Source organism: Cupressus sempervirens, chromosome 3 (genome assembly GCF_028749045.1).
Source record: "Cupressus sempervirens isolate cs-2001-9-10 chromosome 3, ASM2874904v1, whole genome shotgun sequence".
NCBI classification, from domain to species: Eukaryota; Viridiplantae; Streptophyta; class Pinopsida; order Cupressales; family Cupressaceae; genus Cupressus; species Cupressus sempervirens.
Window position 1 is genome coordinate 50,378,105 of NC_143120.1, and position 144,179 is coordinate 50,522,283.

Below are 144,179 nucleotides of genomic sequence, written 5' to 3' on the forward strand. Positions count from 1 at the left end.
ATTAAATAACTCATCCATCTCCCTTTTCCACTTTTCCTTTTCCTTTATTGTATCAACAGATTCTAAAGCACAAGGAAATAGGGTGAATTTTTCAGCAATATATCTGGAAAAATAGAATGTTAGTCTTTTCTATAAAGAATTTCTCTTATCATCAAAATTTTCTAGCTTATTTAATAAATCAAAAATTTTCTCAACTTGATGATAAGGCATTTGGACTGCAGATAAACATATGATTGTAATATCCTTATTCCTTTCCCTTCATTTTTGTGCAAGAGGAGTCAGTTTATCCTTATCCCTGTTCAACTCATCTATGAGGGCTACAATTCTTGTCAACTAATCAAAAAAGGTTGACCATTGTATTTTATCCCTCAAATATATCACACCCTACTTTAATTTTTCTTCATATTGATTTCTCAATTCTATTTGCAACTCATGCAATTTAGTTTTTTCCTCTTCAAAGTCCTCTGCAGTATAGAATTGGGGCCTTTCAGGGGTGTTAGGTATTTCAATAATAGGGGTTGATCCAGATCCAACCAATGGCTGTGAAAGGTATACAATTGTAGGTGCACTGGATTCTCCCATTTTTCTTTTACCCAGTATCCTCTCCATTTGACACTTTTTTTTTTCCAATGATTGTATCTGTATACCCCTTTCCTCATATGCCTTCAAAACTTCTTCAAACCTAGCATTGAGTTGGGCAAACCTATTTTCTTCTTGTCCAGATACAACACCACCCAATTTTAGCATTTTTGAAGCCATTCCCATTACTTGTTTACTACTTACCTCACCAGCCCTATATATTGTCAATGTACTAGTATGTTCTGTAGTGGGAAACTCATGCATCCTGGTACTTTATCTCTTATCTATGGACCACAAAACAAGGGCTTGGTGGTCATCACTAAATTTGACCCCTCTATGAGCCTGTAATACTTCTTCAGCAGTTGTCATTTGAACATCCTTCTGCTTCCTTACTGAATCAAAAACAATAACATTTGCTATATCCCATTCTAGAAGAAGGAGGACTCCTGATTGTCTAACTATTTGCCTTCCAGCTTCAGGAGTGAACTGAGCAAAATCACTCAAAAACTTTGATTTTACCTCTTCCTTGATAACCGGGTCAGATTCATTTGGTTGCTTAGCCTTGATCTTCTCACAGGCTTTCTCAAAATTCTTTATATTTAATCTCCATAAAAGCTGAGCAAAAGCCCTAGATCTTACAAAATTTTCATCATTAATAAATCTTTCAGAAGCATGGGCAACAATTGGGTCAATTTCCTTACCTTGGTAATCAGCAATGGTCAGGTCCAAGGAAGGTGTAGGAGGTTCTTGTGGCTCTCCAACATCTAGGTCTGTAGAAGTGACAATCACATCCCCTTCTCCTCCCATTTTTCTGAGTTTTTCCTTTAGAGATGCCTCATCATCTATCTAGATTGGAGACTGGCTTGGGGAGTATTGTTCTTTTTGAGAAGAAGAAGACCCCTGCTCCAATTTTCATCTTTTTGGAGAGCTGGCTGCAGATGGACTTCTTGGCCTTGGCTTCTCATGAGTGGGTACTTGTTGCACACTCTGAACCATGACATAACCTGCCCTTTTCTACAATGTATATTGGCAAGGAGTTACTACATTTCTACCACTCATTCTTCTTTGTATTTCTTCTGCCTTGTCTGGGTGTGCCTTAATAAACATAGCTTTCTTTTCATCCATAGTCTAGATTATTATGGCAAAATTATTCATTAATGCCTGTATTTTAGCTCCCCATTATTTCTTATCTTTCAATTGGTCATACTGGGGGTCAAAAGCATTAATGAATTCCAAGTTTTTACTGAAAACTATCCATTTCTCTTTCCTTAATTCTTGCTCCTACAATGTGAAAATATTTCTGATTATATCTTCCGGATAGTAAACCTGATGCACCATATGGGAAGCTCTCACCCTTTCTTTTAATAGGTCATAGAATCCTTCAGGGTCAATGAATCTAGTGTGAGATTCTGCCATGTTATATTTATTCAAAAACAAATTTAAATGCTTCCACCCCTTTTTAACAAAAACAAAATCATGCACTACAGTAACCATTGGAAAGAAAGTGACCTTTTTGACCAATTCCCTCTCATCTATAGTACCTATCTGCCATAAGAGCTCAGCTATCCCTATCTTCAAAGGTACATGAAAAGGTAACACATGGGGTTTTCCTAAGAAACCATAAACTCTTATTACTGTTGAAACATTGTAGGGAATTATATTCCCCTAGTTGTGACTGACAAGTAGTCCTTTAGCATGGTCCTTGGGTTTGACCAATTCTAATAATGCCTGTGGGATTCTAGGGCTATCTCATCTTAAAAGCAGTCTAAGCTTTGATGCAAAATACTTGTCAAATCTTACATAACTAGCATCAGTGGCCTCTAAAGTCATATCCACACTCCACAACTGCACTGGATTCCTTTCTCCATCCTTTGTTGTTTCTAAATCCATACCCTTGGAGAAGAAAGTATATCCTTTGTATAAACATACATGCATTATTAATGAATACCAACAGAATGGTTTGTTTACTTTCCCCTTTGCTATTCCAACCAGACCGTTGTGAATCTCTTGTGCTAGGAAAGTGGCAAAATCCAGAATGGTACTCATTCCAAATTGAAGGGTTTGAGCAATTATAAGGACCATAGATCTTGGAATTTGATCACCTTCATCTATTCCCAAGATCTTGCAAAGAGAAAAATATAGTGCTTGAGCTCTCAAATTGAAATGTCTTCTCAACAGTGGCTCTGGAGTACTGGCTATGATTACAGGCAAATTTCCAACCCTAGCAGCATGCTCCTGTAGTGGCCCTGTTCTCAGGTACACTCGTTGTGCATCATATCTAGCTTGCAAATCATCTAGATCAATGATTTCATGCACAGCGTGGTTAGGGTTTAGGTTTAAAACCTCACTGAACAACTCAGGGAAAACCCTAAAAAGGTTGACCCCCGAATGATTTTTTACCCACCCCGTGATAGGATCATACTTCTTTGCCAGGTCCATCAATAAATCACTATCAAAGAAAACACTGGGGACTACTAATTTTCCAATGTCAAATTCCCATACATTGCTCATAGGAGTGTCCAGTTTTCGCTCTGAAAACCATTTCTTAAACAAATCCAAACCTCCCATGGAAACTTGGGCATCTCTTATCCAATTAGCTTTATCATAAAATCCTTCTACCACCACTAATCTAGGGTTTTTTGGAATGAGTTCCCTTCCCTTAGTTATTTCATGCACTGATAAGAGGAATTGTTCGAGAAAATCATCATGCACTGAACGTTTTAGATAATCCTTTTCTCCAGTAAACTCTTTTCGGGTCGGCATTTTTAATGAAACTTTGGAAAATTCACAACAACAGATGCTTCAAATTTACTCAGAAAGTCACAGAGCACTTACCCGCCAGAATTCACACTTTTGTACTATATGATGTCTTCTACAATTTTACTGGAGTATTAACCGAGAAATTTCATGCCTTAGCTCTGAAATCTTGAATGCCCTTTTCTTTCTACGCTTTGGTGATTCATTAATGGTGGAATCATGGGTTCTTTTTATGAATTAAAACTGCACGCACCAAGTCTAGATCACATTTACTCTTAGTAACCGTTGCCTGCAATTTGCACTTAAATTTGAATCCCATCCGTAGATTTCATCAGATCGCATGGTCCTGATTTAAAAATATCAAGCTTTACAGTCTTTTAGAAAAATGCTACGTGTCACCATCGCGCTTCCTCGCATTACTTAAAAACCTACATCTTGATAATGTAGGGATGTGCCAACCGTCGATCAAGACAAGATCGATGATTAGAATAATCCATTTTGTATTAAAAACCAACTAGCTAAATTGACCAATAGGGAACTGCCATATTAGCTCATACTGTCTGACAACACTCCACGCCAGTGGATCCCGTATCTTCTTTTGAGCAAGCAAGTGTTTGATGTCATCACAGACACGCAACACAAATGCGCTTCCATGCATTACTTAAAAACTTGCATCTTTATTACGCAAGGATGCGCCAACCGTTGATCAAGACGGGATCAACGGTGAGAAGAATTCACGTTCATTAAGCAACCAGAAAACCTTTCTATGCACACCTAGCATTACATGTCATCAGTCATTTGCAGTGTAGCATATTGAAATATAAATACCTGACCCCACTTTGCCATACGTCACAAATGCGCTTCCCTACATTACTTAAAAACTTGCATCTTTATTATGCGGGGATGTGCCAACCATTGATCAAGACATGATCAACGGTGATGCTGCTTGGTAAGCAATCTTCATAGCTCTGCCAATGAATCCACCAATGATATTGCGAGAAAAAACAAAATGTGTGCAAAGGTACTAACAAATCTGACATTCAGGAGCTTTTGCGGCATATTGGATCTCATAAAACATCAGGGGCTACATGTCATCATCGTGCTTCCCTGCATTACTTAAAAACCTACAACTCTATAATGTGAGGATGTGCTGACCCTTGATCTCTGATAGATCAACGATGATTGAAAAACACTTCAACTTGGCATCCTTTCAAACGAAATATCGCAATTAAAGGTACACAAAGGGTTTACAAAAGGCATTTTGACATAAATAAAACATTAGGATAAAAATCCCCACCAAAATATTTGAAGAAAATACCCTTTTTAAAAAAATTTGAAAACGAGGGCACCACAAAACAAAGACTAACTGATTTTTCACCCAAATATCAGAAATTTTCCTATACTATGAAAAATCACACCAACATAACCATTCAAAACTCAACAAGTTATTCTTCAATCCATCAACAAATAAATATCATTAGTATTAGTTTTAACATCAATAGTAATGGACCCAATTCCTATTACATGTTAGGTTGCATTGTTACCAACTATAACAATACATCCATCATAATTCTTAAAATTGTAAAACTTATTCATATCACTAGTCATGTGATTTTAACAACCACTGTCAATTATCTAATCAAATTTATTTTCCACTTAGGAATTTATAGCTCTTTCTTCTCTAATTTCTTTATAAAGATCATCTTCCTTGATAGCCACAAGTCCCAATTCATCATCACTTTCACTTTGACCTTTCTCATCTTATTCTTCATATTCATTTCCATATAAACAATTTATATCTCTATCTCTTCTAGGCTTAAACTTTCCTTTATACCCTTTCTCTCTTTTAGGAAATTTAGATTCATAATGACCAAATTCATCAAAAGTCCAACATTTAACAAATTTTCACCATCTTTTTCTCTTCTCACAAGAAGAGATATTCCTTCCTTAATCTTCTTGTATTCATCAAATCTTCTACTACCAACATAATCTCCACATGTGCTTGCACTCCTTATTAGATTAGGTTGAATGTTCAGGGCACTAAAAACTATTTCAACTCTTGCTAGATCTTTAGAGTGTCTTAGATCTACTTGTTCTAATTCTAATCTTCCAATAGACATTTCCTTTGTAAAATCCTTAGTGCAAGGAATTACTTCCTAAATCATCTGAGCTACATCATCTCCATTATTTCTTCTTCACATCTTTAACTTTGGCTTCTTAGAATAAAAAATTTGCTAAGAGATATAACAAGTTTACCAGAACATGCCACTATAAACTCTATCTTAGAATAGTCTTAACTAAAACTTGCATAACTTCTTCCAAACTTAATATCTTATGCTTTTGACATTAGCTGCATATACTAGAAACTTAGTAGTATCTCTCTTTAACCTTGCTACTAAAAATACTCAATGATCTATCGATACCAACTTGATCTTTCCACTATTCTTCTATCAGGTACTACAAAAAATTGCAATGTTGAAATCAATGCAAAACATAGTCATGAATGTAACATATCATCATGATAATGATCTAGTCATGTCTCTGCAATACTCCCTGATAGGAATATCATCAAAATTAATGCTTCTAACAATCTCCCTATTTAGCATTGATGGCAACATAGATGAAAAAAATCTAGTTCAAGGAATACCAACTACAAAAGACTATTAACCTTTCATTTTAAATCCTATTCATAAATCATTTTTCCATGTTGTACTTCTCAAACTATTTTTCATGCTAAATTGTCTTACTATTTCTAAAATATTTTACTATTTCTGATATTTTTCTCACACTAAACTTCTTCCCCATTGACATCAATGTCAAAGGTTTCAACAACCAACAATCTCTAGCTTGATCAAGTGTCTAAAGACATTCTTAAAACAACATAAAAAAAGAGTCCTAGATGACTCTATCCATTATAGATACTCTTCCATATAGGAAGCATCAACATTTAGTCTAGACAAAAAATAGTGCTCTGTTTCACTAGAATGATGCACTCTTTTTATCATATACTTTGATGTAGGAAGGGGCATAACCCCTAGCATACCTCACAAATACTCAAAAGTTTCTCTGGGAAGAGGCTTAGTGAAAATATCTACAATCTACTCTTTACTGCTTCAATACTCTAATCTAATTTCTTTTTCTACAACTTGTTTTCTCAACATGTGATACTTCACAGAAATGTGATTAGTCTTAGAATGGAACATTGGATTCTTAGACATATTTACTGTGCTTGAGTTATCACAATGTATGACAATAGTTTCACTGAATTCTATTCATATATCCTTCAGCATCTACTTCATCCAAACAACTTGATTACAATTTTTTTTTTCTGCAACATATTTGGCTTTTGTTGTACTTTGTGAGGTATAATCCTATTTCTTGCTTAGGCAAGAAACCAATCTTCCTCCAAGAAAGAAGGATCCACTAATGGTGCTCTTTCTATCATCCATACTACCTCCCCAATCAACATCAGCATAAACATATACAGTGAAATCATTAAATCTATCATACCACAATCTAAACTCTGGTGCTCCTTTTAGGTATCTAAATATCCTTTTGACTATTGCATAATATGCTTCTCTAGAGTCAATTTGAAATCTTGCAATAATTTTGACTACATTTTCTATATTTGGCCTTGTCTAAGTCATATATTTAAATCGTCCAATAATATACATATACTTCCTTTATTTAATAGTAGGTGTCTCATCCTTTGTAGATAACTTGTGTCGAGTTGCCATAGGTGTTCCAATGGGTTTACATGTTTACAAACCAAACCTTTTTAGTAAATATTTCAAATACTTAGTGTAAGAAATAAATATTACTTCTTTTTCCTACACAATTTGTAATGCTAGAAAATATTTTAATTTCTCCTATCATGCTTATTTCAAATTACTTCTTCATTTCTCCCCTAAAATTATCACTTTAATCATCATTTCCTCCAAATATGATATCATCAACAAATATTAACAAGATCATCAATCCATCATCAATTTCTTTCTAAAACTGATTACTATCTACCATATTTTCCTTATGTCTAAGCTTTATCAAATGCTTGTCGAACCTTGCATACTAGGTTCTGGGTGGTTGCTTCAAGCCATACAATGCTTTCTTTAGCCTGCATAATATGTCCTTGTCATCTATGAAAGGAAAACCTTTAGAATATTCTATGTATACCTCTTCTTCAAGTTCTCCATTGAGAAATGTAGACTTGACATCCATCTGATATACTTTGAATTTCTTATATGCTACATATGCTAAGAATAACCTTACTACTTCTATTCTTGCCATAGGAGCATAGGTCTCATCAAAGTCTATTCCTTTTTTTTGTGAATAACCTTTACATAATAGTCTTTCTTTGTTCCTTATGACTCACATTATTCATTCATCTCGTTCCTGAATACCCATTTTGTTCTTATCACATTCTTTTCTACTGGTTTAGGGACCAATTCCCATGTTTTTGTGTTTACTATCTGATCCAATTCCTCTTTCATAGCTTGTTTCTAATATGTTGGCATTAAGTTAGTATTTCCATTAGTGTCAGCACTTATCCATATTAGTATAACTACTAAGCTCAACACTTAATTCTCTACTCTCACCAAGCATTCCAGTGTTAACCAAGATTTGAAGAGTTCAATAGTTTACACCAAGTAGATAGTGGCTACTAAGAAAATATAGACAATTTGAAGATTAGCAATGTTTATCAAGCTTCACAATGTCTACTAAGTAGTAAGCTTGTGTTATGCAGATTTTGTGTAAACTGAGCATTGGAAGAATTAGTGTTTACTAAGTGAAGCAAGGTAAACTCAGTATCTATCGAGTGACACTACATCTACCAAGTCACTAGTGGTCACCAAGTTCAAAATAACATCAAGTAATTAGTATGGACCGAGCCTTCACTTCTACCTAGTGCATGATGATGCCAAGTAATGAAGTGAACATCGTTTGTCAGAAGGTCACCAAGTCAATTTAGTGAACACAAGTTATTTACTATTGGCTCGACTTTGTAATGTATTTTTCACTTATGTTTTGGCTGACCTTACAAATTTGTAAATTTGAAAGGTATATATGTAAGGTGTATTGTAAGATATCACATGTATGAAGAAATAGTGAAGTAATGAGAAGTATATGTGAAAGATTATCAGTAGTAGTTCAAGGAACACAACAAGGTCAATACAGAGGTAGAAAAGTTATATCTATCACATAAGGTGATCAGTGCATAAATGATCTTATTAATAATCAATTGTAAGTAGATCCACTGCTTCATCTTAATAGGTGAATCAATTTTCTAAATCCTCTAACAAGGTAGACCTAACAGTCTTTGTACAAATCTCTTAACTGAGTGCATACTTTATTGTATGTTTGCAAATCCTCTAACAAGGTGGACCTAATAGTCCTTTATGCTCCTAATAGGGTAGATCACCAAAAGTGGTCAATGTAAGCCTTAATAGGCCAACTTTATGGTATAGTATTGAAGTTTTGTGCATATCATCCACACCCCAATTTTACTTTCTATTTGGAAGGTTTCTGAGTCACCAAAATATTGTGCTCTTTTGTGTGATGAATATTTTAATATTCAATATTAATGCATACAATAGCATAGATTGGTTTGTGACTAATTCAAAAGAAGTATTTAAAGTTACTGATTCACCTCTCCCCTCTTAGTAACTTATCATATATTGAATATTTCCAACAATTGGTATCAGAGCATTGTGGTTCTCAGGACAAAAGTTTGATAGCTTCAGCAAAGATCTAAGGATAAATGGAGATATTCATACTTGATAAGGCAATTGAAAATGAAAAGCTAGATCTGGAGATGGCCATAGCTCAACTTGAAGAAGCAAAGGAGCACCTTTCCCAATCCCTAAAAATAAGGTAGGAACTTGCAAGACAAATGGATGACCATCAGTATGTTGAAGAGAAGATTGAAAACTTTTTCCCATCAAGCAGCTCAGATGAAGCTAATGAAGGAATCAAAGAACTCCTAGCAAAGAATGGATCTCTACAAGAAGAAGTAAGGAAAATTAAAAGAGAACAAGAAATCTAATCAATCAGGCTATGTGAAATTTTGGAACAAAGAAATAAGGCAAATGAAGACTTGGAGGCAAGAAACAATGAAGAACATGATCAATCCAATCAACATGAAGACCTCATTGATCAAATCACTGGAGCAAATGAAGAAATTAGGATTCTCAAAACATAGAATGAAAGAATAAGAAGTGACCTAAATTATGAAAGGGAAATGAATGAAAGAATAATGAGAGAACTAAGATGTGAAAAACACATAATTGAAAAATTGAAGAATGACCTAAATGCTAAAAAATAAATCAATAAGAGAATGTTGAAATCACAAGAATACATGAATCAATTGAATTAGCAAAATGAGCAAAATCTTCATAGGAAAAAGGGTAAAATAGGATTAGGAAACAATGAAGAATAAGGCGAATCTTCCAAGCAAGGTGCAAAAAAGAATCTAAAACCCTCATGAAATCATTGTGGGAAAATTGACCATACATCAAACAAATGCTGGAGCAATGGAAAAGGAAAATTCAATGGAAAGTGCTATAACTACAATTAGCATGGTCACAAAGCCAATGAATGCAAGGAGAAACCAAAATTTGAAGGTGAATGTCACAAATGCAAAAAAGCATGGTCAAAAGGCATCTTGATGCAGATCTGAAACAATCAATCTAGCTAAACAATTAGTAAAGGCAATATTTGGATGGGACTACAATACCTTGTGTAGATGTCATTAATGTAGAGAATATGGACACATTGGCATAAATTGTGCAAGGCATCACCTAAGAAAGAAAGATACTACTATCAGGTGTTGCACATGCATTGAACTCGGTCATATAGCTAAAAATTGCATGGATATAGGCAAAGTTGAAGATGAAAAGAAAGCAAGGGTTGACAATATAAAGAAACAAATGAGTCAATAATGGATTCCTAAATATACTAAGGATACAAGCTTGAATCATGGTAGTGAAGTCACTCAAGAACTGGGTGAATCCATCCCCTCAAACTAAATTCCTAAGAATGAGTTAGAGCCATACTCAACAAGAAAATCATAAGCAATTCCAAGAAATATGAAGAATGCAAATGATCCAATCAGTATTCTAGATACACTAGGAATCATAGAAAAGTTATCCTTCACCAAGATACATTAGACTCCACTGAGGTAAGTTGGTTATAGAACTTAATGAGCAAGGTCAAGAGTAAAGGAAATTTGGTTTGTTCACTGAGTTGATATTCTTTCCAAGTTAGGTCAATGGATGACAATCTGTCACACACTATGTCATAATGGAACCGAGCATTTATGAAAATTTCTCAACAAAAAGAGCAATTTTGACTTCATTTTTTCATCACATCTACATCATTCAAAAATTAGAGCAATTTGAAAGAGCATTATAGTGTTTTTGAGCGATTCACTAGCAAGATCTTCACGAATTTCATCATCTACTAAGCAGCGATGGTTTCTACTAGTGGAAGCAACACTAAACCAAAGAAGGGTTTTGAAATGCTAGTTAAGGGTATTGAATGGAAAGCAACAAACTTCAAAATCATTCTGGCCATTATGGAGTCACTTGATCTATATGGAGCTCAGTCACAAATCCTGCCCAAGGTAATCCTAATTAACGACATACGAACTCACTTTAAATGTTTTGTTCAAGAATTAGGGACACTAGAAATGGATACTATCCTAGCTGAAATGTGTGTTGATAAAGTTTTGAAACCCAAGCATAAACATTTGGAAGTTAAAGGATTAACTCATATCCCTCACATGCCTCATTATTTCCAAGTGAAATGGATAAGATACATATCGAGTTAGTTTCACAATGGTCAATTATGGTTGGAACAACCCATTCTAATTACAAAGAAGATTATACACAATTTTGCGGGTCTACCAATACTAAGCAAGGCCAAATCAACCAAAACCCTAGGTCAGGAGGAACTATAGAAGAAAACCCTAGCCAAATGGGATGGTAGAGGTTTGAAACTAAACAATGTCACTAACATAGAGCTTAGGTTTGGCATCCATATCATTGCACATAAAATCTACAACTCGAGTTGGTCAAATAGTGTTCCTTGTGAGGCAGTTGACCTAGCATCCAAGGTTACAAAGAAGAACCTTGAGTTTGATTTGTCAGATGTACTTCTGAAGCAATTGAACAAAAAGATTGAAAGTGTGAAGACTTCCAAGAATAATTCCTTGAAGTTTGGTTCATTTCTTACCTATTTATTCTTTTATGTTCAAAAATTATTTCCATCTAAGGGCACAGTTGTATGGAAGAAAGACACCCCTATTCTTTATTAGATAAATGAATTTATTGAAAAAATAAGTGAAAACTTTGAAAGGGTGTTGGATAATTGCTTTGAGGCATTCAAAGAGAAAATGAATAACAGATTCTGAATCCCACCCAAGCTTGTGGAAGACTACAAGGATGACATATTCTTCATGGTGGACTATGATAGAGTGTACATTCAAGTAGTCATACCAAGAGTGGCATGGGTAAAACCATTTCCTTATGAAATTAACATTGATGAGGCTGGAGACATCATTGAGGCTTTAGTAAATTAGCTAGCCAATCCAAATATTCTTGCATTTGGCACTTATGAAGAAGCCAGGAAGAGGATAGAACTTAGTATCAAGATTCCTCAAGCTATCAACAAAGGAAAGAAGAGGACTACAAAATTGAAGAAAGTTGAAGGTCCTCTAATGCTTATCAAGGGCAAGGGTGAGGATGAAGAAGAGGAATATGATGAAGGTGAAGAAGAAGAATTAGAGAAAGAGGAACCAATAAGGAAGAAAGGTAGAGTGATTATCACTAAACCTCAGAAGAAACCTACTGTTGTATTCTCCAAGAGAGGTAGGAAAGGTAAAAGTGAACTAGTATTCATTCACTCTCCACTTACATTTGAGGAAATGATGAAACAACTAAGAGTTGGAGCAGGAATATGTAACTTCTAAGTTCTCAAATATGAGACTTGGACTCTAGCTGAGCAAAAAGAGATTGAGGACTTAGTCATGGAGAAGATGTGTATTTGGAAATACTGCCCTGCTTAGATGCAACATCAAATCCATGCAGATCTTTTTGCAAAAATTCAAGAGAGATGTATATCATCTCAACAAGCCATCAGAAGAAACTCTTATAATTAAAGATGATGATACTGATGATGATGATAATGATGATGATGAAAAAACTCCTTCCATTAGAGTTACTGAAGGTGAATTGCATGCTCTAATGGAGGAGAAGGAAAAAGAAGAGAAGGAAGAAGAGGAGGAGGAAATAGAAGAAATGGATGAAGAAGGAAAGGAGGAAGAAGTAGAAGAGGAAGAAAAGGATGAAGATGATCCAGTTAGAATTGCAGTAGAAGCTATTACATCTCTTCCTCCCACTCGACCACATACTATCACATCTGTGGAGATACCTTCTACTAGTGAAATTGTGAGCACACCAACATCAATTGATCAACCTTCACCAGTCACCTCGCAACTCCAAGTATCAAGCACTTCATCTACTATGCTGACTATTACCTCTTTAGCTACTGAGTTAGCTCCCTCTACCTCTGAATCTTTAGTTTTTGCATTAGTAAGTTCTACAATTTTTTCTTCATCAATTCCAGTAAGCTCTATAGTTTTGTTTTCATCTCCACTAACTACATCTGCTTCGATTCTAGTTAGTTCAGACACTTCTATGAGTATTCTACTGAGTGTGGCACCATTTTTGGGAAGTGTTTTAGTTTTTGGTCTAGTTAGTACTTCTATTGGCATTCAATCCTTAAGCCCTATTCCATTTTTCACTACTAGCCCTTCTATCTCTACTATTGTGTCTATTCTAAAGGTCAAACTAGTCATCATTGAAGTAAAACCAAGGCAACCATTGAAACGTTTGATAACTAGATAGGAAATTGAAGAAGACATTGACTTAGACACAGAGATAATAATCCCTAGGATTGACTATGAGACTGCTACTATTGAAGAAATGAGATTAGCTAGTAAACTCATAGAGAAGAAAGCTATGCAAAAGTAGCTAAGGTCTGAAAGGGATAAAGAGTACAAAATAATAGAAAATTCCAAGAATATAATTATAGATGCTATAGGTATTGAAGTGGATTCCACTCAACATATTTTGATTCAGTTAGAAGAGTTTGTACAAAAATATAATGAGGACTCCTTTGGACAAGAGAAGCTAATTGAAAAGGCTAAAAGATAGTTTGATACCAAAGTGCTAGAGCATATTGCTCAGTAGATTGCAATCAAACAAGTGGACTTGTCCACATTTTTGGGAAATTTTGAAAATTCCTTTAATAATGCAGCATCACTTTTTGAAAAACTTTCTGATATGTTCGATTTTACCAATGAAATAAAGGAGAAGCTAAATAAGATTGATGCTAACATGAAATCTAGTGCATCAAAGTTGCAGGTTGACCCCTCTTTTGGCTCCTATCATCACAATAAGGTGAAATATCTAGCAAAAGTGTAGGCAAAACTTCTAAGAGAAGAAGAAAGAATAAGATCAACCTTGATTGATATTCAGAACATGATCTTGCCAATAATGGATATAATGTAGAAGCATATTGCTCATTGCAAGACATTGGTTCAGGATCAGAACTTCTCAGTGGCTAATCATATGATCAAATTATCAACAGAAGTTTAGATTGCTCTCTCCACCTGCAAAATTTTGCAAAAGAATTGAGATACTTCATTGGCCCTCATTCTTAAGGTACATCAAAAATTTCTCTCTCATTTTGGTGTAACTATATAGATAGTACATGTAGCCCTTTAGCATTACTATCAAAAAGGGGGAGAGATTATCAGCTTTAGCAAAAAGGGAAATTTCATATATAAGGAGAGATATCAGTATAAGTGAAAGAGGGAGATAGCACTCAATAGAGTCAGCATGTATATGTGTATAGCTATGTACATAAGTATCTTTGTATATATATTATATGTCATCAAGGAGATATATATAGAAATGTATATGCAACACCTTTACAAAGATCAATTTTGAAAAACGAAAATTTAGTGAGTGAGTTTATGTACATATATTTTGGCTTATAAGTGTTTTGTCACTAATGCCAAAGGGGGAGATTGTTGGCATTAAGTTAGTATTGCCATTAGTAAAAACGCTTTTCCATATTAGTATAACTACTGAGCTCAGTACTTAATTCTCTACTCTCACCAAGCATTCTAGTGTTAGCCAAGCTTTGAAGAGTTCATTAGTTTACACCAAGTAGATAGTGGCTATCGAGAAAATATAGGCAATATGAAGATCTTCAATGTCTACTAAGCTTCACAATGTCTTTTAAGCAGTAAGCTTGTGTTATGCAGATTCTATGTAAACCAAGCATTGGAATAATTAGTGTTTACCAAGTGAAGCAAGGTAAACTCAGTATCTACCAAGTGACACTACATCTACCAAGTCACCAGTGGTCATTGAGTTTAGAACTATATCAAGTAATTAGTATGGACCAAGCCTTCACTTCTACCAAGTGCATGATGATGCTGAGTAATGTAGTGAACACCATGTATCAGAAGGTCACTAAGTTAGTTTAGTGAACCTGAGTTATTTACTATTGGGTTGACTTTGTAATGTATTTGTTCACTTATTTTTTCACTGACCTTGAATATTTGTCAATTTGAAAGGTATATATGTAAGGTTTATTGTAAGATATCACATGTATGAAGAAATAGCAAAGTAATGAGAAGTATATGCGAAAGATTATCAGTAGCAGTTCAAGGAACACAACAAGGTCAACACAGAGGCAAAAAATTTATATCTATCACATAAGGTGATTAGTGCATAAAGGATCTTATGATCAATCAGTTGTAAGCAAATCCACTGCTTCATCTTAATAGGTAAATCAATTTTTTAAATCCTCTAACAAGGTAGACTCAACAATATTTGTACAAATCTCTTAACTGAGTGCATACTTTATTGTATGTTTGCAAATCCTCTAACAAGGTGAACCTAGCAGTCCTTTATGCTCCTAACAGGGTAGATCACTAGAAGTGGTCAATGTAAGCCTTAAGAGGCCAACTTTATGCTACAGTATTGAAGTTTTTTGGGTATCATCCCCACCCTAGTTTTACTTTCTATTTGGAAGGTTTTTGGGTCACCAAAATATTGTGTTCTTTTGTGTGATGAATTTTTAATATTCAGTATTAATGCATATAGTAGCATAGATTGGTTTGTGAATAATTCAAAAGAAGTATTTAGAGTTACTGATTCACCCCTTCCCTCTCAATAACTTATCATATATTGAATATTTCCAAAACAATATTCATGTTTACATGCTTCATCTACATTCTTTGGTTCAAGTTGGGATATCAAACATAGTTTTTCATTGATTCTGCTTCTTGTCATCATACATTTATCTCTACTTCCGATGATCTTCTGGGGTAGGTGATTCTTTGTGACACTCTTACTCAAAGTAGGAGTTAATATCTCAACTCTTAGCTTTGTTGAAGGTTTTGAGCTTTGTTCCTACCTTTGCATCTCTTCATTCTAAAAATCATTATTAGTCTCAAAGAATACTTCATCATTACTTGGTTTAGTAACAACATTCTCATCATCTAAATTTTAATCAACTATTCTTTCTTGTATCCTAAATTTCTTATCAAATCTCACATTTGAACTTTCCATAATAGTCTTAGTTCTTAGATTATAACATCTATAAGCCTTTGCTTTTAATGAATAACCAAGAAACATACCTTCATCACTTCTATCATCAAACTTACTAATATCATCATTCTTTTGATATAGCAGTTACTACATAAAATTTAGAAATACTTAACTATAGGTGAGTGACCAAACCAAGTTCATAAGGGGTCTTATTTGTGTCTTTCCTAACTTGCACTATGTTCATAGTGTAGACTATTGTATTCACAACTTCTCTCCAAAACATCTTGGATACATCATTCTCAGCTAACATAGCTCTTGCAACTTCTATTACTAATTTGTTTCTTCTCTCTATAATGTCATTTGATTTAGGGATTCTCAGAGCTAATAACTATCTTTTGATTCCATTAGCTTCACAAAAGATGTTAAACTCATTTGAAGTAAATTCTTCTCCTCTATTTGATCTTAGATATTTAATCTTCATACTTGATTCATTTTCAACTCTATTCTTGAATATCTTGAACTTATCAAATGCCTCAGATTTTTCTTTAAGAAATGCAACCCACATCTTTCTAGAAAAGTTGTCAACTAAAATCATGAAATACCCTTCACCATAGAATCATTTAGTCTTTGTAGGACCACTAAGATCTATATGTATAATCTCCAATTTTTCTATAGTAGTAAACTTATTGCTGGTAAAATAAGTTCTATTATTCTTTGCTAATATACACTCCTTACAAATCATGTTAGTAGGCTTTACAATCTTAGGAAAATCTCTAACTACAAACATACTACTAGTCTTCACAATGCTATCAAATTTTATATGAAAAAATCTATTATTCCATAACCAACTGGCATCTACCTTTGCAACCAAACATGTCATTTTAGTAGGATTCAATTGAAATACATTACCTCTAGATTTAATTCCTATTACAATTGCATTTCCATCTTTGCCTCTGATCATGCATGTCTTCTCTATGAACTATAACTAATAACCTTTATCCACTAGTTGTCCAAAACTCAAAAGATTGTGCTTCAAACCACTAACAAAATATACATTCTCAGTGTTAGTCTTACCATCAAGAGTTATAGATCCAATACCTTTAACTTGGCATGCTACATTATTTCCAACTTTGACAATACCTCGATCATTACTTTTGAAGTTAAAAAATTTGTTCATATCACCAGTTATATGATGTGGAAAACCATTATCAGTTATCCAATCCTATTTCTTTTCAACTTATGATACCAAAGCCATTTTCTCTGGACTCTCTTCTTTAATAGCTACAAATCCAATCTCATCATCACTAGCACTTACTACATTTCATCAAAATCATCTTCTTCATTCACATATAAACATTCTCTATCTTTTCTAGGTTTTAAATTTCCTCTATACATTTTCTCTCTTTTAGGACACTTAGATGCATAGTGATCAAATTCATTACAAGTCCAACATTCGAAGATTTTCTTACCATCCTTTTCACTTCTTACCAAAAGGTCCATTCCTTCTATCTTTTCGACCTCCTCAAATCTGCTAGTGCTAGTAAAGCCTCCTCTAGCACTTTTTCTCCTTGATAAACTAAGTTGAATATTCAAGGCACTAAAAGCTATTTATATTCTAGTCAATTCTTTGGACTATCTAAGCTCATTCTCAATTGCTTCAAGTCTTCTAAGTAATGTTTCCTTTGTGAAATATTTGGTACAAGAGACCAACAACTATATCATTTGAACTATTGGCTTAAATGGTGGTATTAAGATCTTCAATATCTTCTATATCACCTCATCATCTTCTTTGGTTCCTCCTTGAGATCTAATACCTGTACTAATTTTTGATATCTCACCTACATATGTCCTTATGGGTTCATCTTCCATCATTTTAGCATCTTGAAATGCACAAATCTAGCTTTGTAACCCTAATTTCTTAGAATGTTCATCACCTTTAAAATTATTTTCAAAATCTTTCCTAATCATATGAGAAGTAACAAGTGACTCTAGTTGGTTGTATTCAATTTTAGCAAGTGAAGACAATAGTGCTTCTCTAGCTCTCATGTTGTACATGAAGAGTTCCCTTTCTTCCTTGGTACAAGTTTCCAAATCTTTTTCAACAATGATCATCTTTCCTAAGTTTTTCAAAATGCAATATCCTAGACCCATACATAGTAGATGTTCCTTCATCTTTTCGTTTGAACTATCATAATTTGTTCCATCAAACTTTAGATTGTCCTTTCTAAATATGTTTTCCATGGGTCTCCCAAAGTTTTTGAACTTTATCTTGAAGGACCTAATAATATAATATCAATTGTTAGAAACAACACTCCACCAAGATAAATGAGAAGGAGGTGAGTTAGTTATTCAATAATTGAAATATTTGTTCACCTAAAATAATCTTAACCATTCAATCAAAGTAAACAACAATCATACAAAGATGTAGGGAAATGCTTGATTAGAGGGAAAACTTTAGTGAGAATGATGTCCACAACATGAAGTACTAATATAAATATTCCTTGTTAAAGGATGAACCCTATTAGAAGTCTATTACAATTTTGATTACATATGAGTCCTTGTTAGGAGACTTTGAATTCTTGTTAGAAGATTCCAACCTTGTTAGGAGTTGTAGAAGATAGAAGGACCCACTATCCAGACAACTTCTATGGAAAGATCGCCCAACTCATTGTCCACCTAATCTCTCAACTATTCCTTGTATAATAATTGTATGTACTATACCTAAACTTCTTTTCTCTATCCAATCAATTGGACCAATCACTACCCAACCTTGTAGACCAAATCAGAAACCTCGAATCTAGGTATCAAACTTGGGATCACACAATATAAACTCAACATCAAAGTTTCGTTCATTTTCACTCTACTCTACTTAACTTTGCATTCTAATCTTTGTGCTACTTACAATCATTCACTTTATTTCATATCATGATAAAGGAAGATGTCCTTCTTCTATCCCAAATCCACAAAACAATTCCTTGAGTAAGCTATTATGCCTTCTCAATTAATTATTATAGGAACACATTAAGAACATGTTACACTTAGAGATAACATTAATATTACACCTTGTAACTTGAATATATTTCCATACATGTATCATAATGATGAGAAAGCTTAGCTATATCATCTCCAGAATGTCTTCTTCACATGTTTAACTTTAGCTTCTCAAAATAAAAAATCAGCTAAGAAATATAACAAGTTTACTAGAATATGCCTCTGCAAACTCTATCTCAAAACCGTCTTCACCTAAACTTGCATAACTTCATAGAGACTTAATATCTTATGCTTCTAAGGTTAGCTACATATACTAGACACTTATTAGTATCTCTCTTTAACCTCACTACTTAAAGTACTCAATCATCTATTTGCACCAACTTTATCTTTCCACTATTATTATGTCAGATACCACATAAAAATGCTATGTTGACATCAATGAAAAATATAGTCATGAATGTAACATATCATCATGATAATGATTAAATCATGCTTCTACAATAATCCCCCATAGGAATTCATCAACATTCATGCTTCCAATAGAAATGCACATATCCAATTTTTTAATCTCATTCTCTTTGTATGATCATCACCTTCAAAAGTAGATTCTAATGCTTTCCAAATTCAATAAGATGTTACAAGTAACTTTACTTGAATGTATTCATTCTCTAGAAGATTTTTTAGTAGAGCTTCTCTTTCTCTCATGTTACACATGAACATATGTATCTCTTCTTTACTACATCCTTCAAGCTTTTCTTCTTCAATGATTGTCTTCTTACTCTTTGTTAAGATTCAATATGTGAGACCCATGGACAATAGATGAGTCTTCATTTGCTCCTTCCAATTGTCATAGTTGACCCCATCAAATCTAGGACTACCCTTTTTGAAAAGATTCTCCATCGATCTTCCAAAGCTATTAACCTTATCCTTCAAGGACCTAATGGTCTAAGACCAATTCTTAGAATTTATAGTCCACTGATATAATTGAGCAGGTGGTGGGGGGGGGGGGAGGGGGGGTGGGGCATGAATCAGGTATCCAACTATTATCATAATAATAAACCTTAACAAAAATTAACCATATGAGTAATATAAATTGAACCCACAACAAGATACTCATACACAATAACACTAGGTATGTTAACTAGGGAAACCCTTGATTGGAGGGAAAAACCTAGTAGGGATGGTTGCTACAAGATGATTTACTAATAAAAATGCTCCTTGTTAGAGAATGGACCCTATTTGGAATCTATTAATACATTCAATATATATGAGGATCTGTTAGGAGGCTTTGACTCCCTATTAGGAGATTCCAACCCTTTTAGGAGTTGTAGAAGATAACTAAACCCACTGCCCAAACAACTTCAAGGGAAAGACCAATGAACCCACTATCCAAATGATCTTTGTATTATTCTTTGTAGAGTAATATATTTGTAGTATATATTCCTTCCCATTTATTGATCCTATTAACCAGACTCCTGCTCCTTCTAATCTTGTAACTAGATCATAAATCTTGCATCCAATAATCCCTTGGATTGCTTATATGCATTAAGTAAGTACTCTACTCCTTTTCACACTTTGTAATTTATATAATGATCACAACACTTTACAAACAAGGAAAACATATTTCCTTTATATCATATCTTCATAATAATTCCTTGAGGTTCCCTTGAGGCTATCCCACTTAATTATAATAAGATAATTAATTAATTACAATTACAATAGCACTATTCGCTAATAGTCTATACAAAACTTCACATGTGTGATATTAGGGCTTGCACACTTGCTGATGCCATTAGTAGACTATCCTTTATCACTACCTGATTGTGCATCTTCTTACTACATCTTAGATGTAAGATAGTAAAAAAAAATTAGGAACTACTTTCCTAATACATTGGCTCAGAACTGCTCTTTGTAAATCAAGTACAACTTTTGTACATATTTGACTCTGATAGATAAGCACACCATCATATGGTTAAGATAGATACCTAGTCTCAGAGTTGCAAAGGAGTGATAAAATGAAATTTGAAGCATCGCAAGGTTGCAAGTATAAACTATTTTGAGGGCTCATCCATAGCAAGGTTGCGAAGTTTTAAAATTTAAGGGCTTGTCACAAGGTTACAACACTCATAAAGGTGTGATTAAATATAGCTACAAAGTTGTGATTGAATATTAAGCTAAGGATTCATAACATTACAAGTCTTATTGTAACAAAGAAAGTTTCTGGTGTGAAATGGGAAAATGGTCTTGTTTGTAGTAGTCACATTTACAAGTTTTAAAGCATAAAATGATATTTTTAATGGGAAAACCTGAGCTAAATGTACACAAATTTGAAAAAAGCATATATTTAATCTATTTTATGAAGATTTATAAGTTCTCAAGTGTGCCATCCTTAAATGCTAATTAAAGCTACACTCTCATCGTAGAAGTTAATAAAACTTGGAAAGCAATAGTTTATTATTACAATTTTCTCAAATTGTTTGAATTTTTGAGTGATTTCAAGTGTAGAGGTGATTCTTGAATAATTTTCATCAAATATAGTATATAGAACTAGCAAAAATATTTGTGGAAATGACCCAAAGAGAAGGATAATTGATCACACAAGTAGTAATTGAAGTACTAGACACTACCCTAAGGGTTCCCAAAACATTTGTAGAAGAATGGATGTACATCTTGCCTAGTTTCGCAAATTCTTAGAATGAAAATGACCCCACTTTCAAAAATCTATATGCAATGTGTATAGACACAATTGTCTTTGATAGAAAGGGTATGAATTGTTTTTGTTTTTCTATAAGAACTAAGTGAAAGAAGCTCCAATTTGTAACCCTTGGATAATAAATTTGGGAGAATTGATAATACCAAAGGTATTTGTGGACGTGGACATAGTGAAAGCATTAATCAAATTTTATAATCCTATAAATAAGTCATTTCATAGGAGGGATAGAAGTGTTTTTCTAGAATTGGATAAAGATACATTCATAGAAGCATTTGATTTGGCTGGACCTATGTGATTATACATTGATATTAAATATTTGAATGAGAATTTTAAGAGACATAAGAGTTTTTATATGGGTAAAAATATGACCTATGACATTCCCAAGTTGAAGAAGGATGTAGGAGAAATTCCTAAGAAGAAAGATATTGTCAAAGTCATGCCCTTGTATTTCTTTCACGGGTATTTTTAGAATACTATGTTTGGTATTGACAAAGTCCTAGGTACAGATGGGACCATGAATGCTTTAGGGACACATTATGTCATGGATTTAAATATTCAAGACCAAAATCACTACATAGGCTATAATTTTGTAGAATACATCATTGAGACTATTCACAAAAAAATCTAGCTGCCCAAAAAGGAGAATTGGAGGATTTTAAGTTCCCTCATTACTCCTTGCTTATGCACTTTATTTTGTAAAAGAATATTGATATATTTGATCAAATATTTTTTGAGTCAACATAAGAATGGGGAGAGAGAATACTAGTGCAAAGATTGACATGGGTATGGGAATTGTATTATACATATGCAAATGTTATCTCTTTTTATAATGACTTTGTTTATCCAGTTTTGAAAATGATAGGTTGTATAATTGAAAGAGTTCCTAGAAATGTTAGGAAGATTACTAGACCTAAATGGTGTTTTGATGTTGGAAAAAAATTGAGTCATGATTGGGGTAGTATTTTCTTGTTTGAAAAGTATAATATTACAAGAATCTTTGTGTGTCCTCAACCACCCCACATTTTTCCCAAGTATGTTCCTAAGAGGTTAGGATTGGTAGAAATTTTTTGGAAGCTAATTTCTTTGAATAGGGGGTATTTGGGAAAGGGTTTCAAGAAGGGGATATTTTTGTGTATATGTACTAAAGTGGGGGATTTTGTGATTGGTAAGAATGCTATTGAACAAATAAATTCCTTTTTACAAAACTATAAGATGCCAACTAGGCCAGCTAGAACCTATGACCCCTATAATGTAGTACGGCATACTTTGAAAAGCATGAGAGGATATAATTTTCCCCCTAAAAAGCCTATGTAGGAAGAGGATATTATTGCTGATGTGTTGAGTAAGGATGTTTGCAAGGAAAGAATAATAAAAATTAGAGACATTGTCATCTATGAGTGAGAAATGGGAAAGGCAAACCCATCTTTGAAAGGGTTTTATCCTAATGAGGAATATTGGTTTAGACTTGATAAGTGTGTTGACAATTTTGATGAGTTGGTAGCTCAAGTTCCTGAGGTAATTAAGAAGAAGATTGATCCAAAGTATATTGATGATGAATATATAGTAGAGGTATCTAATGAAGAGGATCAATCTGAAGATGAGAAGCTAGAACAAGATGCTCAAGATGCTCCCAATAGTTCTCCATGGGTAGAACAAAGGCATAAGAAGAAAAAGATGGTAAAAATACTAGACAAGGATCAACACAACGCTCTTCATTTTTTTCCAAGAGGAAGTAAGTATTTTGATGATGTTAGAAGAAGATTCTTAATGTCTCAAGCATCAAAGAATGAGCAAAGAGTGAAGAAATTATTATTAGAGACACAAATGATTGATGATAGAATAATCGAGGCTAAGGAGTTTATGGATGATGAAAATTTAAAAAAATCATATGAATTCAAAAGCTTACTTTTTAAAATAAAGTGAAATGAATTGGAACTGCAAATGAAGCCATTAGATTGAGATGAAAAAGTTGTTGGGTTGATACAAAAGTTGATGAGGACACAACCCAAGCATAGAATGGACACAATAGGAAAGGGAAAATTTTATTAACAATGAAAATATGCTAGTACACTTAGTGTAGAGAAAATAGACTCCAAAACATGCCCTATGGGCTTATAATAGCATGAAACTAGAGATAATTTTCTTCTCCTAGTACCTTCTCTCAAACTCCACTCTGAACTGCCTTTTACGATGCTAGAAATGTCCTTAAATAGACTCCAAAGGGTTAAGGATTAGAAATAAATTCTAGAAAGTGCTAGTTGGCATCCATTGACCAAATAGAAGGCTCCAGAAGTCACATTAGAAGTTGGTACAAAATTAAAAGAATTCAGAAATGGTAACTAAACTTTCGGGAGGCATAAATTTTGAACCATAGCTCCGATTGACAAATTGTTTACATTTTCGAAAAGCTCTCAGAGTGCTCTATAGCCTTATGGACTAGATGTACTCATCCCCCATTTTTTGGCCCTATATGAGGTCATTTAATGCCATCAACCTAACTTTGAAGCATTCTTAGGAGGTCTCCAGAAATCAAAAAACTGCGATAACTTTCAAACCGTGTAACCTTTTGACCTGATTCTTTTTCAAGAATATTCTAAATTACAATTTTGATCCTCCCTCCAATTTACACCTTATGATTCACCATAATTATGGCCCAATTACATAGTCCTATTTTTTTGGCATTTACGCATATCCCAAGGTGCTTAAATACTTTAACCCAGAACACTAATAATGGAACTGTGAGAGTTGGAACCTTTATTTGACCCAAATGGGTATCCATAAATGAAAACAAATGAAACAAAAACTATATCTAGGTACATTTTTTTTGGGTGACACAGGATTGCCCTTATACCTTTGGATGCTCCTGCATCAAACACCTAGGGTAGATCAAAAAGTGACCCTGTCACTTTATGGATGGTGGAGGAAATCCAAAATGGGAAACCTCAGCAGTTGATATCCAAGTTGAGTCCTCTATCGACGATCCTTTCCACTTGACTAGATACTCTTCGTATTGCCTGTTTCTGGTACTCCTGCCCACATGACTATCTAGAATCTCCTCTATCTCCTCCTTCTTAGAAGTAGGAATTGGACATGGCTCTAGCATCAACCCCTCATCTACACCATCATCATGATGCTCTGTTAAGTCTGCAATGTTAAAGATAGGAGAAATGTGAATTCTATTTGGTAACTCGACCTCATATGCATTTCCTAAGTCATGTTTCTTCATAATTTTACAGGGGCCAAATTTCTTCATCTTCAACTTGTTGTAAGTACCTACTAGAAATTTCTCCTATCTTAAGTGTATGATGGGGACACTACCCAAGCACAGAATGGACACAACAGGAAAGGGAAAATTTTATTAACTATAAATAATATGCTAGTACACTTAGTGTACAGAAATAGACTCCAAAACATGCCCTATGGGCTTACAATAGCATAAATCTTGAGATAAATTCTTCTCCCAATACCTTCTCTCAAACTCCACTCCTAATTGCCTTTTACAATGCCAAAAATGTTCTTAAATAGACCCTGGAGGGTTAAAGATTAGGAATACATTCTAGAAAGTTCTAGTTAGCATCCACTGACCAAATAGAAGGCTCTAGAAGTCACATTAGAAGTTGGCACAAAATTAGAAGAATCTAGAAATGGTAACCGAACTTCTGGGAGGCATAACTTTTGAACCGTAGCTCCGATTGACAAACCGTTTACATTTCTAAAAAGCTCAAAGCGCTCTATAGCCCTATGCACCAGCTTCACTCATCCCCCATTTTTTCAACATATTCAAGGTCATTTAATGCCCCTAAACTAACTTTGAAGCATTCTTAGGATGTCTCTAGAAACTAAAAAATTGCGATAACTTTCAAACCGTGGGGCCTTTTGACCTGATTCTTTTTTTGGAATGCTCTAAATTACAATGAAAGTCATCCGACCAATTTCCATGTTCTAGTTCACCAAAATAATGGCTCAATTACATATTCCTCTTTTTTTTGACATTTACACGTATCCCAAGGTGATTAAAAACTCAAACCCAGAACACTAATAGTGGAACTGTGAGAGTTGGAACCTTTATTTGACCCAAATGGGTATCCAAAAATGAAAAAACATGAAATAGAAACTAAGTCTAAGTACATTTTTTTGGATGACACGGGATTGCCCGTATACCTCTGGATGCTCCTGCATCAGACACCTAGGGTAGATTGAAAAATGACCCTGTTACTTTATGAATGGTAGAGGAAATCCCAAATGGGAAACCTCAGTTGCTGATATCCAAGTTGAGTCCTCTATCAATCGTCCTTTCCACTTGACCAGATACTCTTCATACTGCCTATTTCTAGTATTCTTGCCCACACAATGATCTAGAATGTCTTCTATCTCCTCCTTCTTAGAAGAAGGAATTAGAAATGGCTCTAACATCGGCTCCTCATTTGCACCATCATCATGATACTTTATTAAGTCTGTAATGTTGAAAATAGGAGAAATGTCAATACCATCTAGCAACTCCACCTCATATGCATTTCTTGAGTCGTGTTTTTTCAGAATTTTGCAGGGGCCAAATTTTTTCATTTTTAGCTTTTTGTAAGTATCGACTGGAAATCTTTCTTTTCGTAAGTGTACCATGACTAGACCCCCTACTTGGAATTCCTTATGTCTTCTCCTTTGATCAGCCCTAGATTTATACTCTTGATTAATCTTGGTAATGTGTGCATGAACCTCCTCATGTAGATGCTTGATATGTTCAGCAAGTTCTTTAGCTTCAGCACTTGTCCTCTCCCCTTGCTCTATCTTCCTCAATTTTGGTGTAGTCCTTGGGTTACTTCCATATACAATTTGGAATGGTGATCTACTAGTACTCCTATTTATAGAGTTATTGTAAGCAAACTCTACTTGTGGTAGAATCAAATCCCACCCCTTGGGCTTATTCCCAACTAAACATCTCAGCAAATTGCTCAGATTTCTATTTACCACTTCCATTTGGCCGTCAATCTGCGGGTGATGTGTGGAACTAAGTTTCAAGTCTGTTCTCAACTTCTTCCACAATGTTCTCTAGAAATACCCCAAAAATTTAGTATCTCTGTCAGAAACTATACTCCTTGGGAGGCCATGTAGTCTTACCACCTCTCTGAAAAAGAAGTCTACAATATGGACAGCATCATGAGCTTTGTGGCATGGAATGAAATGTGCCATTTTGGAGAACCTATCAACCACCACAAATACTGAGTCATTACCCCTTTGTGTCCTTGGCAATCCAAGAACCAAATCCATACTTATGTCCTCTCATGGCTTTGATGGAACAGGCAATGGCTGATATAGTCCAATATTGTGACTAAATCCCTTAGCAACTTGACAAATCTGACAACTCTATACAAACTTCTTCACATCTTGTGAAATCTGAGGCCAAAAGTAATGTTCTCTAAGAATGGAAATGGTCTTATCTCGACCAAAATGTCCTGCCATCCCTCCATTGTGTTTCTACTTAATCAAATTTTCCCTCATGGAACTCCTTGGAATGCATAATTGACTGCCCTTGAATAACATGCCATCCTGAATTAGATAGTCTAACCACTTAGTTCTGTCTACAGAAATAGGCTCTTTACAAGCTTTCCACCCTTCAGCAAAATCAGGATCCTCAGGGTATAGATTCTTAAGCTCATCAAACCCAACTACTTCAACCTGCATTACTGTAAGAAACAACTGTCTTCTACTTAGTGCATCTGCAACCCTATTAGATTTTCCACTTCTATGCTTCAACACAAATGTATAGCTCTGCAAGAACTCTACCCACTTCATATGCCTTTGATTCAATTTACCTTGGCTATTTAAGTAGTGTAATGCTTGGTGATCAGTATATAAAACAAATTCCTTTGGTAATAAATAATGCCTCCATTTCTTTAAGGCCTGAACTATTGCATGGAACTCTTGATCATAAACAGAATACTTCTTTTTTGCATCATTCAATTTTTCACTAAAATATGCAATAGGCTTACCTTCTTGGCTTAATACAGCCCCAATAGCACTGCCACTAGCATCACAATCCACCTAGAACACCTTTCTAAAAATTGGAAGTACCAACACAGGTTGTTCTGTCACCTTCTTCTTCAACAATTCAAAACTTCTCACAATTGCCACAGTCCATTTGAACTCTTTTCTATCCCCTCTTATTGTGTTAGTCAGGGGTGCACATATACCATTGAAATTCTTAATGAACTTTTTGTAAAAACTAACCAGACCATGAAATGATCTTACCTCAGTAGTAGACCTTGGAGTAGGCCATTCCAAGATGGCTTTTACCTTCTCTAGATCCATTTTGAGACCTTTAGGTGATATAACAAACCCCAAGTAGACTAATTCTCTTTTTGCAATGATATACTTCTTCAAATTAATTAATAGTTTCTCTTCCCTTAACCTTTCAAGGACACTACGTATATGCAATAAATGTTCTTCCAAAGTCTCACTGAAAATTAAAATATCATCCAAATAGACAATAAAGAATTTTTCCAAGAACTTCTTAAGTACCTCATTCATAAGCCGCATGAAGGTGCTTGGGGCATTCATCAATCCAAAGGGCATGACTAACCACTCATAAAGACCCTCCTTAGTCTTGAAGGTTGTTTTCCACTCATCTCCTTCTTGTATTTGTATTTGATGATAGATACTCTTGAGATCTATCTTTGTGAATTACTGAGCTCCACTCAAGCAGTCCATAAGATCATCCATTCTTGGCAAAGTAAACCGATACTTGATGGTTATCCTATTTATAGCTTGAGAGTCTATACACATCTTCCACTCTCCATTCTTCTTTGGTGCCACTATTGCAAGTACTGCACATGGACTCAGGCTCTCCCAAATCAAGCCCTTTCCCAATAGCTCCTAGACCTGTCTATTTAGCTCCTTACTTTTAGTAGGAGTCATCTTGTGAGTAGCCTTGTTAGGAAAACTAGCTCTTGAAATTAAATCTATCTGATGACTGATTTTCCTTACTGGTGGCAATCCTTTTGACACATTATCAGAGATGATATCTCCAAACTCACCTAATAAATTTGAAATGTGAAGTGGTATTTCACTACTACCTTCTTTATCTTTCCTAGGGATCAAAGCATAGCACATACACTGATGTTTCATGCCATCTAAAAACTTCCTTCCATCAACAAGACAAATCCTAGCACTGCTACATACCTTTTCACCTTCTTTTTTCATGGGCATCAGTTTGTGGTGATCTCCATCCTTTATTAGAGAGTATGTGTTTTCATGACCATCATATACTGCATGCCTATCAAACTACCACAGTCTTCCCAATAATAGATGGCAAACATCCATTGGAATAACATCATAGAGAACTTCATCATGGTAACTCCAAATTTTGAATTTCACTAAACATTGTTCACTTACCAAGACCTTATGATCATCTTTCACCCAAGCAATCCGATAGGGTTGGGGGTATTTCTCCCTCTTGAGCTTCAACTTAGAGACCATCTCCTCTGATACCAAGTTATCGGTGCTACCACCATCAATGATCACATCACAAAATTTATCCTCACACTTAGACCTGGTATGGAATAAACTCCTCCTTTGTCCTAGTTCAATCTCACCACGTAGTAGGACCCTTTCATTCACTAAAGTCTCTCCTCTTTCTACATCCTCTGAATGTGATGATTGTGCATCCTCATCCATATGAGCAACCCTAGCTTGACCCTCAGCTCTCTTATCTATCCTTCCTTTTCGTTGAGGGTATTCAAAGGCACGATGACCTTCTTCATTGCAATGGAAATAGGTACCATAGAAGCCTCCTCTTCCTTGTCCATATCCTCTACCTCTTCCTCTCTGATTTCCAAAGTCTTGATCATGGGAGCGGTTGAAACCCTCGTTCCTTTGGTTCCTGCTAGTACCCACATCTTCATTTTTCTTTTGGGTTTCATTTCGGCCTCTAGATGACCTATCAATAACCCTTCCTTCTTGACCATGCCCTCTTTGTCTCCCTTCAAACCTCTTATTTAGATTCTCTTCAACTCGTAAGGCAAACTGGTATGGCTCTTCAATGCTTGTCATTTTTACCAGCCTTAATTCCTCTTGGATGCTAGGTCGCAACCCACTGATATAACGAGCAACATTCTCCATATTTTCTTTGGCATGCCCTACTCTAATCAAAAGTTGGTAAAACTCCTCTATATATTCTTGGACTAATTTTCATGCTTGCTTTAACCCATGCATCTTCTTAAACAAATCAAGCTCATAGTCAACAGGAATGAACTGCTTCTTTATTTTGTCCACCATGCGATCCCACCTTGTGATCTTATCCTTTCCTCTTCTATTTCTTTCTAATTGAACCTCTTGCCACCAGATTTTGGCTTGTCCTTTTATTTTGGCCTTTGCAAACTTAATCCTATCTGGGTCGCTGATATCCTCATACTCAAAGTATTCTTCCAGTTCATTGACCCAATTGATCAACTCATCTGGTTTTAAATTTCTTGAAAATACACCCACATCAATTGTAGGTCTTTTCTCAAACCTATTAATGTCCCTAAAAAGCCTTTCCTCTACTTGATTCAGAACTTCCCCATCAACTTCCCCATCTGGTCCAATTTCATCTTCTTCATTTTTGTCCTCACTTTCGTCACTTGCGGCAACATTTGTTCCTCTATGGAGCTCCTCCTGCAACACTTGTACTTGCCTTTGGAGGGCTCTAACCTCCCTAGGATTAATAGCTTTGGCCCTTCCACCATGCTCCCTTCCCCTATTTTTTGGCCCTATTTGAGGTCATTTAATGCCCCTAATATGACTTTAAAGCATTCTTTGGATGTCTCTAGAAATTGAAAAATTGCGATAACTTTCAAACCGTGGGGCCTTTTGACCTGATTCTTTTTTTGGAATGCTCTAAATTATAGTGACAATCATCCAACGAATTTACACCTTCTATTTCACTAAAATGATGGCTCAATTACATACTCCTATTTTTTTGACATTTACATGTATCCCAAGGTGATTAAAAACTCTAACCCAGAACACTAATAGTGGAACTATGAGAGTTGGAACCTTTATTTGACCCAAATGGGTATCCAAAAATGAAAATACATGAAATAGAAACTAAGTCTAAGTACATTTTTTTTGATGACACAAGATTGCCCTTATACCTCTGGATGCTCCTGCATCAGTGTACCATGACAAGATCCCCTACTTGGAACTCCTTATGTCTTCTCCTTTGATCAACCTTAGCTTTATACTGTTGATTCATCTTGATAATGTGTGCCTAGACCTCCTCATGTTGGTGCTTGATATGCTCAACCAATTCTTCTGCTTCAGTACTTGTCCTCTCCCCTTGCTCCATCTTCCTCAATTCTGGTAGAGTCTTTGGGTTACTTCCATATACAATTTGGAATGGTTATTTACCAGTACTCCTATTTATAGAGTTATTGTAAAAAAGTTTCGCTTGTGGTAGAATCAAATCCCATCCCTTGGGCTTATCCCCAACTAAACATCTTAGCAAAGTGCCCAAACTTCTATTTACCACTTCAGTCTGTCTGTTAGTCTGTGAGTGATGTGTAGAATTGAACTTCAAGTCTATTCTCAACTTCTTCCACAATGTTCTCCAGAAATACCCCACAAATTTAGTGTCTCTATCAAAAACTATACTCTTTGGGAGGCCATGTAGTCTTACCACCTCTCTAAAAACCAAGTCTACAATATGGACAACATCATGAGTTTTATGGCATGGAATTAAATGTGACATTTTGGAGAACCTATCAACCACCACAAATACTGAGTCATTACCCCTTTGTGTCCTTGGCAATCCAAGAACAAAATCCATACTTATGTCCTCCCATGGCTTTGATGGAATAGGCAATGGTTGATAAAGTCTAGTATTGTGACTAAATCCCTTGGCCACTTTACAAACCTAACAACTCTATACAAACTTATTCACATCCTGTAAAATCTGAGGCTAAAAATAATGTTCTCTAAGAATGGAAATGGTCTTATCTTGACCAAAATGTCCTATCATCCCTCCACTGTGTTTCTCCTTAATCAAATTTTCCCTCATGGAACTCCTTGGAATGCATAATTGACGACCCTTGAACAACATGCCATCCTGAATCAGATAGTCTAACCACTTAGTTCTATCTACAACAATAGGTTCTTTACAAGCTTTCCATGCCTCGGCAAAATTAGGATCCTCAGGTTACAAATTCTTGAGTTCATCAAACCCAACTACTTCAACCTGCATTACTATAAGCAACGGCTACCTCCTACTTAATGCATCTGCAACCTTGTTAGATTTTCCACTTCTATGCTTCAACACAAATGTATAGCTCTGCAAGAACTCTACCCACTTCATATGCCTCTGATTCAATTTACCTTGGCTCTTTAGATACTGTAATGCCTGGTGATCAGTATATAAAACAAATTCCTTTGGCAATAAATAATGCCTCCATTTCTTTAAGGCCTGAACTATGGCATAGAACTCTTGATCATAAACAAAATACTTCTTTTTTGCATCATTCAATTTTTCACTAAAATATGCAATAGGCTTACCTTCTTGGCTTAATACAACCCCAATAGCACTACCACTAGCATCGCAATCCACCTGGAACACCTTTCTAAAATCAAGAAGTGCCAACAAAGGTTTTTCTTTCACCTTCTTCTTCAGCAATTCAAAACTTCTCATAGCTGTCGTAGTCCATTTGAACTCTTTTCTATCCCCTCTTATTGTGTCAGTCAGGGGTACACATATGCCACTAAAATTCTTAATGAACTTCCTATAAAAACTAAGTAGACCATGAAATGATCTCACCTCAGTAGCAAACCTTGGAGTAGGCCATCCATGATGGCTTTTACCTTCTTTGGATCCATTTTGAGACCTTCAAGTGATACAACAAACCCTAGGTAGATTAACTCTTTTTTAGCAAAGCTACACTTCTTCAGATTAATTAAGAGTTTCTCTTCCCTTAACCTTTCAAGGACACTATGAATATGCAATAAATGTTCTTCCAAAGTCTTGCTGAAAATTAAAATATCATCCAAATAGAATTTTCCCAAGAACTACTTAAGTACCTCATTCGTAAGCTACATGAAGGTGCTTGGGGCATTCATCAATCCAAAGGGCATGACTAGCCATTCATAAAGATCCTCCTTGGTCTTGAAGGCAGTTTTCCACTCATCTCCTTCTTGCATCTATATCTGGTGATAGCCATGAGGTCTATCTTTGTGAAGTACTAAGCCCCACTCAAGAAATCCATAAGATCATCCATTCTTGGCAAATGAAACTAATACTTGATGGTTATCTTGTTTATAGCTCGAGAGTTTGTAAACATTGTCCACTCTCCATCTTTTTTTGGTGCCAGTACTACAGGTACTACACATGGACTCAAGATCTTCTGAATCAAATCCTTCCTCAATAGCTCCTGAACCTATCTGTTTAGCTCCTTAGTTTGAATAGGAGTCATTGTGTGAGCAGCCTTGTTAGGTAAACTAGCTCCTGGGATTAAATGTATCTGATGGCTGATTTGCCTTACTAGTGGCAATCCTTCTGGAACATTATCAAAAATGATATCTCCAAACTCACTTAATAAATATGAAATTTCAAGTGATATTTCACTACTACCTTCCTTATCTTTTCTTAGAATCAAAGCATAGCACATACACTGATGTTTCATGCCATCTAAGAACTTTCTTCCATCAACAAGATAGATCCTAGCACTACTACATACCTTTTCACCTTCCTTTACCATGGGCTTCAATTTGTGGCAAACTCCATCCTTTGTCAGAGATTATGGGTTTTCATAACCATCATGTACTACATGCCTATCAAAGTACCATGGTCTTCCCAATAATAGATGGAAGACATCCATTGGAATAATATCATAGAGAACTTTATCATGGTAAATCCCAATTTTGAACTTCACTAAACATTGTTCACTTACCAGGACCTTATGATCATCGTTTACCCAAGCGATCTGATAGGGCTGGGGGTGTTTCTCCCTCTTGAGCTTTAGCTTAGAGACCATCTCCTCTGATACCAAGCTGTCAGTGCTACCACCATCAATGATAACATTGCAACATTTATTCTTACATTTGCACCTGGTACAAAATAGACTCCTCCTTTGTCCCAGTTCAATCTCACCACTTAGTAGGACCCTTTCATTTACTAAATTCTCTCCTCTTTCTGTATCCTTTAAATGTGATGATTGTGCATCCTCATCCACATGAGCAACCCTAGCTTGACCCTGAGCTCTCCTATTTGTCCTTCCTTGTCATTGAGGGCATTCAAAGGCACAATGACCTTGTTCATTGCAATGGAAATAGGTACCATAGAAACCTCCTCTTCCTGAACCTTGTCCATATCCTCTACCTCTTCCTCTCTGATCTCCAAAGTTTTGATCACGGGAGCAGTTGAAATCCTTGTTCCTTTGGTTCTTGCTACTGCCCACATCTTCATTTTTCCTTTGGGTCTCATTTTGACCTCCAGATGACCTACCACTACCCCTTCCTCGTTGACCCTTCCCTCTTTGTCTCCCTTCAAACCTTTTATTTAGCTTCTCTTCAACTTGTACGACAAACTGGTATGCCTCTTCAACACTGGTCATTCTTACTAGACTTAATTCCTCCTAGATGCTAGGTCGTAACCCGCTGATATAACAAGCAACCTTCTCCTTATTTGCTTCTGTGTGCCTTGCTCTAATCAGAATTCGGTAAAACTCCTTTGTATATTCCTGGAATGATTTTCTAGCTTGCTTTAACCCATGTACCTTCTTAAACAAATTAAGCTCATAGTCAACATGAATGAACTTCTTCTTTAGTTTGTCCACCATGCAATCCCACCTTCTAATATTATCCTTTCCTCTTCTATTTCTTTCCAATTGAACCTCTTGCCACCAAATTTTGGCATGGGATTTTAGTTTGGCCTTTGCAAACTTAACCCTATCTAGATTCATGATATCCTCATACTCAAAGTACTCTTCCAGTTCATTGATCTAGTCGATCAAATCATCTAGTTTCAGATTTCCTGAAAATACACCCACATCAACTGTAGGTCTTTTTCCAAACTTAGTAATGGCCCTAAAAAGCCTCTCCTCTACCTAATTCATAACCTCCCCTTCAACTTCTCATTATAGTCCAATTTCTTCTTCTTCATTGTCATCCTCTCTTTCATTGCCTGCAGAAACATTTGTTCGTCTATGGAGCTCATCCTATAATGCTTGAACTTGCCTTTGGAGGGCTCTGACCTCCTCAGGATTAATAGCTTTGGCCCTTTCACCACGTTCTCTTCATGGAGGAATCTTCTTATCTCAAACCCACAACCACACAGTCCTAGTGCAAATTGCCTCACAGTCAGCGCTTTGTCTACACACTCAGGAAAACCTTTCTTTGATACCACTTGATGGGTACACAACCTAAGCACAGAATGGACACAACAGGAAAGGGAAAATTTTATTAACAATGAAAGTATGCTAGTACACTTAGTGTAGAGAAAATAGACTCCAAAAAATGCCCTATGGGCTTACAATAGCATGAAACTAGAGATCATTTTCTTCTCCCAGCACCTTCTCTCGAACTCCACTCTGAATTGCCTTTTACAATGCTAGAAATGTGTTTAAATAGACCAAAAATGGTTAAGGATTAGGAATAAATTCTAGAAAGTGCTAGTTGGCATCCACTGACCAAATAGAAGGCTCCAAAAGTTGCATTAGAAGTCGGCACAAAATTAGAAGAATCTAGAAATAGTAACCAAACTTTTGAGAGGCATAACTTTTGAACCGTAGCTCCGATTGACAAATTATTTACATTTCTAGAAATCTCTTAGAGTGCTCTATAGCCCTATAGACAAGCTGTGCTCATCCCCCATTTTTTGGCCCTGTACAAGGTCATTTAATGCCATGAACCTTACTTTGAAGCATTCTTAGGAGGTCTCCAAAAATAAAAAAACTTCAATAACTTTTAAATCATGTAGCCTTTTGACCTGATTCTTTTTCTGGAATATTCTAAATTACAATTTTAATCCTCCCTCCAATTTACACCTTCTAATTCACCATAATTATGGCCCAATTACATGGTCTTATTTTTTGACATTTACACATATCCCAAGGTGCTTAAATACTTTAACCCAGAACACTAATAGTGGAACTGTGAGAGTTGGAACCTTTATTTGACCTCAATGGGTATCCAGAAATGAAAACACATGAAATAGAAACTATGTCTAGGTACATTTTTTTTGGGTGACACAAGAGTACCCTTATACCTCTGGATGCTCTTGCATGAAAATTTGTAGGAGTAGGACCCTGATAATTAAACCCTCACTACTAAAGAGACTAGAGATCTAGTCAGTAGAAGTGAAATGATTATCTTCCCAGGATGGGATCTAAGCTCTTCATTTTTACTTGATCAAATAAGAAGACAAGAGAGGTTAGTTTCTTTGAAGATAAAAGGAGTTATGGGGAGATATTGGGATCAGGGTTTAATGTGGATGCATAGACCATGGCTATATGGAGTTTAGCTCTAGAGGATGATAAGCCCACTTTGATGGAAATAAAGGAGTTCCCTAGGGGAAATGTTATATTTTGTCATGTGTAATCTACATCCAGTGACTAGATTTTGGGAATGCATATTTTGGTAGCATTAATGGGTAAGCAAAGATGGACACCCTTCAAGTTCAACTTGAAAAACCTATGAAAATTTTATTGAGACAAGAAGGCATTATAAAGAGGAAATGAGGAAGACTTATGTTTTACAATAAAATGCCATCAAACTAGAAATGACGATGGCTTCACTAAAGAAAAATGTTAGAACTTTTACATATGTTCATGACAAAGAAGTTTAGATAGAGGGCCAGATATTCAAGATATGGGAAACATATGGCCAGGCTATGGATATTGATAAAGAAAAATTAGAAGCCAGTAAGGATGCAAAGATCAGAGCTTTGAAGAGTTTATTAGTCCATAAGATCAATGCATGGAAGTTATATTGCCTTAGAAGATGAGGAATAGAAAAATGCAAAGGAAATTGCTTTGTTATCTCCATTATTTAGCACATGGGGCCCTTATATTGATTTCTTTGAAAACATAATCACTATACTTCCCCAGAAGAGGGACTTACCAAAGGAAAACATTGTGAGTATGAGAAAAGCAATTCATAAGGTAAGAGATCCAAGTGATTTCATTGGGGGGAAGATGCAACAAGTAAAAAGTAAAATGAAAGGAATTGTTATTAGAAAACCAAATTTTTTGGCTATAATATTGGATAGTGAAGTCAAAATAAAGGACTAGATTGAATGGTCATCATCATTTGATAATAACCTTGATCATACCAGGTTTTTATCTTTTTGTAACAATGAAGCAAGTGCAACTGCTATCTATGATATGATAGACATACTTTATAAGTTAGAAGAAAAGATGTCTAAAGTAGATTTTGAGGTTAAAGCTATAACTGATTCTAAATGGATCAAATGCCTATATTAGTTGCATACAATTGGAGATACCACATGGCCTGACAATGATACAAACATCACTATTTAGGATTTGATTGTAGATATCAAGGCACTGCCAGCTGGTGATATCAACTAAATATAGTCGAGATGCAGTTCAAAGAAGGAAATGGTAAAGAAAAGGCATGGATGGTGATAGGAACTAAAAGCCAAATTTGATTTGTTGAAAAGATATTTGCTGACAAATGCCACCTGCCAATTTTTGTAACTGCATCTTAATTCTGCGACCAAGTACAAAGAATGTTTTGCATATAACAAAATAGGAATATCTTTGTACCTATTTTTTAATTAAGATTTTGACAAGTGTCCTCCCATATGAAGCTTGTTGCAATCCTTTCTATAAAATGATTCCCAAGATGTGGAGTAGATGTCCAATTTTTTTGGGCAATTTTGAGAATTATATTATTGTTATCAGCCCATTGAGTCCATTGTAAGTTTCATGATGTATTCTCCTATAATTCTGAGAATACAAGCAAATGTATAGAGATCTATTGTTTGTTTTGAAGGTTTTTGTAGTCTTACCAACATTCTTGCAATTTTCAAAAATGAAAATTAATGCAACAAAGAAAGTTATGCTATATATTTGTCTTTAAATTCTGTCTCCATTATTATGTAATGGTTTTCTTAAGATTATATAAACAAGTATTATAAAATTTAAAGGAACTATGATAGGTTGTATATCATTTTGTTATTGCTTTAAATTCAAGCAATTAAGTAAATGCTTCTATAAATTGATAGGGTTTCTAGTTATATAGTAGGGATATTCATGAGGATGGGTTTTGGGATAATTATTGATAAAATTAATTGTAATGCAATTATTTAGGTCAAAATATTTTTTTGGGTAGACTCTAAATCCCAATAAATAGGGCACCAATCATATATTCAATTATAGTTTGAAGAAAATCATGGGGTTGCATTGGTCATAAACATAAAATCAAAATCACTTTTACTTTGAATATGCAAAGAATATCATAGCTGGTCAATACTTGTTTGCATTTAGTCTCTAAGTTATAGTTAGCTATTGTTACCTAGAATTACTTGTAAATCTGAGAAGAATTATGACCAATCTATTGTAAGGGATGAATATATTAATAAAATTTCATTAAATAAGTATGTTGTGAAGATTGAATCAAATTTTGAATCTTTTATCTGTTAGGTGCACCCACCTTTGTTTGCAGAGTCAAAAGAGTAGAAAATCTTTGTGATTTTGTTGAAGTTGGGTCTAGATTTGAAGACCATCTAGCTAAACATAGGAAGTAGCTAACCCTTAGGTTATTTTGATCTTCATTATCTTTGTATTAAGTATTTTGTTCCTTAGTAGTGTAAAAACACCAAAAAAATGGTGACTCTATCGGGGAGTTGTACAATACATGCTTATGCGTGAGCTATACTATGGTTTCTTCAGTCATGTTTATATATGTGTTGTTAGTTTCTTTTATTAATTACTTGTGGTAGTTTTATACTATTCCATTGAAAAAACTCAAGAATTTAAAAAGAAAAAAAAACCTCAATACCACCAGTGTCGATTGCGATATATTGCCCTTATAAAGTGTCTTATCTATCAAGAAAGATTGCAGTACCAGGTTTATTATGATTGGTCTATTTGTGTATTAAATTCATTCATATTATCTCACATTTTTTCCTTGAGTCTAGAGTTATTGCATCTTATATTTTCCCTAGAATAGGGTGGTGACTTGTTCAGGGTTTTGAAGCTAGTTCTTACTGATAAGTAATTCACATAAATGGATGATAGGAGGAAAAGTACATGAGCTTATACAAGAGTCAATATAGAAATACCATTGTACAATTATTTACCTCAAGGGAGTAGGAAAAACTAGAACAAGAAGAAATTAGATGTAAATCCTACTTGGAAACCAAGAGATAGTGTCTCAGTAAACTCTCAATACCATCCTATGGTAGGGAGAGAATATTCTTCATTAAACTCTAAATAAAAAACTACAAGACTTTTAGAAGAGATGTTTAGTACCCCATTACAAGAAAAATAGACTTACCATGACAAGGATGTTTCCTTAGTGGGAGATACATTTCATAGACCATATGTAATAGATGAAATGAATCATAGGCTAGGATATAAAAATGTGATGGAAGATCCTTTTGATCTTAGAGCAATTCCATATGTGGAAACAAACCTTATAGATCTTGATGATCCTACTAATTTATAAGCAACCTCTATAGATCTAAAGGATGTTTATTTAGATATAGGAGTCTTAAAGAAATAGGTTAGAGAAGAGGAAACAAAACATGTTCATTTGGAGAAAGAGAGAGAGTAAGCCACTTAAATGCTCTTATTGAGAGAGATAATTTTCTCAGAAGGATGGATGCCCTAAAAGACTAGAAAAAGAAATTAAAGGAAAGGACTTTAGTCCTTCATGTTGATTTTTTTGGGGATATAGTTAGTTTGAGATCCAAGGTTCTAGACCAAGAAAAAATTATAAGCCAAAGGAAAGAGCCTATCATATCTCAAGTTCAACCCTATAAACCTGTTCAAATAGACCATATAGAACCTTTTGTCAAACAACTAGATGAAGGAGAAAAGTAAGGCTATAGGAATCCAAATAAATGAACCTCAAGTTGTACTAAACAAGCTTACATATCCTCTCATGTCAAAGTTATATATGGATCTAGAAAAGGCCAAGAAGGAGAAGGAGGATCTTGCAAAGGAGCTTGAGAAAGTTGAAAATGAAGTCCAGGGAGTAGAAACTAGGAAAAAGATTCAATTCATAAAGTCCAACTTTGCCTTGGTGTCATGGCCTTATTTATCCACCCAGGCTATAACTTCTATCTACACTTGTGGACTATTAGTCTCTAGTAAGAATATGTTTCAATTTTCCCCTACTTCATCATCTACCAGTAGTACTCAAATCCCTACTACTCAAATACAATAGTCTCAAAATGTTGTCAATAACTAGACCAATGTAGCAAGCACATCTAATGCTATTGGTTTTCAAAATAAGCCTATATACATGGAAAAGTATAGACAAATGTCATTCTTATGCATTCCCAGTTTTCCACACCTATTATATTTTGATTTAAGATACAAAGTTGTGAAGTTTTCAGGAAATAATGTGGTTATTAGTGAAGAAAATTTGAGTATTTTCATAGATATGTTGAATGATTTTGATGTAAAACATGAAGATGTGGTGATGAAATAGTTTGTGCACCAAGTAATTGAAGATGCAAGAGGCTGGTTTAGAAGATTGTGAGATGATAGCATTAGTTTATGGAGTGACTTAGAAAAGTTATTCAAAAAAAAAAATGGAGATAACACTAATGTTGGATTCATGTTTGCCTAATGAATCTACCTTAGGGTTATCTACCTTTGATTTCAATGTAAGGTTTTAGAAGGGAATGTAGAAGCTATTTCAGGTAATGAGATTAAATGAAGATGTTTGCCTTACAACATATTTTAGTGCCTATGATAGTAAAATGACTTATCAATCGAGAGAAAAAGATCCTAAAACTTTAAGGGATGTTTACAAGGTAGTTGTGAATATTGAAAACAATAGGAAAATATTTTGTAAGATAGGAAGGAGAAATGGAAAATTATTCAACCCTAAGAACAATAAGAAGAAGAATGATAAATATCCCATAGGTAATAAACCTAAGGAAGCCACAATAGGTCAAGTGTTAGATTTATTAAAAAAGACGAACCTGCCAGCCTTCAATGCACACAAACCTAATGTTGGTGAAAAGGCCCCAATGAACAACAATCATTTAATAAACAACCAAGAATGAAAAACTACCCATATAATAATAAATAGAAACATGGTAAACCTATTCCTAACTAGATTCAAAATGTGAAAGTTAAGGTTACCCTTGACCCTTTGCAAAGGAATTCTATCAACATGCATGATGATGTACCATGGTCCATCATATGCCAATCACCTCATTCCTCAGACTATTGTATAATAGCCCAGTCATTTGCTATAGATCAAAATGTGTAGAATTAGGAAGAAGAAGAATGAAAGAATGATGATGACATAAGTTGTAATGTGGTCAATATGTGTGATGATTATGAAGATTTTGATATAGAAGAACATGAAAATGACATTACTAATCAAAGAACTATCTACCAATTACACCATCAACAAGTATTCTTAGATGATGAAGACTATGATGAAGATAAGCTATGTGTTACATCCTCAAATGTTGGTCATATAAATCTAAGAATTCCTTCTAAAGAAGAGATTGATAGAATTACTATAGAGATGATTTCTCAAGTTCATAGTAATTATAGTTTGAGAAGTAGAATAGTTAACAGTGAAGCTAGTAATCCTTTTGGTATTTTAATAAAGGACATTACCCATGAGATGAAGGATGGTAATAAGAAAGAAAATGTAGAAAAGGAAAAGGTAAAAGATAGTAAGACCAAGAAATAGGAGCCCAAAAAGAAAGTACAATTCTAGGTGAATGAAATGGTTAAGGAAAGTGTACATAAGAAGAAGTCAAGATCTGATATTGCTAAGAAAATCATGGTGCTTTCTATTCAAAAGACCTCAGCTCTAGGCATTATTGTAAAACCTATTGTATGTGAACCAATTGACATGATGTCTATGTTGTCTCAAATAACTATCCAAGTGCCTTTGATAGGATAGGTAATACTAGTAATGTTGCTGAGTAAAGTGTCATACAACAAACCCCAATAGTGGTTAAAGATAGTGGGATTATGTCATACATTCCTCAAATGTTTTTAGATGATTCATTAGTAGCTTATTTGGATGATATTGGCCCATTTTTTCTGAATTTGATTATAAAAGGAAGAACTCTTAAAAATTGCATGATAGACTCATGAGCTTCTAATACCATTAAGCCTTTCAAAGTCATGGAAGCCCTAGGTTTACAAGTAGACACCAAACAAGGTAGATGTAGAGGCATGGATGTCAGGGAGGTGTCTGTCATAGTCACTATCAATGCATTACCCTTTAAATTAGGTACATACCCTAATGTAAAATTGACAATGTTAGTCCTTGTAGTTGATATTCTTCCACATTATGGAATGTTGCTATCTAGAAAATGGAGTGCTGCTATGGGAGGTAGCCTAAAATGTAACTTATCCTATGCCACTTTTCACATAAGAGACAAAGTTGTTAGGGTAGATATGGAGCTAAGGGTTAATCATATTTTTGGGGATGAAATTGATAAGGATTCTACTTATTTTCTAGATATTGGTGTAAATGTATTTAGGGCTAAACTAATTATCCAATAAGTTGATAAACTTCAAGCTATGGTTATACATGAGGTTGAAAGTTGCATGGATTCACAAATTCTATGGACCATGTATTTTGATGGGGCAAGTTCTAAAGAAGGTTCAGGAGTAGGAATAGTTTTTGTATCTCCTAAAAATAACACTTTTAGATATTCATTCACCTTGAATTTTTCTTGCACTAATAACATAGAAGAATATGAAGCACTCTTACTAGGATTAAGAGTTGTAAAACATCATGGAATCAAGAAGTTACATGTTATTGGTGACTCTAAATTAGTAATTTCCCAAGTAAGAGAGATTTATGCCTCCAAGAACAAGAGATTGAGTGTGGGATCAAATTGAGTTATTTGATACCTTTGGTATCTCTTGGATGGAAAGAAGTCATAGAAAGATGGTTGGTTTGCAAGAAAGTGTAGCTATTAAAATAAAGGATGTATTATTTGCTAGGTTTTCATAGATTGAGGTACAAAATTGGCCTTTAATACCTAATAATATAGAACATTCGAAAGTTTTTGAAGATGATAGAGATATCCTAAATTTTTTGTCAAGTGGGGATAAATATCATGGCCAAGAATTAGATTGTAGTGCTCTAACTAAAACAACAGATGGTAAGGAGAAAATTTTTGGCCAAGAGATTTTATAGCTAAAAACTAATAAAGTACCCAAAGGGTTAGTAGTTTTGGAATGTATGTTTGATAAAAAAGATAGGGTAAAGTCTAGAATTAGAGATAACAAACCACAAAAACTTGAAGAGATAAACCTTCGTACTTCTAAAGCCCCAAAGAAAGTTTGTATTGGTCAAAACCTATCTGCTAAATCTAGAAAACTTCTAATTGACTTGGTAAGAAAGTATAGACATGTCATTGCATGGTCTTATGATGACCTTAAGTCCTATAGAGAAGAATATTTACAACTTTTTATACCCCTTAAGGAAAATGTTAATCCTTTTAGGAAAAAGAAGAGACCAATAAATCCTATTAGAACTTACAAGTGGGAAGATTTACTTCTGACGGGGGGGGTGAATCAAAAGTAACTAACTTTAACCTTTTCAAAACCTTTTAGGTAAAATAATTCACATGCATATAATTCATCTAATAAACATAAAAGTAAAGACATGCATGAAGAAAGATAACAAAAGAATTTGGTAACCCAGAAATCCTCCAAAATGAGAAGTAAAACTGGGGTGGGGATGACACCCACAAAGTATCGTTGTAGTAATATGTAACTATTTAAGATTACAAAGTTTGACCACTTCCAATGGTCTACCCTATGAAAGGTATGTCTTGTTAAAGACTTTACACCTTGCTAAAAGTGACCTGGTTAAAGGATTTACAAACATTCACTTGGAATGTTACCCTATTAATGGATTTAGCACCTTGTTGAAAGGCTTACAAAATGGCTATTAAAACAACCTATCATCATAGGATTTTCATTCCTAATACAATTTCTAGAGATTATTAGAAAATCTTGACTTGATGACTTGCAATCTTCAATTGCTAATTCTAGATCTTTGATCTGCTATGTCTATTCTGATCCTTGCTTGATCTAATATGTCTCTCTTCGAAACTCTGATTCTCTATTCTTGATCAACTAAATTTTGCAATGTTGTTTTGTTCTTTCTAAGTCTTTACACCCTTCTACACTTTGCTATAATTTTCCCATACACTCTTACTGATGCACACACATAATGGAGTTTTGTCATCTTTTTAAAGGCTTTGAAGACTTAGGGTTAGGTATGAATCTACGATCAATATTCATTCTTCATTTTAAACTCAATTATTGCACTTTTCCTATTGGTTGCATGCCTTCTCTATTTTTCTTATTGGTTGCATGATGATTACATAGGTAATGCAAAAGATTCAATCTTATCTTCAAGATCCTTTGAGATTCATCTTGAGTCAACTCAAAAATGGTTTACATCTGAGTTTGTGAAGATGCAAACTCATATGCTAATTCTATGTTACTTGACACTTACTTATTGCTGATGCTTGACACATATAGGAATTCTATCTCACTCAGCTCCTATGGTGATTCTATTTCACTCAACATCTATACTTTGCTCGACACCTATAGTGACTTAGCATCACTTATCACTCCACACTTGAACTTCACTTAGCACCTAAAGTTCACTCAACACCTGAAGTTCACTCAGCACCTATTGAATCTCTGGCTCAACACACATTGTAGCTTGGCTTCTATATTATACTCAGCATCATCTTGAGAATTGGCTGAAGTTCACTCAGCACCTATTGAATCTCTGGCTCAACACACATTGTAGCTTGGCTTTTGTATTATACTCAGCATCATCTTGAGAATTGGTTAAGTGTGTTGACACTCAATTGTCAAAACCAATATGATACTAATAAATCTCACTTTAGCTCCTAAAACACAAGAATTAATGAAGCTGAGGGATGGGGGAATACTTAAAACAATTAGGCATTCCACTTGGGTATCAAACTTAGTGCCTTTTGAAAATAAAAATGGAGACATAATGATTTGTGTTAATTTTAGGAACTTGAATATTGCTTCTTTGAAAGAAAATTATGGTTTTCCAAATATGGAAGCCATGTTGTAACAAGTGACTAGTTTAGAATTGATGTTTATGATGGACAATTCTCAAGTTACAATCAGGTTTTTGTAAATGAAAAAGGAGTAGTTTAAGAAAACCTTTACTACTCCATGGGGCACTTATGTCTATGTAAGAATGCCATTTGGGTTAATTAATGTGGGAAAAACTTTTCAAATAGAAATGGATGTAGCTTTTCCTAAATATATTGATAAATTTATGGTAGCATATCAAGATGATCTTACAACATATTCTAAAAAGGTTGAAGACCATTGTAAACATCTAGAGAAATTTATTATTAAAGCATTGAAATATGGAGTATCCTTGAACCCAAAGAAATGTATATTTGGAGTAAGAGAAGGGAAATTATTAGGGCACATAGTATCAAAGGATGGTGTAAATATAGATCTTGAAAGAGTGGCTATTATTGATAAAGTTCCCAAGCCAAAGAATGTAAAAGGAATACAATCATTTTTTGGGCAAGTAAATTTTTTAAGAAGGTTTGTTAAAAATTTTGCTAAGATTAGTAGACCAATATTAAAAATACTAAAAAAGGGAGCTATTATCTATTGGGAAAGTGAACCTTCAGAAGAATTTCAAGATATCAAGACTAATATAAAAAATGCCCTAGTCCTTAGGACTCCTGATTATACAAAACCAATGCATGTATTTTCTTTCACATCCTTTCATACTCTGGTAACAGTTCTATTGTAGAAAAATGAAGAAGGATATGAGAAACTTATTGCATTTTTGAGTAAGTCCCTTTAACCTACTAAATTGAAATATGAAATAAATGAAAAATAGGCTTATGCCTTTGTAAAAGCTATCAAAGCCTTCAGGTGTTACCTAATAGGTACCATTGTTATTGCATTTGCACCTACTGTAGTTGTTAAGGACATTTTTTCTTAGCAGGAAGTGTCAGGTAGAAGATTCAGATGGATCAATAGGCTTTAGGAGTTTAACATTGATATCCAGATTACCAAATTGGTAAGAGCTCAAGGACTAGCAAAAGTCATGGCTTAGACCAACTTGGATGCAAATTAGATAAATATCATAGCAAATGACTTAAGGTTAGGGTTATGTGATATGGATCATTGTGAATGGTACACCAATACCATATAGTACTTGCAACATATGGAAGCTCCATCCCATTTGATAGATAATGAAAAAAGAAGCACAAAGTTGCATGCAACTAGGTACATTATTGTTAGAAATAATCTTTGGTGGAGAAAATTTGGAGTGTTACTAAAATGCATTGACCATGAAAAATCCAAGGATGTATTTAATGAGATGCATGTAGGAATCTATGGAGGACACTATATGGCTAAAACTATTGTTCACAAGGTGACGAGAGCTCATTTTTGGTGGCCTTCTCTTTTCAAAGATGCATAGTTACTAGTTAGAAAATGTGATGGTTGTTATAGATTTGTAGGTAAGCTAAAATTTTCTAGAAATACACCTTTAAAACTAGTTGAAGTCCAAGGAACTTTCCAGTATTGGGGTATAGATTTTATAGGTGAAATTTTTCCCAAATTGAGTACTGGTTATTGATGGATACTTGCAGCTACTGACTACTTTACAAAGTGGATAGAAGCTATTCCTACAAGGAATGCTACCAGAAAAGTGGTGAATAATTTTATTTTAAACAATATCATTTCAAGTTTTAGATGCCCATAGAGGATTGTAATTGACAATGCATTATCTTTTAGGTTAGAGGAATTCATAAAATTCTATGATAGATATGGCATAACAAGGTCAACATCTTCCCCTTATCATCCACAAGGGAATGGACATGCTGAATCCACAACTAAAAGCTTGATAAAAGTCATAAGATGAACTTTGGATGATAACAAAAAGGCATGGGATTCCAAACTATAGTTGGTGATATGGGCTGATAGGGTAACAATAAACAAAGCAATAGTGTATCACCTTTTGATATTGTGTATTGAATCTAGGAAAGAACGCCTCAGAACAATCTAGTAGGCCTATACAATTGCATTTAGATCTATGATGAAGATATCATTTATGAAATGCATGAAAGAATGGATGAATTGGTAGGGTTAACTAATACTAGAAAGGAAGCTTACCTCATAAATACAAAATTGTAGTTACAGGTCAAAACATTATATAACAGAAAAATAGTGAGTAAGATGTTTGAAGTTGAAGATCTAGTCCTCATTTGGAATGCTAGGATTGAAGATAAAGGCAAGCATGGAAAATTTTATCCTATATGGCTAGGTCCCTATCTAGTTGAAGCTACATGGGGAATTTTTCCAAGAACATTCTTGAACTGCCAGTTCATGTACAGTTCTTGAAGAGGCATTTTTTCTAAAAGTGGCTATTATTTTCCATGAACAGTAGTTTAGGTCTACCTGTATTTTGTGTAAATCTTGTAAATCTTTATTTTTCCTTAGTGTGTCCTTATGTGGGGTCTTCCTTTTCATCTTTGTGTTTTGCTTTATTATTTGGTTTGTTGTGCTCTCTAAAGAAGTTGTCAAGTTTATAAGTCAAGTGTGTGGTCTGCTTCATCCCTAGATAGAGCCACTAATGGTCTCATTTTTTGCTTACCTAGTTTGTATAAAATTCTTGAAAAATTAGGAAGAATTCTTAAAAAATAACCTAGGGTTTGTAAAATATTTTTAGCCCTTGAGAAAACCCTAGGAAAGTTCTTTGGTTTGATCTTTTCAAATTTATTCAAATGTTTTTAAAATAAAGGGTGTATGTAGTTTCCGTGCATACATTCCTTGTCCTAAGTTTTGAAATAATTTTGCTCTTATGTTTCATGAATGTTTAAAATATGATAAGTTATGACTGTGTGAAGCAAAGGAGAGTGCATGTATGCATGCTTATTTTAGCTTAAGTCATTTGTAGTTGTGACTACACAAAGAAAAGGAGAGCAGCCAATATAAACTATTAGTGCATCATCACGGGGTTTAGTTGAATGCCATTTTTCTAAGCTGTGAATCTATGAGGTAAGAGGAATGTTAGTTAAGCCAATTAAGCACAACATCATATAGTTAAGATGGATACCTAGTTTTAGAGTTATGAAGGAGTCATAAAATGAAATTTGAAACATCAAATGATCACAAGCATAAAGTATTCTAAGGCCTCAGCCATGGCGAGGTTGTGAAGTGTTAAAAGTTAAGGGCTTATCACAAGGTCACAACGATCATAAAGGTGTGACTAAATATAGTTGCAAAGTTACAATTGAATAAGAAGCTAAGGGTTTGTAACATCAAAATTATTATTGTAATAGAGAAAGTTTCTAGTGTGAAATGGAAAAATGGTCTTGTTTGTAGTGGTTGCACTTATAAGTTTCAAAGCATAAAATAACTTTTTCAACGGTAAAATCTAAGCTGGATGTACGAAAATTTGAAAAAAGCATAGATTTAATCCGTTTTATGGAGATTGATAGGTTTTCATGTTTACCACCCTTAAATGCTAATTAAAGCTATGCTCTCATCATAGAAGTTTATAAAATCTAGAAAGGAATAGCTTGTTATTATTATTTTCTCAAAATGTTTGAATTTTTGAGCGATTTCAAGTGCATAAGTAATTTCCAAGTAGTTTTTGTCAAATATAATGAGTTGCTAGAAATCTTAGTAAGATTATTAGACCTAAATGGTGTTTTGATGTTGGAAAACAATTGACTCATGATTGGGGTTGTGTTTTCTTGTTTGAAGAGTATACTATTATAAGAATCTTTGGGTGTCCACAACCACCCCAAATTTTTCCCAAGTATGTTCTTGAGAGGTTAGGATTGGTATTTGGGAAAGGGTGTCAAGAAGGGGACATTTTTGTCCACATGTACTAAAGTGGGGGATTTTGAGATTGGTAAGAATTCTATCAAACAAACTAATTCCTTTCTACAAAATTATAAGATGCCAATTGGGCCAACTAAAACCTATAACCCCTATAATGTAGTAACGAATGCTTTGAAAAGCATGAGAGGATATAATATTCCCCCTACAAAGCCTATGTGGGTAGACAATATTATTGTTGATGTGTTGAGTGAGGATGTTTATAGGGAAAGAATGATAAAAATTATAGTCATTGTTAGTTATGAGCAAGAAATGGAAAAGGAAGACCCATATTTTAAAGTGTTTTATCCTAATGAGGAATATTGGGTCAGACTGGAGAAATGTGTTGAGAATTTTGATGAGGTTGTAGCTCAAGTCCTTGAGGCAATTAGGAAGAAGATTGATCAAGATTTATGTTGATGAGGAATATATAGTGAACGCATTTGATGAAGAGGATCAATCTGAAGATGACCATCTTGAGCAAGATGTTCAAGAAGTTCCTGAGAGTTCTACATGGGTAGAACACATGCATAAGAAGCAAAAGATGGTAGAAATACTAGACAAGGCTCAAAAAAAGGCTCTTTAGATTTTTCCAAGGGGACATAAGTACTTTTATGATATTAGAAGAAGATTCCTAATGTCTTAGGCATCTAAGAATGAGAAAAGAGAAAAGAAATTGCAATTAGAGACACAAATGATTGATGACATAATAATTGAGGCTAAGGAGTTTATGGATGATGACAATTTTATTAAGTCAAATGAATTAAAAAGCATCATTTTTATAATAAAGAGAAATGAATTGAAATTGAAAATGAAGCCTAGAGATTCAAATGAAAAGGTTGCTAGGTTAATGCAAAAGTTGTAGGAGTATGACCTTACTAATAAAACCCTCATTGTTGAAGAGGCTAGAGATCTAGTTAAGAGAAGTGAAATGATTATCTTCAAAAGATGGAATCTAAGCTCCTCATTTTTACATGATCAAATAAGAAGACAAGAGAGATCAATTTATTTTGAAGATGAAAACCAATATGGGTAGATAATGGGATCAGGGTTTAATTTGGATGCATAGACCATGGCTATATGGAGTTTAGCTCCAAAGGATGATAAGCCCACTCTCATTGAAGTAAGGAGTCAACTAGGGGAAATGTTATATTTTGGCATGTACAATCTAAATCTAATGGCCAAATTTTTGGGATGCATACTTCAGTAGCATTAATGGGTAAGAAAAAGATGGATACCTTTCAAGCTCAACTTGAAAAAACCTATGAAAAATTTGTTGGGACAAGAAGGAGTTACAGAGAGGAAATGAAGAAGACTTATGTCTTACAAAAAAAAATCATCAAACTAGAAATAGAGGTGGCTTCACTAAAGAAAAATATTAGAACTATTACAGAGGTTCATGATGAAAAAGTGCTGACAAAGGGCTAGAAATTTGAGATAGGGGAAACATTAGGCTAGGCTATTGACATTGATGAAGAAAAATTAGAATCTAGTAAGGATTCAAAGATCAGAGTTTTGAAGAGTTTATTAATCCATAAGATCAATGCATTGAAGATGGTCTCACAAAATATGTATGGTAGTTATATTGCCTTAGAAGGAGTGAAATACAAACATATAGAGGTAATTGCTCTATTATCTCCATTATTCAACACATGGGTCCTTACATTCATTTCTTTGATAGCATAATTAGTATACTTCCCCAGAAGGACTTACCAAAGGCAACCATTATGAGTACAAGAAAAGCAATTCATAAGATAAGAGATCTAAGTGGTTTCTTTGGGGGGAAGATGCAACTAGTACAAAGCATAATGAAAGCAATTACTTATGGGACACCAAATTTTGTGCTTATAATCTTGGATAGCGAAGGAAAAATAAAGGACTAGATTGAATGGTTGTCATCATGTAATAATATCCTTGATAATCCCAAGTTTTTTTTTTTTTTTTTTTGTAACAATAAAGCAAGTGCCATTGTTGTCTATGATATGATAGACATACTTTATAAGTTAGAGGTAGAGATTTCTAAAGTATCTCCTCAAGTGAAAGCTATAACTGATGCTAAATGGTTTAAATGCCTAGAAACAATAATGGTTTCTTTGTTTATGATGGAACTTAGGTAAATCATCATAAATCCCAAAAAAATCCATTTAACATTCATCTTTAGGAAAAATATTCAAAGTAGGTGCTTGATTTATGTCAATAAGTAGTACCTTAATCAATTTCAACTGACCGACACATATATGGCTAACACTTAGAGGAAATGATAATGGTTGTTTATATAGAATAAACCATGATCAATACATATGATTATAAATTTCATTATCCAAAGGTACTTGTATACCTTGCTCATATTTACCACATCCTTTTCCACTAAATCCCAATTTCTTAAGCAAATGATAACAAAAACCATACCAATCAGCCATTCTAGATAGAGTCCAAGGAGCAACAAATGTCACAATATTAGAACAAGCAAGTTTTATAGTTTTAATCCTTTCATTAATTGAATCAACAACAAAGTTACTTTTTAATTCCTCAAAAAGTGGAGAAGAAATAAAAACTTGTTTCTCAAATTTAGTTTTTTGCTTCATAAATTCCAAATTAGAGACCTTGTATTCTCCAATAAAAATAGGATTAAAATCCAAAATCCCTGAATCATCCTCAGTTAGAGAAGAAGATGAATCTCCCAGTTGTTGAATCTCAAATTGTTTTATCTCAGGTTGTTTTTCAATCTCTTTACTTGGTTGAACAGGCTTAGAGATCTTAACATATTCACCATTTAGGCAAGCATTCGATGCATCATCCACATGTAATGTATACAATAACTTTTTATAGATAAATGAAACCTTATAATGAAGAGAAGAAGGAGCTACATGCATAATATGTTGAAATGTCCCCTTTTCTGATTTGATATGGTATTTCATGCCTCTAATCATATTTTCAAAATCAAACAACTGATATCACAAAGATCCTCCAAATTTCTCAAGAAACCCCAAATCGGGTATGCCAGAAATTGTGCCAAAAGCTTCACAGCTTCACCAATTATTAATAAATCTGAAAGTGGAAATTTTTACAGAAATTTCAGCAGCATAAAAGCCTACAAAATGACATTTCCAGATCCGTATAAACTTTACACAACAGTTCTCAAATGTAGGACAAAAACTATGCTCATCGGGCTCTCGAAATTAACACAAAAATGCCCGAAAACACCACACAACACTAATAAACTATCTCAGAAGTTTAATCATGTCCCAATACATATATTCAGCTTTATTTTAACATCTTAAAGTCTTAAATACAGCAGCAACCAAAACTGATATGAAATGCTCAACTGAAAACACCAAACTCATGCAAAAAACACACCCAAAAACCCACAAATCTACACTGTTTAGCACAAAGGCAAACTCTGTATGAGCATGCACATGGAATGGCTTCAAACTCCCGTCCTTAGCCTTCCTAGAAACCTGAAAACTCCCATTCTTGGGTCTCCTTGGAAACCTGCAAACTCCGGTTCTTGGGTCTCCTTCTCCACAGGTTTGGCAGCCTCTGAAGAATAACAAAGAATGAGCGAAAATCAAGTTCTGGAATGAGCCCAAAATGCCTCCAAACCCCTTAAAATAGGGCATAACTGTAACTCACGTCCAAGAGAGGTTAATGAAACTTATTTTAATAATAATTTTCATTTATTAGTCCAACGGTTTCCAAAGATTAACCCCCTTTTTCTGAAACTTCACTTTCTTGGGCCTGCCTGCCTTAGCAAAGATTTTCTTTTTTAATTATTTGAAAAGGGGACATGACATATGTAACCAAGGTCTTCCAAAAAGAAGGTTATAATTGAGAGTTGTATTCAAAATAACTGGACCAAATTTAATAGGAAAAGTAATAATGCCCAAAGTTCACTTTGTAATATTATCAAATCCATGTATAGAAACATTATCAAGTTGAAAGGTAGTAAGATCAACCTTAATTGCTTTAAGCATTTCCATGCTAAAAACATTAAGTCTAAATCCATTATCAATTAATGTTCCTTGAATGATACTCTGATTAATAGAAACAACAACCATAAGAGCATCATATTGATTCTACACCTCAAGAGAAGGTCAATCATTATCAAAAAAACACAATAGGAGGTACAAAAGGCATAGCATGCATGCAATCAAAAATAGAATGAATGTTGTCTTGATTATGAGGTGAAGTGGGAAGATTAGATACAGCTTTTTGCAATGCCTAATAATATGTCAGAGACTTTTTAAGTAACTCCCATAAATATGTCTTAGAAAAAGTAGCACGTAATTGATCAACTATACTATACTCCTTAAAGGTAGAAGAAAACTTGGAAGGTTGAGGAAAAAATAGGTTGAGAAGGTGGTAAAGATACCATAAGAGTAGGTTGAGGGTTATTCCATTTGCTATAAGCATGTGAAATGAAATCAATGTTAGCAAATAAATCCAAAGGATCTCTAGGCTTACCCTTAATCTTTATTCTAGGACATCCTTTAACCATCATCAAAGGTATAGGATATATTATCTTAGGTTTACCAACATCTCATATAGTGAAACATGAAGCTAACCATGCACAGACCCTATGGTAAAGGTCAATCAAAGAAGTTGTGGAGGAGAGTGAAATAGGAATAGGATCAATGGTGGTCTTATCCAAAACATGTTCAATATCACTTCCATGTACCTCATTACGAGATCCATCTCTTTTTACAATAAAAGCATCATCAGACAAGAATCATACATATTAGAATACAAAAAGCATAAAACTGTAGATGTTTTTATATTTTTAAAGAGATTTTTCAATTTTTTTTGCATATTTGAAACATATAAATAAATGAAATCTAATTAAAATGTAAGATCTAAAACAAGATGCAAATCTAACACCATAAAGAAAGAGTTATCTATTGTGGGTTCACCAAAATCAATAAGAAGAAAATGGATCTATGGCAATGCATAGGATATTCACCATTATTCATTAATTTTTTAAGAGTGTATATGAAATAAGTAATAGAAAATACTTTAAATTTGATAGGAAAAGATACATGCCTCGAAATGGAACCAATATGGAAATACTTGTTTCTTAATGTTGTGCGAGGTTTTTGGAAAATCTATAAACTATTCCAGATTGGAAATATCAAAAATATCTTTTTTCTATTTGAAGGGAGGTCAATCTTGACCCTATTGGAAAGGTACAATTGTGCCCTGGGTACAATTATGGCCCAAAAATTCAACCATGACCTTTTTCTACTCTAATAAAAATTTTGTTCACATATCTAAAAATTTTGTCAAAATGGGTATCCAAATCTAGACTACAATCTTGAAAACAACACACACACACACACACACACACACACACACACACACACACACACACACACATATATATCTAAAAATAGGGTTTTGGGGTGGCTATATTGGGTTTTTCCTTAGTCAAACCCCCATTTTAGTGATTTCCACTTCCATAAGTAGCCAAATATAATAGAATGTGTAATGCCAAGATCTAATCTACTTGATTGAAAGCCTAGCATGAATATGTGTATGAGAAAGAAATGCATAGACTTGAATAAGATAAGAAAGCATACCAAGCCCCGAAGGCTAAAGTACAACTACCAAACTCATAATCTGTAATTGCTACCCCATGATTGTATCCTTGAATACATTAAAATTGATAATTGCTGATCAATAAAGATTGAATCTCTCTTGCTCCAAAATAGATGTCCACAAAGATATAATAATTTTTGATATCCACAATATCTTGATCTTCTATATCATTCTCTTATATCTTCATAACATCATCCATTGATTGTAGTTATTGCATTCTTGTTGTCTCCTAGTTGTCATCTTTTTCTAGTTGTAGAAAGATGCAAAATGTGAGTCTTTATATAGAGGCTTCAAGGTGATGCTCCTAGAGTAATTGTAAGAATTTTTGTAAGGGAAAAATTCACCTAGGAACTAAGAACTCAAAGACAAGCACAATTGTAGACCAAGAGAGAGAGTGTGATCTGAATGATGATATATTCAATATGCCATGTTAAGAGTACACTAGGAGTGCCTGTATAAAAAGACCTCTGAGATACATCTAGAATGCCTTGTAATCAGCTACATGATATGTTAACAACCAGGCATATGTCCACTAGATATGGGTTATCCTCAATTAAACAAAGAAGTAAGTGTGGTGATGAGAGGATAAGCCTACAAGGGCACATGCAAATCAGTGTTGTAGACACCATGTATTAAAATAGATTTTCATACCCTAGTGTTGTCAACATGACAACTCAAAAAGGTGTGCAAACTCCTAAGTGTCTCACAAATAAAAATAATAAAATAATGCATTAACTTAAGTAAACTTAAGTAAGTGTAAATAGTGAATACTTATTTACACCAACATCCCCCATTAAGTACAACTTAGAGGAATGCCCTTAAGCTTATGAAAACTAGGATGAAAATGCAAGATGGGTCCCAGCTACTAGGCCATGTTAGGTAGCCATGTACATAATGAAGATGCAATCTCTCATAAAGTGGAGAAAGGGGGAAAACCTCATGGGAAAAAACCTCCCCCAAAAAGAGAGATAAATAAGGATGCATGGATGGATGAAGTAATCAAGACCCCCCATTACGACATACATCAAGTATATACAAATGAGAATGAGAGAAGGCAGAGAGATAGAATGGGCTCCCGCCCACCCCCACCCCCAAAGAAGAATGCTGCCAAGTGAAAGCTACTCTGATGAAGAAGCTGGTCCAAGAATGTTGAATCGTGTTCCTCCCCTTAGGAAGAAACAATGCCAAAGGTACAATCCTAAAGATGAATGTTGGCCCTGAGTTCTGCTCAAGTATCACTATGCTGATCCTGGTGCTCGCTCCATCCAATTGTGTTGAAAAGAATGAATGCAAATTAGACAAGAATGTTTATTGAACCTATTCCACTAAACCATATGTTACCTCAACTGAAAAAGAGACATCTACCAATTGCTATTCATAAGGATCCACAATTATGCCAACTTGTGAAGATTAATCACGATGGTCAAAGTGAGCCCTTGCAACGACTATACAAAGATCATCATTATCAATGAGAAGATTTAAGTCCTCAAGTCTATGTCCCAAGTCAACTAAAACTAGAGCTAGAAGATGAGATGTACCATGTTATGATGGACCTTTCACTGTGGCAATGTAAGCATGTAGATTGGACTAATATGTCCTCTCTTGGAACTTTTGATAGAACCCCACATGTCTAAACATATTGAAGCACTATCATTGGTGTCACTATCAATTTCCATTATGTATGATGTGCAAAGAGGAGTAGAGGACAAGCTCAGTGAACTTTCCTCAAAGTGAACATCCTTCTCCATAAAGATCTCGTGTGCCTCTAGATCCATAGGTTTGTAAGACTTCACATTGTCTACATATCCTATGAAAGTACAAGGCCTAGGTCCTAGTGCCTTGGAACTCTTGGAAGATAGGTTTGCACATGCTGGACAATCGAAGACTCTAAGGTGACTCACAACTAGTTTTCCTCCACACCATGCCTCAAAAGGAGTCTTCTCATCTAACGCATTATGAGGAGACCTATTAAGCATGTGAGTAGCACTACTAATGGCTTCAACTTCTAGTGTAGGATCGAGAGACTTGGCTTTTATAATGAAACTTTCCATGGTCTTGAGAGTCCTAATCCTTAGTGTTGCAACATCTGTCTTATGCAAACTGAATGCTATGGGTTCTGAAGATCAATCCTGTCAATTATAAAAAAGTCCTTAAGTATTTTATCTACATATCTATTCTCATTGTCCACCCTTAGTACCTATAGGAGTTGATGAAATCCAACTCCATAGCTCACCAAGATCACCTACATGTAGATAACCTGTCGAAGGGAAACCAATAAGGAAGAGGTGGAGCTTGGAAAAACCCTAAATAGGCTTGAGAGAGAACATATTGCAAAACAAAAAAATGTATTTACAATGAAAATGAGATAAGAAAATACAATGAGACAACCAAATATAAAGGCCTCATGGAAGCTTGTAGAAAAATTTGGAAAGTGGTAGAAGATAAGGTTGACAACTAAGCATCCACAAAAAGGTGGAACATGCTAGAAGGGAACAAACTTCTGTGTTGTCAATAACTCATCACTACAATAATTAATTATAAAATATTAAATAAATGCATTAACCTAAGTAAGCTTAAGTAAATAGAATAAATTATTAATTATTAATTATTTACTCTAACACCTACCCTTAAGTGCAACTTTTGGGAATGATTTAAGCTCACAAAACTAAGAGAAAATGCAAGATGGGTCCTAGCAATGAGGCCATGTTAGGTACCCATTTACAATGCAAAGAAATGCAACCTCTGAAAATGGGGAAAGAGAGAAAACCATGTGGAAAAACCCTCCCCCAAAAAGAGGTAATCAAGTGAAGGACTGAAGAAGTCTCCAACTAGAGGAATGTCCCCTAAAACAGGAACAAAGAAAGATCATGAAGAGCATCACTAAAGCATGAAGAAGCTGCAAAATTTGCCATCAGAAAGAAATTTCTCATCTAAAGAATCTCCATGGAAAAAGAAGGCATGAATCGAGCGTGTCTATATGGTGAATGACCCATCTCACTGAAATGCATAGGTAGCTAGCCATTGCAATCACCTCGTATATAGGATTAACCACTAAATACATAATTCACACTATTGAACCATCGAACCAAGGATGCATTACAATAACAACATAACCCCCCCTTAATGCAAATGGGGTGAGATGACTGGAAATTGAGAAGGTGGGCCAAAATCCCCTGCAAACAGAACCAAGAACGATGAGAGAGGAAGAGGTACAAACACTTATAAAGACATGGTCACGTCAATGTTTCATGGGGCTAATGTCGTGCAAGGGACACTCACTTGAAAAAGGAAGTGGGCACAAAAATGGCAAAAACTATCCCCCCATGGTGCTTTATAAAAATAATGCAAGTACAACTATCTAAAAACAACATTCATGAACTCAAAATGCAAGTGGGGCACTTTATCTTAGTGTGTATGCATAAAAATGCTTACAAATGATGTCTACAATGATTAGAAAAGGAAAAAAGCTAACTCAAAAGATAGTATAGCCCAAAAAAAAAGATTTCATGCCTTGAAAATGATCCTCGGACCTAGAACACCCAAGATATCCACCATAGAGAAAAAATGCCAAAACCATGATAGAAAGAGCATGGGCCAAAATCTAAGGAAAAAGACCACATTTCTAATAAGATGACAAAACCATCTTTCCAAGAATATAACATTTTCAAAAAACTTACATGGGATGCAAAAGATATGCATGCCGAAGTCAAAAATAGAACTTTGAAATTCAAGTGAAAAAATGGGCAACTAAATTGCATCAAAACTTGAAAATACCTACACCAATGTCTCTATCTCGGAACCAGCTTTTTGGCACTCCTTTTGGATTAGAAAAATACCTTTGTATGCTCAAGTTTTAGCCAAAAAATTTCAAGTAGGTCAAAATGATGAGCTTAGTAGGGGTGCCGAGGTAGGTTGATGTCATGTTGATGTTAGCAAAATGCCATGTTAAATTTGACAACTTTAAGACTATTGCAGCAAAAAAGGGCCACATGGTAGTGCCATGTGGATGCCATGTGGTAGGTGGGCAAGGTGGCATCTAACATGGTGGGGTTTGCATTACAAAGTGCCATGTGGCACCCATGCCACATTTCACCAGCACAATTGGGCAAGTGCTGCTAACCAGATGCAAAACTCTGTGCAGTGAGTGACTGTACCAGAGCCGTGGGTTCGTGGCAATCCCTAGCAGAGTAGCATTGTAAAACTAGCTGAGTGGTGATCACCAAAAGAGTGGAGCGTAGGAGTGGAAGCAGCAAAAAAAAGGAGGTGTTTCCTAGAGGAGTGGCAAGGAGGTCGTGGCTAGTCTGTGGCAGGGCACAAGAGGAACGAAATAGGCCTCATGCTGGCAGTGGAGATAGAGGCACCACTGGTGGAGAGAACTAGGGTGTTGCTACCGCATGGGCTCAGGTGGTGGCTGGGTGCTGCTCGGGTGGTGTGGCAAGGTGCAGGTGCCACGTAGGCAGCCCCACAATGGCCATAGTGGTGTAGCCCAAAAAAATTTTTCTTTATTTTTTTCACCAAATCATCCATACAATTGTACAAAAAGCCCTACAACAAAAATTTTTTGACTCTCAAAGCTCTATCTCCAAAATTAACAAGTTTTATATGAATCCTAACTACAAATGGCCTTTTGGATCTAGTGCTAATGTTCATTTGGGCCAAAGTGCTCTAGAAAAATGCTCTTCCCCCAGATTGAAGAAAAATGCACAAACAAACTAGAGTTTGTGTCTTCAAATTGCAGCTTCAAAAAAATTTTAGCAAAAAAGTAGAAGGAGGGAGGCTCTGATACCATGTAGGAGTTGATGAAATCCAACTCCACAGCTCACCAAGATCACCTGCATGAAAAAAACCTATCGAAGGGAAACCAAGAAGGAAGAGGTGGAGTTTGGAAAAACCCTAAAAAAACTTGAGAGAAAACATATTGCAAAAAAAGAAAATGTATTTACAATGAAAATGAGATGCGAAAATACAATGAGAGAGCCTAACTATAAAGGCCTCATGGAAGCTTGTAGAACAAGCTAGAAAGTGGTAGAAGATAAGGTTGACAACTAAGCATCCACAAAAAGGTGGAACATTCTAGAAGGGAACAAACTCATGTGTTGTCAACAACTCATCACTACAACAATTAACTACTAAATATTAAATAAATGTGTTAAACTAAGTAAGCTTAAATAAATAGAATAAATAATTAATTATTAATTATTTACTCTAACAGTACCTTGATGGCTTTCCTTGACAAGTGTTCAACATGAGTCTTAAAGTCTTGAAGCTTACGAACCACTTCTTTCTTATGATGAAGGAAGTAGACCCAAGTGAATCTTGAAAAGTCATCAACAAATGTGATGATGTAGCGGCCTTGGTTGACTGAAGTCACTACAAAGGGTCCTACTAAAATCATGTGAACTAGTTGAAGAACAGCTAGAGCTTGAGAAGACTTCCCTTTATAATATGTCTCCTTGAGATTCATATCCATTGAAAAAGATGAACACTCTCCCTTAGAAAATTTGATATTAGATAGACCTTTAACCATATATTTTTAGCAAAGTTGTTGAAGAGAGTGGAAATCAAGATGACCAAACTGCTCATGCCATAATGTGGTTTGTGAAGTAGAGTGAGTCAACAAGGCTTAAGAAGAATACATAGGCATGAAGTGGGAGAAGGAATAAAGCCTCTTATCATCATTGAATTTTCCCACTGCAATCAATGAATCATCTCTTAGATAGTGCACTATCACAGAATCTGGAAGGAACTCAACTTTGTGACCATCTCCAAGGTGAGTGATTTGGTAAATTGATAGGAGATTGGAGCTTAGATTTGGAATGTAGAGAATGTCCTTGAATTCCCCATTTTCCATTTCCATATGTCCTTTCCCTTCAACTTCCATTTTAATATCATCTCCCATGAAGATGTGTGGTACCTTTAACTACTTCAATGAAGAAAAATCTTTCTTTGAAGAACCCATATGGTAAGAGGCACCTAAGTCAAGTATCCATTCTAAAGAAGAACTTGTGTTTGCTATAAGTGCTTTCCCTTTACCCTTTGAAGAGGTTGGAGTTGAATCCTTGAAAGTACCTAGCACTTGAATCTTGTTCTTTCTAAGTAGATTTTCTAACTCATCAATTATTTTTGTCTTGCAATGATGCTCATCATGATTTCGCTTTTTGCAATATGCACAAAAGAGTTTGTCCTTCTTTTCATTACTTCCCTTCTTTTTGGAAGAAGTATTTCCTTATTGAGAGGAGGATTGTTGTGTCTCAAATTAGGTTTTCTACTTCCATTGCTACTTCTTGTTGCTTTTCCCTCCTTGACTTGATTTATGCTCATCACTAGCCACCAATGCTTTGGTCTTTGATGACTTGAGAAGTCATAAATCCATCAAGTGAGATTGCTCAACAATGAACATCTCTAGGAATGCATCAAATGAAGGTTTCTGGTAAGCAAATCCCATGGTCAACCTATGAGTATTGAAACTCGAAACAAAGGAAGAATACTCTAAAGGTACCTTCTTCTGGATGTGATGAATCAATCTATCATCCTTCATGGGATTTCAACAATCTTTAAGAAGTGCCCTATACTTATTGGCTTTGATGATGTAATCTTGAATTGTGTCAAAATTCTTTGGATCCAAGAGAACTAGATCATCCTCAATCTGAAATCCCTTTTCTTCATCCACCTTATCATACAATGACTCAAGTTTATCCCAAGCTTCTTTAGATTCTAAACAATTGGTAAAGTGAAAGAGAAGATCCCCTTGTACACAAATCCTACTAGCTCCTAAAGCTTGTTGGTCTTGAGTTTTCCAATTAATGAATTTTTTTAGCATTGGTAGGTTTAGGAATTTTACCTTCAACATAAAGACTATATCCTTTTTCCATTAATCTACTCCGTGTAATGTCTTTGCATGTAGAATAGTTGTGTGAGGTTAGAGGAGGAAATTTAAAACCCATGATGCAGAAATGGAAAGAGCACAATAAAGAGACACAAAAACATAGTACACACCCCCCATTTTCATTCAATCAAAGGAACCCCCCAAAAAAGATGCTTTTGGCACTTTATAAGTAGTGCGTGTACAATGGGCCACTTGGTGGACTTTCTAATTTTGCTTTTACAACTACCTTATGAGGCTTAAATATATCACTTAAGCACTATAGCTCAGATTTACAACAATTTTGAAAAAGAATCAAAGCTTTACAATGCCGAAAAAGGCCTAATTCTAAAAGTGAGAATATTGTCCATACAACCCTAGAATCTGACTTTACATTTGGAAAGTAGATGAAACATATGCACGTTCAAAAAAAATAGAACTTGAAAAGTGACTAGACGTTCCTATACAGAGCATTTGAAGTTGCAAGACATAGGATTATGTAGTATAGTCACCAAAAAATGCAATTTCTGCAATATCTATGCACCAAAACCAAAAAAAAAACACCACCACTAGAAAATTCCAGAAATTCTACCTAGTTTCAAAAAAATTACACTTGAAATGGAGTCCAAATGTCCAAGTTATGGGCTCACAAAGTCAAGCTACCAAACTGAAAAGCAATCTAGAGAGGGGTTTGGAGAAAAATTGCTAGTCTAGATTTGATGATCAAATGACCGTCACTATAGTTGTAAATTGACTAGGTATGACAGTCAAATGGGCATCAAATTTAACCAAATAAAAAGTTGACATTAGCAAAAAAAGCCCTTTGGGTGATGTGTCAGGCTGACTAGGCACTAAATAGGTTTTTGTACTATACATAACATATAGATGCTTACATGTAAATTGCTAACATGAAAAATATAAGTCCATATTCCACTTGCATGATTTGGCAATTTTGGGATTGATGTGTCTGCTGAGTTGGCAATATAATGGCAAACTGGTCTGATGTGGTGCGACACTAAGAGGGATGGGCGTGGATGTCCACATATGTAGAACTTGGTGTATGGAAGTGTGCCACATGTTTGGCTTGGAATGGTCAATTCACTATCTACATGGTGAATGTATGTCAAGCCATGTGTCTGCTAGAAGTAGGTAGGAAGACGCATGAACTATCTTTGGTGTGTAGTGAAAATGTTGTGTGGTAGCTCCAAATGTGTCCATGTGTCTCTACGTGGGTGGAAGTTGAAACTAGTAGGAAGATCTATGGAGGCCGGAAACACAATAGATAACAATGCTAGATTTGCAAAAAACAACAACTGCCATGTGCAATATACAAGAGCTAGAGACACAAAACACGATGCCGAAAAACATCAATGCTGCAAAAAGGAATATTTCACTGAAGAGGTTTTATATAAGCCAGAAAGAATGGAAAGGCTGCCAGAGTGGGATTTATATATCCCACATTTCTCCTGCAGGTAGATTTGTGGGTGTTTAAAAGAAATGCTGCTTGATTTAGTATTAACCCAAGCCCACCAGTAGACTTGAGGGGTAGCCAAATTAGTTTGCCGATAAAGAGGGCATTTCACCAAATAAGTGTGTAGTGCCAGAAATGTTGTGTCGCACATGGATTGTGACTGTGATACTCGTGGATTCAATAAAATACCCTACAACAATAAATAAACCTTCGAAATGGTAGAGCCGGGGTGTCACTGCCTAGTTCTACTAAAAAAAAATTCTCTACTGAGAAATAAATTTTGAAAAATTTCTAAAAAAATGTAGAGAAAAAATAATTATAGACTCGAAAATAATAAATGAGATCTACAAATGACCATACTTGAATAGAAAATCAGGGCCTCTGAGTTTCGATTTGCAAAAAAAAAATTGCCCCATGGTCGATTTTGGGCCAAGGTAGCTGAGTTTATAGTCGATCCTCAATGATTCAGCATTCTAGATGCAATGGCAAGGTCAAATCTGGCTCTAGATGCTCCCAATTTTTGCAGTACTCTAGATTTAGGTAGAGGTGCTGATGCAAGCATGGTCTCAAATGACTATGTGATGGGAAAATCTTCAAGCTCTGATACCATGTAATAATTTTCCTAAAGGAAAAATTCACCCAGGAACTAACAGCTCAAACACAAGCACAACTATAGAACAAGAGAGACAATATGATAAGAATGATGATATATTCAATATGCCATGTTAAGAGTACACTAGGAGTGCCTATACAAAAAGGCCTCTGAGATACATCTAGAATGCCTCATAATCAGCTACATGATATGTCAACAACTACGCACATGTCCACCAGATATGGGTTATCCTTCATTAAGCATGGAAGTAAGTGCAAGGATGAGAGGATAAGCCTACAAGGGTGTGACACACAAATTAGTGTCGTAGACAACATGTGCTAAAATAGAGTTGCTACTCCTGTGTTGTCAACATTAAAACTCAAAAAGATGCACAAACTCCTAAGTGTCTCATAAATAAAAATAATGAAATAAAGCATTAACCTAAGTAAACTTAAGTAAGTGTCAATAATGAATACTTATTTACACCAATAGAAATAAATCTCGAATTAATTGCTTTCATATTAGAATCTAAAATCCCAACACTAATTTCAGAGCCTTTTGTGGCCAAAAATGAAAAAGGGGATTGAACTCCTAGAGAGGTCAAGGATTACACTAACCTTGACCTGGGTCAAGGTCAAACTCAACCTTGCCCTAGGTCAGGGTCAACCTCATCAACCTTGCCTTAGGTTAGGGTCAACCTAGGAATCATCATTAGGGAGAGGAGAAAAAGAGAAATAGGCACCAAGTCCTATAACAAATATGATAAAGGCTAGTAGGACCTATTCCTAAATCCTAGCTAGAAAATAGAGCCACAGCAAAGGGAAACTAAGGAGAATCTTTGAGATCCTAACCCTAATTTCACCTGAAATGAAGGAATCAATTGTTGAATACATCCTAAATGCGAATATAGCATGATACATATACTGAAAGTGTAGAACAAGAATTAGTATGCAAAGAACATTAACAAATAAAGCAAACATTCACAAACCAAAAACTAAATTCACAAATATGCTTAGAATAAGAAAGAAAATAAGAAGTGCAAACACTCCATGCTTTCTTGATTCTGTAGATGTGTCCTTTTGTTGTGGATGTATGCTCAAGATGCTCAAAAGCTGCTTCAATGGAGATGGGTAATGGCAAATTGGTAGCTTTGTGAGCTCTCAATTTGGCATTATAAGGGTATGGTTGATGGCTTTGGTTCTCAAAATAGCATGGTAACTTTAGCTCAAAGATTGTTGATGAAATGGCTTGGGATGGGATTCAATTTATAGGCTAAGGGGTAGAGGGATGGAGGGCTTAGATGCAAGGATGGATGAAGGCTTAAGGAGGGCTAGGATGCACTCAAAGGGGAGCACATGGATTGTGCTTGTTTAGCACCAATGGGAAGGTGACACTTGTCACAAGGAGGATGAGTGTGAGAGGGTAGGGTTAAGGGTTGGTTAAAGTCATGATGAGTGGGGTTGAGTATGTAAGAGGGATGTAAGAGGAATGAGTGTGGAAGAGGGAAGAGTGTGGAAGATGGGTGTAAGAGTCATGAGTGGGCTTGTAAGAGTCTTTATGTTTTGTAAGAGCACTCATGACTTAGTGGTTGGGTTTTTTGAGGGAAGACTTTAGTTTGGATTAGGAAAGTCTTAAACTTGTTTAAGGAATGTGACAACATTAGGGGGTGGATTAGGCTTGGGTTTAGGATTAGATTAGGGATGTTAGAGATGTGCAAGTGGATGGCATTAATGAGGGTGGGTGAGTTAGTGGCTAAGCTTGGTTAGCATGGGTGGATGGGGTGGATTAGGCTAAATGGAGGATTAGAGATAGGTTAGGGGTTTTAGAATTTGAGGATTTCATTTATCAAATAGATTTATTTAATAAATGGGGATTTTTGGAATTAGATAGAAGAATAGGATTTAATTGATAAATAATAGATTATTTGATTTATCAATTAGGACTATAGATGATTAATTAAATTAATCAACTAGGGGATGACAAAGGATTAATTAAATAGAAATTTAATTAATAATGCCTTTTTAGATAACTAAAATAGGATTACTAAAATAGTGTAATCAAATTTAGGTGTCTACATTTTGCCCCTCTTTGACATAGTGTTGAGACAACACTATTTCAAAGAAGTTCGAATGAAGATGACACGAATAAAATGCTTTAGCAACCAGGTTGCCCCAGTCTCAGATAAGAAGAGGAGAGACTAGACTTAGATGATGCCCCCTCAAGAAGGTGGCGAGGAGAGAAATGAGGCTCGATGACTTCTTGAAAAGTACAAGAAATTGAGAGGAGCTGAGACGCAGGTTGGCGAAGAGAAGGGGTTGAATTAGCTCAAACTCTCACTATGGGAGAATGATAAAGGGAAATCAGAGGCACAATAGTAAAGCAAGCTTAAGACTTTCCAAGATTGGGGGGGGGGGGAGATGGAGGAGCGGAACGCTATAAAAGGAATCCATTGAAGCTTTTTGAGCGGGGGGATACTTCAAAGAGAAGTACCACCATGTAGTTGAGCACTAGATTTGCTATAGGACTGTTGGTTAATTGCCAAGGTTACCAAGAACATCAAGGCCTTTTCACCAACCGTCCAGAGGACTGAAAAACTAACTCAAAACAAACACACAAGGATTGCCCCAGTATCACACATGAATCCCAGAGGAAGCAGCGTGGAAACGACACTAGGTAACCCACAAGCAGAAAAAGAAAACAAGCAAAAGACTTGATCAAGACCTTACGCTCTAATTGCCCCATTCGCAGTATACCATGATATGGAAGATCATGGCAACCTTGAGGAGGGAACAAGGAGATTGCTTGGAAAAGATATTTCAAGACCCAAAAGGGAAGATCCCAAATCAAAAGAAAGTGAAAATCCAAAAGAGAACCATTTGCCAACGAGATGGGTAGGACAAGGTACTAACGGACCAAGATCAGACATGAGGAAAGCTATATCCTACAAAAATCTATCAGAGAGCACCTAAGCTGATGGATCTGGATGAGTGATGCATCTGGCAAGCTGAACTAAGAAGGATAACACTTTGGTGATAGGAGATCTAGCTAAAGGATGCATTGGAATATCTAACCAAGGTGTGCAATGTGTGCAAGATGTTGACCAAGGATGAACTTACACGAAAGCCGGATAGATACAATGATACTAAGCTAAAGAGGATGTACAAGCTGATAGACCAAGATATGTTACAAATGTACAAGTTTGTTCATGTTTTGGTTTTTTGTGAGATGGAAATGTTTGTGAAGGATGGGGTGTCTATAATAGTTGATAGGTGGATAGGTAGATGGTTTGTGAAAAGTTTAATGAAAATGGGATTCTGTGTGTGCATGTGATAGGATACAAGCTAGGATACAAGATCATTTACAAGATGGAACATGGTACAAGCTTTGGACAAGATTTGAATATATACAAGGTATGGTACAAGATTTACAAGGTATAATACAAGCTTTGGTACAAGATTTACAAGGTGTACAGGAGGTATTGACAAGCTCCATCAGATTTTGGATATTTGATTGGAACACCAAGGGAACAAGCAGGTGTTTTATGGGATGGTGGGTGGATGTATGAGGGATAGGATAGTGATAGATAATGGATTAGTCTTTAGCACACAAGGCGCCTGAATTACCAGGTTTTCACCAAGGTACCTATCCAAGGCGCTTGAATTGCCAAGTTTTCACCATTGGACGCTTATTTCTCTTTACTTTTTTTTTTTTTCTTGTATTTTTCAAAAGCTGGGTATACCAAGGATCTTCAAGCATAGAACTTCTTGAGATGAATGATGTTAGTGGGATCATTCAAGAGTTCTCCTTCTGGTGTAGATAATTGATAGGCTCCGGAGCCAAAGGAGGCGGTAACCACATAGGGACCAAGCCATGTAGGTTCAAACTTGCCTTTCTTTTCTCGATCTGCTTGGACTTTCATATTTTCTTTGAGGACCATGTCACCTGGCTGAAAGTGTCGTGGGAGCACCTTCTTGTTGAAATTCCTTTTGAGACGAGTTTGATAGACTGTGAGATGGTCATAGGCTTGTTGTCTCTTCTCGTCTAAGAGATCTAGCTGGGTGAGTCGAGCTACTCTGTATTCTTCATCTGAGATTTGCCCTCGCAAAGATATGCGTAGTGAGGGAAGTTCAACTTCTATAGGTAATACCGCTTTGGCACCATAGACTAGGGAGTATGGAGTTGTGCCTGTGGATGTACGAAAGGAAGTTCGATAGGCCCATAGAGCCGGATTTATTTGAAGGTGCCAATCACGGCCAGAATCATTGACAACTTTCTTTAGGATTTTGAGGAGGGTTTTATTAGTTGCCTCTGCCTGACCGTTACCTTGTGGGAAATATGGGCTAGAAAAGCGGTGATGGATGCGGAGGGAAGTGCATAATTCTTCCATGTTGAGATTTTCAAAATTACCTCCATGGTCAGTGAAGATGGTGGATGGGATGCCGAAGCGGCAAACAATGTGGTACAAGATGAACTTGGAGACTTGAACTCCTATAGCTGAGACTAGGGGGACTGCTTCCACCCACTTAGTGAAATAGTCTGTAGCTGTTATTATCCATTTATGTCCATCAGATGAGAGAGGGGTGATAGTTCCAACTAGATCAAGGCCCCAACAAGCGAAAGGCCAAGGTGGTGCAATAGGCTGTAGATCCTGTGCTGGAGCATGCACAAGATTTGCATGCTGCTGACATGGGAGACACTTTCGGACAAAGTCACAAGAGTCTTCTTCAATGGTAGGCCAATAGTAGCTTGCTCTAAGGATTTGTCGTGCTAGGACAATACCACTCGTGTGGGCACCGCAAAGTTCGGAATGTACTTCTTTTAATGCCATCGCGGCCTCATTTTCATCTAAACATCGAGAGAGAGTATCGTGATAACCCCGACGATATAAGGTATTGGCTATGATAACATAGCGGGATGATTTTTGGATGAGGTTCTGGCATTGGGTACGTGTGAGGTGAGGGGATATGATACCATCGTTAAGGTAAGCGTGAATTTCATGGTACCAAGGGGATTGGGGACCAACCAAGATACAAACACGGTTTGAATCCTCATTCGCATAGGCAGGTGTGAGGAGCTGCTCAACTAAAAACTCATACTGTGTAGCTTCTTGGGGAATTTCCAAGAGCGAGCCGATAGTGGCCATGGCATCTGCTGCCTTGTTCTGCATTCAAGGCACTTGTGTAAACTGAAGCTTTGTAAAATGCTGGGTCAGCTGATCAACTAGCTCTTTGTAGGGTAATAGCTTTTCATCTTTGGTTTGATATTCATTTAAGACTTGTTTGATGATGAGTTGGGAATCACCAAAGACTTGTAACTCGATGATATTCCATTCTGCAGCTATCTTTAATCCTGCTACAAGAGCTTCATATTCTGCTATATTGTTGGTGCTAGGGAATTGTAGCTTGAAGGCTTTTGGAATGTAATCTCCTTGAGGTGTAACTAATAATATTCCTGCCCCTGATCCATGAGAGGTGTATGAGCCATCAAAATAAAGCTTCCATGGGGGCTGTTCTTCAATTAGGCAAATATGCTCATCTGGAAATTTTGTGAGCAAAGGATATGCATCTACTAGAGGTGCATCAGCTAGGTGATCTGCTATAGCTTGCCCTTTGATTGCCTTTCTATCCACATACTGGATGTCAAACTCACTTAGTAGCATAACCCATTTGGCCAAACGGCCTGTAAGTGCTGTTCTGGAGAGCATATACTTGAGAGGGTCAATCTTGGAGATTAGTTGGATGGTATGACTTAGCATGTAGTGGCGAAGCTTTTGAGTTGAGAAAACAACTGCCAAACAAGCTTTTTCCATAGGAGTGTAATTGATTTCATAACCAACTAGGGTTCTACTGATATAGTAGATGGCTCTCTCTCTGCTATAATCATCATGTTGTGCTAGAAGTGCCCCTAGAGCAGTAGGTGTTGCTGATATATACAAGATCAAGGGACGACCAGGAACTAATTATGGTAGAATGGAGTTTTTAGATGATATAATTATCTTCTCTATTGTTAAGTTAAAAATTGGCATGAATTTTGGATAGAAAATAATGAAGATAACACGTTATCACAAAGTACAATATGTAAGTCATAGATTAAGTATTTTCACCTAATTAAATTACCTTATCAATTTAATTAATTTGGAATGTAGGGACAACATGCTGGATGCTAACCCTCTATTAATATGTTTTTGATAAGTGTATAACACATTTCACTAGGAAGACCAACTGGATTGAATAATCAGATAGGTATACAAGATGGACATTTATGATATGCAAAGTATAACTATTCTATGCATGGGAAGCTTTTTATCCTAATGCTTTCTCTTACATATTACCATATTTGTTTTTAAGTTACCTTTTTGAAATAAAAATCCTTTGCTATAAAACCCTTACTCTAATTTTTGTTCTACCTTTTCTAATTTCCTTAACATTTTTTCAAAATACTCTAACTACTATAGTTTACTCTTGATAACCATTAATCTCAAAAGGATCAACATTAAGCACTTGCCTGCAACATGAATTTTCTCAACCCTTATGAAATGCGGGGAAGTGCTTGCTTGCCACATGTACTTGGATGAGGTCATGCACCCCTAGTTTATGTTCCCACTTGTGGACTAGTAGTCTCAAACCAAAATATGTCTCAATCTATCCCTACTTCATCATCCACCATTAGTACCCAAATCCCTACTATTAAAATACAATAGTCTCATAATGTTGCTCATATCCAGACAAATCTAGCAAGTACATCAAATGTTGTTTATTTTTAGAAGAAGCATATATACATGGAAAATTATAAATAAATATCATTCTTAGGTATTCCTTGTAATCCTCATCAAATATCATTTGATCTAAGAGAAAAAGTTGTGAATTTTTCTAGAAATAATGTTGTTATTGGTGAGGACCATTTGAGAATCTTTATAGATATGTCAAATGATTTTGAAGTTGAACATGAGGATGTAGTGATGAAATTATTTGTACATTCATTAACTGAAGATGCAAGGGACTGGTTTAGAAGATTACTAGATGATAGAATTAGTTCATGGAATGATTTCAAAGAGTTATTTAAAGAACAATATGGGGATGACAGTAATGTTGGATTCATGTTGAACGATTTTAATAACACTAAAAGAACCCTAATCAATCTATCTTTGGTTTCAATGTGAGACTTCAGAAGGGAATGTAAAAGCTATTCTAGGTTATGAGATTAAATGAGGATGTGTGCCTTGCAACATATTTTAATGTTGTTGATATTAAAATGGCTTATCAATTGAGAGACAAAGATCCCAAGACTTTAAGGGATGCTTACAAGGTAGTTGTGAATATTGAAAACAATAGGAAAGCATCAGATAAACTGGGAAGGAGAGATGATCCAAAGTTGTTCAATCCCAAGAATAATAAGAAAGAGAATTATAAATCTTCTATAGGAAAGAAGCATGGGGAAGCCAAAATAGGTCAAGTATTGGACTTATTGAAGAGGATGAGCCCACAAGCTTTCAAAGCACACAAACCTAATATTGATGAAAAGGCCCCAATGAACAACAATTATTTCAATAGACAACTAGGAATGCAAAATTACATGTATACTAACCAATGGAAAGATGGTAAACCTATTCCTAACCAGAGACAAAATTTGAAGGATAAATGTACCCTTGATCCTCTACAAAAAAGTTATGTCAACATGAATGATAATGTATGATGGCACATCATATGCCAATCACCTCACTCCTCAAACTACTGTGTGGTTGTTCAATCATTTGTTGCAAATCAAAATGTGTAGAATGAGGAGGAAGAAGGAAATAATCATGATGGTATAAGTTATAATATGGTCAATATGTCTAATGATTATGAAGACTCTAATCTAGAAGAGCATGAAAATTTCATTGCTAATTAGAGAGTTGTTTACTAATTACACCACTAGACAATATTCTTAGATGATGTAAATTATGATGAAGATAAGGTATGTGTTACATCTTCTGACATTAGTCATATAAATTTGAAAATGCTTTCCTAAGAAGACATTGATAGAATTACTAAAGAAATGATTTCTCAAGTTCATAGTAATTATAGTTTGAGAAAAAAAATAGTGAACAATGAAGCTGGTAAGCATTCTGGTATTTTTATAAAGGATCTTGACATAAGATGAAGGATGACAGTAAGAAAGATAATTTAGAAAAAGAAAAGGTTAACGATAATTGAAATCAAGAAGTGGGAGCTTAAAAAGAAGGTCCAATTTGAGACAAATGAGACAACTAAAGCAAGTATGCAAGACAAGAAGTTAGGATCTGATATTACTAAGAAAATAGTTGTGCCTATTGTTCAAAAAAATTCAGCTCTAGGTATGCTTGTAAAACATATTGTATCTGAACCAATTGACATGATATCTATGCTATCACAGATAACTTTCAAAGTACCTTTATTTGAATTGTTTAGCATTGATGAACAAAGAGCAAAGATTTGTCATGGTTGGGAGGAATAGGTAACAATAGTAGTAATATTGCTAAGCAAGACACCATGCAGTGAATCCTAGTGTTAGTGTGAAATAGTTGCACTATATCCCAAATTCCTCAAATGTTTTTAGATGATTCATCAGTAGCTTACTTAGAGGATATCGACCCATTTTTTCATAGTTTGATTATGAAAGGAAAAACTCTAAAGAACTGCATGATAGAATTAGGAGCTTTGAATACTATTATGCCTTTCAAAGTCATGGAAGCCCTAGGTTTATAAGTAGTTACTAAACAAGGAAAATGAAAAGGTATGGATAAAAAGGTATGACAATGCGAGTCCTTGTAGCTAATATTCCTCCACGTTACGAAATGTTGGTATCTAGAAAATATAGTGCTACTGTGAAAGGTAGATTACAATGTGACTTATATTATGCTACTTTTCATATAGGTCAGAAGGTTTTTAGGGTAGATAGGGAGCCAAGGGTCAGTCATATTTTTGGAGATGAAGTTGATAAGGATTCCACTTTCTTTCTAGAGATTGGTGTAAATGCTTTCAGGGAAGAGTTGATTATTCAAGAAGTTGAAAAGCTTCCAACTGTGATTGCACATGAGGTTGATTGTTGTATAGCTTCACAAATTTTGTGGACCATATCTTATGATGGGGCAAGTTCTATTGAAGGTTCATGAGCGGGAGTAGCTTTTGTGTCTCTTGAAAGAAACACTTTCAGATGTTCATTCACCTTGAAATTTTCCTACACTAATAACTTAGTAAAATATGAAGCGCTCTTATTGGGACTAAGAGTCACAACCCATCATGGAATCAAGAAGTTACATTGGTGAATCTAAATTAGTGGTTTCTCAAGTTAGAGAAAATTATGCATCAAAAATTAAGAGACTGAAGCAATACAGAAATGTTGTATAGGACCAAATTGAGTTATTTGGTGCATTTGGTATTTCTCAAGTGGAAAGGAATTATAACAAGATGGCTAATTTGCTATCAAATGTAGCTATTAAACCAAAGGATGTATCATTTGTTGGGATTTCATAGATTGAGGTACAAAATTGGCCTTCAATACCTGATAATATAGAGCATTTTTGAGCTTTTTAAGATGATAGAGTTATTTTGAACTTCTTGTGAAATGAAAAATAAATACCATGGCCAATAATTAGATTGTAGTTCCCTAATTGAAAAAATGGATGGCAAGGAGGTAATCTTTGACCAAAAAATTAAGCAATTGAAAAAAAATAAAGTACACAAAGTATTAGTAGTTTTGGAAATCATGTTTGATAACCAAGATAGGGTGAAGTCTGGAATCAAAGATCGTAAACCACAAAAACTTTAAGAGATAAACCTTGGTACTTTTGAAGCCCCAAAGAAGGTCTAAATTTATTAAATAGTATCTACTAAAATTAGAAAGCCTCTAATTGATTTGCTAAGAAATTATAGACATGTTTTTGCATGGTCTTATGATGACCTTAAGGGCTACACATAAGACTTATTCTAGCATGTCATACAACTCAAAGAAAATGTTAAACCTTTTAGGCAAAACTAGAGACCATTGAACCCCACCTTGGCTACAAAAATGCAAGAAGAATTAATGAAGCTAAGATATGGGGGAATAATTAAACCAATTAGGCATTCAACGAGTGACTAGTTTTGAATTATTATCTATGATGGATGGATTTTAAGGGTACAACCAGGTCCTTATAAATGAAAAAGAACAATTTAAGACAACTTTTAAAACTCCATGGGGTATTTATCTCTATGTAAGAATGTCATTTGGGTTAATTAATGTAGGGGAAACGTTTTAGAGGGCTATGGATGTGGCCTTTCATGATTATATTAACAAGTTTATGGTAGTGTATCAAGATGACCTCAAAACATATTCGAAGAAGGCTAAGGAACATTGTAAAAATCTAGAAAGGATTTTCATCAAAGCCTTTAAATATGGAGTATCTGTGAACTCAAAGAAGTGTACATTTGGAGTAAGGGAAGGGAGATTGTTAGGTCATATAGTATCAAAGGATGATTTGAAGATAGATCTTGAAAGAGTAGCTACCATTGATAAAGTTCCTAAGCTGAAAAATGTAAAAGGAATACAATCATTCTTTGGGCAAGTAAACTTTTTGAGAAGACTTGCTAAAAAAATTGTTGAGATTAGTAGACCAATATCTAAAATTCTCAAAAAGAGAGTCATTTTCAATTGGGATGGTGAACCTTCACAAGCCTTTCAAGATATTAAAATGGCTATACAAATGCCCCAGTCCTTAGGACTCCTTATTGAGATGTAATTCAAAAGATCATTGTGTAAGAGAGATTATTGAAAGAAGGAGATTGTTGAAGAAGACTATGTGTTTCAATAATTGTTTTGTCACTGATATCAAACTTGCTATTTTCTGGTAAGACAACTTCTTATAAGATTCACGTACTATCACTTAGTTGATTGATGAAGAGGATTTGATCAATAAGAGGTAACAATAGTACCTAGAGGAAAGGTTCAATTATGATTATGTAATGAAGTACAAGAATCAGTTAAGCCAGTGATGACATGATGTATTGATAACCTACTTAAATTTACAAAGGTTGGATACACTAGGAAAGTTTAGAAGAACAAGTTATACAAAGTTTGTCTACCAAGCTTGATTGAGTGGATAGAAGGTGTCAAGGAAAGTTAGTGCAAGCCAAGTAGAAAATTAATTGGAGCCATGTAAAAGAAAATTGTAATGGATGTTGAGTAAGATAGTTGATGCCGAGTAAAGTTTAGTTGATGTCAAGTATCGGTAAACTTTAGTTAATACCGAGTGATTTTATAGTTGATGTCAAGCAATGTAGTATGTGTCAAGCATTAGAAGGTTGATAATGCCAAGCTATTACATTATTTGAAAGATGGAAGATTCGTTAAATCTGAGTTGACAAATTTGTGTGCTTGAAACTTGTGCAATAAGAGGAAGATAAGATTGATGTGTTGGTGACACAGAATGTGACATTGTATCCTACCTAATTTATCCAAACCTAAAATTGAACAATGGAGAATGAGGGGGAAAATATCTTAATTTCCTATTTACAAGAATGTCTAGTCATGAAGAAAGGTTTTCATGTGTGAGAACCTAAAGAGGAGAAGGAGTTAAGGGTTTTGCTTCATCAAGTGACCTAAAAGAAGAGTCTTCAATGGAATGTTAAGAAAGAAGGCTTAAGGAGATGAATGCTTGAAGGGTGAACAAGCTATCAGAGCTGCAAAGTATGAAGGCCAAGCAGAATGGAGGACTGAACATAGATCTATAATCTAAGGAGAAGTTGTAAGTTGTATCAGATCAAAGCTCTACTGTTACTTTCTAATCATTGTATTAGTCTAGGGTAAATCCTTTGGATTAAGGTTGAACTAACAATCATTTGTAAATATTTTAACCAAGTGGCATTCCAAGTTAATGGCCTAAAGTCCTCTAACAAGGCTCACTCCTAACAGGGTGATTAAAATCCTTTAATAGGGTCACATTTAACAATGTGTATTGTAACCTTTAATAGGGTTGGTCTTTCACAACGTCAATTCAAAAGAGTTTAAAAGAGTAGCATGTCACTGGTGGTTTTTCTCAAAAAAAATTTCCACATAAATCATTGTGTCAAGTGTGTTGATGAATATTTTATGTTTCATACTTTACATTTTTGCAAGTTGATTTGACAATAACCTACAAGTTTTAAGTGATTGCATAACCTTATGGATGTAAATGTTTTATGGGTTCACTAACATGTGAAAAGATTTATTTATACATCTGGAACATGGATAACTGATTCATCCCCCTAGTTATTCTAAAGTATTCCAACACTTATATTATACAAAACCAATGCACACATTTTTTTTTGCATCTTTTCTTACTATGGCAGAAGTTTTATTGTAGAAGAATGAAGAAGGGTATGAAAAGCCTATTCCATTTTTTAGTAAGTCCCTTTAGCCTATTGAATTGAAGTATGAGACAAATGAGAAATAAGCTTATGCCTTGGTAAAAGTTGTAAAATCTTTTAGGTGTTACGTTGTAGGGGTTATTGTTATAGCATTTGTACCTAATGTAGCTATAAAGGATATATCCTCTTAGTAGGAAGTGGCTAGTAGAAGATGCAAATGGATTAATAGAATTTACGAGTTTAACATTGATATCTAGATCACCAAATTAGTAAGAGGTCAAGGACTAGCAAAGCTCATGGCCTAACCAAACCTGGATACCAATCAAATAAATGTTGTAGTAGATGAATTAAGATAAGGGTTATGTGATATGGACCAATGTGAATGGTACACCAATGTCATATACTACTTGTAGCACATGCAGGCTCCATCCCATTTGATAGATAATGGGAAAAGAAGCATAAAGTTACAAGCCATCAAGTACATTATTGTTAGAAATACTTTATGGTGGAGGAATTTTGAATGAGTGTTACTGAAATGTATTGATCAAGACAAATACAAGGATATATTGAATGAGATGCATGTAGGAATATGTGGAGGACACTATATGGCTAAAACTAATGTCCATAAAGTGATGAGAGCTAGATTTTGGTGGCCTTCTCCTTTTAAAGATGCTCAATTATTTGTTAGGAAATATGATGCTTGTCTTTCCAAGTAAGATGAAGTTTTCTATAAATACTCCTTTATAAGGAGTTGAAGTCCAAGCACCTTTTCAGCAATGGGGTATAGATTTATAGTTAAAATTTCTTCAATATCAAGTACTGGTTATTCATGGATTCTGGTAGCCACTGATTATTTTACAAAATGGGTAGAAGCTATTCCTACAAGGAATGCTTCTAGTAAATTGGGGAATAATCTCCTTTTGAATAATATCATTTCAAGGTTTGGATGCCCATAGAAGTTTGTAACTAATAATGCAATGTATTTTAGGTCAAAGGAGTTCATAAAGTTTGGTGATAAATATGGTATAACAAGGTCAACATCTTCCCATCATCATCCACAAGGAAATGGACAAGTTGAATCTATAAACAAGAGCTTGTTAAAGGTCATACAAAGAACTTTGTATGATAATAAAAAAGCATGGGATTCCAAACTATAGTTGGCAACATGGGCTTATAAGGTAACAATAAAGAAAGCAATAGGTGCAGGACCCTTTGATATTGTGTATGGAATCTAGACAAGAATACCACAAAGAAATCTAGTAGGCCTATACAATTACATCCAGATGTATAATCAGGATATCATTGATGATATGCAGGAGATGATGGATGAATTGGTATGGCTAACCAGGACTAGAAAATAAGCTTTTCCCAGAAATGCAAAATTGAAATTACAAGCCCAAACACTTTATGGTAGAAAGACAGTGAATAAGAAGTTTGAAATTGAAGACCTAGTTCCCATGTGGAATGTTAGGATTGAGGATAAGAGAAAGCATGGAAAATTTGACCCAATATGGCTAGGTCCTTATCTAGTGGAAGCTAAATGGGGAGAAGATTCCTATATCTTCTTGAACTACCAGTTCATGTATAGTTCTTAAAGAGGTATTGTGGCTAAAAATAATTGTTTCTTCCATGAACAGTAATTTAGGGCTTCTTTCTGTATATTGTATAATTTCCTTGTATTTTCTTATATAGCCTTTATCTAGTGCTTTTCCTATGTTGTTTCTCTCTTAGAGTTGTCAACCAAGAAAATGGTCAAGTTTGTGCTCTACTTCTCTAAAGGATTCTGAGCCCTTGTATGAATTTTGCACATTCATCATCCCCAAACAGAGCAACTATTGGGCTAGTTTTTCACCTTGTATAATTTTGTTACATTCATACTAAAAAATCAATAGTCCTATGTCTAAAATTTTGAGATGTGTTGAAACCATAAATGAAGTTTTTAATATTTCATTAAACCCTTTTTATGTGCCCTAGTCTTATGAAACTCTTGGAAGGTAGTGTTTTTAATTTTTTGTGCAGAAATCTTGTTATCCTAAGGTTTTCTCTTACATTTTCTTGTATTTATTTTTAAGTTACCTTTTTAAAATAAAAGTCCTTTGTTAAAAAATGCTTACTCTAACTTTGTTTCTAGCTTTGTTAATTTCCTTAACATTTTACTTTAACTATAGTGGTTTACTCTTGCTAATTGTTCAACTCAAAAGGATCAACGATGAGCACTCGCCTACAACATGAATTTTCTTGACCTTTATGAAATGTAGGGAAGTTCCCACTTACCAAGTAGCATCTTGTGATGTTTTCCTTCCAATATGCCTCAAAATCTTGAGAATTCAAAGCAACTTTAGAATTATCAGGTGCTCGTTAGAGCATGCTAGAATTTCAAGTTTCATCATTGGTTGAGTTGAACAACTAAGTTACCAATTATGTTACAAAATTGCACCATTGATCTTTGAATGATTTACGATAGGTGTATTATTTCTTTATAGAGATATGTGAAGTTTAACTAATGCAGTAAAGTGCCCACTTTCCATGTGCAGTTGGATGAGGTCATGTGACCCCAGTTCAAAAAAGGGTGGTAGTACAATAAGTAAAGTTGCTAATTGTCAAACATGCTAGATAAATTACATCATTTTATTATTTTCTCTTCCTGATTAGGTCATAAAAGGTATTAAATCTATGCACTGTTAATCTTTGGAAGATGAACAGAAGGCACATGCCCACAATCTAAAAGTGAACAAAGTTTAGCCAAAGTAGGGATGTGCCTGATTGGCATGTGGACAAGTGAGGCTTATCATTAAGAGAGTTGCCTAGTAATACTAGGGTGAAAGGAATATTGACATGGTACACAATGGTTGGTGGAATGTTCTATGTGTTTTCTGAGCTGGGAAGTGATTTTACAAGTGGGCCCATAACTTTGAAGCTGAAATTATAAAAATAGAAGGGTTTTCATGATCGTCGATCTTTGGAAGATCAAAGGTTGACACTTCACCACTTTGTGAAATTGCTCAAACATTATGAAATGTGGGAATGCACAATGTTGATGTGTGGAAATTCCCAAAAAGGTTAATGAAGCCATTTTGAGTTTAAATCAAGCAATCTAATTCTTCATGATCGACGGTTGAATTTCAAACTTCATGGTGTGATACAAAATCTGACTATTGAACCATTCAATTTTATCAATGTTGTATTGTGTGAGCTTAATGTTGTAATAAAATTCTCCATTATTGAGTTAAAAGACTATAGAATTATCATAGCATAATGATTTCCTAAGGTAAGAGCAAGATTTTTCAAGGGTTTCAACACATTGCTGAACAATTTCTAGAGAAGAAAAGATAAGGAAAAGTGGGTAAGCCGTCTAAACTTCTAGAAAATTGATAAAAAAATTAATTGCATTAGGGTAAATTCAAAAATTCCTCCACAAAAGGATTTTTTGGGAAAAGTCAATTATCTAAAGAGGGCAGTTCATGATTATTTCCTAGAACAAATGCCACAATATATGAATGAATTAGCTAGAGGAAAAAAGCTAATTTCATAAAGTTGTAGGTTACTAGTCGGTGAGGGTTTATATTTCAAACAAAGCTAGTTAAGGGATGGAAACATGTCTATTGGAGGGTTAGAGCTTTTTTGGAAATGGTGTGTGATGCAAGAGCATCCAGAGGTATAAGGGCAATCATGTGTCACCCAAAAAATATGTACTTAGACTTAGTTCATGTTTCATGTGTTTTCATTTTTGGATACCCATTTGAGTCAAATAAAGGTTCCAACTCTCACAGTTCCACTATCAGTGTTCTAGGATAGAGTATTTGAACACCTTGGGATACATACAAATGCCAAAAAAATAGGAGTATGTAATTGAGCCATCATTTTGGTGAACTAGGAGGTGTAAATTGGCCAGATGAATGTAATTGCAATTTAGAGCATTCCAGAAAAGGAATCAGGTCAAAAGGCCCCACGGTTTGAAAGTTATCACAATTTTTTAGTTTTTGGAGACCTCCTAAGAATAATTCAAAGTCATTTTAGGTACATTAAATGACCTTGAAAAGGGCTAAAAATGGGGGATGAGAAAAGCTGGTCCATAGGGCTATAAAGCGCTTCGAGAGCTTTCCAAAAATGTAAACGGTTCGTCAATCGGAGCTACAGTTCAAAAGTTATGCCTCCTAGAAGTTCAGTTATCATTTTTAGAATCTTCTAGATTTGCACCAACTTCTAACACGGCTTTTGGAGCCTTCTACTTGGTCGGTGGATGCCTACTAGCACTTTCTAGAATGTACTCCTAGTCCTTAACCCTCCAAGGTCTATTTAAGGACATTTTTGGCAATGTAAAAGGCAGTTCGGAGTGGAGTTTGAGAGGAGGTACCAAAAGGAGAAATTATCTCCAATTTTGTGCTATTGTAAGCCCTTAGGGCATGTTTTGAAGTCTATTATCTCTGTACTAAATGTACTAGCTTATTTTCACACTTAATACAATTTCCCTTTTCCCGTTGTGTCCATTATGTGCTTGGGTTGTGTCCCCATCAATGTGCAAAAAGGAAAATAAATACTCCAATAAACAATGTGTGGGAATTCGATATAGGTAAATTGATTGTCCTAGGAGTTTACTTTGATGATGATTTACTGAAAGTGACGACAAAGAAGTATGACCCAGTTACAAAAATTATAACGAACCATATGGGTGACAATCTCTTTAGAGTTTAACCTAAACTAATCAGAGAAGTTTTTAAGCTAAACCCTAATAATGCCATTCATGAAAAAATAGATATAGAAGATCTCCAAGCTAGGTATGATGCAAAAATAGTGTATATAAGGGGGGACCATTGCAGGCACATTTTATTCAAATTGGATCATTGCCCTTAGTTATACAAAACACCCATGAGCCCTTATTGAAAAAATAATTTAACCCTAGAACACAGGCCTTTTATTTTTCTTTTTATAAGATCTTTGGTATGGATGAACAAGATCACATTCCAGACTCTATTGTCCTTATTATTTCTCAAACTTTCCATTATGGAATGAGTTCAATTCTTTATTTTTCTACTTACTTGACTGAAGAAATTCATAATGGCTTAATTGGAATAACAAAGGCTAAGGTTGACAAGCCCTTCTACTGGTATTCCATGCTAATGTATGTATGCTTATAAAAAGGAGTTAAATTTATCTCTAAGTAGATAAAATTGGAATTAGAAAGTGATGGAGAGAAACTCCCTGTTTAATTATAGAGTGCAAACATGACATGGGAGGCAACTCATGCTAGCTTTGTTATGTTTGACAGATATTTTGCTTCTAGGTTCAAAATGTTGTTAGTATGGGACAACCCTAGGATACCATAGTCGTTATTAGAGTTAATAAGACCCAAAGACCATGCTAAAGGGTTGTTGATGAGTCATAATTGGGGAGATATTATTCCATATGCTATGTCCACTATTTTTAGAGTTTATGTTTTTTTGGGATAACCGCATGTGTTACCGTACCAAGTACCTTTGAAAGTAGGCATTACTGCATTACTATGGAAAATTAGATTAGTTGAGGAAAGGGATTTTCCAAGTAAATCTAAAGGTACTTTCTTCCCATAGCTTACTATTGTTCATAATTTTGTTTTTGTTAAAAAGGGATGAATTAAGGAACTTGGGGAAATTCCTAGATAGATATCAGATGGCTTAGTCCCATGCTCTTCTTTTAGACTCAGGGGGATTTTATGACCTCCTTAGAGAAATGAGTAAGGTTGAAATTCAAAAGCACACTATATACTTTTTTGAGAACATAATTAGAAATAGGTTCTCATTACAAGAACAAGAGCTGAGGAAGGAAGAAAAGGATAGTTTACAATAAAGTCCTAGATTTTATAAATGCTTTAGAGCATGATTATGGCCCCCTAGTAGATAGAAAGTATTGGGGTATGAAAATAGATATGCTTATGGAAAATTTTGATGGGATTATGAAAACATTGAATGAGAAGAAAAGAATAATAACACAAGCTTACCCAAACAAGTCCATTGAGGTGGAGAGAAGGTTGGCAAGCAGAATGATTGTAACCCGAGTGACTTATACATTGCAGAAAAGAGTCAAGTATGTAGTGGCCCAGACAAACAAAAAACTTGGAAAGAGAAAGGTAGGAGAATCTAGTAGGCCTTGAATTACTTATCCTTGCCCTCCAATTGAGTCGTTCAAGTCAACTCCCTTAGTAGAATTACTTGATACTCCACAAAGGCCATAATTTTATACTACTAAGGAATTTGAAGAAAAGAAGAATAAACTTTGGGCCTTGCATGTAGAATTAAATGATTTATATGAAGATAAAATCAAAAAAACCATCTTGTATCTGGTGGATAAGATTGAATGGCCAATATTTTATAAACAAGCTGTACAAATAATGGATATGTGGACTAAAATAAAGAATGGTGAAGATTCTTTAACACCCATCATAAGTAAATGAGGTAGCAGGGACAAACATATTACCCTTTTATTGATTTCAGTTATTAGTCTATCTTGTGAACAGAAAGAAAAAACCTTTAATGTGGCTACTGATTTATCTAATTTTGATGACAAAAGGGTTGTAGTACAGAAGAAGATAATAATCTACTTTTCAAAATGTCTTGCTGAGAACTTTGAGCTTTTCCCCTATGCACTGAAAAAAATTGATAAATTGAAAGAAAAGGAAGAATGGGGGAAAGAATTAGATGACTTATTATGCCTTAGAATAAATGGGGTTATAAATGAAAAAGGGCATGTTCTATGGGAAATGACCACTGAAGAAATTTTTAAAGTGAAATTGTTCTATGAATCCATTAGAGAAGATTTTGTTGAAATTATTAAGTTAGGGAGTTTTGTGATAAAGAAGCAACAAAAGGTTTTCAATTTTGATTGGTTAGATGACACAGTTTTTAATAAATGGATAGAAGATTTTGTGCATTCAAAGCACTTAGTAACTGAAGAAACTGATAACAACAAAATGGACCAAGATGAGATGCAAGCAACTAACACATTAGTTCAAATAGAAGAAGACAAAGAAGAACAATTAGTTGCAGTAATGAGTACAATGGTCCAAATTAATGACATGGCAATAGGAAAATCAAATGTAACTATTGTTTTAACAGTGCATGATAACGTGGATGGGGACTCTCAATTTGAAGTAACTCTACAAACATCTAAACTAGGTCCCTCACACACAACTCCATTAGTTACACCCTTCAAGGAATGCCAACAACTTTGAAGCCAATCATGAACTTCTTAGCAATGAAAAGTGTAGCAGAAACTGGTCCCCACAGAAGAATATTTATGATGTAAAGTTTTTTTGTTGCACTAATTTTTGTCTTTTATGGCAATAACATTGTACATATATTTTTGTCTCAAGAATAGCTATCAATTTTCTCTATGCTCGAAGCTTGTTGTATCTCACACTATATAAGTGAGATTCCAAGATTAGAGAAAGGGTCTAATTTATTATATAACTTTTAGTTCTGTTAGTCTTTTTTGGTCAATTTTTTCTTGATATCAACTCTTTGATGTATTTTCTCTACAATTGTGAGCATACATTAATTGTCCATGATCATGGTGTCTTATTTTGACTGTTTTGAGTATTATCCAATGTTACATAACTTTCAAAGAGAATTAATAAAAAGATGAGTTGTCCACATATATTTTCCATCTGAATCTTGTCTCCATTTTTAATGGCTAGTTATTTTGAGATTGTATGAGCCTAACTTGTTCAATTTAATGCAACTAGGATAAGTTGTATACCAATTCATTATTACTTTTGATTCAATGAATTGACTAAATGCTTCAATGAATGTGACAAGATCTCCAAGAAATAAGAAGGAATTGTGTTAGAATGAGTTTTAGGGAAAATTGTTGATTATATTGATTGTAATGTAGTCAATTAGGTTAAGAAATTAGATAGACTTTGAATCCCAATGGATGAGCACTGATTGGCTATTTTGGTTAGCATATGAAAAGATCATAGATAGATGTTAAGCAAACATCTAAAAATCAATATTAATTTTAAATTTAAATGTATGAAGAATACCATAGCTGGTTAGTACTTGTTTACATTTAACCTCTGAGTCCTAGTTAGCTGCTATTGTACAAAATTATTTGTAGATCTAATAAGAATTGCGACCAACCTACTATAGGAGATGATGTTCGAATACTTTAGAATAATTAGGGGAGGTGAATTAGTTATCCAAGGTCTAGATGTATAAATAAAATTTTCATAGTTTAATGAACCCACAAACATTAGGGAGAAACCACCAATAACATGCTACTCTTTTTCACTCTTCTAAAGTGATACCTTGTGAAAGTCCAACCCTATTAAAGGTTATAATACACATTGTTAAATGTGAACCTATTAAAAGATTTCAATCACCCTGTTATGAGTGAGCTTTGTTAGAGGAATTTAGACCATTCACTTGGAATGTCACCCGGTTAAAGCATTTACAAGAGACTTTTAGGTCAACCTTAATCCAAAGGATTTACCCTAGACTGATACAATTATTATATAGTAATAGTAAGGCTTGATCTAATGACAACTAATAATTCCATCTGTAGATTATAGATCTCTATTTTAGTCCTCCATTCTACTTGGCCTTCACACATTTCAACTCAGATAGCTTTTACACCCTTCAAGCATTCATACCCTTACACCTTCTTGCTTAACATGCCATGTAGACTCTTCTCTTAGGTCACTTGATCAAACAAAACCCTTGACTTCTTGTCTTCCTTAGGTTCTTGCACATGAGAACCCTTTCTTTTTACTAGTCACTCTTATAAATAGGAAATTAAGATATTTTACCTCCCATTCTCCATCGTCCAATTTAGGGTTAGGAGAGATTAGGTAGGATACAATGAATCTACCCCATATTTCATATCTCTTCTAGAGACTTCTCCTTCAATCCTCTTTGAATTCTCCTAAAAAATGGTTTACCTTGAATTTTGTGTCACTAGCCCATCAATCTTATCTTCTACCTAGTTCAAACAATCCAAGAAAACAAGCTCATCAGTTCAGATCCATCAAATTTATGATCTTTCAAGTAATGCAGCAATTTGGCATTAACATGCTTCTGATGCTTGACACATACTACATTGTTCAACATCCTTTATAAAATTACTTGGCATGAACTAAAGTTTATTGTTTCTCGGCATCAATTAAACTTCACTCAACATCCACTATTTTGCTGGGCATACACTAGAGTAGACTTTTACTTGGCTCAAACTGATTTTCTACTCAGCTTGCACTAACTTTGCTTGACTCCTTCTACCCTCTCAATCAAGTTTGGCAGGAAAAATTTGTTTAACTTGTTCTTCTAAACTTTCTTAGTGTAACCAGCCTTTGTAACCTTAAGTAGATCATCAATACATCATGTTATCACTGTCTTAATTGATTCTTGTACTACTTTATATAACCATAACTCAACCTTTCTTACATGTTTTGATGAAATCCTCTTCATCAATCAAATAAGTGATAGTACATAAATCATATAAATAGTTGTACTACCAACAATTAGTACTTTTGATATCAATGACAAAATAATGATTGAAAAATATTGATCATGCTTGTATCAATCTGTTCTTAACAATCTCCCTCTTTAACAATCTTCTTCAATCTATTCTCAACAATCTCCTTCTTTGGCATTGATGCCAAACATAACTAATTAAACAAACTTACTAGGTTAAAATAGTAAGACAATACCAAAAAGTAAATAATTCTAGTCTAGGAAATAAAGTCCATTTTTTTTTCTCAATTTGTTCAATCCCTTCTTCAATGGCTTCACTCCACTCTACATCTTCTAATGCATTTCTCACTAATTTAGGTTCTTTCATTCTCAGTAAACATTTATTTTTTCTCAATCTATTTCTTGTTATTGCTCTAGCATCTTTATCTCCAAAAATTTGTGTAGCAGTGATGGAAGAGCATCCAGTGGCATAATGGCAATCCTGTATCACCCAAAAATATGCTTAGGTATAATTTCTATTTTATGTGTTTTCATTTCTGAATACCCATTCGGGTCAAATAAAGGTTCCAACTCTCACAGTTCCACTATTAGCTTTTTGGGTTAGAGTTTTTAAGCACCTTGGGATATGTGTAAATGTAGAAAATGTATTATTTCATAATTGAGCCAAATTTATGATGAGTTAGAGGGTGTAATTTGGAGGGATGATTATACTTGTAATTAAAAATACTCCATAAAAATAATCAAGTGTTTCCTAGATACCTTTTAAGAGTGCTTCAAAGTTAGGTTTGAGGCACTAAAGGTAGTTGTTAGGGGAGTTTGGGGAGAAGGCATTGCGAGGAGAATTTATCTCTAGATTCAGTCTATTGTAAGCCCATAGGGCATGTCTTTGGGTCTATTTTCCTTGTACTAAATGTAGTAGCAAATTTTCATTGATAATAATATTTCCCTTTTCCTATTGTGTTCATTCTGGTCTTGGGTTGTGTCTCCATCAAGTAGGATGATGTCTCTTGGCATATTTGGACAATCTTGGTTTGGCTCTAGTTTCTCCATTTTGTCTTTCAGCTTCAGAGTCACTATGTACATCTCTGTTAGGTAAATCAACATCTCTTTTGCATACACTATTCTTTGAATTAGAATGTGCTTCTACTTTATTCTATAACTCAACATCTAAATGTAGCTTGGTTCCTAAATGCAACTCGACATTCATAGTATGTGACTTAGTAGTCACTAAAACTTACTGTTTGTTTGTAGCTTGATTTCCAACATCATCTTTAGTAGGAATTCCTTCATTAGAGTATATAAATGATTTTTATTGTTCTAGTTTTTTCATATGTTCAGCCACATATACTTATGTATATTCATTAGGATTCACATTTACAGTTTCCATAGCTTTTTTAGTATTAGTATTTAAACACTTATAAGATTTACTTCTTGTGGAATATCCTTTGAATATACCTTCTTCACTTTTTGCATCTAGTTTACGATTCCTATATTATTTAAGAATGTAACATTTTCTTCCAAATACCTTAAAGTATTTTACATTGGCTAAGTATACATACCATAGTTCAAAAGGTGTTGAATGAGTACCTTTTTTGAAATGTATATGGTTCAAGGTATAGATAGTTGTACTTACAACTTCTCTCTAATATTTTGAAACAACATTTTTCTCTGTGATGGTTGCTCCAACACAATCCATTACAGATCTATTTCTCCTTTTAGTTATTCCATTTTATGGAGGGGTTCTAGGGGTAGATGTCTGTGTTTTGATTCCTCTATCATTACAAAAGATCTCAAACTCATTTGATGTAAATTCTCCTCCTCTGTTAGATCTCAACACTTCAAGCTTTTACCTGTTTCCTTCTCAACTCTTGCTAAGTACCACTTAAATATTTGGAAAGCATCAAATTTCTATTTTAAAACATAACTATCATCATTTTAGAATAGTCGTCAACAAAAAAAATAATGTACTTATCTCCCTTGTAGCTTTGCACTTCAATTGGTCCACACAAGTCAGTCTAAAAAATCTCTAGTATACCTTTAGAGGTATGAGTTTTATGCTTAAAACTAAACTTTGTCATTTTGCTTAACTGACATTGTTTGCACATTATCTTATCAGGCTTCTTCAACTTAGGCAAACCTCTAACTTTTCTCATATTACTGATACTGACAAGGTTATGAAAATTGACATGGCATAAGCTTTTGTGCCACAGCCACACATCATCAAATTTTACAATTACATAAGTAGCATACCTTATATCAAGATAGAATAGATTACTCCTAGTTTGATCACCCTTTCCAATTAGTTTCCCATTTCTATCATATATCTTAAGACTCTTGTTTTCAAACTCAACCTTACATCCTAAATTATTTAGTTGTGACACACTCAAGAGATTATAGATAAGTCCTTCAACATAGTAAGCATTATCACATAAAATCTTATATATGAGTTTGATAGAACCTTTTCTTTTTACCAAACATTGTGCATCATTATCGAATCTTACATTATTTCCATCATAAAAATTCAGGGTAATAAACTTACTTTTGTCTCCATTCATGTGATTTGAACACCCACTATCAATGATCAATCTATCATTCTTCTTTACACAAGCCAATAGTGAAGTTGCCTCATCTTCATTAGATTCATCCTTCACTACAACATACACCACTTCATCATCATGTTCATCAGATTCATCTTTTGTTTCCTCTTCAACAATGTAGCATGACTTTTTACCTTTGTCTTTCTAGTCCTCCTTGTCTTCATCTTTCCTACTTTTGTATTTGTCACCACCTCTATAGTTCTTCTTTACTAGACATCTAGTAGCAATATGACCAACTTCATTGCAATTAAAAAAAATGATAGGTAATTTACCTTTAAACTTGCATTTACCTTTGTGGAATCTTCTTGCCAATAGTGTTTCAAGTTGTTCTACATCCTACTCATCAGTATTACTATCACTGGAAACATACTTTATCATTTTCTTCTTTTTCTTCTCATCGGGTTCTTTCAATTACACTTTAGCTTTGAAAGCAGATTCAATATTTTCAAGATTGTAATTACCAAATTTAGATAGCTCAAAAGCAATGAATCTACCTACCAAACTTTCAAATGATAGATTATTCACTGCTATACATCTCAGTTCATGAATTGTAGAAACTCTAATAGCATATATGAGAAATAGTGTCCATAAAACTTTACTTAGCACAATATCATCATCTATTTTACTAGTAGCTCCTCTTATTGCATTAATAACTTCTTTTATCCTTGCAACATATTGAGCAATATTTTCACCTTCTTCCATTCTCATATGATCAAACTTACTTCTTAGATGTTCAGCTTTGGCTCTCAGAACATTAGTGTCTCCTCCATAGATGGTGGTTAAGGCATCCCACATGTTCTTTGCACTATCAAGACCATTGATATAATCAAATTTAGCATAAGTTAGGGCAGAGGCAATCTCTAGCATTTCCTAGTTCTATTCTTTCTTTTGTTTCATATCCTTAATAGTTGGGGCTCTAGCAAGATCAACATGCTCAATAGTAAAGGTAGATTGTGCATGATCAATGAGTCCACCAATGTCTAGTTCCATCAAACTTTGTCATGCAGGAAAGTTATCTCTATTAAGCTTGGATACCTCTCTTTTTGACATCTTGGTCTTTTTGCTTCTAGTACCTTAGAATTAGCTAATACCAATTCTTCGAATACTTTAGAACAACTTCTTGGGGGGGGGGGGGGGGGGGGGGGGGGGGGGGGGTGGAGGAATATCAGTTATCCAAGGTCTAGATGTATAAATAAATTTCACAGGTTAGTGAACCCAGAAATATTTATCATCATGCATGCATCCATTAGATTATGCAATCATTTAAAACTTGTAGGTTACTATCAAATCAACTTGCAAAATTGTAAACTTGAAACATAATAGATTGATCAACACACTTGACACAATGATTTATGTGGAAACCCAATTCTGAAAAAACCATCAATAACATGCTACTCTTTTCTACTCTTCTGAAGTGATGCCCTATAAATGGCCAACCCTATGAAAGGTTACAATACACACTTTTAAATGTGACCCTGTTAAAGGATTTCAATCACCCTATTACAAGTGATTCTTGTTAGAGGAGTTTAGACCATTCACATTATGAAAGGTAGATGCAAACTTTAGACATAACTTGTGACATGCATGAACATACATTTTGCAAAAAATATATAAAAATGTGAGACAAGAGCACACGGAGATAAAAGCATTTCACTAATAGCTTAATCAAATCACCTAGTAATACACAATACCACAAGAACAATAGAGGTAAACTTGAGTCAAGCCTACCATATCAAATGTGTCATAAATATTTCATGTCAAGAAATGGGTTACAAAAGATACAAAGAATATTTGCTAAAGGACTAGAAAAGTTACTAAAAATATCTATTTGTATAATGAGAACTCCCTCAAAATAAGATGAAAAACTTATGCATACATAGCCCATTCTAAAAAAATGGGCCAAATGTAAAAAAATTAGTACCTAAAATTCCTCTAAAAGACATGTGCTTGATTAAAAACTCTATGCACCTCATCCCCCAACATGAGAAATCATCAAAAATTCACTAAATTACATTATAATAACTCAAACCCACCTCCTAAATGGACTCAAGCATTCCCTAGATTCCCTTCCACCAACATTTAAACTATTTCAAATTTGCACGCTTAAACTATTAATAAAAATGTTGAGATGATGGGTGTTGCATGCTTTGAATTATATTGTTATATTGTTGTGATATTGCTATCAGGATTTAACTATGTGATTTTGAGTCAAACTCATTGACCCATATTTCTTGAGTAGTGATTCAACATGAATCCTTCTCTCATTAGAATAAATTGAACACTTATCACTCATCGGATCTAGGTGATGCTCACAGAGGTGAACCATTAGGACTTCCCAAGAGGTCACCCATCCCAGTACTACTCTAACCTGAGCACACTTAGCTATGGAGTTTCCTCCATGGTTAAACCCAAAGCTTGCAACCCCATTTGCAAAACCTTCACCAAGTGTTGTGCCTTCTGAACTATTCATTAAATTGCACCTTAAGCCCATTAGTTGATAGGTAGGCCCCTTAAACTCATCAATTGATAAGTAGGAGATAATTTCCATAGCTTTCCAATGAATGGCTCATAAGGCACAATACTTGGTGAAGGTTTTGCGAATTGGGTTGCAAGCTTTGGGTTTAACCATGTAGAAAACTTTGTAGTTAAGCATGTTCAGGTTGGAGTAGTATTGGGATGGGTGACCTCCTAGGAAGTCTCAATGCTTCACCCTTGTGAGCATCACCTAGATTAAATGAATGTTAAGTGTTCCATTTATTCTCATGAGAGATAGAATCATGATGAATTGACACTCATTAAACATGTGTCAATGAGTTTGACTCAAAATCACACAGTTAAATCCTGATAGCAATATCACAATTTGACTTGCTGTGGAAATGATCTCCTACTTATCAATTGTTATATTATTTTATTTTATTTTATTGTGTAATGTTATACCTAGATAGGTGCACAACATGTAAATATTCTCATGGGATATACTTGATGAGCTGTATTGTAACATTGTCATAATAATTCATGTAATTATTTAATATTGGGGAAAAGAATAAAATTTCCAATAGTAAATGTGGTATCAATGGGTTATATAGCACATGGTTAATGTAATAAATTTACTAGTTTTGTGGTACTTGCCACTATATAAGCAGCCACAAGGGTAGTTGTTGGTGTGTGAGTGAGAAGAGAGGAAAGGAAAAAGGCAAGAGTTGAGCAAGACAAGGCTTGATAGGTTAGCCGAGTGAGCATTTGTGAAGGTTGGAATCATGGCATGGGATGTGTAGATTCATGATTGTTCACATGGATTGATCAGTTGTGGCTATGGCTTTGAAGGCTTCCATAGTTGTATTGTAATATTTTTTTTGCTAAATAATACATGGCAATGGATACTTTTGGAGGTTGCATTTTTCCCTCATTGAGGGTTTCCCAGGGTATATCTTGTGTCACAATTTTTTGTGACTATGTTGTCCATTCTCTTCAATGTGGATTTTAATTAAACATTTATTTCAAATCTATTATGGGTTATGTGGAAACGATTATATTCTTCGTCTCAACTTTCCTTACAAGTGATTTTAGAGCTAGGGTTTTTGTTATTGTAACCCTAGATTGAATCCATTAAAATGCATGAAAGGATAAAAGAAAGGGCAAGATATATGACTTGTTTATTGTAGATATGATGGATTTGGGTTTGTTTTTATGATCATCTATTTGTAGATTTTGGGTGTGTGAAATTATTGGTCAAAATGGATCTTTTGGATGTTTCATTTAAATGAGTGTTTTTAGGGGGAGCTTACAAAAATGACCTAGGTAAAAGTAGACCTCGCCATTGGATCTGAGTTGATGTTTTCATAAATTTTGATATGTAATATGCCCTAGTTTAGCCATGTTTAGAGGAAATGAAAGATTTTTTTTATTTTCATCCTATGATGAGTGTCAAATTTAATCCCATCAGAATTTTTGTCATAGGAAAAAATTGAAGTAAAAATAGTGTCGTAGTAAAATGATCATAACTTTCTCTCAGGCTATCAGATTTTAGACTTATTATAAGCATTGGAAAGCTAATTCAAAGCACTATGAGTTGGTGTAGCTTTCATTCTATGATTTTGACATTTTTTCAAGTTTAAGAGCTTGAAAGGTAGATGTTTTTTATTTTAAGCACAGATTAGGGCATAACTTTGGCATACGAAGTTGGATTTTGGACTTTGAGTAGTCAATGGAAAGCTCTTTGAGAGCTCTACACATTAGTTCAAATTTGGTATAGGTTTGTCATTGTTTATTTGGTGATATATTAATCTAAATAGTCTATGGTATATATTGACTATGATGGCATTGTGAGTTTATGATATTGTATGCTTGAAGATTTAACATTTGATTTCATTGCATACTAAGTTCATATTTTAGATTAGTTTCATGATGATATGGTTATTAGTATTTGGTTTGGATATGTACAATGATTTGTTCGATCTAAAATTCATGTAGTGTTGTAAGTGATCTATACTTACAAGTTGCATTTATAGCTTGTTTATGGGTTGTCTTTGCCCATTCATATTTCATTATTCATGCATATTCAAATTAGTGGCTTGTATTTGGGTTGTCTATTCCTTAAGTCACATGATTTTCTAATTTTTATTCATGTAGAAGAAATGAGATGTTGTTACCAAGTACAGTCATGGTGGAGGATTATCGTTGACTATTTATGCTGACAAGATTGAACATATTGAGAGTTAGATACTCAATTCATGGATGTAATCATGGTGGCATAGATTTTTGCATGACATGATTGGATATATAGGTACATCCTTGATGGTCATTGCCTTGGATTCTTGATTTAGTTATGGTGGTATATCTTTTTGGTTGAGGATCATGGTTATTTGGTTTCTTTTGAGGAGCTCATGATGTGCACTTTGAATTCATTGATGGTTTCATGCCTTGGTTGATTCTCATGAGTAGAGGATGGTTTTTCATCATGATGTCATGCATAGCTTTGATACACGATTTAGTGGGAGCTTGTGATAGTGTTGGGGTCACATTGCAAGATTAGTTCCTAGTTTGGTTTGTATCTTCTTGGTTTGGAGATCTTGGTTTCATTTGGTATTGATACTTTGGTTGTTTAAGTGTAGACCTAGAGTATCTTCATATAGGAGATGTATTTTATGATGCCTTTGTGCCACGGTTGAGTTGGAGATCTTGGCATTGACATACTTATTGACTATTTGCAGATGTTGGAGATTTTTCTTAGATCCTATTATTGCAGAAGCATCTTTAAAATTTGCATGGTGCACTTGTTATCGTCATGGTGTGTGAAGATGGTTAGACCTTGAAGACTCATGGGGTTCTTAGTTATCTTCATGGTATGTGGATATGGTTCTTCATGGTATGTGGAGATGGTTTTCTTCATGGTGTGTGAAGATGGTTGCATCTTGAGGACTAACGAGGTTCTTGGTAAAGGTGTGCTTTATGCTTTTATTTGACATGTTATCCTTGGTGTTAGGATGGTTTCATTATTATGTCATCATATACTCTTGATACGCATTTAGAGTTGTGTCATGTTATAGTATGTTCATATGGAGATTCTTATCTCTTTGGTTGATATGGTAAGATCATGTTGTCATGATTATGTTCCTAAGGCCATAGTTGGAACTTTGACATTAATGTTGGTTTAGTTTCTTGGTATTGAGTACATTGATCATAAACTGGATACTTCATGATATTGCTATGTTGCATTTGCATTTGGCATGGATCGATTGGCTATAGGTGTGCATGGATACATAGAGATGGTGGTGATGATGATTTCTCTTATATTAAAGTAGTATTTTTTGGGATAGTTGATGGTTTCAATAGGAAGTTCGACGGACAGTCACCTAATATGGACTTGTGAGGAGATTGTTCTTAGATGAGTCTCAGTTAGAGACTTGGATATCTTGATGAGCATTCTTATTCCCCACTCTTGGTCTACCCAATGGTTTACTAATTGAGGGGTATAGCCCAATGTTTCTCTCAGATACATTACATTTGTACTTGTTTTTCATGGATATGGAGCTTGAGCTATGGTACATGAGTTAATTTTGGAGGGTTCATTTGAGAGATGGTTTATTAGCATTGGTTATCTCCATTTGTATATGTTGTCATGCTGGTTGAGTTTGGTAGATGGTTTTATATTGGGAAAATTCCTTGAATTAGGAATGGTTTAAGAGTTTGATCTTCTTGGGAGAAGCTTACATCCATGATTAGTCATATGGTATGGTTTGGGTTTTGTTGAGGTTTCTTGTTGAGGTTTTATGGAGGAGATCATACTTTCACAATTTACATCTAGAGGTGTGTGTAGAAGGACATGATACATGTTATGATTTGCATGGTTTCTCTTTAGTCTTGGTTATCTTCCTAGATGTTCATTTTTTCCTACATTAGATTTAAGATTGGTTAGAGATTGTGATCATTGGTTTGTGCTCATGTATGTCATATGAGAGATGACATGGTTATTCCTTTATCTCTTTCCTCTATTGGTTGTAAAGAACTTAGGAGAGTGTTGGAGACTTTTTATGAGAATTGTTCTTGCAGGTTATTGGTTTATGTTTTGTGGATGTCCTTGAGACCATATTGATTCACTTCTTTGAGATGTTGTGAGTGAATTGGTTATAGATTTCACATTATCTTTTGTAGTGGTAACTTCTTGGTATATATGTAGTACGTATTGCTCTTGAGTCTTGTGATTACAAGTTATAGATTAGATATGTCGACGATGTCAGATTCACTTAGTATATCTTTGGAGGTATGGATAGTTGGATGGGTTTGGCACTTGCTATAGGTGTTATTTTAGCTATAAATAGTTTGACAACTACAGATAAATGTGATTACCTTTTGATCATACTTTCGTGCTTCACATTTTAGTTGGTATAGGATTTTATGAACTTCAAATGCAATAGGTTAAGTTGCTTTCTCTTTGGATGGCTTCTATGTATGTTTAGTGGTAGTGGCATGATAGGAGGTGAGATCATTCATGTTTGAGATGCTAGATACTTTGATTTTGTTTTGGGTACTAGGATGTAGCACTTGGTTTACTTTGATCCACGATGGTGGATGTGCTAGGAGGGATTGTAAAGATTCCCATGGGATATACTTGATGAGTTGTATTGTAACATTGTCATAATATTTCATATAATTATTTAATATTGGGGAAAAGAATTAAATTTCTAATATTAAATGTGGGGTTAATGGGTTAGGTAGCACATGGTTTATGGAATACCACTTAGTGGTTTTGTGGGACTTGCTACTATATAAGCAGCCACAAGGGTAATTGTTAGTGTATGAGTGAGAAGATAAGAAAAGAAAAAGGAAAGAGTCAAGTGGGACAAGGCTTCACAGGTTAACCAAGGGAGCATTTGTGAAGGTTGGAAGCATGGCATGGGATGTGTGGATTCATGATTGTTCACATGGATTGCTTGGTTGTGGCTATTGATGTGAAAGCTTCCATAGTTGTATTGCAATGGTGTTTTTGCTAAATAATACATGGCAATGGATGATTTTGGAGGCTATTTTTTTCCCTCAATGAGAGTTTTCCAGGGTATATCTTGTGTCACAATTTTTGTGGGTATGTTGTCCATTCTCTTCAATGTGGATTTTAATTACATATTTATTTTAGATCTATTATGGGTTATGTGGAAATTGTTATATTCTTTGTTTCAAGTTTTCTTTAAAAAAACATATATAATAACACACTTTTGCAAAAAAGGTATAAGAATGTGAGACACGAAAATGAGGAGATTAAAGCATCTTAGTAATAACTTAATCAAATCACTTAGTAATAGACAAGACCTAAAGAATGAGATAGGAAAAATTCTAAGTCAAGTATACCATATGTAAGGTGTCACCAATATTTCATGTCCAAAAATAAGTTACAAAAGATGAAAAGAATAATTGCTCAAGTATTGCATAAGTCATTAAAACCTTCTATTTGCCTAATGAGAACATCCTCATAATGAGTTGCAAAACCTATTAACTACATAGTCAACTCTAACTAAATAGTTCAAATGTCAAAATAAGGAACAATAATAGCACATAAATTTCCTTCAAAAGATATGTGCTTGATGAAAATGTCTAGCCCCCTTATCCACCATCGGAAAACTCTTCAAAACTGCACTAAATGTTCTTAATGTTTGTCAAAACCACCTCCTAAGTGGATTAAGTTATTCCCTACATTCTCTCCACCTATTTCTAAACTAATTTAGCTTCTAAGAAGAAATATTCTAGCTCATTAATACATTTTTTTCACTTCCATGAAGTGATCAACATCTTCTATATGCCCTCAAGTTTATTATTATTACCTCTCTAACAAAAACTACAACTAATTCATATAACTATAAATCAATAATTATTAAATTTTAAAATAATTTATAATAGAATAACAAAAAATACATTTATTATTTATATTATAATATAATAATGAGATAAAATAAATATTATATATTTTAAAGTAAATAATAAAAGAATCATGAGCCCTATCTAGGGACAAGACTACAAGTATTATGATCATGGCACATAATTATGTAGTTAATGAAGACTAGTGTACCTAGTTCTTCAAGGACACCCCATACATTAGCAATATTGAAATGATCAAATGATGATGATTAGATTGAACTGATATCATCACTCAACATAATCATTGAAAAGAATAGGAATGGTAAAATCCTGCAAAATTCTCTAATGAAAGTAACAAAGAGACTTTATAAAATTGTAGCTATGAAGATGATAGAGTTAGGTCCACAAGATAAAGAAAAAGTTGTAGTGCAAGCTTTTCATGCAAAATATTCAAATCTATATGATATTGCAAATGTTCAAGCACATGTCAAACATGATACACAAATGTTTGACACTATCTATCAAAAAATCATAAATAGTTTGGGGGTTCTTGATGCATGTATCAAGGAGCTAAGAAGATGTGAAAAGGAAGGAAAGGAAATGTATGCATAGTGTGCATTACTATTTCAGTTCACTAAAGAGAGTGACAAAGAGCTAAAAAAGAAGCATGAAGAACTCCAAGTATTGATAAATTAGCTTTAGCATTCTGATCAGAATGTAGAAGACATTACAACTAAGATTGGGAATATTTATGATGAAATAAGTTTTATTGAGATCAATAAAGAGAGAATTGCTATTTGGGAATGATACGTAGAGGAATGTCTTATGGTAAAGACATCTTTTAAGAAGTTTTCTATTAATATCTAAATGTAGTTGAAATTACATGTTATGTGCTTTGCGCCCTTCTTAGCATATATGAAGTAGTTGGAGATTCATGGGAGAAGAACTTCAAGAGTCTAAAGACATGTATTTATGATTGTATCACATGACTATCTATGTAATGTAGAGGTATAGACCCAAATTTTGAACTGAATATAAAGTTTTTGACACTTTTGTTATTGATGTCAAAGTTAAAGAGATTAGAAAATTGTATATAGGTATGTGTCTAAGTAAGATATATGAAAGGGAGAGTTATGTAATATAATAAGGAGATATAATGTAGAATGTGGTCCATGAGTTTTGAATTTTCAGTTTTTGATAAAGACAAACTTTATTAAGTTTTGATGATTAAAATTTTTATGGCAACGTATCTCTAGTATGAAGAAGGTAGACCTTGCAAATGAAGTTATGGTATTCATACTTAGAAAATTATCTAAGTATCAGTTAGTTTATTAGGTAGAGCAGATGAAGTTTAGATATGTGTAGTTCATAGAAGCAGTATTGGAATGTGTGCAATAAGGTACAAATAGGAAAGAATTCTAGGATGATGTGTTCAAGTATGTAAGTCATTCGGTTAGTACAAAAGGAGATATAATAGTTTTACTAGTTGTGAAAGTATATAGACAAAGCAAACAAAGACATGAAATAGATTAAATATGGATTAAGGAATTATTTTATCTACAAAATAATTACTTAATTAATTATGGATGATATCCTAGATGTTAATCCTAAGAAAACATGTTATAATAATATATTTTGTCAAGTGTGTGGAAGCTTGAAAGTCAAATAGATAATATTTTGATAATTACAAAGGTATAAAGGAAAATTTGTACATGTAAGGCTAAGTGTGCTTCTAAGGAAGACTATCTAAACTTTATGTGATATGAATTCTAATGTATGATTAGAGGTATGAAAGTTTTGAGAATATTGTCAAGTGTTATATCAGATATTGAAGATATCAACTACAATTTAGGAGGTTTTTGTATCTATCTTTTGTATAAAGGAATTCCAGTGTATATTGCATCTGATGACAGTCAGTTGTTATTCCATAGATTTTTATTTTATATAACAACTCCTAACAATATTAAATAATCTAAAAAGGTCTATGTCCTCTAACAATGAAAACGACACTATATTCATGTAATAGAATCCTAATAGGGTCAATATCCTCAACTAGATACTTTTGATTAGAGGATCATTTTGTGGGTACCATCTCCATTGTGATTTTTCCTTAGCAAGGGTTTCCTTAGTTAAAAAAATATGGTGTTATGAACTCTCTTATTACATAGTTATGTTTTCTTGGAAGTCTTAATTGGAAACCAAGATACTGAGAGGGGGCTTGAATCATGATCTGTAACAACTTTTAACAATTTATGGTGCATTAACCATATTTACCATCTCATCTCCAATAGCATATATAAATTATATAATTAAAATATCATAACACATGGATCCAAACTAATAATTAGATGCATAAAAATCAATCACATGATACTGATTTAGTTTTCCCTAAACCCTCCAAGGTGAAGGTAAAATTGGGGTTGTGATGAAATGCATAAATCTTCACTACTAAAGTAATAAAGTTAACCTGTTAGGGTTAAAATATTTTACCATATCCAATGATCTATTCTTTGAGGGGTCTATCCTATTAAAATATATTAATATTGTTAGCTCTGACCCTATTAAAGGATTTCACTCTTACAAAAAAGTAAGGAATCTGTTAGGAGATTTACAAAGATCTATTAAGAAAAATCTTTTAAGACATTTACCCTGAATCAATTTGTTATAAGAAATTTAGTACCTGATCCTTGGTCTATTTTGATAAGTTTTTATTGGATCTTCTCTTTTCAATCTAATCTTATTTATCTTTATTGTCCTTCATTGCTTTTACAAGGTCACTTGCTTTGTTCCAAAATAATAGAACTTTGCCTCTTTTAAAATGCTAGCACTTTCACAATTAATCTATTTTGTGATTGAACAAATAGTTTATTTTCCCCTTCTCATCACCATACTCTTATAATCTTGCTAAATGAAAATAGTTTTAGATCTTATTTATTTAAATACTTCATAAAGAGTTTTCTAGATGCTTAATTATTTCACTTCTTCATGTAATTTGTTCATCACAGAACATAGCAATCTATGATCCACATCATCAAATGTGTAACAACCTATGTAACAAACTCTAAAAGTCCATGTCAGCCTGAAATGGTTTACCTCAAAGTTTGTATCATTCCTCACCTAAATTTCAATTCTGCACTACTCAATACTTACTCTTTTTGACACTCAACATTCACTATATATGTTGATGATGTTCAAGCTCTATTATGCTCAACACCTTCTAAATAACTCAACATCAATATGCTTGAATTTTTTGGTAAACATTAGACTTAGATTACGATGAAAATACTCAATGACCAAAGACTTGCTCGACTCTTATAGATCTTAGTAGATATGTTTATTTATAAGTCTATCTCATCACTCGGCCTATATAGCATAGCTCAGTCACATTGATGAACTTCTAACTCTGCCTAGTATATGACTAAGTGTTTGAAACTAATAGGAAAATATAGTTAGAGATACCAATAGTCTCCCTCTTTGACATTAGTGGAAAAAACACTTTGTCATGATTACACCATTATAATAATAATATGAGTACTCACCCTAAGCCTATGCCTTAGTTCTAATAGAACTTCAAAACTTTGACTTCTATCAAATGAAGAAATAATGAACAATATACACATGTGACTCTAAGTAGTCTAATTCTTTTAGTGTCATATCATGTTCTCCTCTAAACTCTAAACTGACTTTTTAATCTGGCACATCTCATCATTCACCATTACATTCCCTTCTTTTGTTCTTTCCTCTATTATTATCTCCATTTGAAATATGTAATCATCATTATAATTCCCCTTCTTTTTGTCACTTATGTCTTTTTTTCGGGTTAAATGGGTGGAATAAAACCATATTTTTCAATAAATGGTTTATGTAGTTGGTCAATCAGAGAAAGTGTATAATCCCAAGTGGTTCTTGTAGATTCTATAATATAGTTCTGCAACTGCAATCTAGCTTCCAAATCAATCAAACTCTTAGCCACCAAAAGATCATGATCTTCATTAATAATATATTGTGTTGATTACATTTCTCATTGCATAACCTCCAAGTGAGGTATCAACATTGATTATATGGAGATTAATTTTTATCTCATGCTACTATTAGTTGCCTGAAGCTCAACCAATTTTCCTTGAGCATTCAATAGATTATTATAATGTTGGGACCTATATTTAACTGAGTGTAAAAGAATGGTGCTTTTTTTGTAAATATAAGCCTAAATCAGTTGGATGTTTTCCTAAAGATCACTGGTGAATCATGGCACATCACAAAAAATGTTGTACAAATATTGTACTTTTTGCATAAGTCCTATAGTATTTTGTACACGTTCTTGTTATTGAACTTCCTACTTGGCAAAGGTTGTTGACACTTTGTCCACAACCATAATCTTGAATTTCTTACCTAAAAAATCCATCAACCTCTCATTTGTTTCAATATCTCCAACAGTTATTTGTTCAACAAAAGTTACAAGCTAGGAAATGATTGGGGCTTTCCCATCAAAATTTTGTATATCAAAAACCTCAACAAAAATGTCTTTAACATCATGCAATACCTTCATTTGTTGATGCTCCCTTCTTAGCTATTCTTGTTTCTACTTGTTTCCTATATTTCTCTAAAAATGTATCCTTTTGTTCTTGTGATAGAGTAGGTAGAATCTTGGATAATATGCCACATCTAATTTTTTTCTCTTCTTCAACAACCTGTTTCCACTTCCTATCAAATTTTTTATATAGATCCATTGGAATTTTGTTTTTGAATTTAGAAGTAGCCAACTTCTTACTTTCCATCATGTATATCATGGCTTCCTCAATTTTAGAATTTTCCCTCTTTATTTAATATATCACATTTTGCATATCCAAAACTAGATAAATTGTGTAGATCCTCTTATGTCAATATATATCTCATCAATAGTTTTAGTTCTTCATTTGGCTAGTCCCTTAATCAATCTTCTCATCTTTGGTTGACTTGCAAGGGCTTGAGATATTTCCCACTTTATTCTTGATCTACGTGACTCAATAATCTCCATTACTCCTTGCTTTGCAAATTGATCAACATTAGCTATTGTTGCCCAAATCCTTAGTTTCATTGGTAGTGGAGGAGAGAGGGGTGTCACCATAGGCTTTGCAACTTCCTTGGCTCTAGATTTAACAATTTTAGCCCTGTTGTTGGGTAGTGATACAATAAATAGGGCACACTTGACTCCTTTTTCCTCTTCCTCATCACTACTATCATTTTCTATATATTCTCCAAGACCACCTATAAGTTGTAGAGGTTCATTGCTCTTGTCTTGCATGCCTAGCTTTGTTTCTAACACTTCAATCATTTTCTTCCTTCTCTTTTCCTTGGAAGTTATCTTGATATCTTTAGTGATTCTTGCCTTAGCTTCTTCATATTTTCCAAAAGATTCTACTTTATATCAATCTCTTCTTTTGATAATGCAACTATATTTTCATTCATTGTATCACTAGTAATCTAATAGTCAAATATTGTTTACCATGCCTTCCTTGACTTTATTATCAGCACAACCATATTATCCATGTCCACTAACAAATATACATCATTGTAATGCCTCATCATCAATTCTTCTAGTATTCTCATCCTCATCTTTATTCTTTGTCTAAATTCTTCAAAGTATGTATCCATGACATTTTCCAAATTCATATAATTGAGCTATGTGTTCATTGATTTTCCTTGTCACTACTTTTCCTCATTCCTAAGCAATATTAATACAATGAAATTCAACCATTGAATATAAAGAAAATACACATGAAATGTGATTCAAACTTACATATGCACTTCTTTAACTTCTAGAAGGATATCAAGTTTTCTACTAATTATAGTTACTATAACTCAATAATATCATATTCTTGATCTTTCACAACAATCTTCTATGCTTGATCCACTGCCATACATGGTACACTATTCAATTTTCTAAATTAATAGAATGTCTAAGAAAAAACAATCCCCACAAATTTGATCAAAGGATTAGAAATGTTTGAGATGGATAATCCTCATCCATTCCACTCAGCTCATGTATTAGCATCAACTTACTTATGAATAAGACTTTCCATAGTTTTCTTCTTATGTAGAGTGGGCTAAATAGTAACCTTATGTATAATCTTTTTGGTTACCTCAACTAGTCCATTTTGTGGCCAAAAATTCATGTTGTTGATCTTGCTTAGTACAACCTTGATCCATTTGATCTTAAAATTTCTTGCAAAATATAGGGCATGAGTTAAACCTTTCCTCTCAAGAATTTTGAATTTCTCCTTCACAACTCCTTTGTCACACAATTTATCATAAGCCTCTCAAGTTTTGTAATCACCTACTTCTCCAATCTTGCACATGTAGAAACTTCACCCATCATGTGTCATGATTACCTTAGGTAATATCAAAGATAATGCACCCATTGAATCACTTTTCATCATGATCTAAGTAATAGGATTAAATTTAGGTGGAGGAAAAGTGTCACTCTTCACCATTTGAATGTTATTAACCTCTACTCTTTGACTCTTCCTTGCAGATGATGAAGCTACCATTTTTCTCTATTAGGGTTCAGACTCTTTAACTACTTCAAATCTTCACTTAAGCAAGCTTTTGCCTTTGATTTTCCCTTAATAGCATTATGATCTCTTTTCACTTAAATATCTCTTGTACTACAAAGTTGTGTATGGAATGTATGAAATAATGTCTTCAAATTTCAATATATACTTCTTTTTTCTAAATTTAGGGTTGTCATTAATAATGTGTACTCATGTAGGTGGAAGCCAGTTGTCTTAGTCAACATTGTGCCTTTGAACAGGGTCTTTACTAGATAACTCAGTCTCTTCCATCTAACTCAGCCTCTACACCATGTAACATCACACTCCTTGCATGTTCCATTCTTGTCTTGTTCATGCATTCAAACACTCCATTTTGGTGGGGAGTCCTTGGAATAGTTTTCTGTCTACAAATACCATTATTGGAGCAACAATTTTCAAATTCATAACTGCAACACTCACCATCATTATCATATCTGAGACATTTTAATTTCCTACTAGTCTCATTTTTATTCCATTTCTTAAAAGTTTGAAATACATCAAATTTCTATCTAAGGAAATAAATCCATACTTTTCTAGTTACATCATCAATAAATGTAAAATAATAATGAGAGCCACCAAGGGAAGATACTTGAGCTGGTCTCCATATATTTATATGCACAAGCTCTAATCTCTCACTTTTATTTTCCTTTACAGTCTTCATAAAACTCACTCTCTTTTGTTTTTAATGAACACAACTTTCACATAAATCCATACTAACACATTTTATACCTAGTAAATCTTCCTTTTAATTAAGTAATTTCATTATTTTCTCACACATGTACCCAAGTTTTTTGTACAACAATGTTGTATTAGAATCTACAGTAGCTAATTGTTCTTTCTACTCAACTAGAGCAACTATTTATGAACATTACTTTTCCTCTAAAACAATAAAAGTAGAATGAACAATATGACATTACAAAGATATAAGGTTCCCACTTTCACAACTTTTTCTAGTACAAGGAAACCTTTTGAAACTTTAAAATTTTTGTCATTAAAAGTAGCTACACAACCATCATCATCGAGTTGCCCTGCTAATATTAAATTCCTACTCCACCTTGGAACATGTCTTACCTCATGTAGTAGCCAATGATTCTTATTTTACAACTTAATCTTAACTTTTCCCTTTCCAACAATCTAATAGGGTTCATTATCCCCCAAATAAGCAACTCCTAAATTACCTTGGACATAATCAATGAAATAACCTCTATGAGGTGTAGCATGAAATGAAGCACCAAAATTTAAAACCCAAGAATCATCAATACTTTCTAAAGACCAAAGAAAAGCATCTTCTTTGTATTTTTTACTTACCACATTAGCCTCCTTGTTCCCTTTTGGTTTATCTTCATCATTATTTTTTTTGGTCCAAAAAATATTCCTTCTTATGCCCTAGTTTCCTACAATACCAATAATCTCTTGGTCCTTTGGATTGAGACCTCTTTCCCTTTGACTTCCCTCTTGATTTTCCATGATTTCCAAAATTATTTCATCTCCAAGTCATTCTGACTCTGTCTTGTGCATTCAAAGAACTTACTAATATAGATCCACCTAAGGTTTTCCTATGAGTTTCCTCACTCAAAATAACATTGATCACATCATCATATAGTAGGGTATTAGATCTAGAGATAATATTACTCACAACCATTAACAAGCTATTCTATCTTTTAGGCAAAGAACAAAAAATCAAGAGATCCCTAATTTCTTCATCAAAATAAACACCCAAAGAAGATAACTAACTAGTAATAGTATTAAACTTTTTTTAATGATCTGCAACAGAATCACCTTTAGATATTTTCATATTAAATAAATGCTTCATGAGAAATACTTTATTTGAAGTAGAGGGATTTTTAGATAGTGTCACTAGGGTTTTCATCAACTCTTCTGTCGTCTTCTCTTTTGTAATGTTAAATGTCACTAATGGAGCCAAGCATAATCGAATGCTTCCAAGTGCCTTTTTGTCTAATAGATCCTAGTCCTTATTTTTCATAAGTCCCTGATTCTTGGTTTTTCCTTCTAGTGGCTTCCATAAATCCCTCTGATAAAGATAGTCTTCCACTTTCATCTTCCATAACTTAAAGTTCTTCCATTAAACTCATCAACCTTTAGCTTACCCTCATCTTCCATTGCTCCCACTCAACTATCAAACTTTCCTATGGAGGATAACTAAAAAAATAACTAGGCTCTAATAACACTTTTTAGGATTAACCTCAGATAGAAATAACAATTACATGCAAATATAAACAATATTAAGAAATAATAAATCACATAGAAGAGAACATAAGACACCAAGATTTAACATGGTTCACCCAAATCTTGGGCTACATCCACCAAACAACAAGTATAATATTATTATGATCCAATGATTACAACCTAATTACAATCTATAATCCCTTGAAGCTTAATATCACTTCAAGAAGCAATTTTAGCATCACATCTTATATAAAAATCCCTCAAGGATGACTTTATTAGTTGTCTTAAGGCATGGTGAATGATATTTTCCATGATTATAAGTGTTACTATGAGTCATATATGTTGTAATATACAGTCATTATTGTATGCTGAGAGTGAATGCATATTCGATGGGATTAGATCATTCGATAATGAGAATGATGTATTGGGAATATTAAAGGAACTTTATTGGAAAGATAAGTTAATGTGTTGGCTAGTTCACCCATAGATATATTATCCTAAAAATTATTATGTGAGGACAGTTATGAACCAATTGGTAAAGTGACTTTAGTTGCCTTCCTATCAGATCCTAATGGGATCAAAGCAACTCCTAATAGGGTTAGTATCTTCTAGCAAGGATTCAAACTATCCTAATAAGGACTATATGTACTAATTATATGTAATTAGCTCCTAACAAAATCTATTATCCTTTCTAAAGGAAATTTAATATTAGTACATTATCTTGTAGGCATCATTATCACTTGGGTTTTTCCTCTCATCAAAGGTATTCCTAGTTAACATATCTTATGTCACTATGCATGCTTGTCATATAAATTTTAGTTTTAATAGATTTATTAAATTGGTTTATGAATATAGTTGATTTCCCCAATCTTCCCTCCCTTAGTTATATTGGTGAACTTTAGTTTCTAATAATAAATACTATAAACAATTCTACATCTAAAATTGGTTAGTCCTCTACCATGATCTATATTTAATTTTCTATTATATCATGCATACTAAAATTCATCTTTTCATATTTTCACCTATATCTTAAATTTAGATTTGATAACTATATTTAATTCAAAGTTATTAAAACTGGTTGCTAAATCAGAAAAATTACATCTTAATGTTAGAATGGTTATAATAAATGTTGTAATGTAAAATCAACTATCTATGCATGATGACACCAATAATCCTATAGAACTAGAGGAGATGGTGAACCCTACAAAGGATGTTGACTCACTACCAATACTTCAACCATTTCAATCACTCCCCTTTGACAATGATCAAAGTAAAAACATGCTTAGGATTAAAAGTTTTCTCATACAAACTAATAAATTATATTCCTCCATATTACAAAAAGGATGTTTTGTTTCTCCCAAAGTAAGATTGTATTTTAAATTATGCCCCCAATGTATAAGAAAACATTCTCTTGTTAGCTAACCAAATAGTACTTTCAAATTGAGGGATATTATTTGATCTATCATAGTATGCATAAGATCTATATCATGTAAATGTTGAATTTATTACTTTAAATTAATGTAATCAATTAAAGAAAGAAATGTACAATGAAAAAGAAAATGTTCACCACTATTATTTCACTTAGGATTTTTTGGAATGTCTCAAAAAGAGAAGTTAATTTTTTTCACTGTTAAAGTCTCAAAATGATTTTTGTTTTCTAATTTCAATCAAGCATTATAAGATGTAGCATATATTTATTTAGTTGTAAGAATTGAAAAGGAAGGTAGAGGGTACATGTTGGCTTTTTTTTCTTAATCTTAATGATTTTAATAAGAAGGAAAATAATTTGTATTGAGTATATTCTTTCTTCATTATTTGGAAAATAAATGAGTGATTAAACCTAATCAAAAAAGGTTTTGAACAATATTTCCTTGAGGTGTAAATCCTAAGTCTTCCCCATTACATTGCCAAGAAGAGGGTCTATATAGAGTCTTATTACTTCTTTTGGACTTCAAAGACCTTGTACACTATAGCCTTTCTTATAATTCATATTATATCAAACCTCATTAAATTGTTAAAAGATATTGAAACTTGTTATATAGAGATAGATAAATGGAGAATTGATCTTTATAGAAACGTTTGATTCTATTGTCATTATGAATCTAAAAATATAAGGTCATGTTTATCAGCCATTTTAAGAAAACCTTGTGGAAAGGTTTGGAACTAACCTATATTTTTGATCACCTTACCACCCTTAGAATGATGACCCAAATAAGGTTGTTAATAGGGTGTTGGGTAACATGTTAAGATGCCTAAGAAAATAGTATGGTCAGACATGGGATGTGATTATAATTCCTCAAGAAGAGTATGCATATATGACAATGTAAACAATACAATAGGTAGAAGCCCATTTGAGATTGTTTATGTGATGCATAAAAGGGGTGTGTGTTAATTTAGAGACCTTTAAAGTATGGTGTATAGGAGTGGTTAGGAAGAAGACATCACTCAAACAATGAAGGAGATTCAAGATCAAGTGAAGAAGACTATACAAGAGACTACACAAAGATTGAAGGCTAAAGTGGATGAGAAAAGGAAGGATATTTAGGTTGGAGTAGGTGACTATGTCATGATACACTTGAATAAGTATAGGTTTTAGAAAGCAGTACACACCAAACTAAAGATGTAGAAAGTAGGACCCTATAAGATCAAAGTGTTGGCAGTGAGCCAAAATCCCATACAGTGTTCATGACATGGCTTAATGACCTCCTATTCTTCTATAATACTATTAGTTGTATCGGGCATTAATAGTTCAACCTTTTAGTGAAATGAAAAACCTATCCTTTCTAACAATTGGTATGAAATCTTAGTCACAGGCTTGAATATTGCAGGCCATAGTGAGTGATGTTTCAAGGGGGATTGTTGGAAGTGGACCAATGTCCCTCATAGGGTTTACGACATGGCTTAATCACCTCTTGTGGTTCTATAAGAATATGGGTTGTATCAGACATTAAAATGTCATAACAAGGCTTGGAGGGCACTTGTAATTCCCCACCCGAAGATCCTTGGAAACAAGGATGAAAACAAGCCAATTTTTTTTTTTTTTTTGTAAACCCAGTGTAAGTGCACATGATAGCAACCTACACAAAACACAAAGATAGCAACGAAAGACTGACACACCATCCAACACCAACAGATCTCCAAACACCACTACTACCAAAACCATGAACAAGAAATCATAAGAGATAGACCAAGCTAAGAGACAAAAGCAACTCTTGAAAACTAGCTAAGTCTGAATTTTGAAGCCCTGAAATTTCCTAGAATCTTTACCTTAGCTCGTAGAGGTCTAAAACCCATCTCAAATGATTTGTCGCATATATTAAAATATATCTTAAGTATAAGGAATTAATTATATTCCAACTTATACTTCAACAATATATTTTAAACCCTGAAGAACAACAATGGAAGATGCAAAACTGGAAAAGAACAGAAACAACCTAGATCCAAAATGCGACACCATATGGTTGAAGAAAATTGAAGAGGGTATCCTAAACAACTCTCAAAATATTTAGATCAACTCAAAAAGTGCTCATTGCTGGCCCACGCAAGGTTTTGCAAAACCTGTGCTATACTTTAATACAACACTAAAAAGTGTAGTGCGACATTTCTTACAAAGGAGTGCAACACTTTTAGAGTTTGAGTGATACTTTTCTCAAAGGCGTGCAATAATTCTAGGGCATCGTACGACATTTCTCCAAAGGGGGTGTGATATTTTCTAGTATCGTGCATGACATTTCTCTAAGAGGGGTGCGATACTTTCTTGTGTTGCACAACTCAGTTTCTATGGGCATGCGATACATTTTATGTCACACCATGTTGATAAAGTGTTGCCCAAAGAAACACAAGAACACCTAAAGAGAACACAAAAAGGAAAAAATAGAGTATAAAACCTCCACATGGGGGAGTACCAGATCCACATCTTGAGGCAAGACCACTCGAACTATAACTGAATAATTAAAAGATGGAAATCTGAAATCTAACCATCCAACAAACAATGAAGCGAAAGTATGGAAAGGGGAAATATCACAAAGGATTGAAAGCAACATTGAAATTAAACTTAATTAACATCACAATGAGAAAAATAATGACTAAGTACACAGTTCCTCCCAACCATCAATGGCATCATAAGACCATCGTGGGCCCTAGTCATCCCTCTCACGTAACATCCCAAGCCACCATTCAAATCATTGGTGCTGTCGTGATAGGGACATCACTACTAAACATGCTACAAAAAACATATGGAAATCTAACATGCTAGTAGCAAAGCATAAGATAACATCATCTAACATATGCTAATCATCATCATAAGGAAATGCATCAAACTAACATCATCTACACATGATAAACAAGCATCCCAATGAAAGCATAAATCATAAGGAAGCATACTCTGAAGACTAAAGTACCAAGTGAAAACATCTAGTAGCAGTTGTACTAGGCTCAAGACCATCTGTGTGCATCAGTCCCTAGTAGTGGTGAGGGTAGCTACATCTCCCAACCACATGGCATGAGTAGGTCCACACCTACCATGCTGATGGAGATAATGATCCAACCACAACCACATGCAAAAAAAACATCTATGGCTAACACACATGCCAAGCAGTATGATGACTGAACCCAAGACAAAGACAATGCATAACTAAAAGTCCTGGTCAGACATCTCAATGGGCTACTACATAGGGACTGACATCATGGAGAGTCACTTGGCATCGAAAGCTCAACCTAGGACTTGTGCAGATTCAACATCCCTCAACGGAAAGGCTCTAGCACCCCAAACATTTTATTATATTAAGATTATTACAACCTAGTATTTTATTTAATTATCACTTAATTAAAGCTTCCTTCACCAACCCTTGAGGCACAATGATCACCAGGTTGCAAGGTAGAAGCCCCATCCATATGCTACCCTACCGTACCCATGCTCATCCAACAATGAGTGCCCGTAGGCATGCAAATTCCCAACCCATCCCAAATGATCACAATTTCCAGAAGTACCATAAAAGATTAGGCCCTGCAGGTCACCCGACAAATGTACTCGTGTGTGACACACCACCATCACAAAGATCATACCAAACAACTAGATGAGAACACAAAGCAAAAAAATCCCTCAATCAAAGTAGAATGAAGAGGATGGGTGCATCATGCATCCCAATGCAACAAAAGATGCAAAATTAGTCTGACTAATATCCAAATAGATCATCTAGGTCCACGAACTACAATGTGTTAAGAAAACCTGAGAAAATAGGGTGACATGCAAAATGAGGTAAAAACCCCAAATTTTGGAAAAATTCCAAAGTTAAAACCCATTTGGCCTTTAGGTGCAAAAACCATGAAAATCCAAAAATAAAAGAAATCAAACACTATATGCAAAAATGGCCAGCATAACAAGTCAAAATCTCAAACCCCCATCCGAAAAATAGGGAAAACGTTCATACCCAACCAACCGGGTAGAACTAGCAAATAGAAATTGAGGGGAACACTAGTTCTCAACCTTCTAACATATTGCTACAAGAAATGGAAGCAGAAATAGAGAAAAAACATTAAAACGGGAAGGCCCTACCTGACAACAAAAGGGGCCAAAACTAAAACCCACAGAATAAAATAAATAATCTGCCAAAACTGCTGAAATCGATGGCAAAGCAAGAACTCCTTGAGCCAAATCCAACAAGACCAACCTCACAAAGATCCCACTCTCACAACTCCCACAATCAACAAAATAATAATCTTTCAGAAGAGCATTCCCAAATTTTCTCTCCAAATTCAATTTCCGAAATGTGAGAAGTGAATAATCAATTCACTTTTCCACTACTTATTCATTTTGAGTGAATAGTTGATTATGTAAAATAGCTAGCTAGAGTAGTTAAACTCTAAATTAACCCAAATGTAAAAAGCTTATTATCTGAGATAGAAATTCACCTAAGGAAAAGTTGCCAGAAATTAAATCCGAAAAGATTTAAAACCCAAAACCCAAAATCACAGAAAATCACTTAACACTTTCACAACAAATGCGAACTTCTAAATGCACAGACATGCTCATTGTTCTAATCAAATAATGCAGATGAGTTCGGATTTACTAGTCACCCAAAGGTTTTAATTTAAATAATTAAAATAAGGATATGTCGAGCATACAAGGATGACACTGGCAAAAAATGAATAGCTAAATCGCTAACTCCATAGGCCACTGCTAGGGATATAATTTTGCACACTAAAATACATGATCAAGTGCAATTACATATAATATCATAGCCGAAGCAACATGTATTAAAATGCCTATTTAATCCATTTACATCACTCACATTTGCAAAAAGCATAAAGATAGAAGAATGAAGTAAGTAACCATAGCATAAAATTCATCTCATGGCATAGTCAAAAAATATGTCCAATAAGCCACATAGCTAGATATCATCATAGGTCTACTGTCACCTCAAAATAGCATAAAGGTGCAAAATGATAAACTGAACAGCATAATAGTAAAGCATCTATGGTACTAAATCCAAGATAACATCTGACCCTCAGGTCAACATAAGGTACAAAATAATAGTATGAGGTATCTCTCCAATCAAAATAGACAAGGTACAAATCGCAAACACAAGAGGCACTACAACACTTCGATGAAATTTTTCTTAAAGAACAAATAATTTTACTAAGTTGTTCTACCACAATCAGACTCTTTTTCTTCATTAGCACATTTAATGGATCAAACTTCATATTATGACTTGTGTAGGAGTTGGTAGATATAATTACTAGATTCTATGTGATTAGAAAGTACTTTTAGTTTCATTTCTTTTCAATTTGAAAATATTTTGTTTACCTCATTGTCGGTAGTCTAAACTAGATAGTTTTTGAAGATGGGGTCATAACTCACCTTTCCACTACTAAAATTATATAGTCTCTTAGAATGAGTGAGATAACTCCTTGTACCATAGTTCTACAAGAGCTTGGGCCCTAGAAAGCAATTTTGGCATTTTTACATTGATGCCCTAAGCAAGCCAAAGCATGGTTATAGATCATAGTGATTGAAATAAAATTTGATGGGATTGAGTACACTCATTTCTCCAAAACAAGTGTATGAAGAGAAGGATACGAGAGTGAAGAAGTTCCATACCCAATGACAAGTCCTAGTAACATGTTTTTCTAGGAATATGAACAATCCATTGTGAATTTTGTCAACATATTATAAAACCATTGATTTTAGCCTAAAAAATATCCCATTATAGGGATAGGTTGGGGAATTGATACTAAAGCAATCTCAAAGGTCTTCCAAAAGGGTATCACGATATGGATTTTCATTGCCCTCTTCAAAAGCCATTTTCTAAGTTGTGTTCCAAAAGTTGAATTTTGAGGCCTAGTTCCTTGTATCCCTATTGGGCCTAATGTGAAGCAATTTTTGGAAATTGATAGACATTTCTATTGGTTTTTTGTGGATGAGCATTGGAATGGCTCCAATTCCCTAGGGAAAATCTTCTCTCTCCATTTTTCATAGGTTGAGATCATGGGTGGTCATTTGATTTGGATGAGCCAATAAAGATTCTAAGGAGTGTTCATTGGATAGCATTGAGTTATACATTCGTGTGGACAAGTTGAAAGATGGGAGGATTGAGAATGCAATCCTTCTATGTTAGGGTTAATTTCAAAACTCTAATATACTAGAGAAGTGGTCTAGAGGAAATGCTAAGAAAAGATAGGGTTAAGGACCAAGAACTAACTTTAAATCAGAGTGGTATGAGAGCCCCAAAATATTTAGGATTGTGGATAGATGTTTTAGACTACAGAAGAATCAGTAGGTGAAGCAATAATGGTGAATAATGCTAAAGAAATCAAGACTAAGCTAGAAGAAGTTGCTTAAGAAGCTAAGAATGTAGAAGAAGAAGGTGAAAGTAATGATAAAGGGAAGGAAAAGATTGTCAAGGAGGACATCATACCTAAACTAGACTCTTCATTGAATGAAGAACCATTCCTGAAGGCTATCAAGGCACTAGGAGGAAATGCCCTAGAAGGAATTCCATTTTCTAATGGAAACATGGACATGGATACAGTGATGGAATGGAGAGTCATTTTGAGTGTGAAGGTGTCACTAAGGCACATAAAGTGAAGATTTCAAAATCAAGACTTAGAGCTTTAGCATTGACATGGTGGAAATACATGACGAATGAAAGGACCAGTATGGGCAAAAAGCCTATAGCTAATTGTAATGTCATGGTGACTAAAGTGAATGAGAATTATCTACATGAAGATTATGAGGTACAATTACATAGGAAGAGGCAAGCTGTGAAACAAAAAGACTTGGATGTGGCCTCTTACACAGAGAAGTTTCAAAAATTATACCTAAGGTTCAAGATTCAAGAGGACGAACATGTTAAAGTGGCAAGATATTTGTGTGGACGAAAAGCTAAGCCTATGTACCCCTACCACTATTTAGAAGTGTCATCAACTAGCTCTAAAGGTTGAAGAGAAGAATAGAAAGAAGGGAGACTCAAAATTTAAAGTTAGAGGAAAAGGAAGGTCCAAAGATTGCATAGAGGGGGATACCAAGGTAGAGGTAATGATCAAAGAAACCAAGGTGAGTCTAAACTTACTGACCAAGGTAGTGAAACTACTTCAAGGGGGTTCATATAAGTGGAGGAGATACTCAAGGAATCTTAAATAGAGGGAGAGGTATAGGTAGGAGTAATTCATACTTTTCAAGTATGAAGTGTTACACTTGTGGTCAGTTGGGTTACCCTGCTTATAGATGCCCTAACAAGCTTACTTCTTCAAATAGTGATAAGAGAGTTACATATGCTTATGAGGACACTATTAGTTCTAAGGTATCTGAGGTAGATCATATTGAGTTAGAGAGGGAAGAGAACTTGATGTTCAAGACAGTAATGATTGGACAACCAACCAAAGATAAACCCATGGATAGAGGGGCCTTGTCCAAAATTAGTTGCAAAATTTAAGGCAAGGTGTGTAAAGTTATTATGGATTCATGCTCAATAGATAACATCATATCAAAGAAAGTAGTAGATAAGCTCAAGTTGGTAAAGGTGCCTCATGTTAATCCATACAAGGTGACATGGTTGAATAAAAGGAAGAGTGTGTTGGTGAATGAACAAACTTGGGTTGAGTTTTCAATTGCAGTCTATAAAGATAAATTAATTTCTAATATATTGCCTATGGATGCATGTCATCTACTACTGCAAAAATGTTGTCAATATGATAGAGTTTTTGTCTATGATGGGAAGGAAATCTCCATTTCTTTCATGAAAGATTGGAGCACTTTAAAAATGTAGTCCTTATTCAAGAAAGATGAATCATAGTCCAAGACACCTGGTGTATTATTTTGTAGTGGGAACAAGTTCATTAATATCCTTAAGCATGAAGATAGTGAGTTGTATGCCTTTCTTCTTAAGCTTAAGGAAGAAGAAAAACCTGAGAAACAACCCTTACCCAATGAAATCTAAGAAATGCTTGTGAAGTAATAGGACATGGTCATTAATGTGACACTTACAACTTTATCTCCTAGAAGAGTGGTAATTCATCAGATTGAGTTTATACCTACTGCATCATTTCCAAATAAAGCAACCTATAATCTATTAGTTTGTGGTGACTAATCAAGAAAGTACTATACAAACTTCATAAATTCTTTGGGGTTTGGGGCATTGGCCTGAAGAAAAAAAATTGGCACCTAGCTGACATTGTGGCTGACATATGGCCGACATGTTGCAACCCTAAAGTGATGTAAAATTATTTGTATAAAAGGGCTTAGGGTTAGGTATTTTCATTAAGTTGTGATGTGAAATTGTTTCTTCTAATGGTATTGAGCTGTAAGGGATTATAGATTGTAATCAGGTTGTAATCATTGGATTGTAATAATATCAAAATTGCTATTTGGTGGACGTAGCATAGAGATTAGGTGAACCATGTTAAATATTGGTGCCTTGTGTTCTTTTCTGTGTGATCTATTTTTTTTTGTTTTTGGTTATATTTGAATGTAATTTATTTTTTTTTTCCGTGGTTTAATCCTAAGAAGTGGTATCAGAGCGAGGTTATTTTTTAGTTATCCTCTATAGGAAAGTCTCATAGTTAAGTGGGAGTCTCATGGTTGAGTGGGAGCGATTGTAGATGAGGGTAAGCTAAGGGTTGACAAGTTTAATGGGCATAACTTTTTGTTATGGAAGATGCAAATGGAAGACTATCTTTATCAGAAAGATTTGGGGAAGCCGTTGGAAGGCAAAACCAAGAATCAGGGATCTATGTCAAATGTCAAATGGGATCTTTTAGACCAAAAAACACTCAAAAGCATTCAATCATGCCCCACACCATTAGTGGCATTTAATATTACAAAAGCCAAAACAATAGAAGAATTCATGCAAACCCTAGTGAAACTATATGAAAAGCCCTCCACTTCAAACAAGATATTTCTCATGAAGCACTTATTTAATATGAAAATGGAAGAAGGTGGATCTATTGCAAATCATTTAAATGAGTTTAATACTATTAATAGCTATTTATCTTCTGTGGGTATCAATTTTGATGAATAAATTAGGGCTCTCTAGATTTTGTGTTCTTTGACTAAAAGATGGAATGGCTTGGTAATGGTTGTGAGTAATTTTGTTCCTAGATCTGATCATGGGAAATCAAGAAGAAATTCAAAAGGGAAAAGGTTTCAATTGAGAGGATTGAATGACTATTGGTACTATGGAAAACCAGGGCACAAAAAGAAAGATTATTGGAATCAAAAGAAAAATGAAGGAGATAAACTAGATCGAGACAAGGGGGCAAATGTGGTAAGTGACAAATCTGAAGATGATGTTTTGCTTCTATCTTTAGAAAGTGTTGATGGTTCATGGGTTTTACATTCTAGTGCTTCATTTCATGCTACACCTCATAGAGGTTGTTTCATTGATTATGTCCAAAGGGATTTTAGACTTGTTTATTTGGGGGATAATGAACCCTATTAGATTGTTAGAAAGGAAAAAGTTAAGATTAAGTTGCATAATGGGAATCATTGGCTACTACATGAGGTAAGACATGTTCCAATGTTGAGTAGCAAATTAATTTCAGTAGGGAAACTTGGTGATGAGGGTTGTGTAGTTACTTTTAATGATTAAAATTGGAAGGTTTCAAAAGGTCCCCTTGTAGTAGCAAAAGGTGTGAAAGTACGAACCTTATATTTTTGTATAGGTCATATTGTTCATTCTACTTTAATTGTTTTAGAGAAAAATGAATATTCAAGAATAGTCGCTACAGTTGAGTAGGGAGAACAAATAGCTGCTATAAATTTTAATATGGTGCTATAGCACAATAGACTTGGGCACATGAGTGAGAAAGATATGAAAGTACTTCATTCAAAGAAAGTTTTGCCAAGTCTAAAATGTGTTAATATGGATTTCTATGAAAGTTATGTGTATGGAAAACAAAAGAGAGTGAGTTTTGTGAAGACTGGGAAGGAAAACAAAAAGGAGAAATTAGAGCTTGTGTATACCAATGTATGGGGATCAGCTTAGGTGTCTTCCCTTGGTGGATCTCATTATTATGTTACATTTATTGATGATGCAACTAGAAAAGTATGGGTTTATTTCCTTAGACAAAAATATGATGTATTTCAAACTTTTAAGAAATGAAGATGCTTGGTTGAAAATGAGACTGCTAAGAAATTAAAATGTCTTAAATCCGATAATGGTGGTGAGTATTGCAGTCATGAATTTTAATATTATTGCTCCACTAATGGTATTCATGGATAGAAAATTATTCCAAAGACTCCACACAAAAATGGAGTGGCTAAACGCATGAACATAAATATAATGGAACTTGCAAGGAGCATGACATTGCATGTTGGGTTGCCCTTACACATGTGAGCAAAGGCTATCAATACTATTTTATATTTGGTTAATAGAGGTCACTCTACTCCTTTGGGTTGTGGTATTCCAAAGGAAGCATGGACTGGTAAGAAGGTGAGTTATTCTTTTCTCAAAACCTTCAGTTGTGAAGCATTTTCTCACTTAGATTCTAAAAATAGAACCAAGCTAGAAGCTAAGTCAAAGAAATATGTATTTTTTGGATATGGCATTAATGAATTTGGTTATAGGCTTTGCAATTTTGAAAATCAAAAAAATGTAAGAAGCAGGGATGTCATATTCAATGAGAATGTGTTGTACAAAGATCTGTGGCAGCAACATGAGAAGAAAGAAGATGATTTTGTAGTGCTAGATGGTACTCCACAAGATGATGTTCCAACCATTCCTCATGATGTGCAACAACTGCAACCAAAAATACAACACACACCAATGTATGTTAGAAGGTCAACAAGGCAAATTAGACCTACAGAAAGCTTTTCTCCATCTTTGTATTCTATTTTATTAACAGATGCTAGTGAACCTGAACGTTATGATGAAACTATGCAAGTGAATTCAATGGGAGTCTACAATGAAAGACAAAATGGACTCTTTCCTGAAGAATAAGACATGGGATTTATGCAAGTTTCCTGTAGGTAAAAAGGCTTTATGGAATAAGTGAGTTTACGGGTTCAAAGAAGAGGAGGGAGGTAAGAAAAGATTTAAAGCCAAGTTAGTTGTAAAAGGGTTTTCATAGAAAAAAGGAATCAATTTTGATGAGATAATTTATCCTATTGTTAAAATGACTTCTATCCATACTATTTTAAGTATTATGGCTACTAAAGATTTGCATTTAGAGTAGCTTGATGTTAAAATAGCCTTTCTTCATGGTGATTTGGATGAAGAGATATATATGGCTCAACCACAAGGATTTGAGGTCAAAGGTAAGGAGAACTTAGTGTGCAAATTGAAGAAACGTTTATATGGCTTGAAGCAAGCACCTCGACAATGTTATCTAAAATTTGACAATTTTATGCATGAGCATGGATATATTAGGTGTCATTCATATCACCATGTTTACTTTAAGAGGATGGATGATGATAGCTACATTATTTTATGTTTATATGTTGATGATATGCTTATAGCTGGGTCTAACATGGATGACATTAAGGGGTTGAAATGCCAGTTAGCAAATGCATTTTCTATGAAGGATTTGGGGGTAGAAAAATAAATCCTTCATATGAGGATTATAGAGATAGGAAGAACAAGAAATTGATGCTATCTCAGGATGATTATGTTGAGAAGGTGTTGCAATGTTTCTCTATGGAGAATGCTAAAGCTGTCAGCACACCTTTACCTGGTCATTTGAAGTTGACTAAGGAGATGTGTCCCAAGACACAAGAAGAGGAGGATAAGATGTCCAAGGTACCCTATGCTTTAGCTATAGGAAGATTGATGTATTCTATGGTATGTACTAGGCTAGATATTGCACATGCAGTGGGAGTCATTAGTAGGTGTATGAGTCATCCTGGAATTGAGCATTGGAATGCAGTCAAATGGATTCTTAGATATTTGAGAGGAAAATCAAATAAGTGTTTACACTTTGGGGATTCTACTACTGATTTAAAGGGCCATGTTGACTCAAATTTGGTAGGGGATATTGAAACTAGGCTAAGTAATATAGGTTATGTCTTTACTATTGGTTGGGCATCCTTGAGCTAGGTTTCTAGGTTATAGAAGGTTAATGTTTTATCCACTACAAAGGAAGAGTATATTGCTGCTACAAAGGCAACCAAGGAGATGACATGGCTTCAGTTCTTCTTGCAAGAATTGGGACACCCTCAAAAGGATAATTATTTGTTTATAGATAGTTAGAGTGTCATTCATCTTGCAAAGAATTCAGCTCTACATTCAAATACCAAACACATACAGTTGTGATACCTTTTATTTGATCAGTTTTGGAGGATGGATAGTTAAAGCTAGACAAGATACATACAGATGCCAATCCTACATATATGTTTACAAAGGTAGTGACGAGGGAGAAGTTGAACTCCTCTTTAGCATCAATTGGTCTTCTAGACTGAACTTGAATAAAAGAATAGTAGAGTCCAATTTGGTTTGATCTAGTTGGCACCCCATGTGGTAATTGCTCTAGGATCAGTTTCCAAGTGGGAGATTTTTGTCTAGTGTAGAGTCTAATCAATCCCCAAGTGGAAGATTGTTAGTTTGTGGTGACTGATCAAGAAAGTATTGTACATACTTCATAAATTCTTTGGGGTTTGGGCTGATGTTGTGGCCAACATATGGCCGACATGTTGTAACGCTAAAGTGGCATAAAATTACTTGTATAAAAGGGCTTAAGGTTAGGTATTTTCATTAAGTTGTGATGTGAAATTAGTTTTTGCAGTGGTATTGAGCTATAAGGGATTACAGGTTGTAATCAGGTTGTAATCACTAGATTATAATAATATCAAACTTGCTTTTTGGTGGACATAGCCCATGGATTGGGTGAACCACGTTAAATCTTGGTGTGTCATGTTCTTTTCTATATGAACTATTATTTTTTTGTTATTGGTTATATTTGCATGTAATTGTTATTTTCAATCTATGATTTAATCCTAACATAACCTTACTCTAGAGAAGAACAAAGAGGAATCGAGACAAGTGAAAGAGCTTCTGGATTAGGGTTTGATAAAGAAGATCATTAGTCCTTATGCAATCCAAGTAGTTTTAGTATCTATTATAGGATGAAAAATGGAGGCTTTGTACAAACTCAAGGGGTATAAATAGGATCACTATAAGGTATAGGTTTCCCATACCTAGAATTAAAGACTTGATGGACTATCTTGAAGAAGCTCAATATTTCACAACTTTGCATATCAAAAGTGGTTACCATTAAATAAGGATAAAGGAAGGTGATGAGTGAAAGACAACTTTGAAGACCATAGATGGATTGCATGAGTGGCCTGTGATGCCATTTGAGCTCTCAAATACTCCTAGCACATTAATGAGACTCATGAATGAAGTGTTGAAAGATTACACTAGAAGGTTTATGCCAGTTTATATAGATGATATAATAATCTTCAGTAAGACAAGAGAAGAACACCTTGAACATGTTGAGATGGTGCTAAGGAAATTGTGAGATGAGAAGTTGGCAATCAATTTGGAGAAATCTAAATTCATGAAGCAAGAGCCTATATACTTGGGATTTTTGATATCCAAGGTGTCTTTAAAGATGGACCAAAACAAAGTTGCAGCTGTCATAAACTAGCCACCACCTATCACAACAATAGAAGTAAGGAGCTTCTATGTGTTACCTCAATTTTATGGAAAATTCATTAGGAACTTCAGTTATATTTGTGCACCATTACTAGACATCATTGAGTGCGGGATGAAGACCAAGTTAAGGTGTACTTTTGAAGCAAGAAATGCATTTTAAAAGTTGAAAGAACAAGTAGCCACACAACCTATTCTTAAACTACATAGTTTTGACAAACTGCTTACCCTAAAGTGTAATGCAAGTGGGATACTAGTAGGTGGTGTCTTATGTTAGAAAGAAACGTGAGAGCCTTCTTCAATGAGAAGCTAAATGAAGCCAAGAATAAGTATTCTTCTTATGACTTGGAATTGTATGCTTTAGTTTAGTCTCTTAGGATGTGGAGGCATTACTGTCTACCCAAGGAGTTTGTGGTGTCTACTAACAAAAAAGCCCATAGTTACACTAATACACAAGAAAAGTTAAGTAATAGGCAATTGAATCAGATGGAATATCTTTGAGCATTCACATTCACCATCAAGCACACCAACAAATAGTTGAATAAGGTTGTAGATGAAATAAATAGAATAAGGTTGACCATTTAAGAAGTTCAACTACATAGCAATGACATATAAACTTTCAAGGACATCTAAAAGGATGATGAGGCCTTTTCTTAAGCTTATAAGGTGTGTTATAAATTTCAAAATTATTTTCATACTTCTTTTGTTGATTATACCTTGCAAAGTGGGCTAATATTCAAAGGGAACCAATTATTTGTTCTTAAGGGTTCCATGAGAGATAACCTCATCCAAGAAGAACATATAGGCAACCCAAGTGGTCATTTTGGCATCAACAAAACCCTAGAATTATTTCAAAGGTTCTACTATTGGGCAAAATTATCAAGGAATGTGACAAGATATGTGGAACTATATGTAGTGTACATAAAGGCAAAAGCAAGAGCTCATAATACAAGTTTGTACCAAACTTTACAATTCCCTAATGATGTGATAGAATCTATGTTTTAGTAGATGGATTTAGTGTACTGGGTCATTTTATACCTTGAAAAACTACCCATGATGCTAGCCATATTGTAGATATATTCTTCAATAACATTGTGAGGACTCACAAGCTGCCCCTAAGTACTCTGTAAGATAGGCATGTCAAGTTTATTAGCCATTTTTGGAAAACCTTGTGGAGCAAGTTGGGAACTAACCTATCTTTTTTTATCATCTTACCACCCTCAGATTGATGACCAAAAAAATGTGGTTAATAGGGTATTGGGTAACCTATTAAGGTGTCTAACTAAAGAGTATGGTCAGACATGGGATGTGCTTATAATTCTTCAAGTAGAGTTTGCGTATAATGATAGTTTCAATAGGATAATAGGTAGAAGCATATTTGAGATTGTTTATGGGATGCATCCTAGGGCTATGTGTGAACTTGGAGACCTTGGACATATCGAGTATATGTGTGGTCAGGTAGAAGACTTCCCTCAAACTATGAAGGAGATTCCAGAACAAGTGGAGAAGACTATATAAGAGATTACACAAAAATTGAAGGCTAAAATGGAAGAGAAAAGTAAGGATATTTAGTTTACAATAGGTGATTATATCATGGTACACTTGAATAAGTATAGGTTTCAAAAAGGAGTACCAACCAGATGAAAAATGAAGAATGTTAGACGTAGTGTGCTAGTGTCCCTCACAAGCTTCACGACATGGCTTAACTACCTCTTGTGGTTCTATAATACTATTGGTTGTATCAAACATTAATAGGTCAATAGTTTGGTGCAATGAAAACCATGTCCTTTCTAAGAATTGTTATTAGAGCTTGGTCATAGGTTTAAATCTTGCAAGCCATGACGAGTGATGTTGGGAGGGGAATTATTGGTAGTTGGCTAGTCTCCCTCATAGGGTTCAAAACATGGCTTAACCACCTCCTATAGTTCTATAAGAGTATTGGTTGTATTAGGCATTAATTTTTTATTCTTTTGGTGTAGCAAAAACCCTATCCTTTCTAATACATAGCTAAATGGGGGATTTTAGTCTTTGCACTTGTAGATAGAATTTCAAAAGCTTAGGTGACCCACAAGAGTATTACAAAAAATTGGGGGTGGACCATCTTTCTCTCCAACTTGTAGACTAGGGTGCAAATGAGCCTATGTCAGTATAGGAGCTAAAATGGGAGGTAATTACACTATGTCACTAGCATTTTGGTAAGCACCCTTTCCCAAAAGAGTACAAGGAGACTTCATCCTCATATCATTAGCTGCAAGTCTAGGATAAAGGAAAATAGAAGGACAAAACTTGGAAGAATCCATGAAATTAGGAGCAACTCTACAAGAAAATATAGTATTAATCCTCATCCCTTTTAGTCATACCACATCAATCATCCATGAAACCAAAAGGACTAATCTATCTCATGTGGATCTTTAGGTAGAGACAACAGAGAATGAGGGTCTCTGCCTTGTTACCAAGAGGAAGTAACTAAAGAGTAAGGGCTGCAAGGGTGGCATTGCAACCCTCTATAGGAAAGAGGATATAGAGTACCCTATATAATTTTGAGTAGATTCTCCAACCTAATATCAGCCTTATATAAGAGACTTGGATGACCTACTATAGAAAAACATGCAAGAGGTGTTTATAGAAGAAGCACCTAGATCTCCAAGGGGAACAAAATTTTCTTAGGAGACAACATAAGTAGGTTAAGAGATGGTAGCAACCTTGGATATATTGATGAGATGAGATGAGATATAAAAATTAAGCCCCCAATCCTCCTTTTATACTAGTTTCTTGGTGGGAAAATAGTTAAAGGGCAACGTATGACTAGTTTGTTGTTAAAAAATGAGTTAACTATAGGTCAACTATTAAGTAAAGAGTTAACTACAGGATGACTACCAAGAAAATAGTTAACTTCAAGCTAGCTATTAAGTGAAGAGATAAGTTTGGGACAACATGAGAGAGAAATAAGTCAAATGGTAAACTCAAGGAATTTTTGGCCCTAAAATTTACACTTATCAAGAACCAGGTCAACTTGTGTCAACCTAGTCTTGAACTAGGTCAATCTAGGTCGACATAGACCCAAAAAATGGAGGAAAAATGGCTTGAGAAAGGAAAATATCAACCTAGGTTGAACTAGTCCTTGAGAATGCATAGAAAAAGCCTCAAAAAGAACAAGCTTATCATTGGTTCACCTAGTCCCAAAAACAGGGGAGAAAAAGCCCAGGGAAGGTCCAGAAGGATGCAATGACAAAATTAACTAATATGGAAAAAATATAGCAAAGTGACACCTAGAAGACCATGTTAGGGAATGCAAGTGACAAATACGAGTGAAATGGAAGAGGAGAAGAGAAAAAGATACATTAAGCTAAGTCCATCCATTGTCTAAGAGAGGAATTATGGAAAAGGGTGCTAAAAGGTCATAAAATGCTAGTGCATCCATTTTAATATGTTACCCTACCAAATGACCATAATGTAGAAATTTTTTGACTCTTAGACTGTAGGGTGATAGATCTACCACTAAGATATTGTACCCTAACAATTAAGATATTAGATCTTGATCAAGTCAATGTCAACATTTGGGACTACTACAATAAGTACAACCAAAAGATTAAAAACTTGATGTCAGAGATTTCCAGTCTCAAAGCTATGTTGAGTGAGTTGGCCTTGATAATAAAAACTATGGCTCCATGTTCCTTGCAATTATATCCTTTAATACCACCTAAGGAGCTATCCAAATTAAGGGAAATAAAGGAGATGGTATTGGTAGTGGATGGTTGTGTCTCTACATAGGTGGAAGAAATAAGGACTGAACAAGCTTCATCTTTAGTAACATTTTTTAAAGGAGTGGATCTAGGATCCAAAGCAAGAGAAACCTTGGTCAATTAGGGGAATAAAAAAAAAAAGTCATACAATAAAGGGAGTCCCTTAGTTGAGAATTGTTGGTGGGGGATGAACTAATCAAATATTTGGATATACTAGGTCAGTAAAATTGCTCTATCTTACACTTTTGTTACCAACTAATCCAATATCAAATAAAGAAAATGAAGCCCTAGTTGACTTCATTATGACCCAAACACATAGAACTCTAGAACTAACTAGAGGGCTATTTAAAATGTGTAAAATTTGTTATAAGATTTTACCTATGAGAAGAAAGGGGATATCTCCTCCTATGGATTCTTTGATCACTAGGTTTTATGAGAATTTTGAAGAGGTCATCTAAAAGTTTGGAAATTTTAGCATTAGTTTCACGAATTACTTAACTCCAATAGTTCTCAGATCCCATGATGCCCTAATAGAAGTAGGACATCCAAAAAGCATCAACACATATAAAAGGTTTTACTTAGAGGAGTTTAAATCATGACTTAACAACACTAAGGAGATCAATCATGGTGTGATATTTCAATTGATTTAGGCATTCCTAAAGCTCCTACATCCGAGGATCATAACTTTTTAATCGGATGAGGGTTTTGCCTAAAAAATTTCAAGCAACTTCAAAAAAAAATTGAGAGCTTGAAATTTCATCTTGATCTTTGAATTTGGATTTTTGAGTTTTTTTTTCAGTTTTTTAGAAATTTGTTATTTTTAATAAGTCTGAAATCATATTCTTGATTTCAAAGATTGGTCGACAATTCATCTTTCCTTGCTTGGGGGCTTTTCTTGGGAAAAATTGGGATTTGTAGGATGGGTTTTGAGAATTAAAAAATATGAAAATATTTATTTTTCATGAAAATATTTATTTTTCCTGAAAATATGACAAATATGGGGAAAAGAGGGGGTGTCACACTGATGCAAAGATTGGTACTGGATATGTAGGGGGAGATTAAACACCTTAATTAGTGACTAGATAATCAAGGAATACCAAGAGGGAATGAATCTAATGAAGAGAAAAATTGGAGAGATGCTGATCCAAATGAAGGAAATATAAGTGAAAGGTAGGAAGAAATAAGCTATTAAGATAGAGTTCTCAGGCCTTTAGAAGGATGTAGTGAAGCAAGAGAGATTGACATTTCAAACTATGTTGGTAGTCTTAAGCTAGAAGAACTAATAGACTAGCTAAATGAGATGGGGAATTTTTTTGAGTGGAAGCCTATGACAGAAGAAAAGAAGATGAAGTTTGCATGCACAAAATTAAAAGGACATGCAATGATATGGTAGGATAACATACCAGAGGAATGAACTAGATCAAGGGAAAAGGAAAAGATTAAGACATGGAACAAGATGGAGAAAAAGATGAAAGAAAAATTCTTGCCCATGGATTATTCACAAACCCTCTTTCACGGACTCCAAAAGTTGAAGCAAAACTTGTCTTCAATGTGAGAATTTACAAATGAATTATACATGTTGTCCATTCACATAAAGCATCAAGAAAATAATGAGCAGATGGTTGCTAGATATATGAATGGCCAAAAATTATTTATCCAAGATGAACTAAGCATGCATCATGTTGAAAATATGATGCAAGCCTACCAACTAGCTCTAAAGGCTAAAGAAAACTAGAATACGAAATATATCTACAGGAATACATGTGTTAAAAGGGGTACCTCAACTCCATTTCAAGGAGGTTCTAATATTGGTGAAGGAGAGACTCTCCATTGGTCTGAGAAAAATATAGACACTAGGAAAGATCCTCTAAATCAAGAAAGAGGAAAGGGGGTTTCAAAGAGGTTGAGGCTACCGAAGTGGAAGAGGCTAGGAAAACCAAAGAAGGACTCTCACTTGATTTAGGTGTGTAGGACATAGGGCCTATGAGTATTCCAATTTTAACATGCAATATAGATATCAAAGAGGGCCATCCAGAGTGAACCTAGCCCAAGATGACAATAAAGGATCCGAGCAAGAAGTGTCTCTAGATATCAGAAAAAGTCTCATGATGAGGGGGAGAATGATTATTCCAGCCAAAGAGGATGTAGAGGAGAAAGACATTGATGATTCAAGGCTTAGAACCAACATATTTTGGACAAGGTGTACCTTGGGATGAAATATATGTCAAGTGATTATTGATAGGGGTAGTTGTGAGAATATAGTATCTAAAGAAATGATGGAGAAACTAAATATCTAATCTAAAAAGCACCCTCACCCTTATTGAGCATGGTTTAAAAAGGGGAGTGAAGTTACAATAGATAATAGGTGCCTTATTAAAAAAATTATAGCAAAGGTCTACAAGGATGTGCTATGGTGTGAAGTGATTTCGATGGACACATGCCATGTCCTTTTGGGTCATTCCTAGCAGTATGATAGAAAGGTTATTCATAATGGGGAAAAGAATACTTAAACCTTTTAGAAGGATGGATCTAAGTTAATCTTGTTACCTCTCAAAGGTGATGGAAAAATTGAAAGTATGCTATCTAAAAAAGAACTTGTCAAGGAGATGAAAGTAACAAAGTGTTATTATGCATTGGTAGTACAAAAGGGGGAAGAGTAAGGCTTGACTATACCACCAAAAGTAGTTGTGGTGTTGCAAGAATATTCAGATGTTACTCCACAGGAGCTACTTGATGGACTTCCCCTAAAATGAGATATCCAACATCATCTTGATCTTATTCTAGGAGAAGGTCATCCCAATCAAGCAGCATACAAAATGAGTTTGAAACAACATGCAAAATTGGATAAATAGGTGACTAAGCCCATACAAAAATGTTTAGTATAGGAAAGCATGAGCCCCTATGTTGTCCTAATAATGCTAACCCCAAAGAAAGATGTAATGTAGAGGATGTGCATAGATAGTCAAGCCATCAATAGGATAACCATCAGCTATCATTTTCCTATCCCACATTTGGATGACATGATGGATGTTCTTGCTAGAGCAACGTATTTCTCTAAGATTGATCTGCGAACTGAGTATCACTAGATTTGCATCTGAGAGGGGGATAATTGGAAAATTAATTTCAAAACTAGGGATGGTTGGTATGAATGGAAGGTTATGCCTTTTGGTTTATCCACTGCACCTAGTGTTGGAAATATTATGAAAAGCAAAGGTACTGAGAGGGGAGGGGTGAATCAGTAAATTCTAAAACTTTTTTCCCAATTAGAATGAGAATCAATTAATCCTTTATATGAATTCTAATCTAACTTCATGCGTGAGAAACTTAAAAATATGAAAGCATACGTAACACTTTGACACAAGATTTGGTGACCTAGAAACCTTCCAAATAGAAAATAAAACTAAGGTGGGGATGATACCCACAAGCTTTAGTACTACAATATAAATTTTTCCTATTAAGGCATACATTGATCACTTTTGATGATCTACCCTATTATGAGCAATAAGGAGTGCTAGGTCAACCTTGTAAAAGGATTTACAAACATATAATGAAGTATGCACTCAGTAAAGAGATTTACATAAGACTATTAGGTCTACCTTGTTAAAGGATTTTACTAATCCATCCATTAGGATGAAATAGTAGTTGATCTCTGATCTACAACTTGGTTTACTTAATGAAATTACTTTGAGTGTACAAATTACCTTATTGTGATAGATGAATCTTTGTTTCTCCTTATAGTGTTCTAGCCTTTGTAATTTGCTCTTCTACTCTTTTCTTATGATTACATTTCTTCCTTGTCGATTCCATACATACATTGGATGTGATAAAATATATTACATATATATCAATCCAATTACATACTTACAAAGTTGGCCACAATACAAGTTTACACAACATATTAGAAAATCGGCCAAAGTGTAGAAACTTAGGCTTTGAAGACTAAAGCAATGAGGTTCTGATACTCGACATCCACTGTCAAATCTTGAAATCATAATGCACTTGGTAGACATAGAAGCTTGGTCCATACTGATCACTTCCAAGTAATCTTCAACTCAGTTTACTTTGGTAACTCGGTGAATACTATAAAACTCGACATATAAATTGAGTTTCTTGATTTATACTGTATGACTCAATAAACACTATCACCTCAAGCTTGGTATAAATTGAGCCTCTTGGTTATCACTAAGTTGCTCAATCAACATTGGACTCACATCACATTAACTAAAAACTCAGTAAACACTGCACAACTCAGTTTATACTATAGAACTTCAACTTTGTAGTAACTACTTGGTTCAAATTGAAATCTATCCATAGGAATCAGTAGCAATTGAAATCTTTGGTTAACACTATTAAGTGTACAATATTCTCAGTATGAACTCACAATCTAAATAAGTGTATGTCAGTAATAAAAAAAAAGTCTAGAATGTCAAAAATCTCCCCCTTTTGCATTAGTGACAAAAACACTTATCAGTCAAAACTAAATTATTCATCACCTTATATCTTCAACTCGGTAGAGTATACTATTTTTGAGAATTTTTCAAAATTGTTTTTCTAAAGGATACATTTCTATACATGGTAATGCTTCCTCCAAAGATAATATACAATATTCTATACATACAATATATATTTCTCCACACTTTTCTTACAATTTTCTCCCCCTATCTTTTTACATCTTTCTCCTCATGACTTCTATAGATCATCTTATATTCTTATATCTCCTCCAATTTATTCTCTCCCTTTTTTAACATTAATTCAAAAGATCTATGCTATATGTATTTACATAGTAATGCCAAAATGAGACAAGAAGTCTAAATATACCTTTAGTATAATTTCCAAAGTCTTGTCCCAATTTTCTTGCAAGACCTTGCATGTGTGCAATGCCACCTGCAGTTTTGCTAGAAGTTTGATCATATGGTCTGCAATAGAGAAATTATTATCATGGATGAGATTTTTTGAATAAGAAATATGCTTTTATAGTACATCCATGTTAGGAAGTATCATATTTTGAATATCTACAAAGGTAGATCTAATTCTAACATCTTCTTTAAGCAATTCTACCTGCATGCCTATCAAAAATCTAATCCTTTTGAAATGGGGAGAGCTTGAACTCGGGTCAAGCTACAATTTTTGAGCACTCACCTTAAGATCTTAATCTATCATAGATAATTTGTCTTTCATTTCCTTTGTAGAACTTGGAATATCAAATAATTTACAAAAAAGTAAAGTTACATTTGTAGGAGAAGTTTTAAGAGAACCCAAAATAGTAGATAACTCTACTTGATAAATAGAAATATTTTGAGCAATAAGTTATAAGACCTTATTCTCAAACTTCTTTTCTACTTTCTATAATAATTTATCTTGTCCATCTAGATCTTCATTGTACTTCTAGACTACTTTTGCCAACCGATATAAAACTAGCTAAGAAGAATCAATCTCTATACCTAGAGCCTCCACCAAAATATTCTTTGCATCCTCAATGATTTTTCAATTCCTTATCTCTTTTTTCTCTTAGCCTCTAATGTTTGGCTTTCTTTTGGAGTAATTCTCCTAAGGTTTGCATTTGATTAGGATTGAGTTTTGAAATATCCTAATTTGGAATCACAATTTCCTCATCACAAACAATATCCTCCTCTTTTTCTTTTTCTTTACCCAAAAATTTTGTGCTTGGTTGAGGCTTGGTCTCAACTTTCCTTGCATTTATTTCTTGTGTACTTGGAATGGAAACAATAGTAGAAATAGTGGGGCTTGCTGCTAAAATTGGTATTGCACTTATTATAGAAATCCTAGTAGAATTACCTATTAGAGCCAAAATTTATGTGTCCAAAATAGTTAAAGAGGGAGGAGTCTACAGATTGGTAGATGAAGTAGTTAATACTTCAGTCAATGATGTGTTGAGTTGTACTAGTGCAAAGATTGATTGGATGGTTATGCTTGGAGTGTTGGACACAATCAATCCTACAGAGACTATCTCCATGTCTAATGTTGTCACTATTTTTCTTGGAGAGTGACGAAGTGAGAAAATAACTACTGGAGCAATCTTGACTGGGTCAACTTCCTCAATATTTTGAGTTCCTTCCTTGGTAGTCTCTTGCTCTTGTTCCTCTTCATCATCAATGTTATCAAAATGTATTACCTCTTCATCCTTTTCTTGATCATCATCTTCATCTTTGTCACTTATGCTGACTGGAAAATCACTTGATTTATGAAGATGTACATTCTTCCATGTATTTTTTGCATTCTTCACAACATGCTCTATTTCATTCAACAAAATTAGACAAGTATTGAATCTTAAAGTTATTTTTTCTTCATTTTTCTTTAAAGATTCCTTGATTTCCCTATCAGTCAGATTTGGCATAAGTTCCCTCAGGGTCTACTCATGAATGTCCTTAGTAGATTTCTTCACATGTGCCCATCTTGGCTTGATTTTATCCATTGAAGCATCTAGCATTCACCGAGTGAGCTGGTCAGGAGAGTATTTCTATTTGCCCATTTTAGATATCAAAATATCTTCAATCTACCTTTTCTCATCAACTGTTCTGGCCTCATAATTTAATGCTTTAAAAGTTGTTATCCTAGAACCGAATTTCAATTCCCTCATCCTCTCTTCAAATGTGGGTGGAGACCTCTTGAAAATTATTTCTCACCCTTCTTTGTCTACCTTCTTCCTAGAGGATCTCCTTGTGAATACTGCAGTGGATGTCTTGGCAAGCTTCGTAATGATTAAATTTCCTTTTTTCTTCAGTGGTTCCTCTTACTCTAATTCTTCATCCTTTGCTTCTTTGTCTTCAACTTTTCCTTCTGTTAACAAAATACTAAAACTTGATTTCAAATTGGCAATCCTTTTCCTGGCTTTGCTAACTGCCTAAGGGAGCTTGATCTCTAATTCTATCTATTCCTTAGCCTCATCACATGTACCAAATTATGTAGCCTTGGGGTCAACTAGTTCATTAATTAGTGCCTCAATAATATCCTTAATTTCATCAATATTTACCTCATATCCTAGAGGTTTTACCCATGCAATTCTAGGCCTAACTGCTTGAATATATACCATATCACTATCCACCATAAAAAATACATCATCTTTATAATATTCAACTAGTTTCTTTGGGATTCAGTATCTATTATTCATTTTCTCCTTGAAAGCATCAAAATAATTATCCCTAATACTAGTTTAATTTTCTCCTATCTCAGCAATATATTCATTTATCTGATAGAATAATGGCACATCTTTCCTCCACACAATAGGACCTTTTGATGGAAAGAATTTTATAAAAGAATAAGCATTTCAATAGAAATCCAAACTTACATGGATTGTTCTTTGATGTTCTGATGCTCTAAATGTTCTTTTTGAATTGATATAATAGTAGCTTGGCAAGGTCAAGAGAAAGGCTATTCTTGACAATGTTGTATGCCAAGTCTACTGCCTCACATAATACACTGTTCAACCTACTAGAATTGTAGATCTTGTGTGAAATGATATGGATCCCAATTCTTGAGTGACTTGATCATCATTGCTAGGACTTGCATTCTTGATAGATTTTTGAACCCATTATTGTCTCATTTGTTTTCTAATGTTGTTATATTTTTCCTTCTTTTCATCTTCTATTCTCCTAGTGTTCATACAGTTCTTGGCAAGATGACCAAGTTTTGTACCAATGAAACATCTTTTGGTAAAATCTCTCTTCCTCATGTGATGTTTTACACAATTAATACTAATGTGTCCAAATTCTCCATAGTAATGACATCTACATTAGGTGTTGTAGTCCGAAACAAATATGGCTTTCACAATTTGTTCTACTGGATTCAATATCTTGGTTTTGCATTTTGATGGTTTGTGCCCATGCTTATTACATTTGTGAAATTTGCCATCAAATCTTGATTTCTCTTTGCATTCATTTGCTTTATGAAAATTTTGATTACAATTGTAGCATTTTCAATTTAATTTTTCCTTCCCATTGTTCCAACAAATGTTTGAAGTATGACCTATCTTACCAAAGTGACTGCAAGTAGGTTTTTGGTTTTTATAAGCTCCTTTCTTGGATGATTCTCCTTCTTCTGTATATCCAATTCTTGATTTTACTTTTTTATTGAAGAGACTTTGTTCATTTAACTAATTCATGTCTACTTGGGATTTCAACATTCTGTCAATGGTTTACCTTTCAATGTTTAGATCATTCTACAACCCTTCATTCTCTGTTCTCAAGTTCATGATTTCTTCATTTGCATTAGTGATTTGATCAATGAAGTTTTCTTGCTGAAGGGATAGGTATTGAATTTCATTGTTATTTCCTTCTATCTCTTCTCTTATCTTGTTTTTCTCTTCCATGACTTTGCACAATCTTACTTACTAAATTTCTCGCTCTCTTCTTAGTTTTCTTACTTCTTCTTGGAGAGTATTATTCTTTTGTAGATACAAGGGCTACAAAAAAGGTAGCCAAGGAACAAGAAAAGAAGAAAGCTACACAACAAGGAGGGCCAGCATTTAAAAAGAGGAGAAAATATGTGGCACCTCTAGAGTCAGATGAAGAGAACATAGAGTCTAATGATAATGAACAATTTAGAGTGGTAAGTCACACCACTAAATCTAACTTAGAAAATATTTGTGACAATATTAGGGATAATGCAGACTTGTCTAGATTGAAGACTACTGATTTCAATAAGTTAAGTAGAGAGGAGTAGAACATAGTGGAAGAGTCAGTCTACATTATGATGGCCAAGTTCAAGAATACACAAACTTGATAATACTATTCCTAAGGAGCTATACTCCATTGTAGAAAATAAATGACATTATTGCTTAAACATGCAGAAAGAAATAAGAGAGTCAACTTTGGCTCATGTGATGCTTGACCTCACAAAAGGTCAAATAAGCAAGGCAATCAAGAAACATTGGAGCAAATTTGTAGCTATATACAGAGCCTTCAGTATTTTGCAAAATAAGATTGAATATGTTGTGAAGTCCACTCTCACATGGAAACTAATTTATGGCCTTCAAACAATGAAGTAAGGACAAGAAGATCCCTTTAAGGGAAGAAATAATGATGAGGAAGAAGAGGAAAATGAAAAGGATAAAAAGGAGAGAAAGAAAAGGAAGAAGTTACAATGGAGAAGGAAACATAGAAGGGTGATGTGGCAAAAACTAAAGAATATCAACAAGAACAGTGTGCAAGTCACACAAGTGCCACCACCTAGTCCTCCACATGCAACACCTACATTTATAGAGAAAATAATTATGAAGGATATTCCCGACACCTCTAGTCAAAACATTAACCCATTAAATACAAAGGATCTCAAAAAGATCCTTCACCAGACTACTTTAAAAGCACAATTATGTACCAATCCAATCTTGGTGAGTGTAGAGGAACTTTAGAAGGCAGTAGCTGAGATAACCAAGGAGAAGGTGAATCCACAAGAACCACCTTCATAAACTCTAATAGCTACAAGTAGAACACCACAAGAGCAACTAGAAAAAGATGCATTTACTAAGGTTGATTCCACAATCTCAATGACTTCATTTGCTAAGGAGCAAGCAAAGGAGAAGATAGGATAGAAGGATACCTCTGCTCCTACATCACAAAGTCAAGGTGCACCTCCTCTGATCATTATAACTAATTAAGGAAAAACTAAAGAAGACAAGGAGGAGAGCCCTTGGAGAAGGAACAAGAGGAAATCCAAACATTAGTCAATTTTCCTACTATAGAGACTCCTAATAGAACAACATAGTAGATGAGAACTGATGTAATACAACTGCAAATATCAACACTAGGCTTGAGTTCCACCAAGGTAGCAAGGGTATTTCACTATGGAGACCCTGCACGTGATGAGCAAATAGTCATAGAAAGTTATGACTATAAAACAGTGAACATAGAATAGATCATGAAGCGTGAGAGGCATTGGAGAAGAAGAAAAAGAAAGAGATACTCAGAAATGAGTATAGGAAAAGGCAAGTACTAATTGAAATCAAGGAGACCTTTTTAGATGATTTCAAGTTGCAAGTACCTAGTGAGACAAAGCCCATCATGGAGCAACTATCCAACATAGTGGACCAGGTAAAAAAAGAAGACCTAGATACCAATGCTAAATTTCTTGAATGGTCTAAGAGGAAATTCTAGATGAACGTAAATGAGAAAATATCTGGTGAAATAGCACTATCACAAGTAGAACTAGCAAAGAAGGTAGAGAAGGTAAAAGTAGTACTTGAGAATATATTCTCATTATACTCCAAATTGTGTGATTCATCATACTTCACACAAGAAACAAGCAAGAGGATATTCAGCTTGGAAAGGAACCTCAAAGTATCTAGCACACAACTACCCAAGGATCCACCTCAAAGTGACAAGCATTTTTCCACAATGCTTCACACTCAAAAGGAATTAGTTGTACTCATAGAAAATGAGGCTAACACTAAGCCCAAATTGATATAGATACAGTCTACCATAACCACTCACATCAAATTTTTGCACAAAGAAATGGCCTATGCAGAGAATGTCTTGAAGAAATATCCCAATCTATATACATTGGAAGGCCTGGTACACCTTGTAGCAGAGACAACCATCCAACTTAAAGCACTGAAAATAGCATTAGACAATTGGGATCCTTCTCTGAAAATTATTATGGAGGTAAATAAATCTTTTTTGGCTAAATATTCAATTCATTCATAGAACCCTTTACATAAGTGTCAAAAGGGGGGAGATTTAACAAATTGGGGGAGTTAATAACCCAAAAGGGGGAGTTAATAAAAACCCAAAGGGGAGATAGCCAAAGGGGGAGATAATATAAAATTTTGAGTTTTGAGGAGAAATAAGGAGATAAAGCCAAAATGATTCAAAAACTACAAGGGAATATGTGTGAAAGGGGGAGCAAAAATAGAGTAGACAAGGAAAGGAATGAAAAGGAAGATATAAAGAGTATCAGATTAAATAGCATGACACAAATACAACATAAGGAACTTTGGATATAGAAATGGCACACTAGCTTAGGGGAGTTACAAGTTTTTGAAGTTTTGTATGCCAAACAAGATATATATTATACTCATAAAGATTAGATTCATAATGCTTAATTAAGTGTTTTTGACACTCATGTCAAAGGGGGAGATTGTTGGTCTCAGATTGGTTTTGACAATTGAGTGTCAACACACTTAAGAAAATTTTAAGGTTGATGCTGAGTATAATATAAATGCCAAGCTATAGTATGTGTCAAGCTAGAAATTCAATTGGTCTTGAGTGAACTTTAGGTGCCGAGAAAGTTTCAAGTGCTGAGTGACAAGAAATGTCGAGTCACTATAGGTACCGAGCAAAGTATAGGAGCTAAGCGAGATAGAGTTACTATAGGAGCCATGCAAGAAAGAATCCTATACATGATGAGCATCAATCATTAGTAAGTGTTGAGTAACATAGAATCAACATATGAGTTTGTGCCTTCAAAAACTCAAATGTAAACCATTTTTGAATTGACTCAAGATGAATCTTGAAGGATCTAAAAGATAAGATTGAATTTATTACATTTCCTATGTAATCAGCATGCAGTCAACCAAAAAAATGGACAAGACATGCAACCAATAAAAAAAGTGTAAAGAACTGAGTGGGAAAAGATGAATGAATCTCGATCATGGATTCATACCTAACCCTAAGTCTTGAAGCCTTTATAAGGAGGTCAAAACCCCATAATTCAATGAGTGGAAATGAAAGATGTTGTGTAGGAATGCATGAAAGAATGCTAGCAAAGTTTTGAAGGAAGCAAAAGGGGTGTAAGGACTTAGAGGAAGAGTAGCACTGTAGAATCAAGTTGATCAGAACAGAGTATCAGCACTACAAACAAAGAGTTATTAGATCAAGAGGGACAATATTAGATTGAGCAAGACAAGGATCTAGAATCAGCAATTGAAGATTGTAACTTATCAAGTCAACATATTCTACTATACTTTTTAACCATTGTATTAGGAGAATGAAAATCCTATGATGATAGGTTGGCTTAACAGCTATATTGTAGATCCTTAATAGGGTTGTAAATCCTTTAATAGGGTAAAATTCCAAGTGAGTGTTTGTAAATCCTTTAGACAGCTCACTTTTAACAAGGTGTAAAGCCTTTAATAGTGCAGGTCTTTCACGGGCTAGACCATTGTTGATGGTCAAACTTTGTAACCTTAACAAGTTATATATTACTATAGTGATAAGTTGTGGTGTCATCCCTACCCTATTTTTACCTTCTCATTTTGGAGGGTTTTTAGGTGACCAAAATCTTATGTTATCTATTTTCATACATGTCTTTACTTTCATGTTTATTAGAGATGTTAGATGCATGTTATTGATCTCAGTTAAAAGTTTTAGAGGTTAAAATTTGTTACTTCTAATTCAACCCCCACCCCCTCTTAGAAGTAAATCTACCCACTTGTAAATTCCAACACATCTTGACCTCCGAATTTGGATTTTTGTATTTTTTTCCAATTTTTTAGAAAGTTTTTTTAATCAATCCTAAATCATATTATTGATTTCATAGATTAGTTGACAATTCATCTTGCCTTAGTTTTGAGCTTTTCTTCGAAAAAATTGGGATTCATAGGTTGGGTTTTGAAAATTACCAAAAATAGATAAATCTATTTTTCTCAAAAATTTTCCAAATATGGTAATTTTCAAAATTTTAATTTGTAGGTGTTTTCTTTCAATCTGGAATTCTATAATTCTATGTTGTGTAATTTTCTAAGTTAATACTTTGAAGGGTTTGGGTTACATCAATTCCAAAATGTCCAAGATAACACGAGGTAGTGGGATTCCTCTTCCTGTCAACCAAGTAATAGTATGAACTACTCAAGGTAATTAATATATCCATAACTCTAGGCATGAGGATAAAGTATTCATTTATTCTTTGTTTCTCCATAGCAAAGCATTGGGAAAATTTCTTATAACAAACCAATTATTACCATGTAACACTATTCAAAGTATATATAGCTACCTGCCTTAATGAGGATGCAGACTAGAGGTTTATCCGCTCTCACAATTCTCAGAATAGCCACATATAAATTATTATTCCTAGTTCCCAAGGGCTGGAATTTGGTAAAGATAGTGGCCTAAAAAGTACACTATAAAAGAATTTTTAAAGCAGCACATAGATGTCGCCTTGGGATCAAAAATATAATTCTAATTTTGTTCCCCTTTTCTTCCCCACTCCATCTTTTCCTTCTCTCTTTCCTCTTAACTGAAGATGTATATATCAAAAGTATTACTACTTGTAAAAGGGTTAGTTAAATCACATAGTTTTCCTTTAGGTATTCATTGTTGAATCCTTCTGTTATCCATACATAATGCACCAACAAATGTATCACTTAGTATGATATAAAGTATTCCAAGAAATTTATTAAATATCTACAAACTTCTCAAATTCATCATTCTTTGTCTTACTTCAATAGAAAATTGATACATCATATTTACATAAATATCTCATTATGAAGAGAGAAAAAAATATGATAATAATAATCACAACTTGTAGATAATATTTTCTGCTTTAAATTAAACTATGATCTAACACAATTAATTTATCCATATCCTTCGATCTGCATAGACTAGAAACATCAATAGGTAGAAATATTAAGCATTTTCTAGACCACTTATACTAATAATGACCTTTTGCATCAATTGTAACTATGTTCATGTTACAGGACAAGTGTCCAATTTTCTCTCTAAGCCTGATGTTTGTTGCAACTCACCCTAGATAAGTGATTTCCCAAGGCTAGAGAAGGGTCAAAGTTTTCATTTTGAATGAACGTATCTTCTGATGTTTTGAGTCATTCTATTGCAAAATAGTCTTTTTATTCTAGGAGTGTCATTAATGGAAAGTATAGAGATATATTGTTGAGTCTATATGAGTTCTATCATAGAAACTGATACTGAATTGTATATTTTCAAAGAAGAGAATAAAAAATGCTTGAAATCTGGTTACTCAATTTGGATCTGATCTCTTCCTCTCCTTCTTTTCATTTTCTCAAATTTGGTGACAAATAATATTGAATCCTAGTTATAATTCATTTTAGATGAAATCTTAATTTATGTTTTGCTGATAATCTAATGGATTATGTAAATGTTTGATATGAGTTAGGAGAATTGAGAGCTACCATAAGAAGATTATGATAAGAATGAGATTTTATATTTAGTACTAATTTCCTTTTTCAGAAAGTGATAGGATAGATCAAATGTCATATATCAAGTTCTGTGAGTTTCAACCCAATATATAAAGCACTGATCATATTTTAAAAGTGATGAATTATGGAGGGATTATATAGTACAAAATTCACTCAATCAAATCTTTAAATTTTAGTTGTTATATATCTGAAGAGGTAAGCTTGAGCTTGACTTAAGGCTTCTTATGGTATAAATAATTAGCCATTTACAAAATTTACTCAATCAAATCTTTAAACTTTTGTTGTTATATATCTGAAGAGGTAAGCTTGAGCTTGATTTAAGGTATATTATGGTATAAATAATTAGCCATTTTGTATTCCCTTTTTGAGCCCTTGAATTAGAATAATTAGAGGCATTTATCTTCTAAGTTGGGATTTATACTATGAATTTCTAGTAGGAATAGCTATTATAAATTCTAGGTTACACCCACCTAAATCTTGCAAAATTTAAAGGGAAGAAGAAAAAAACCATCTTAATAGTTGGCCTCAATAATTTGCTTCTAGAATACCCATTATGGTTTTTGGTTATCTCGTAGATATTCCATGCATTTTCGAAAGTTAGTTAAAATTATATTAGATGAAGAGCCAACATATCTCTTTGTCATTTTGTCATGCCTTAACCTCACCAAAAACTTCTCTGATCTCAAAATATTGAGTATTAGGTTCACTCGATCTCACATCCAAGTTTACATACTTGCATTTTCAAATCAATCACACTAGTTCACCTTTACAACTAAGGAAAATATATTTCCTTTATACCATATCCTAAAACTAATTATTGAGTTGACCTTTAGCCTTTCCCAATTTACAAATATAATATAGGACTACATTAAGATTGTTGGAATATTTAAAATAACTGAGAGGGGAGGGGGTGAATCATTTATCCAAGGTCCAAATGTACAAATAAAACTTTTAGTACTCACCAAACATATAAGTGCATGCATTGATTAGATCATCCAATAACTTGATAACTTAGTACATTACTCTCCTATGTCAAAATAACTTTGCAAAAATGTAAATATTAAACATCACAAACTCATTCACACAATTTGACACAATGATTTAATGTGGGAACCCAATTTGGAAAAAACCACCAGTAACATGCTACTAATTTTCACTCTTCTAAAGTGAGCCCTGTGAGGAGCCAACCCTATTAAAGGTTACAATGCACACTATTAAATGTGACCATGATTAAAAGATTTCAATCACCCCATTAGGAGTGAGCCTTGTTAGAGGAATTTAGAAAATTCCATTAGAATGTCACCCTAGTAAAAGATTTACTCAACTATTAGGTCAAACTTAAACCAAAGGGTTTATCCAGACTAATACAATGTTTAGAAAGTGTATATGAGCAATGTTAGTATGCTAATAGAAACCAAATTTAAATAAAGCTTCTACAAACTAAACAAAATTCATAAACTTCAAGATAGACTAAGATGAGCTCTCAATTGAGAATATGAGCCATTAATGGACTCTCTCAATAAGAAGCTCTCTTGTTGAGTGGCTTTGTCTAAATAGATAGGATGTAAGCTCAAGCTTATGCTTAAAAAATGGCTTCAAATGGAGTTCGAATTTGGGTGTGAGTGTATGATTTTGATGTAAAATGGCTTCTTAAAATGGCATTATGACTTTACTTCATGGATTGTGTTAAAATGGCTTGGGAGAGGATTCCTTAAATAGGCAAAGGTCTTGAGGGATCAAGGGCTAGGATGCAAGGATGGGAAAAAGCTTATGGAAGGCTTAGATTGCATGAGAGGAGAGCACATGGATTGTGCTTCCTTACAGCCAATCAGAGAGTGACACATGTCACAGGGTGAGAGGATGGAGGAAAGGGGAAGGATGAGTCAAAAAAGGAGGCTCAAGGGATAAAATCTTCATAAAGACCCTCATAATGGCTTGTAAGAGCAATAAAAGGGCTTTGGAAGAGTCATTTAAGGCCTAGTGGACCTCATAAAGTTTTATGGTTGGGATATTTTGAGGGAGATGAGAGGAATTTCGACTTGGGCTTGATTAGGAAGGTTTTAAGCTTGCTTAGGCTTGTGCAAATGATTAGAAGATGGATTAGGATGGTTTAGGATTAGCTTAGGGGTAGGCAAGTGGATGGTATTTAATGAGGGTGGGTGAAGGAGGAGATATTTGTTAAGTTTGGCTTGGGTTAGGAAGTTTTAACTCATGTTTAGGGAATGTGACAAGGTTAGGAGGGGATTAGGATTAGTTTTAAAGACATCTTCTAGAAGAGTCTAGACTTTAGATGAGGATAAAGACTTTCTAGAATAGTCTAGAATTTCCTAGGATGAGGATGAAGACTTTTTAGAAGAGTCTAGAACTTCTTAGGATGAGGATAAATTAGCTTTTTAGGAAATAAATAAAGTTTTATTTATTTCAAGGGTTTGGGTTGAGGAGATATTTATTAAAACTTTTTTAATAAACATGAGGATTAATATTTAATCTTAATTAAATATTTTGAGTTGGGATTAGGGGTAGGAAATGATGGGATTAGCCTTTCATCAAAATTAAAGAACGATTAGAAGATTTTGGAAGAGGTTAGTGGTCTTAAGGAAATTGGCCAAGCTTTGGGCAAAAAATAATTTTTTAATTTATTTTGGGTTTTTTGGTCAATTTATTAATTAAATAATTAATAAATAAGGAAATAATGTTTAAATAAGATTTAAACATTTTTGAGAGGGATTCCTTAATTAAATATTTTTAATTAAGATAAATGGATTTAATGGCATAAAAATTAATTAATTAATTAATTAATAAATGATGATGTCATCAAAAAAATTTCAAAAAATAAAAATACTTTATTTTCTAAAAGTTTTTAGGTGTCTACATTTTGCCCCTCTTTGATGTGATGTCGCAAGTGGCATGGCATCAAAGATAAGAAAATAAGATGCCCAAGGCTAGCCAGAAGAGGAGAGAATGGACTGCAAAATGCCCCCTTAAGAAGGCGACGAGGAGAGAAAGCGAGGCTCGAAAACTTCTTGAAAAGTACAAGAATCTTGGATGAGCAAGGAAACTCAGATTGGCAAAGAAAAGGGGCTGAATTAGCTCAAACTCTCACTATGGGAGAATGATAAAGGAGAATCATATGCATAAGAGGAAGCAAGCTTAAGACTTTAGGGAAGGTGGAGGATGAAGGAGTGGAGAACTATAAAAAGGAATCTAGGATAGAGAGATGGATGAGGGGATTATAAAAGCTAATGCAATAGATTTCAAAGAGTCAGATTGGCAGAAGATGGGTTTCGGAGATCCCTAGGACTAGGATTGTGGATCTCGAAAGATGAGGCTTGGTGGATTGATTTGGATTGGTGGATCCCTAAGACTAGGATTATGGATCCCTAAAGCTAAAGTTGAGGAGTGATTCAAAGAGATACTGATGCATAAGCTGGGGTAGGAGAGATAGATGCTAGATATGGATGGGGGATAATGGAGATGAAGGAAAACCATTGAAGCTTTTTGAGCGGGGGGATACTTCAAAGAGAAGTACCACCATGTAGTTGAGAACTAGATTTTCTATAGGACTATTGGTTAATTGCCAAGGTTACCAAGAACATCAAGGCCTTTTCACCAACTATCCAGAGGAATGACGAACTGACTAAAAACAAACACACAAGGATTGCCCGAGCATCACACATGATTCCTAAAGGAAGCAGCGTGGAACTGACACTGGGTATCCCACAAGCAGAAAAGAAAAAAAAACAAAAGACATGATCAAGACCTTACGCTCTGATTGCCCCATTTGCAGTATACCATGATATGGAAGATTGTGGCAACCTTGAGGAGGGAACAAGGAGATTGCTTGGAAAAGATATTTCAAGACCCAATAGGGAAGAGTCCAAATCAAAAGAAAGCAAAAATCCAAAAGAGAACCATTTGCCAACAATATGGGTAGGACGAGGTACTAATGGACCAAGATGAGACATGAGGAAAGCTATATCCTACAAGGACCTATCAGAGAGCACCTAAGCTGGTGGATTTGGATGAGTGATGCATCTGGCAAGCTAAACTAAGAAAGACAACACTTTGGTGACAGGAAATCTAGCTAAAGGATGCATTGGAATAGCTCACCAAGATGTGCGATGGGTGCAAGATGCTGATCAAGGATGAATTGAAATGAACACAGGATAGATACAATGGTACTAAGCTAAAGAGGATGTACAAGCTGATGGACCAAGATATGTTACAAATATACAAGTTTGTTCATGTTTTTGTTTTTGTGAGATGGAAATGTTTGTGAAGGATGGGTTGTCTATAATAGGTGATAGGTGGATAGGTAGATGGTTTGTGAAAAGCTTAAGTGAAAATGGGGTTTTGTGTGTGCACGTGATAGTATACAAGCTAGGATACAAGATTATTTATAGGCTAGAATATGGTACAAACTTTGGACAAGATTTGGATATACAAGGTATGGTACAAAATTTACAAGGTATAATACAAGCTTTGGTACAAGATTTGGATATACAAGGTATGGTACAAGATTTACAAGGTATAATACAAGCTTTGGTACAAGATTTTACAAGCTAATGTACAAGATTTTACAAGCTATACAGGAGGTATTTACAAGCTCCATTAGATTTTGGATATTTGGTTGGAACACCAAGGGCACAAGCAGGTGTTTTATGAGATGGTGGGTGAATGGATGAGTGATAGGATAGTGATAGATAATGGATTAGTCTTAGTACACAAGGCACCTAAATTACCAGGTTTTCACCAAGGTACCTATCCAAGGCGCTTGAATTGCCAAGTTTTCACCATTGGATGCTTATTTCTCTTTACTATTTTTTTTTTTTTTTGTATTTTTCAAAAGCTGGGTATACCAAGGATCTTCAAGCATAGAACTTCTTGAGATGAATGATGTTAGTAGGATCATTCAAGAGTTCTCCTTCCAGTGTAGATAGCTGATAGGCTTCGGAGCCAAAGGAAGTAGTGACAACATAAGGACCAAGCCATGTAGGTTCAAACTTGCCTTTCTTTTCTCGATCTGCTTGGACTTTCATGTTTTCTTTGAGGACCATGTCACCTAGCTGAAGGTGTCGTGGAAGCAACTTCTTGTTGAAATTCCTTTTGAGATGATTTTGATAGACTATAAGATGATCATAGGCTTGTTGTCGCTTTTCGTCTAAGAGATCTAGCTGAATGAGCTGAGCTACTCTGTATTCTTCATCTGATATTTGCCCTTGAAAAGATATGAGCAAGGAGGAAAGTTCAACCTCTATAGGTAGTACCGCTTCAGCACCATAGACTAGGGAGTATGGAGTTGTGCCTGTGGGTGTATGGAAGGAAGTTCGATAGGCCCATAGGGATGGATTTATTTGTAGATGCCAATCACAGTTGGAATCATTGACAACTTTCTTTAGGATTTTGAAGAGGGTTTTGTTAGTTGCCTCTACTTGGCCGTTACCTTGTGGGAAATATGGGCTAGAAAAGCGGTGATGGATGTGGAGGGAAGTGCATAATTCTTCTATGTTGAGATTTTCAAAGTTACCTCAGTGGTTGGTGAAGAGTGTGCACAAGATTTGCATGCTGCTGACATGGGAGACACTTTCTGAGAAAGTCACAGGAGTCTTCATCAATGGTAGGCCAATAGTAGCCTACTCTAAGGATTTGTCACACTAGGACAATACCACTCATGTGGGCACTGTAAAGTCTAGAGTGTACTTCCTTTAACACCATCGTGGCCTCATTTTGGTCTAAACATTGAGAGAGAGTATCGTGATAACCCCAACGATATAGGGTATTGGCTATGATAATATAGCAGGATGATTTTCGAATGAGGGTTTGGCGTTGGGTACATGTGAGGTGAGGGGATATGATACCATCATTAAGGTAAGCGTGAATCTCATGGTACCAAGGGGATTGGGGACCAACCAAGATACAAACACGGTTTGAATCCTCATTCACATAGGTGGGTGTGAGGATCTGCTCCACTAAAAACTCATACTGTGTAGCTGCTTAGGGAATTTCCAAGAGCGGGCCTATAGTAGCCATAGCATCTTCTGCTTTGTTTTGTATTCAAGGCAATTGTGTAAACTGAAGCCTTGTAAAATGATGGGTTAGCTGATCAACTAGATCTTTGTAGGGTAATAGCTTTTCATCTTTGGTTTGATATTCATTTAGAGCTTGCTTGATGATGAGTTGAGAATTGCCAAAGATTTGTAGCTCAGCAATGTTCCATTCTGTAGCTATCTTTAATCCTGCTATGAGGGCCTCATATTCAGCTATAATGTTGGTGCTAGGGAATTGTAACTTGAAGGCTTTTGGAATGTAATCTCCTTGAGGTGTGGCCAACAATATTCCTACCCCTGATCCATGAGATGTGTATGAGCACTCAAAATAAAGTTTCCATGGGGGTTGTTCTTCAATTAGACAGATATGCTCATCTGGAAATTCTATGATCAATGGATAAGCATCTATTAGAGGTGCATCAGCTAGGTGATCTGCTATAGCTTGCT